This window comes from Stigmatopora argus, chromosome 1 (genome assembly GCF_051989625.1).
Source record: "Stigmatopora argus isolate UIUO_Sarg chromosome 1, RoL_Sarg_1.0, whole genome shotgun sequence".
NCBI lineage: Eukaryota > Metazoa > Chordata > Actinopteri > Syngnathiformes > Syngnathidae > Stigmatopora > Stigmatopora argus.
The window spans coordinates 26,142,988-26,287,166 of record NC_135387.1 but is presented as its reverse complement, the minus strand read 5'-3'; the positions used below and the strand labels follow the sequence as shown (position 1 = coordinate 26,287,166).

The following is a 144,179-nucleotide window of genomic DNA, read 5'->3' as shown; positions in this document are numbered from 1 at the left end:
ATCGATTCCCACTCGGTGGCGGTGACAAAATAGAGTTTGACACTCCTAGTCTAGGGTGTAGGCTCCGGCACCCCCGCCACCCTGACAAGGACAAGTTGTGTTGAAAATGACTGCTCTCCAATTTGATCAATGCTATTCAGTCACTTGATAGGGAATAATGTGTTGTAGTGGGCGGAGCATAAGTCAAACAACGTTGTCATCAATAAGTGCAAATGCTAGTTCCTTCTATTGTATTCAACGCCACAAAAATAAATCAATCTTTTTAGTTCTGCTTTATACTATATTGTACTTTTTTGACCGACATAAAGGGCTCTCTCAAAATAATGTTGTTATAGGAGTGTGTTTCCTAATTGCCAATATGTCGCTGGAACGTCAGCATTTAATCTTAAATTAGCACCATGCGACGTTTGAATGATTAAAGATGGAACGCCAGGGTACCCTCATCATATGGCTAAATGATGTCATTATTTAATTACTGTATACATTGTCTCTCACGTCGTATTCTGCTTCATTCTATCACTCCGTGGAACAACACCGACACGTCATTTTCAAAAATGTTATTATTTAATCTAAAAAAGGAACACTGAGTTTTTCAAAAAGAACCTATTTTTGCGTTTCAATGTCAATGATAAATCTGAATTCAAGTTAATCGTCCAAGTTCACCATTCCATCTTTCATTCTCTTATGCTTGATCATTTCGTGCCACCAGGCTAAATTATTCCAATCTTAGCCTATTTTGTTGGTTTGTGTACATCACATTACAAACAGTCTATCTCTTTATTAGTATTCAGTTATTATTATCATTAAAATTCAGTTCTCAATTTCCTTATCTACTTATTTTCACGACTATTTGGCGCATTGTATTTTAAGCTGCAGTATCAGTAACGAGTGCTATTTCTGTATTTGACACACACAAAGGACGCACCGTTTTTATAGACGCAGCCAGGCATGGCAAAACATACACCAGCTTAAACATACACGCTACACCCACACGCTAAAAACACATTTTTAAAAAGGCAACGGAAGCAAAACTGAGTTTGGTTGTACTTTATTTAGCCATTTTACAACGTACTCACGTCATCATCACCCACAAATCCATCAAAGTCCTCATTTTCTGTGTCCGAATTGAACAAATGTCCAAATGAGTTTTATACGTTGGTCCAGGCGGCCACAATCCATTCGCAAATAGTAACTAGCTGGTAGCTAGCGTAACTATTCCAGCGCTGCCTTCCACACTTCGTAAAGCTGTGTTGATGTCGATGTCCAGGCGACAATCCACTGGGTGTATTGACAAAAGAACTATATATCCCAGCAGTCACTGCGCAGTACTTTTTCTACGGGGAAAATAGTAGAGTCGGGGGCTGCTTGCCATAGTTGTAAGAGCTGTAGAGGATGGTGTACCCTATCGACTGATTTATTTTATTTTATCGTGATAACAATTTTAGTATCGGTCCATATATAAAGCGCACTGGATTATAAGGCGCCCTGTCTATTTTTGAGAAAATTTAAGACTTTTATATGCGCCTTATAGTCGTGAAAATACGGTAGATATTTAGCTTGGATCCGGCATATATACATGAAAAGTTTATAGAGTCGGTTATTCACTTATTGAGTGCAATAAATTAGGTATTACTTTATATATCCATATACATATATTGTACACCATATAAACTTCATTTTGTCTGTTAAATTGTAATTTTTTTGGTTTTGTTGGATGGTAATGCAGAATTCTGGATGAACTTTCCTGTCCCCTTTTGTCTAAACCACACAGTATTTTCAAATACTGTCTGTTGTTTTCTATACTGTGATGGCAAAAGTGCATTCGTCAAGAATGTCTTGTAATATTTGCAGATGATAAATTGTTGGTCTTTCAAATGCTATGCTTGCTTGCAGAGTAAAAGGGCATAAATGCAAGATATTAAGCATTTAGTAGGTCCGATGTTAATGGACTTAACCCACCTGTAAGGCTTTGGAGTGGAAAGTCCAGAAAGTCAACATATTCTGTGTAAAGCAATTGGAGAGTGGCCTGACACCAAACCACTAAATCCCGTAGGCGTATATCGAGGGAGACATTTGCAGCTTTCACTCATGCATGTAAGGCATAAGGGTGGGAAAAGAGAGTGGAACAGGCCAGTTTGCTCTTCCCGGGGGACCTGGTCAAAAGAAAACGTTTACAGTTAGCACTCAGTAACTCCTTCTGTGTTATGTTCTGATTTGGGAACGTTAGTTAGCAGGTTTCGATGTTTCATTTTCCAGCTGCTCCTGTTTGAAATCCTAAAATAAGATTGTTTTCCCCTCATTCTCATAGAGCTGTGCTCTGAATACCAGCTGGCGCTCCTGTGAGGGAAAACAAATTACACAATGACAAGACATAATTTCTCTGAGGTGGGCTGGCGCAGTTTGCGGGCGACTTTCGAGTGCGGCGCAAGCTCGCGACTGAGTTCACTCCAGTCAGGGTGTTCTTTAGTTTGAACAATTTGTTCAAGGGTTACAAAACATCATGAAACTTGGAGAGCAGAAAGGAAATTCATATATGTACTAGAGCTACCTGTTTTTTCCATCAGTTTTTAGTTCTTCATTTCCCAAGAAAAAATGTAAATTTATTCGGTCCTATTTCCTTTGCCACCAGTAAAACAAAGTGTCAAGGATTTTCCGACCGTATATTTTTGTCCTTATTTAACTTGAGTCTTTTTTTTAACTTAAAATTGAATTACTTAACTTGAATCGAAATAGTAAAATTAGATTTTTTTTTTATTTGAATCATTGAAGCAATAATTGAAAGTCAATCATTTCATTTGTAAACTGGAAATATACGTTTATTTTTTAAAAACCCAATATAAATGATTTGAATCTAAAAAAACTAATTTGAAAAATATTATTTGAAACTGGATGAATGAATCTAATTCAGTTTTATTTTTTTTATTTTGCAAAACTAAAAATAAAATTGCAAAAATCTAATTAAAATTGTATAGTTGAAATCTAAGTTGGAAAAATAGTCAAGCAGGATGCAGTGCTACTCCGTGACAGTTTTAAAATAAAATAACGGATACATGTAACGTGTTGATGTTTTTTGAGTATTTCGTAATTCGGATCTTGTTTATGTACATTGGAACAGTAATTTACATTTCAAAGGGTTTTGTAACCTGAACATTTTGTGTGTAGAAGCATTCATAAGTAGAGGTACCACTGTATCCAAGTCACACTTGAGTATAAGTCGCAGACTACGAAAAAAGTGTGATTTATAGTCCGGAAAATACAGTAGTATCTAATCCGTCCATGCGTATTAAATGTCCCGTCATGCTTAACATGAAGAACATGCTGACCATGATTGACAGTTCACAACTGCACGCCCTTAACCGCACAAATATGGCTTTTCTTTTACCCCATTGTTAACAATTATTTGCTATCCTCTGGATGCACTTTAGCAAGATGGGCGCTTCTGCTTCAAGGTTGTTATGGGATTTGGAGGAATGTCTGTTTTTCCTGATTGCGGATGAAGGTGATGACGAGTGACAAAGCAGACGTGTGGGAGATTTTAAATAGCAAACAATGCCAAGGTCAAGCTGTGGTGAGGGAAAGATTTGTTCTAGCTAAAAAAAATTGTGTTCAAATGACACTCACCAGCATGTGCGAACATAGGAACGCACCCACATACAAACCGTGCATCCTTCCAAAGGTTTATATTAGCGTAATAATGTGCTCCAGCACTTTTCCCAACGTATTACCATAAGCCACACTGTTCTGCCATGGCTACTTGAAAGAAAATGAGATGAAGCTTCCTCTATTTCAAACTCACCTTTACCAAAACCCTACTTCAGGTTTGTCAGTTGTCAAACTTACCCTAATGATATTTTTTGCTATTTAAATGTTTATGGATATTGTTGGGATGCTGTTGGGGATACGATCGTAACCTTAAAATATGAACAATTTAAAACAGGGGTGTCCAAAGAACGATTTGGTACGAATTGCAGCTTTGCTATGTAAAATCTTTCTACGAAAATCACTTCTGGAATGAATTAAGAAGAAGTATTTCTGTATTTTTAAGTACTAACTCATTGGCTGCCAATTGGGTGGATAGACATCCAATCCGTTGTGACTGGGAGAAGTTGTGACCTCGTTTTTGTTGTTGTTTTTTAGAGAGGCCTTCGTAAAATATAGGGTCATCTAGAACTAGATCTAAGGCACAGGTGTCAAAGTGGCGGCCCGGGGGCCAAATCTGGCCTGCCGCATCATTTTATGTCGCCCGGGAAAGTAAATCATAAATGCCGACTTTCTGTTTTAGGATCAAATTAAAATGAAGAGTATAGATGTGTATTAAATTTCCTGATTTTCCCCCTTTTAAATCAATAATTGTCATTTTTTAATCATTTTTTCCTGTGTTTTTAGTTCAAAAATCATTTTGTAAAATCTAAAAATATATTTTTTTAAAAGCTAAAAAAAACATTGTTTTAGATCTATAAAAAACTGAATATTCAGGGATTTTAATCCAGTTCTTTTAATCTATTTATAAAAAAAATCTAAATATTATATCTAAAATGGTCCGGCCCACGTGAAATCAAGTTGACGTTAAAGTGGCCCGCGAACCAACCCGAGTCTGATACCCTTGGTATAGATGTATATTAAATTTCCTGATTTTCCCCCTTTTAAATCAATAATTGTAAATTTTTAATCATTTTTTCTGTGTTTTCAGTTCAAAAATCATTTTGTAAAATCTAAAAATATATATAAAAAAAACTAAAATAAACATTGTTTTAGATATATAAAAAACTGGATATTCAGGGCTTTTAATCCAGTTCTTTTAACCCATTTATTAAAAAAAACAATCAAAATATTATATCTAAAATGGTCCGGCCCACATGAAATCGAGTTGACGTTAATACGGCCCGCGAACCAACCCGAGTCTGACACCCTTGATCTAAGGCTTAGAAACAGTTCGGCCTCATGACCAGGTGAGGAGGGAGAAGCAGTTTGTTCAAAGTGGCAAAGGAGGCGGCAGTGGGCTAAATGAGACCTCTGGCCATCTAAATATCCAAGAGCAAAAAAAATTGCAGATGAGGCGTCATGATTTAATAGAGTCTGACTTGCGCTGCTGGGAGGGCCACAAGGAGCAAAATGAAGATGTTGAACATGAGACAGTGTTTGTTTTCAAAAGGATTTCACAATTTAAAAGCCAACGGGCTGTAATTCAGAGGCGAGTATTCTAACTTGTCTTTGCAACATCCCACACAGTCATTCCTATAAGCAGTGCCTGAAGATAAACTTTTGTTTGATTGATGAGGAAGCTCCTTAACGTAATACGTGCAAATAAAATGACACGGCGTTGCCACTATCACACATTTTTTTTTTTTTTAAACGACAAAAAAGAAAATTGGCCTCATGTGGGAATTTACACGGAGAAGCAATTATATGCGACTGAAATGTGTCTTCACTTTGCTCGGGATCACAGGAGAGGATTGTGTCCTCTTGAAGTGTTCTACTCTTCTGAGGAGCACCCCATTTAAATAATAATAACAATAATAATCCATTGTTTACTTTTTTCCCCATCCCATAGTGGTTCGACTTCAAAGGGTTTACCGTTCCTCGAGCGTTCCTGTTTCGACATCTAATTAGAGTTTCGAGGGGGGTGATCTTCTGTCGTAAACATCAATATTTTCCTGCTAGAAATAGGCTTTTTTTTTTTTTTACAGAAAATGCTTATTAATCAAAGCCATATTATTCAACTGGCAGATGAGAAATTTAATGCAAAAAAGGCCATTGCCATCAAATAGAAATGGAATTCATGAGATTTAGGCTTTGCCATATATTGCCATATAGCTTTAGCTTGGAAAAAAAATCAAATTCCGTTGTAACTCTGCTTACGGAATTACTTGGTTCCAGAAGTGGTTTTATAACTTTGATTTTTTTGTAAGAATAAGCACATTTTACATTGAATTAGCATAGTCATTCCACGATTTTTAATACTAGTAATACTAGTACAGTGGTACCTCGACCTATGATCAGCTCTACCTACGACATGCTCGAGGTACGATGAAAATTTCGATCGAATAATTTGCCCTAGATACGATCAAAATTTTGAGATGCGACCAAGCCAGGTGGCCATGACATGAGAGGCTGTTTATCATTGTAGCGCACTGTCTTTTTTTGCCGCATCACTATCGTGTATAACTACTATAGCTACGAGCACTGAACGATTTATTCAGCCGAGTTTCTCCTACGCATCGACCAGGAAACGCACAACGCGCATGCGCGGGCAAAAAGAGGGCTTTCTGGGTAATGAAATATACTCGTGCACACAACACCAATAGGCAATGGCACCCTTTCTCAGAATAAAATTTCATTACCCACAATCAATACGTGGGTAGGCTGTTATTCCTTCCTTAGCCTGTTAGCTCCCGCGATCGCTCATTCAAGACTACTTCTCGTTGGCAAGTCGTCGTGCGTTATCCTATTGTGAGAACATTTGTGTGCATCATTTTCGGAATATTTTGAAGGGAATACAACAGCAAACAGGCCATCGATAGCGAACGTGAGGGTGGAGGCGTGGCAAACAGCTAACCCGCCCAGAATGAAGGTAAAAAAAGTTAAAAAAAAATTTGAATTCAGTTTTGTGTAAAGGTACATTACATATGTTTGAGTGTGTCTGTATATATTTATCCAAGTTAATTTAAATTAGTTTGTTTGTTTACAAGTGCGTTGTTGCCGTGGATTAAGTCCCCCCGAACCCCTCCTGCCTCTGTGTATGTCGCTGTTTCTACCCTCTGTGAAATGCGACTAATTTTACTTCTATTAAACACATTTTATTACTATTAAACCACTAATTATGCGTTACTTTGTTAATAGATGGCGAATTAGAAGAAATAAAACATGTTTTCCAATCCAATATCCTGTTTTTGGTGTTTTTTCAGAGGGTTGGAACAAATTAATTTGTTGTTAATTCATTTCAATGGGAAACGTCCGCTCGAGTTACGAAAAGCTCGACATACGATCTCAGTCCCGGAACTGATTAAGATCGTATGTCGAGGTGGGTTGGGATTGCAAGTGCTAGCGGAATAAACATTCGTACACGCACATCAACACACAATTTAACAACTTAAAATGATGTTACCCACACTCAAAAAACAACACAGCAATGAACGCGAATCGAAGGTAGACAGATCGGGAAACCACCGCCCGCCCGCCAGATCTGATCAACCATGGTCTTGGAAAAAAAAGATGTAAAAGGACCCCGTTTTCTGGTCATGCTTCCATGCTCCCCTGGAGCACACGCTAGCTACGACGCCGCTCTGCTCATTTTTAGTGGCGATGTGGCTCATCTATCAGCGTCAATGTCAAGCAAGGAGTTAAACAATGCTTTGTTATCAGCCCATTTTGCCTTCAAGACTCAAAGAATTTTGCCTCAAACCTCGGCAACACAATGAGGACAAGGGGAAACTGCCACCACGGCACAACACCCCGCGTGACAAGCAAGGCCTCCCTGTCAGATGATCAAGGACGTCCTGGACTCTGAGCGAAAGGTGCAAACTAGAAAAGACGTGTGAAGGAATGTCGCAGGGGAAACGACGGCGTCACTGCTGAGGTTGTTGTTTTATGCTTTCTCGAAAGAGTCCAAAAGCGTTGATGTTTTTAGAAACATCAGGTATGATTTAATAATGATAATGAATACAGAACCGAATTATGGAGAAAGGTTAAAAGGAACCGTGTTGATAGGGGTTGTTGTTGTTCAAAGATAAATGTCAGTGTAAGCTATAATAATTGGGTATGAATCATCTTCTTGATGTTTTTGTTTTTTATAAAATGTGTAAAGAATACTTGAACAATGGTTAGAATGTCTGCCTCACAGTTCTGAGATCAAGGGTTCAATCAGTGGGTTCTGACCTTCCATTTTTGGAATTCTGCATGATTTCCCCATGTCTATGTGGATTTTCTTTGGGTACTCCAGCCCATAAACATGCATGCTAGGCTGGTTGCCCAGCCGAAATTTTCCGTTGTGTGAATGTGATTGGTTGTTTCTCTTATTGAACCCTCGATCTCAGAACTGTGAAGCAGATGTGGCAACTACTCGGCCACTTTTTTAAATTCTTGTTTTAATGTAGATTTTTAATTGAGTGGCAATATTTTATGTGTTTCTAACACATTATTTCAGTACGAGAACAATTGTGGGTTACCAGTCTTGATACCAGTGGATTTTTAAACAATTATTTCCATCTCTACATTGTATGTTCACTCTTCTGTTAGCGAGTTTGGCTAGTTTGGGCATTAGTTAAGAAAACTAAGGGTGTATTCACAACTTATCTGTTTGGTTTCGACCCAACCTGAAAAGTTGGTGTTGTGCAGCTTTTTGGCAGGTAATTGGATTGGATAACTTTATTCATCCCGTATTCGGGAAATTTCGTTGTCACAGTAGCAAGAGGGTGATATACATACATACATACACATAGATGTACATGCATGCATACGGTAGGTCTTAATACTCAGCCATTTGTTTTGTTAAAGAGCCTGACAGCTGATGGGAGGAAGGATATGCGGAAGTGCTCCTTCCTGCAATGAGGGTGCAGCAGTCTATTGCTGAAAGAGCTTCGGAGGGACTCCACAGACTCATGCAGAGGGTGGGAGGTGCTGTCCATGATGGACATACAAACCAGTGAATTCTGGCGCAGACCAAAGAGCTGGTCTCGGTTTGGATTATGCGCGATTTGCTTTATTAATATCATATCAATAAGATTATGAGAGCTGCCAGCTGGAGCTTCATGATTGTTTACTCCCATGTTTTCCCACACAGACGCTTTCTTCCATTGACTGAACGATGTTTGCACACGTGTAGCTTTGTTGTCAAATTCTGAGTCGTTTGCAAAAATTTCAACGTGGAAAGAAACCCCACTAAAAAAGTCCATAACAAGTGCGGACAAAGAAAGCGAACTATGGACTCCCGGTGTGAATGGGTACTAAATTAAATTTGAATTTGAGTCTCCAGAAGAAGAATGCTGACGTGTTTATTGACTGAAAGTCCCTTTTTTCATTTTAAGAAGAGTGATGTTAGCTACATTATTGCTGGGCGGAATGACATGACAGCATCGCACAATAAACGTGTGCACCTGACATTACACTGAAACCTAATAAAAGCATCTAAAGTAAGCTTGCGATTTTGAAGGCCTCTCTTACTAAGCCATCAAACACTGCAAACATTTTAGCTTTTAGCTCCTTGTATGCTGGCACAAGCTTGTCTGCCTCATCCTTCAAAGCCGATCCTCAAAGCCAGGGCGACGGATTAACTAGTGTTCCTCCTCCAGGAAAGGAGGGCGAGGACAGAGAGAGGGGGGGAGAAAAAACTGACAACTCCACCCGTAAATTAGCTCTTCCCGATTTGGGTTGTGGTTTGTTAGTTTCTTATTCCCTTTCTTCTTGTTTATGGTTTGTTCCCTGGCTTTTTCCACTTCCCTCAAACTCCACAAAGCGCCACTCAGCAACGTTGACGGGTCGAAAACTGGGGATCAGAGAGTAATGAGACCTGAGATCACTTCCACTGCATCCTCATCTGTCTCTCTCGCTCTCCCCCCAACCCCCCCGACCTCCCCTCATTGTTGCTTGCTGGGCGGCAGGATGTAATTCATTAGCAAGCGAGCCAAGAAATATGATCTCTTATGCAGAAGGGGAAAAAAAATATGACTGGCTAAAAACACAGACAAATACTGTCGTCGCCCCCCCGTTCCCTGCATTGTTCCCACCCGCCACCCACTTGCAAGCGATTGAGGAAGCTCTGACTCAGCTGTGTTCCAAACCTCCTTCATGCTCTTGTTCGGGGCGTGAATGTTGTGCGTCGCCATGCTTAATAAAACTGGAAAATACGGTCATGCAATAAACGCAGCTAATGACTGAGGTGAACATCAATGTCAGGAAAAAAAATGGAGGTTGGGTGGGTTTGGAGTGGAATGTACAAACGCACATCTGCAGCGACGGCAAATATCATATTCAAACGGGAGGCGACGACACCACGCACGTATTATAACGCGCCGAGCTCAGAGAGGGGGTAGGGGGGGATAATTCTGCCGAGCCGGCGGACGACGACATGGCAACAGGATTGCGTCACAGCCTGATGGCTGGAGGACGGAGCAAAAAGAGGAGGAGGGAGACAGAGGGGCTGAGGAATTATGAAGGTAAATGCGATTGAGGTGAGGCAGAGGGTATTGGAGGCCGTATTATGTATTTTATCGGCGGCTCTGCAAGTCAAGGATCAACTGCATAGTGGCCAAGGGCTTTAACCCTTTGCCTGCCGATGATGGAAAAATGTATGCTTCTGAAAAATGGCATTTTACCTATACAATTATGTTGTATTTCCTACTTTTGCATCATTTGCTGATGCTTTGGAGATTATTTCCCATTCAAATCTACCAATATTAGCTTTTTGAGATAATTTTCTCTGTGAATTGTGGACGGCAAGACTGTGGAAACAATGGCCGGATGCTAACAAAAAAATAGCATAGGAAAATGTTTAGAAGATGTAACACCATGTTAGGGTTAGTTGAGGTTTTGGTTGGTTTGTTTGCTTTTCGCCTGTTGTGTCCTTCCGGGCTTCCCTTCCTCTCGTAACCAGCTGCGTGTACTTGGTAATCAGCCCTGTGTCTATTTAAACCCCGTGTGTTTTTTAGTCATTGTCGGATTGTCTACCTTGTTTGAATCATGCCAAGATCCTCGTTACCTCATACCTTTCCATGTCAGGTTTGATTTTGTTATTTATTTTTGTAAAGATTCCTACCTTAAGAATTAAAGTTTTGTTAGAGCACTCCATTCCAAGTCTTTGACTGTAAATACGACACCATGCATACGTAAGAACCCAGAAGTGTAAGAAAAAATGCACCCCCTCATGAAGCAATCCCCTGTAATTTTGTCGATAACATTTTGGCTAGCACAAAAAGCCTCAACCCCGCATTCCTGATGTTGGCCATCTTCTCTTCCACCTCGTTCGGCGGTGAGTGTTTTCTGTGTTTCCCCCCCGAGTGTTGCAAACAAGTGAGTGCTCAAAACAATGAACGCCTTTTTGTCCAAACACAAAACGCCCCCTTCACAGAAGAATCTTGCAAGTGTCATTTATTGCACTTAAGTGAGCCCCCGTAGTGATTCCATGGGATTAGTACTTGTACAAGCAGCATTTCATTACTGAAAAACACTTGGCAATTAGGCAAAGGACAGGACCAAAAATATAGTTTTTCTTCTTTTGATAATTTTATGCCTGCAGTATTTCCACAGGGACGTGAATTTTGTTCCTTACATTGGAACCTCGGCCATTCTAGCCGAACAATACATTGGCCAAGAAACGTGTTATTATGTGAATAGCCCGCAGTGGGGTGGAAGTACAGAATGGCCCACTCACAGGCACATTTTCCGAAATGGGCAGATCACGGCAGATTTACTCAGTTGTTCAATTTTACACTTGACGTGTGGGCATGCAGGCTCATCAAGGACCTAACAAGAGTATTAGTATAAGTAGAGACATTAAAAAGTCAAGTTTTCAAAAATATAATCTACGTTTGCATGTACCATATTTTCCAGACTATATTTCACACTTTTTCACAGTTTGGCTGGGCCTGGGACAAATATTGAATTGCGATTTATATTTATATATATATATATATATATATATATATATATATATATATATATATATATATATATATATATATATATTTTTTTTTTTTTTTTTTTCTGACCACCGACAGCCTGTTATGTAGTTTTATTTTTTAGTTATCTGAAAAACTGTTACTGTGTTAACAGATGCCTATTTAGCCTCTTGTTCAGCATTTTACTATTGTCATTATAACATGTTTGTTTCTTTGTTTCTGATTTAAAAAAGCCATCCCAAAAATTAATTCATATTACACTTTGACTTTTATATTTTTTTTACTTTTCATTGCATACTCTTTGACTTATACTCAAGTGCACCTGATAGTCTAAAAAATATGGTAGTTAAAAATGTCAATTCTATATTAACATAGATTGTACATTTACCAATGCTTTCATCATTAATTTTAGATTGTTGATACAAATTTGAGTTCACATAGTGAAACGCATTGGAACATCTTTTTTTATCGCCTTTGATTCTTAAGTCCTTAAATTTGCTCCATATGTCTGTTTCAGCCTTTAGATAGAATGGAATTTTGTGGTCCCATGTAACCCATTTTGGATTTATTTCTTGATATTTTTACCATTTCAGCTGCATGGCAGTGCAAAATGACGTCCCTTTGCTCATGAAGGCCCTTTTTTTCCTGCTCAATTGAGTAGTTTGAAATACTCCCTGTGTGGTTGTTTGTTTTGTGCTATTTATTGGAAAGAGGACAATGAAAATAAATGACAATAAATGAATTAAAAACGCTGCAGCACTGCAACTGGCAGACGACCAGTTCAGGGTCAGCTGGGATAGTGAGGATAAATGCTACTGAGAATGGACAAATGGACAATAACATGCTATAGGAATACAATTTAGCCACTGTCCCATTGGAGTCAATTGTTTTTTTTTTTTTTGCGTAGCAGAGGTACACACCAGAGAAGGGATGTAACAGCTAACTAATAAATAAGATGGCACAGACCAGGACATATTTGTGTGGTGGGAGTAGTTAAGCAGAGGCTGAAAACCTGTTGGAACGGTAAGCAAAAGTGAGGCAATCTGAAAAATAAATAATAATATTGTTGAACCTGGAAGCACTTGGCATGTCGAGATTTTTTAGCGATTTATTTGGGGTGGAGTTGCAACAGAAAATAATATATATATATATATATATATATATATATATATACATATATATATATATATATATATATATATATATATATATATATATACATATATATATATATATATATATATACATATACATATATATATATATATATATATACATATATACATATATATGTATATATATATACGTATATATATATACATATATATATATATATATATATATATATATATATATATATATATATATATATATATATGTATATATATATATATATATATATATATAAATTGTTTTTCATTTTGCCAGAAAAGAAGAGTTCAAACTTTGACACATTTTTGATAGATTTCTCGTGATAATGTCACTTCTATTTATTTATCAATTGACACCGGTGGAGGCGATGCCAGAAAAAAAAGATGTCACTAAAAAGCAGTCATCAAATAAATAAATAAAAATATGACATTCACCAGCTGCGAAGCCAAAGAAGAAATCACTTGAAGCACAGTTTGCGCTATACTATTTTCATGTTCTAATGCCTTTGACAATTGTCACTTTCTCTTTTTGTCAGAAATTACCTTGGCGAACAACGGAAAAAGCTGCCAACGTGTCCTTTTTGTCTTATGTCGTCTTTCTCTGAGCTGGTAAGACGACTTTTTTTGTCTCGCTTGAAAAATCAGATGTCTAGCCATTGTTTACTTGTATGTGTCACATTGAGATCATTCTCATTACAATGCTACTTAGTAGATTGGGCGTGCTGTTGGTGGGTGTATTACGCATGATTTTTTTCTTTTTTTTATTCATTTGCCAAATGCTAAATTGTGTGTTCACTTACTTTCGGGGATGAACCCTTCATAGGGCACTTTTTTTATTTGTTGGCCACCAACGACGATGCTAGACATCCAATCCATTTTGACTGGGAGAGGTTGGCAAGCTGCCAGCGTCTCCCAGTCAAAATGGATTGGACGTCTAATGCCGTCCACTGCTGTCATGGAAACAAGAGCAGTTGTAATGAAATGTGTTGTAATGAAATTTTATTGTTGTCAGTGGCAGGCAATGAAGTAAGGGATGAAAAATGAATAAATAGATACAAGTTTTAGTAGGAGCCATAACAAGTGTTTCTGTTAATGATAATTGCCTGATATTTTTATCAACATTTTTTTAATTTATGTTTTTATAAACTTAATATAAACCATTTCAATAATGTTCTTACATATATATATTTATCAGTGGCGGGCCGTCAGGGCCTTCAAGGCCTTCTCTGCTGGCCTAAGAAATATCTGAATCATATATTATATTTTGTCCATCAATACTTATTAAATAATTCCAAATTGTCTGTTAGCTTCCTTTCTTCATTGCTTTTCCCCCTGGTTGCACTGCTTCCAGATGTGTGTCTTCATATTGAAGCATTTAACCAATCACATTTCAGCCATTATTTGTTGCCAGGGTCAGAAATCTGCCTCAAGGCCTTCACAATCAGTTCTTCAGGCTCTCATGAATTAAACAAGCGTCGAAAAGACTGTTGCTTTAACCAATCAGATTTCGAGTTGGCAACACCACACTGCCTTCTCGCAGGCGTAGGGATATGTCATTGCCTTCTCGCAGGCGTAGGGATACGTCATTGCTTTTACCAACTATGATTGGCTAGTGATTAGCCAGAGCTACCAAACTGTATCTGGAGTGAGCTGCACAAGCAAATATATTGTTATGTTGATTTAAAGCCATTTTCAAGACAGACTCTGCCAGAAATACGACAGGACCGGCTCGACTTTCAGTATTAGCTTCGATGGCGATAGAAAAGAAGGAAGAAAGAAGGCAGGATGGATATTGTGTACAGCTAAAAAGGATTTTTGGTGAGTAAAATATGGCTATATTCCTAAATAATATTTCAATTTTGGGTCCGGTTCTGATATCTGAAAATCTCCAGTGTTTGTATTTAATCATTAAATGTTGCTAGGAAGTGGATTTTATCCCATTTTTGTGCATTGATTTATTGATTATTTTTAAGTGTCGCAGCTGGAGCTGCAGTAGAGGTTTTATAGCCATAAAATAGTTTTTGAAGGTTGGATTGATTCGTTGAAGGCGCTACGAGAAAATGCATGGACCGCCACTGATATTTATATTGGGTCAAATAGATAAAAACATGTTAATATGACCTACATCACAGTTGTCAAAGTGTTGAAGAAAGAGTAGACTGATCTAAAGAGAATATATACTATCCTTATCTTTTTATAAAATAATAAATGAAAACAATAATTAAATACGCATTTTCAAAAATCTAAATATGGCATATATTGCTTTTTTCCCAGTTTGTTTTTATGGTAAAAAGGAGCATCTTTAAAAATGTATGTTTTTACATGTTTAGATTTGCTGCTTTTTACTATAAAAGATTTTTTTAAATCTTTTTACCATAAATGATTAATTCAAATTACCCAAAATTCTCATTTCCCTATAAAAGGTTAAGTACAATTCTGGCGAGGGTAGTAACTACGCCCTTAAAATTGTTTCCTTTTTTTAATTCACAATTTTATTAGGTTACATTAGCTATTAACTCTGAGAAGCTCGCAACGGCAATGCCTTTTTATTTGCTCGATGCATAATGTGCGCTGAGAAATTACAAAGGAGACAATTTGCATCCATTTACTCACCAGACAAATTCATATTTGTACCATCATAGCAAGGTTTAAGTGACCTGAAATGTCACGCAGATAAACACAATAAGCCGAGTCTCTCTCATGCTTGTCATCTAATAAGGATGTTATTCATTTTGGGCTGAATTGCCTTCTCAAGATGACTCAACTAGTAAACCAAAACGGCTTGAACAAAAAAAAAACATTTTTTGTGTTCATCTTACCGATATCTGGATGGAAAAAAACACAATTGAAACGCTAGCCAGTAAACGAGAAGCTAAAGTACTCATTTGTATGGAACAGTTGGTTCATTTCGATTTTTGCCCCAGTACTCTGGAGGTTGAGATGTGTAAACGGAGAAATTTTAAGTGCTAAATGTGCAATGGAAAATCTGCATCTGCTCTGCGTAAAGGGTATGGCCAAGAATCGAAAAAATCTAAACAAACATAAATATGTAGCTTATGTGCTAAATACTAGTCTGCACAGATATAATTTTTGGGTTGCAATACTTATTCTGTCTCTGTCCTTCGCTCCATACCGATACCATGTTTATCGAAAACATGTCTTATTATTTCATTTAATGCTGAATTATTACAAGCTCACTTGACTGTGCAGTCATCTCGGCCATGCCTTGGTAGGATACTGCTTAATTCATACCTGTCAACTTATACTTTTGTACGGGAAAAAACGTTTTACAAAAAGTATGTTTTTTTGTAAAACTGATGTCGTCTTCCCCATTTCGGCTCTAATCCGGATCGTCTCGTTCACTGGTAGCAGCCGAAAACGTTATCGTCGATGGCTAATGTTGCCATTTTTGAGCATGATATGCAAACGTGCATCAGTCACTTACGTCATTTTCACTATATAAATATAGCGTGTCAGCAAGCAATGTACCTAGACAGTCCAGCTGTCAGCGTCATACAATGACATCTACAGAATCTTGAATGTAGTCCATATTAGATTTTTAAGTGCGTCCTATGTGATTAAATATGTGCCGCGTTGTTTTTGTACGGTTTATTATCGCTTAATAAGGGGAATTGCAATAATAAGATAAGATAAGATAATCAGACATGGGCTTTGTCATCATCATTGACTCAACAAAAGTCGTTAATAAGGTAGAGAAATTGGCCAATGTTGACATGTATGGTAATTTGTTTACCTTCATTTGCTGCCAACATCCCCACTTCAAATGATTTGGACATCTATTAGTGATAAATTACATGTCGGAGGACTTGGCTAGTAAAGGATTAGGTTTTATTTTTTCACCACATTGACTCCTACGAGTGATAAACTCATTGAAATTAACAGGAGAAGGAGGATTGGACGCTACGTGATATAAATCTTGACTTGGCACAATATTTTTAGTACTCCCAATACCAATAACATAATTTTAGTTCCATATCTTTATCAATGCTGGTATTGGCTATCACTACTAAACCCAGTCACATAAATCGTAACCAAATCAGAACGTCACAAAGACAAGCGAAGGCTTTTTTATATGACAAAACACTTGGATGCTTCAATCAACAGCAGGGACACGGTCAAGATACAGAGCAGTCTTTTGAAAGATGAATAATTGGTTTTACTTGTCACTCAAGGCTGACCGCTGCCTGATTAATCAATTCTTACGAGGTACATACACGTAGTTTGTCAGTCTTATGCACCGTTCTCTGTGTGTAAACGCCAGTCTTTGAAGATTCTCTCGGCCAAGTAGGTGATGCATCAGAATCACTTGTGACTGACAGCATGCTGGGAGACGAGCTGGAATAAATCAAATGCGCCAACGTGTCACAGCCGGCGAGTCACAGAGCGGTTCGCTTTCCCCGCTGCCACCGTGCTACGCCATGTTATCCACTCCCAACTCTGACAACTCGGGACAGTGTGACCAGCAGCATGTCGAAAAGAGTCATCTAAGAAATGCCTGTAGCTGAAATGAAGTGTATTATCATGTGTGCTGCACTGCCATGGAAAAGCCTATTACTCTAACGGCATAAAGACAAAAAAAAGTCAGCCGAAGCGGGTAGCTACTGCACGTCTGACAGAAATGATAAGTCATGAAGGTGGAGCGACACATCATTCTCAGTTGTTCTTCGCATTTGTCAACTTGCATTGTGACACACCCAAGTTGAGACGAGATGGCTCCTTCGGCCTTCTGGTACTCGGACGTTTGGTCGCCGGACGTTTGGTCGCCCGGACGTTTGGTCGCCCGGACGTTTGGTCGCCCAGACGTTTGGTCGCCGGACGTTTGGTTGCCCGGACGTTTGGTCGCCGGTCGTTTGACAACATGACAGAGAGTTTACTGTTGAAACCAGCTCTCAAAATTATATTCATGAGAGAGTTTAATATCTAAATATCTACTTTTGAAACCAAATCTCAAAATTATATTCACCCGGGCGACCAAACGTCCGGGCGACCAAACGTCCGGCGACCAAACGTCCAGTCACGAGCCTTCTGATCAAGAATGTGGGTGGGAGGACATTCTCCTCCACATATTTGACTGATGATGAAAATGAAAGGGTGTGCTCTTCTGAAGGAATAAACCCAGTTGTGGAAAAGTTGTCGACGAAGTATGAGAGCAGTCGTCAAAAACAACCAATCACGCTAGCTAGGGACAATTTAACGCAAGGGTGTCAGACTCGGGTTGGTTCGCGGGCCGCGTTAACGTCAACTTGATTTGATGTGGGCCGGACCAGTTTAGATATAATATTAAGATTTTTTTTTTCTAAGTGGATTAAAGGAACTGGATTAAAAGCCCAAATATTCAATTTTTATAGATTATTTGAGCTTTTTTTTCTTAGTAAAAGAAAATCATTTATTTAATAATTGGTTTTCATTTCAAAAGGAAACCATTTTTTTTAAATTATTTTCCATAATAAAGTGGAAAATAGGAAATATTTTTATATATTTTTAGATTTTACAAAATGATTTTTGAACTAAAAACACAGAAAAAAATGAAAAATTACAATTATTGATTTAAAAGGGGGAAAATCAGGAAATATAATATACATCTATAAACTTCATTTTAATTCGATCCTAAAACAGAAAGTCGGCACTCACTCATGATTTACTTTCTCGGGCCACACAAAATGATGTGGCGGGCCAGATTTGGCCCCCGGGCCGCCACTTTGACACCTGTGAACGTATAATTAGCTTAGCATGCGTGTTTTTTAGGATGTGGGAGGAAACCGGAGTACCTTAAGAAAACCCACGAAGGAATGTGAAAACCCACGTAGGATCGAAATGTCATGCCGACACGCTAACCACTAGTCCACCGGCCCGTTTACATATATTATCATTGCAATACATCGGTTGTGGTCAGGTATTATAGTGGTTTATTCCAGAATTGCTGCATATTGATATTCTACCCATGAAGTTTTAATAAATCCACATGCCAAATGTTCTGAAAAAGTTTGTGGAATCTGTGTTCTAAAACATGCACACAACCCCCTTACCATAACCATTTCTTTTTTTTATCTAGGTAGAAATGGAAAAAAAACAAGCAGTGAATCTCATAAAACAGAGTTTTCTCCCAAAAATGAGCAGATCAAAAGCATGTCATTGCTTCAATTTTTCACATTTTTATGACCTACTTAGCCATGACTGAAAGTCTCTCCCTACCTCGGGCAAGCTTTTATTCATATGAACAGAATAAGACTTTTTTAAGAACCTATTTACATGACTAAGTTTGTCCTCTGAGTCAGCAGGAATAGATACATGTACTGTAGCTTCTACTAAGGAAAGAAAAAGAAGCTAACGCTAGTATTTGCCACCCTGTTATGATGAATCTAGCGAGAATGGGAAACACTAAAGAAATTATATCATAAAAAGTGTACCCTGAGATGAACTTCCATATTTTTGCGACCATATGGCGAACCGTATTAAAAGATGCACTGAAATAAAATATACAATGCAATTTCTGTATTAAACAAAAATAAGGCCAATTTTTATGAACCTTTTTTGAGGTGAGGCACATTTTTGCATTGAAAAAAAATCTCAAGGCACAATAGCTGAAAAGGCAAAACTATCATCTTAACAATATAAAGTAATTTTCATCCCAATTATATAAATATATATATATATATATATGGCTAGCGCGTCGGCCTCACAGCTCTGGGGACCTGGGTTCAAATCCAGGTCATGTCCATCTGTGTGGAGTTTGCCTGCGTGGGTTTCCTCCGGGTACCCCGGTTTCCTCCCACAATCCAAAAACATACATGATAGGCTGATTGGACACTCTAAATCACCTGTGTCAAAGTGGCGGCCCGGGGGCCAAATCTGGCCTGCCGCGTCATTTTATGTGGCCCGGGAAAGTAAATCATGAGTGCCGACTTTCTGTTTAAGGGTCAAATTAAAATGAAGAGTATAGATGTATATTAAATTTCCTGATTTTCCCCCTTTTAAATCAATAATTGTATTTTTTAATCATTTTTTCTGTGTTTTTAGTTCAAAAATCATTTTGTAAAATCTAAAAATATATAAAAAAAAGCTAAAATAAACATTGTTTTAGATCTATAAAAAACCTGAATATTCAGGGCTTTTAATCTAGTTCTTTTAATCCATTTATTAAAAAAAAATCTAAAACCATGTGAAATCAAGTTGACGTTAAAGCGGCCTGCGAACCAATCCGAGTCTGACACCCTTGCTCTAAATTGTCCCTAGGTATGGGTGTGAGTGTGCATGGTTGTCCGTTTCCTTGTGCCCTGTGATAGGCTGGCCACCGAATCAGGGTGTCCCCGCCTCTAGCCCGGAGTCAGCTGGGATAGGCTCCAGCACCCCCCACGACCATAATGAAAATAAAGCGGTTCCGAAAATGAGATGAGATATGCCAGTATGTATTGTTTTTTTACATGACTCTGAGCGCATATACCCCCTAGTCCTACACTCTTCTGGGACCTGTTATACTGTACGTACACTGCAGGGGGGAACACCCCCTAGCATTCCATATCATCAAAGAACAATATTTCTTGCTCTCAGGAACATGCTGTGACGACGAGCTTGTTTCCGAAGACTAACATGACAGAGCTTGAGAGGGCTACAAATGGTCGAATGCTGACATCCAAAAGGAACACAAATGCGGCGCTCGCCCTCCTGGCAGCGGATCAGACGTGGGAGGAATATACTCCCGTGTGGCATCTCAGAGAGAACAAGCTAGTGAGTATCTCACGACAACAGAGGAAAAACTGAGGGGAAAAATTACACTACAATCAAAATGTATAATGGCAGGTGTTAGCAGATTAAGAATCATAAATATGAATCTAAATCTTAATTTTCCAGTTCTAATTGTGTCATGTGTTTTTCAATGCCAGATATAATAGCTAAAATTTAAAGAAACAACTAATTATGTTTTTTTAATTTTTCTCAGTGAATATGTGAGCCTAAACATCCTTAACAATGTGTATAATTGAATCAAGTTTAAATAATTCCAATTCCAAAGCCTCAAACCAAATGAACATAAATTGTAAAGAAAATTATTTCATTCATATCCGATTCTGCTCCTCTTCACAAATGCTGCGGGGTGCTGTAGCCTAACCCAACCAAGTTTGGACAATAGCGAAAAACATCTTGATTTGGTCGCCAGTCAATTGCAGAAAATCAATAATTCACAGTCATACTTAAAGACAAATTAGCGTACATTTAGCCTCACATAAATGTTTGGGGGATGCGGGAGGAAACCGGAGCACCCCCAAAAAATCCACACAGACACGGGAAGAACTATTTTAACTCCACAAAAGAAGGTCGGAACAAACCAGGGATTGAACCTTCGATCTCAGAACTTTGAAGCAGATGTGCTCACCCGTCTGCGGTCAATTGGTCGCCGGTCTTTTGGTCGCCCGGACCGCGACAACGGGCGACCAAAAGACCGGTGACAAAACAAGGTAAAACAACACGTCTACGCATCAATAAAAGCCAACAATGGCCATGAGCAGTTTCACTGAGCCGATGTGTGAGTGTATAAGAGTTTGTATGTACATGAGTTGTCCCTTTAAGAAGCTACGTCAGTCAGGGTCTTAATATGTTCTCCAACAAAAAACCAAAAAAGTCCGGGAAATTTGGAGCTTTTCTTTAGCCTAATAATTACTAGGGCATTAAGTATGTCTAAATAGTAATTCGCAGTTTGTATTTAGGGAATTTGAGCAACGATTTAAATGGTAATTATCAATAACCTTCCGGGCGACCAAAAGACCGGCGACCAAAAGATCGGCGACCATATCGACCGTGTACCGTGCTCACCACTTCCATCGTGCCCCTTTATTCATTACATCCCACTGATGCGTAACCCCTTTATTCATTCTTGAGACTTCTCGTTCTTTATGAAATGACTCCAAACCAGCGGATGGACCCCTTTTCAATAGCATTCATCATACCCTAAATTTGAAAGAAGTTAAACTCAAAACTGGAGGAGAGGACACCCAAAGGATAGATTTTATTACCCAAGCAGGAGATGGTAGCATCCAAAGGTTTATGTGTTTGTATGCCGTTTCTCAACGACTGTGAACACAGTGTTCAGTACGAGTTCTTTCCAAGCAAATGAACCAAATAGGTGTCTATTTTTAAACCGGCACGGACGTATATGTTGAAATGCTACGGAAGTGTGTGCGTTCTCCATTCCGAGCCAATTATGATAGATGTGTTTCAATGCCAAACGTGACATTTCCCCAAGGAGACCACTTTTAGAAGAGTAATCCATTTTTTTTGTCACAAACCACTGAGACCAAACACAATGAAAAGCACTCACTCATTGTCTTTCATCTTAATTAAGCCATCCATCACCGGCTGCCTGATGCAAGGGAAGAGGCACGGGTAAAAGAAGGGGAAGACAGTGAGAGGTGTGTCCCATCACGCTGAAAAATTATTCTAGGGAAAAAGTAAATGAATTTGGGGAGTATATGTTGGTCCGCAGGTTTATCCATCAGTTTGTTTACCAACATTTTTATCTCCATGTTGTCAAATATCACCCTTTGTCGCCGTGAGCTTAACAAATGATGAAAACAAATGGCGTACAGTAATATTTCCCCACTTTGCAGATCGATTATTATCGAGGATTCGTCTCATCAGGGCGTGGATCTGCCAAAAATACGTATATATGAAAAGTTTATAGTGTAACATTTTTGAAATGGGGGGGGGAAAACGGAATATAGGTATAGGAGGGTATTTCACCGTCCCCTAGGGTACACGGTCGATTGGTCGCCAGTCTTTTGGTCGCCGATCTTTTGGTCGCCCGGAAAGGTTATTGATAATTACCATTTAAATCGTTGCTCAAATTCCCTAAATACAAACTGCTAATTACTATTTAGTCATACTTAATGCCCTATTAATTATGGTACACGGTCGATTGGTCGCTGGTCTTTTGGTCGTCGGTCTTTTGGTCGCCGGTCTTTTGGTCGCCCGTTGTCGCGGTCGGGGCGACCAAAAGACCGCGACCAAAAGACCGGCGACCAAAAGACGGCGACCAAAAGACCGGCGACCAATCGACCACACACGTTAATTATTAGGCTAAAGAAAAGCTCCAAAATTTCCCGGACTTTTATTGTTTTTTGTTGGAGAACTTGTTAAGACCCTGACTGACGTAGCTTCTTAAAGGGACAACACATGTACATACAAACTCTTATACACTCACACGTCGGCTCAGTGAAACTGCTCATGGCCATTGTTGGCTTTTATTGATGCGTAGATCGTGTTGTTTTACCTTGTTTTGTTGCCGGTCTTTTGGTCGTTGGTCTTTTGGTCGCCAGTCTTTTGGTCGCCCGTTGTCGCGGTCCGGGCGACCAAAAAAACGCGACCAAAAGACGGCGACCAAAAGACCGGCGACCAATCGACCGCACACGGTCCCCTGGGAGGCAGATCTATTTTTGGTAGTGCGGCCCCTACTTGAGAGAATGAGTAAGAAATGCAAGGAAAGTAAAACTTACGCTGTCATTGCTCGCCATTTTGGAGTGAATGAATCTACCATTATCTATCTCAAGAAGGACAAGGCTAACATTAGGAAGACGACTTCCATCACTTTTATTAAGACAGCAAAGAGGGTTGTTACGTTTTCTCATTTTGAGACTATCGTCCGCTTTGGCCATATGGATAGCCGGCTACCATAAGAAGAATATATAGCTTTGGATGTGAATATCATCACAACCAAGTACAGTAGATTATTTATTTGCATTTATGATTAAATGTTATTTCTTAGCAATTGTTCTTGTTCGTGCAGGAATAGTGAAGAGTATTGTAATAGATGAGTTAAATGATAGTTTTAAAGGTGTAAATAATATTGATACCATAAAAACACTGTCCCAACATGGCGGTTATTTACGGCAAGTCTCAGAACGGACTAACCGTGATAAACGAGGTATTACTGTACAAGCCAGCCTTTGACTATCTGGCATCATATGAACTGTAAAATGAGTAACAGTGACTTATTTTTCAAAATGGAGAACAAAAATATATTATTATTGACTTTACAATTTACCAGCGGACATTTTGTAAAAATTGCGGATGAAAATAATTATTTGGTAAATGGCTCTTGTATTTTTAAAACGACCTTTTACTTGTCTTCAGCAATTCGCATATTAGCCAGTCTGGACGATCATCAAAATTAGCACAAAAAAAACAGAAAAGACTCACTAAAAACTTTTGTATGTTTCAGGACTTGAATGCATTTGATTGCACTTTTAATGAAACAGTGTCATTGAATTTCATTAACAGCCGAGGGGTCTCGCTTGATCGACTTGTTTCCGGGCTTGAACGATTACCGTCGACTTTAACCATTGCTAACCTCCTTCGAAGTTCATCATTTTTCAGCTAATTTCTGACGTCTTCCTGTAGTACCCAACACAGAATGTCTTTTTGAAATCTCTGGTGTTTATCTCCTGCTAATTGAACATAGAATCCTGACATGTCTATGCAATATGTTCAAGAAAATATTACCGTTCTAACAGATGACTATTCACGCAGTGTCCTCTCCTCATTTTATACTCCCCGCTGTCAGTATCAGCGTTCATAAGAAGTGCAAAATGCTAGAATTGGATCTCTTTCGGATTGACCTTTGCGTTATGAGTAAACAAATGGAGAGAATAATATGTGACATGCTGCGACTTTCCACATAAGACTTTTACAAACATCTAGCTCTGTTCCAACTCAGCAACAATCCAAATGTGAGCGTGTATCCTCGGTTGATTATCTGTCTTTGGATGTTCCATGTGGTGATGTATCCACTGTGTAGTTTGCCTTTTGTCTAAAGTCAGCTAAAATAAGCTCCGGCTCACTCTGACCCTGGAGAGGATAAGTGGTATAGAAAATGGATGGCTGGATTTGTAACAGTCAACAACTTCTGCATTGCTGAAAACAAGCAAGAACAATTGTGGTCTGCAGAGGTGACAACAATATTGCAGCCTACAAGCAGGCAATCCTGGGTTGCTATGGCAATGACGGATAATTCTATTCTAGGCTCATATGTTTATTATTTTACGATTTAAAAAAAAGTTTATTCTGTATGCTGTGATCAGACGTGGTACTGGATAATTTTGCATCCCACCCACGTCGAAACACAAGAATATATTATTTATGTTTTTAAAAATACATGCTTAAATACAAGTGTTGGTCTTCTTTCATCCAAAATAATAGAATAAAATGAATTAAAATAATCAAATATTTCAAATAAATAGAGTTTTCTGAATTCTGGGCTCTCGTTCTAAACAGGAATAAAACAATCTGTACATAAACTATTTCAAAATATTTTTTTCTTAGTCGCCAAAAGTTGATGTCTGCGGACCCCGAACAACTTCTGGTTCGAGTTATGTAAAAATGAACACGCTGGATGGATTGCAAGGGCAAAATGCGACAAACATTCATTCCCAATAGTTCACTAAACGTGTGCTTGAGTAACATAGGATAAACCTCATCTGTGACGAAGCCATCTCCTTTCAGTTCTTAATTTGTGCAGTGCGTGACATGGAAGCCAAGTCACGTCGCAGAACGAATCACCTAAGCAATTTTGCTCGTTCACGACCGACTTGTAAGTGAGTGACAGATGGTATGATTGTATTTCCGCTCTCTCGCCGTCTGCTTTAATGACGCGTGCTAGTGGGAGACGCCGAGCCGTGCGGCATTGTCTATCATATTTCTTCTCTCTATATCTACGGGATCAATATCACGTGAGAGGAAGTTTGTGCTTGCAATTTCATATCTAGTCTGAGATTTTACTTTTTTTCCCCAAGGGCGGCCTGGTGGATGAGTGGTTAGCGCATCGGTCTCACAGTTCTGGGGTTCTGGCTTCAAATCCAGGTGAGTCCACCTGTGTGGAGTTTCCATGTTCTCTCCCACACTGCGTGGGTTTTCTCTGGGTACTCCGGTTTCCTCTAACATTCCAAAAACTTGCATGGTAGGCTGGTTGGACACTCTAAATTACCCTTAGCTTTGAGTGTGAGTGGTTGTCTCCTCATCCCCTGTGATTGGCTGTCCCCCGCCTTGTGCCTGTCAGCTAGGATAGGCTCCAGCACCCTCCGTGGCTCTCGTAAGGAGAAAGCAGTTCAGAAAATGAATGAATTTTTCCCCAAGCACCGACTTTTTCTGGCACAATGTATTTCCGCCCACAGCTTTCACAACAAACATGCGGCTGAGCTCAACTAAACAGGGAAAAATACTTTCATTTTCATATTTAATACCAACAAGACAATACCTTATGCCCCATTGTCTCTTTTGTTTTCATGTTTATCCCTATTATAAGTACAATGGTAACAGGAATATAACTACAGCTCATGGGTGACTAACTTTTCTTGACCAGTTTCATCAAACAGTTTTTAGTAACATGCCCTTATAAGGATTTACAGAATGAAAACATTCAAATGCACAGATGTCAAAGTGGCGGCTCGGGGGCCAAATCTGGCCCGCCACATCATTTTGTGTGGCCTGAGAAAGTAAATGATGAGTGCCAACTTTCTGTTTTATGAGGAAATTCAAATGAAGATTGTAGATTATTTCCTGTGTATTCTCATTTTAAATCAATAATTGGAAAAAAATGTACTAATTTGAATGTCCAAAAATGATCTATTGATTAGCACGATCGAGAAAGCTGTCAATTTATTAATCAATTAATTTTGGCAGCCTAGTTGGAAGACATAACGGCCCTGCGGATGTAATCAAAACTACCATGTGGCCCCCGACGAAAAAAAGAGTTTGACACCCCTGTTCTAATGTATTGACACTGATGGTGCTCGATGTCCAATCCATTTTGACTGGGAGCGTTAGGAGCGATAATTTGTTAAGTAGAACTACTCTTCTCAACAAAAATAAAAGAAAAAATATGAAATCAAATAGTGTTCCTGGTCACGGACTAGAAAGACAAACAAACAGGATGCAATAGATTTGCACAGGGAGAGAGCGGTGTCATAGTGGGGACTGTACATGAAAGTGTGCCCCAAGCAGTTGGCTGGTTCAGTGCTTTGCCTAAAGGCAGGTGCTGGAGCCACCAGCTGGCCCCTCTCCAGAAGCCCTCTGATTTTTTCATTTTCTTTTATTTAATTTTTTTATTATTATTTTATTTTTTTTAGCTCACAGTCTAGTGACCGGGTTTTCTTCCATCTTTCTCATCCATCACAATACGCAGTACAAATTGACTAACTTAAAAGCAGTTAGAGTCATTATAGAAAAATGAAAGATGGAGTGGAGCAGAAAAATGAAATCCAATAATTTGGCTAAATGAAGGTACCCACATAAAAGCCCCGCACATGAGTGCTCAAGTTGGCTAGCTAATATGGGTGTATGGTTTTTTCTTCTTCTTTTTTTTTAAACTAAAGGGTGATAATATTAATTACGGAACATTTTAAAAGGAAATTGATATTTATATATTAGCAGTGGCGGGGCGTCAGGGCCTTCAAGGCCTTCTCTGCTGGCCTAAGAAATATCTGAATCATATATTATATTTTGTCCATCAATACTTATTAAATAATTCCAAATTGTCTGTTAGCTTCCTTTCATTGCTTTTCACCCTGGTTGCACTGCTTCCAGATGTGTGTTTTCATATTGAAGCATTTAACCAATCACATTTCAGCCATTATTTGTTGCCAGGGTCAGAAATCTGCCTCAAGGCCTTCACAATCAGTTCTGCAGGCTCTGCTGCATTAAACAAGCGTTGATAAGACTGTTGCTTTAACCAATCAGATTTCGAGTTGGCAACACCACAATGCTTTCTCGCAGGCGTAGGGTTACGTCATTGCCTTCTCGCAGGCGTAGGGATACGTCATTGCTTTTACCAACTATGATTGGCTAGTGATTAGCCAGAGCTACCAAACTGTATCTGGTGTGAGCTGCGCAAGCAAATATATTGTTATGTTGATTTAAAGCCATTTTCAAGACAGACTCTGCCAGAAATACGACAGGACAGGCTCGACTTTCAGTATTAGCTTCGATGGCGATAGAAAAGAAGGAAGAAAGAAGGGAGGATGGATATTGTGTACAGTTAAAAATGATTTTTGGTGAGTAAAATATGGCTATATATATTACTAAATAATATTTCAATTGTGGGACCGGTTCTGATATCTGAAAAGCTCCAGTGTTTTTATTTAAGCTCCAGTGTTCGTATTTAATCACTTAATGTTGCTAGGAAGTGGATTTTACCCCATTTTAGTGCAATTTTTGCTGTTTTGCCATTGACGTCCATCGCTGTCTTTTCCCGGGAAAATCACCCCTCTGGCCCGGTTGTAATGTCTGAAAAGCTCCAGTACTTGTATTTAATCATTAAATGCTGCTAGGAAGTGGATTTTACCCCATTTTTGTGCATTGATTTATTGATTATTTTTTTATGTGTAGCAGCTGTAGTTGCAGTAGAGGTTTTATAGCCATAAAATAGTTTTTGAGGGTTGGATTGATTCGTTGAAGGCACTACGAGAAAATGTACGGACGGCCACTGTATATTAGTAATATTTTTATTTCCCTTGAACTGGGCGACTTGGAAAAAACAATCTGTAAGAAATTCCCTCAATAGTAACAGTCCTACATGTGTAGGAGGAGAACCACTGAAGAAGGATTTACAAAAAACACTAGAAGAAGAAGCAGTTGTAGAAGAAGATAAAGTAGTAGAAGAAGAAGCTTCTCTTAATACATTCATTGTTTTTGATCAAACTTCTTTTGGGAAGTGGACAAAGACCACATCCCACGTGAGTGTCATTATAATTCTTGTCTATGAATGTTCCTGAGGCATTTGTGTGTGAATATTTATTGTTTCTGAGGCAGCGTGATGCTAATTTTCATGAGCGCTTGGATGGTTTGTTCTATTTGATATTTGCATTATTCTAGTGGGCACTTGAAATATGAAACATGTTTTGTAATTTAATGCATACTATGCATGCATTTTTCTTTATTGTTTTTGCTTAGTGTTGCAGTTAACCTCAACTGGTTCATGATTAACGGGTTGAAACCATCATGGATAACAAGTCAGTTCCTGTTAGGGTTGCCAACTTTCTGGGGGGTAAAAAGAGGTAGAAAAAGGCTGGAAAAAAGGCAGGTAGAGTCCAATAAAACAGTGTTTAGTTATTTTTTCCTATTTAGTTTTCTTTCTGAAATGAGATTTCTTGAAGCCTTTTGATTTGACTCAAACCTGAATTGATTAGGTGCGTATTTGAATGATAAACATGTGGAAAAACAATGAAGATTTTATTCATTCATTCATTTTCAGTACTGCTAATCAATCACAGCCACATGAGTGCTCTTAAAGAAATAATCTATCATCATATTAAAAGGATAATATCCATTTTTTTGCGGTCACTCGTTGCCAAATGAAAACTGGGAGAGAAATCAGATCCCTCACTTTCGATCGATGTTGACAGCATTGCGCTATGTGAATTTGTTTATTTTTTACGGTGATTTAAAGACGCCACGTGATTGATCACTCAGACACGGACTGGCGAGGGTTGTATATATAAAGTAGAATATTTTGTGTAGTAGGAAAAAGGGCTCTAAGGTAAAATTATAAACAAAAAACTAACTACAAATTCTGCATTATTTTTGGTTAACCATGTTGCAGTGGATTCTTCCATCATGACAAGCGCCAGTAACTCGACTAATGAATTAAGTGGAATTTCTGAATACCAGTATTTGTCTTATCTCTATTTTTCAGTTTCAGGGTAATACGGGGCAAAGCACGTCCGTTTTATGTTCAGGGTACAAATCGTACTTTTGTTTTTGAATGCGGAACAATTCCTTTTTGGAAGGGTTTGTTGGCATTTGTAGTTTCTATCAGAATTGTTGTGTTTGATTAACCATGTGACAGGGCTCGACCTACTTTTTTTTTAAATCTATGATCTGAAGGGGTTGAGCAAAAATAGGCAAAAGTGGCTGATAATAGTCTTCCCATTTTATCTGCGGCCTTGTGCAAATGACAAGACATTTCTCTGCACATTACGCGTGGCCTCCTGATCAGCATTCAGCGTGTTTGTCATCAGATCTGAATAGACGACCATTGAGGCACATTGCCCAGTAAATTACCTCTGCACCGTGAATTCAAACTGACTCAACTCAAAGGATTTGCATGAAATTACTCCACTGACAGACACGGGATTGTCTCTGACAATGGTGGCCATTCAACGGATGCTTTTTAAAAGGCAATATATGATAATCTGGTTGTGGTTATCTCAGCAGGAGAAAGAGCAAGAGTATATACGCAAGTGAGCAGAAGCCATTGTCCGCCATTGGGCTCAGGCTCGGGCTTTAATAGAAGCTCCATTCCGAGAGTGATTCATGTCAAGAGATGAATCTCGCCAAATGTGTTGAAGGATGATTATCTCTAGATAAAGCAACGCATTAAAATACGGTTATTTACCGCACCGGCTGAGCATCTCTGAAGCCCGTCTTTGATGCAGATATCCGCATCTTGTCGGCACATCAGATCAAGATTTGCTGTACTGTGGTAGGGTGAGCTCAACAGTTATGCCTGGAGGGATGGAGCGTTTTGGCAGGATTGCTGGTATTCAGAAACAGATTTTGTTTATCCTTAAAATGGAACACTTAAGATTTGTTGCTTGTATTTCCTGACAGGCATTTTGTACCTCATTTGTACTGTACATGCTTTTTATGTTTTGGGGGGGAACTGTAAAACCAGAGTTTTGTGAGTTGTATGGCTTTGCTCAATTTTCTAGCCTCAGTCAAGGTCATTCTTTCAGTCAAAACGGCGCCGTCAATGGCAGCCAATGTGTTAACAAGGAACCCTAAAATGCCACAAACCCAACAGTTTGCTCATTTGCTCCTCCCAGTCAAAATGGATTGGTCGTCTAGCCCCGCCAATGGTAAATCCAAGCAAAAAGAATCATCTCAAAGGGTACTCGGACGTTTGGTCGCCGGACTTTTGGTCGCCAGACTTTTGGTCGCCGGACGTTTGGTCGCCCGGAAGGTTATTGATAATTACCATTTAAAATTGTTGCTCAAATTCCCTAAATGCAAACTGTGAATTATTATTTAGTCATACTTAATGCCCTATTAATTATTAGGCTAAAGAAAAGCTTCAAATTTCCTGTACTTTTATTGTGTTTTGTTGGAGAACTTGTTAAGACCCTGACTGACGTAGCTTCTTAAAGGGACAACGCATGTACATACAGACTCTTATACACTCACACGTCGGCTCAGTGAAACTGCTCAGGGCCATTGTTGGCTTTGATTGATGCGTAGACCGTGTTGTTTTACCTTGTTTTGTCGCCGGACTTTTGGTCGCCGGACGTTTGGTTGCCGGTTGTTTGGGTCCGGGCGACCAGACGTCCGCGACCAAACGTCCGGCGACCAAAAGTACGGCGACCAAACGTCCGGTCACGATCTCAACGACAGCTCATTTCTTGAAGAAGACGCAAGCCGAGTCTCTCATATCCCAAGGTAGATATACCGCTATATTTGGATTTTGTACACACCCTCTACGTTGATGATTAATATTGCAATGGCAAACATGCAGAGGGTGATGACTGCTTGTGATTTGGAGGTGAGTCACATCACACTAGAGGAAACGCAAGGAACAAGTAGAACTGTGTGAACCTATTTCCTTCATAAATTTATGTTCCCATGGTTATTGTAACTGTTTGCTTTATTTGGCATCATCTCCACTCTTCAGTGCGGGGTACTAGCATGGGCTACTTAACTCTTAGATGCATTACAAAAATAGTATCGCACTAGGCATACGGTTATTTGTATGTAAGTGGCAGATTGGAGAAGTGGATTGTGTATCCGGTTGCCACTTCTGCAATCAAGGATTTGATTCCGGGCTGCGGCCTTACTGTGTGGAATTTACATGTTCTCCACATGCCTGCGTGGGTTTTCTCTGGGTACTCTGGTTTCCTCCCACATTCCAAAAATATGCGTGCGAGGCTGGTTGAACATTATAAATTATGTCTCGTTCTGAGTTGTTGTCCGACTCCCTGTATCAGATCTATTCTCATAGTTAGCTAGGATGGGCTCCAGCACCCCCGCAACTTTCGTGAGAAAGAGCGATTTGCAAGATGACTGAATATATGTATGTAAATGTATACACTTCTAATTGGTTCAATGTTAAGGATTTACATTCAGGGTTCTAAAATACAGTGCTACCTCTACTTACGAATACTTCTACGTACAAAATATTCAGGTTACAAAAAGCCAACATACAAAAAAAATATACAAGTTACAAAACATCCCCAAATCCTTAAATCCAATTCCAGTGTCTGTTTTTTTTTTCTCAATTGCCGTTATTTTTTTCTCAATTGCCGTTTTTTTTTTTCTCAATTGTCATGGTAGAGTTACTTTCGTATAGGCTATCTTCCAATACATTGGCTAGACCAATCTGTGTCTCTATGATGCCAAATTATTAACGATCGTGGAACAAATTATGCAAATACCATGTAAAATCTGCCTCTACTTACGAAACCACTTATGGAACAGCTGTGTTTCGTAAGTAGAGGTACCACAGTACTGTCAAACGTCCTCAATCCTTCACACCAACTCCACGATTTTAAAGGACAACATAGCATTTCAATCCATCACCCTAAGTGTTTCAAACACATTCACACACACAAAAAAAACTACAGAAATGCACGTTCATGAGGCTGTTTCATCTATGTAAATATTCACAGAGTGGTACATAACGACTATAGCGTGTGCAACATGCTCTTTAGCGTGTGGTGGCAGCTGCTTTAATGAGTTTGCCACTTATCATAGCTCGCAGGAAAAAGCAAATCAATCACTCGCCTCGCAGAGTGATGGGAGAAAGAGGCAAGAGGGGACGCCACGCCAGAGGAAGCTTGTCAGTCTTCAGCCCAAACCCCGCCAAAGGCTTCCAGCGGGACTCACGTTTTAATAACAAGCAAGTCTCATATTAATTTCCATTCTATTGTGGCCGTCGTGAAAGATGTTCGAGATTAACGCACTGTAGTTCTGCTCCAAAAATGGGAGCGATATTTCCTCCCAAACATTTATCACACACCTCTGTCACTAATGCAACGGTTTGCTATGGCGCTCGTTAATCACGGAAAGGTCGCGTCAAGGACATTGACCGTGTTGATTTGCCTACTTTGGATTTATTGCAATACTGGGAGCGTTCAAGCCTCTCTTTGCTACGTTATAGTTAAATCAAGGGAGTTTTTAAGCATATGCCATCAGTGTGATGAGCAGGGAAGAGGGGCAGAACATCAATAAGAGGAACTTGCAGCAGAGTGGATAATTAGCCTTAAGCAACAAAACGATCAATACTCCCACCCCCTTTTTCAAGAAATGTGTGCACTGGCAGGGAAGTTTAGTGCAAGACCTGGAGCTGGTACTGTTGACAAAAGGGGCGTGAGGGGCATTTTAAAATTCCAGAAAGCATGTATAGGGTATGTTTGCATTCATAGGCAAAATGCTTGATGTCATAATTCAATCAGAAAGTGGTATGATGCATTTTTCCCTTTGGTATCATAATACAGTGGTACCTCGACGTACGAGTGGCCCAACATTCGAGAAATTTGAGATATGGGTAAAATTTTGGGCAAATATTTATCTTGAGATACAAGACAGATTTTGATATAGGAGCAGACAGCGGACGCGAGAGGCTGCTCATAAGAACATCATGGCCACTTCTCCCCGCAACTCCCTCATGTAATGTCTCTGGTCGCAACTCCCTCTTTGTAATGTCTCTGCGAGCACTGGGCGGAGCGTTGCATTTTTTTTCCCCGTTAGTCATTGCGAATGGCGAAACGATCGCTAATACGAGAGTTATATATACTACTCGTTGCCAAGTGGTCGTGTGTTATCCTATTGTGAGGACATTTGTGTGCATCATTTTGGGAATATTTTGAAGGGAATAGTACAACAGCAAACAACCCTCGATAGGTTGCATCTGAAACTCAGGGTGGAGGCGGGGCAAATAGAGCCAACCCGGGAGGAGAGAGGTATCAAAATTCAAAACAAAATTTGAATTAAGTTTAATGTTACGTTAGCTTAAACTTGTTTTTGAGTGTGTCTGCATCGTAATCCAAGTTCATTTAAATTTGTTTATGTTATCTTACGCCGCATTGCCATGCAAAAAGTCTCCCCCCCTCTCTGTCCCTCTCTCCCCTCCGTGAAATCCGTCTAGTTTTTTGGTTCTATTAAACACATTTTAGTATACCATTAATCCACTAGTTATTGTATACTATGTTAATAGATAGCGAATTAGAACAAATAAAACATTTTTTTCTAATCCAATATCCTGTTTTTGGTGTTTTTTCAGAGGGTTGGAACGAATTAATTAGTTTTGAGTTCATTTCAATGGGAGACGTTCGTTTGAGTTACGAGAAAATCGACATATGAGCTTAGTCCCGGAACGAATTAAGCTTGTATCTCGAGGTACCACTGTACCTAATAAAAACGTTTTTTTCTATAACTTTTCTTCATTCATACATGAGGTGACTAAAATATTCATGGTGGATTGAATGAACTTGTCCAATAGATGTACTCTAAAATCTGTAATAGATGCGAAACTATTGCTGTGCTTTGCATTTTAAAGAAAAACAACTTTTTCTTGAGGGACATTCAAAATGAATATGAAATTTAACAGATAATAAAGGTTAACTGATCTTTTCTGAACGGAAAAAAAGAAACCTTGATTGCAACAACAGCACATTAAGTTCTTTGAGGTCACCGGGAAAAAATTGACCGTTCAAGTAAACACCATTTTCATTGGCACTTGGATACTCCTGATGAGCCGCTCTCGCCAACATAGTCGAGATACTCAGCATCTCTTTTGTTGCATGGAATGAAAAGGCTTTTCAGTACCACCGTTTTTTGGGGGGGGAAAGCAGTGATGAGTTTCTTTGATTTGCCGTGTCTGCAAAACAACCTGAAAGCTACAAAAAATGCTTTGAACACAGTTTGGCGTCTATAGAATCCTTACTTTAATTATCAAAACAGGCACAAACTGATTAGAGATGTCTCAGATTCGATCATTTTATCAGAAATCGGCATCATTTTTAGAGGATCTGATTTGGGTAAAAGAGTTTTAAAACGGATTTATTCGTTTTTAAGTATAAATTATTGGCTTCCATTGATGGTGATAGATTATAGATTATTAATAGTGATAGTGATAGTGAATAGTCATAGATTATTTGTGCTAAATAACTAATTTGCAATTTTTTCCCCGCTAACAGCCTTCTCATATGACCTTAATAATTGATAGCTTTGTTTAAAATTGGGCAAAAAAAGATTTAAACGCAGTGTTTTTCCCTCTTTAAAAAAATATTGAGGATTTCAGAATGGTATTCATTATCGGTAGAACCTCAAAATCAGTTGCACGCTAAAATATGTGATCGGGACGACCCTAAAACTGATTATTTCAATTTTCAAATCAAATCGGAACAAACTGGGTCCTCAATTTCCAAAGCATGGAACATCGGGCTTTTTCTAAAAAAGGCATTTTCATTTAAAAGTTAGCAGCATGTTTCCAAACACAAATGGATGTTAAACCGCAGTAGCACGCAATTACTGTATCTTGAAATGAATAATTAATTTCCCCCAGCTGACTGAAAATAAAACACAATTGCTTCAGTTAAGAACTGTGGAAGTTAAGTACAATAAGGCGGCGTGCAAAGATGAGCGGCGCAATTAGCAGCTGAACAGCAGCATCTCATAATGCTTTATTTAACGGAAAAACTATATCGCCGCCGCATTCATACCACAGGTGCGCGAAAGTGACAATGACTTGGATTACTTCTAATATAATAATATTATACAATGATAATGATACAATATAATGTGTGATAATATGATAATGATACACATCCATGAATTTTAAACCTGGTGGTTGACTGAATAACGTCACGTGTGGTTATTTTGGTGGTACAAATAATTCGAAAAGCATCGTACTTTGTTAAAAAAAAGTTCATAAATAAAACCTGACTTCAAAGCAGGCAAGTGAAATATTCTGTACTGTCAAAACCAGTACTGCTAGCCTGGCTAAATTAAAAATAATCCTGCATATGTTATAATCTTTTTGTTTTTTTGAGTCTGTATCCGTTTTAGCTACCGCAACCAAGATGGCGCCGTTCAAGTGGCAGCCGGTGGCGGTAGCTCCGTCCACGCTTGCTCGTTTTGTGTTTTTGCTGCTTTTCTGTCTTAATGATCTGATTTGGTGATTCTTAATGATCCCATTTACTTTGATTTGCTTTGTACTTTGTGCTTTTGCTTTGTTGTTCCGTCTAATCACCCTCTGCTACTGTCACAATGAAATTTCCCCAATACGGGATGAATAAAGTTATCCAATCCAATTTAGGAGCTAGATTCTACACCAGCAAAACTAGTACCATAACCACAACAAATGAAGCCTTATTCTGCTGAAGTTACACTAATATAAATGTGACTAGAAAATGACAAATTATGTTAACAATGCTAATGAATACAGGATAGACAGCAAAACCAGTACCAGAACACAACAAATCCAGCAGAAATGTGCTTGTTTTTCAGTTATTTGTCCCGACCCGATACTTAGGACAGTTTTGGCGCCCAATACGTCTATTTTGGGAGTATCCTACCCTATCAGATTTAGTCACAAGATCGGATTGGATCCAATTGTAGCGTGTGTTTTCAGCACCATTGAGCTTTTGGACTGCAGTAAACCAAACCATGATTAGAAACGAATCATCATAACAGAGGATCATGTAGTATTTACGTAAATATGTCAGAAAATCAGCATGAGCTAGTCCCTAGTCTTTATTTGTAAAGAAGCCAGCATGCTGTATTTTTTTGCATACCATTAAAAAATATATAAAGTGTCGTTATCTCGCAGCTTTGGTTCTTGCTATGCAGTGCAATCAAGTGCATCATATAATCAGCTGCTTATCATTGAGCAGCAAGGACAAAGCGAGAACATGAAGAACGATAATGGAAGTGCTCATAGTATCGCATAGATTGGTTTTAATCTATAGAGCAAGCGTTTGACCCAGTGGAATGTCTTTGGAAAACAGAGTGAAGCAATAAAAAATATTGAATTTCCAATTGTAAACCAAAACATCAATAATAAGAAGAATTGCCCCTCAAATAACCTGTGATAAAAATGAAACCACGGTCACATGTCACATTCCAGTTAGTTAGATTCATTCCAGCCGGCTAATGGTTTAATTTTGGCATAATTCAATAAGCGCATACTCCCACGACACCCCTCACACGTGAAGTCTATAATCATGTCTTTACTGTTAGATGAGTTTAGAATCTCTCGTGGTTTCATTTGCTGCTAATTCCTTCTATTATCACACTTGTGTGCGGCAAATCGGAGCAAATGTTTGACAGTTTGAATTCTGATTTTTTCATATATATATATATATATATATATATATATATATATATATATATATATATATATATATATATATATATATATATATATATATATATATATATATATATATATATATATATATATACATATATATATATATACATATATATTGCAAAAATCCTGTATTCAGAGATGCCTATTTAGCCTGTCAATGTTACTATTATTACTTAAATATTTGATCTTGGTTTCTAATAAATTTAAAAAAAATTACTCTCCCAGAAAATGCGACTTATATCCCGAAAATGACGGTACCTGGGTATAGAATACTGGCCGATAAATTCACAATAAAGCATAAAAAACACATGTCACACTGTATAGACTTTTTTTAAAAGTCTTGACATCTAGCGGGAAAATATGGGGTAAATTACCAAAAATATGATATTCCGTATGATACATTGAATTTGAATGAGAAGATAGCCATTTTTAAAGACAGGCTTACGAAATCTACGCTCACTTTTATCTAAAATATTAGTTTGCTGCTCTTTTTTTATGTGATAAGAGTACTACAAGGATGAAAAAGTTCCATTCTCGAACAAACATCTGACTGGAACCCATAAGCTGAAAACAAACAACACTGTTGGATGCGTTTTCTGTTTGCCTCACGTTGTTTTACTACGTATGTCCTCGCCCAGCGTGCATTCTAATTCTAATTGCCGCACTTGGAAAAGAACAAAAGTAGAAGCAAAATGGGGGCAGGTGAGAAGTCTTGCTTGTTCAAAGTGACAGCGAGAAGAAGGAAAACCAGTGGAATCATACAGTAAAAGGAAGGCCTATTGAAACCTGACATGCCCACCTACTGGCTACAAACCATTTCCAAACTTTGATAAAACCCAATAACTACACGGCATCGAACGGTTTAGTGCCTTCGACAATGTCTTCTTTCTGACGAGGATTGAAAGACCCTTCGAGGCGAATAAGAAGTGACGCCTTGAATATGGAATTAAACTCCATGCGTCTCCCACAAAGCCATAGAAATGTTGCGTTGCCTTTAGAACGAGCTCGACTGTAAGTGGAAGAAAAAAAGGGATGATTTAGCACATCAATGTACTTTACGAAGATAAATGGGTGGAAATTTATGGCTAGGTGAGCTAGCATACGACATATTCCAATAGAAGTGGCCATATCGCAATAGGCCAGCCTACAGAGAGTGGCTGACAACAAGGATCTTCCAGACTGAGAACCCGGGCATCTTGATGGTAAACAATGACAAAAGAAGAGTGCAGTCCTCGCTCGGAACAGCTCCGATACGGCCCAGAATCCTCAAAATTCCAGGTCCCAATCTTTAGAATCAGTCGTAGATATGGCATACGTTTTAATCCGCATGGTGCGAGCAAGATATCATGCGTCTTGCGCTCTATCGTTGATAGACGCAATCAGATAAAACAAACATTTATTATTTCTAATGCCGAAAAAAATGAAGATTTTTGTCGCAACGTTTCAAAGATATGCAGATATCCAACGGAAGCGGGGGAAATATAGGACAGGTTCCTTGAGACGCCTGACACGTACAAGAGGCTCATGATAAATTACTTCAAGGCTAAGTATCGCTAAGGTCGTAAACTCCAAAAGAAATTCTATGCGTGCTACTCTATATCAAATACTGCACATTTTATCTCCAGGCTTGTTTGTTTGAAAAGAAATAACGTTAAAAAAAACCTTGTTCCCCAAATTTTCAAACTACCGTATTTTCACGACTATAAGGCGCACTTAAAAGTCTTAAATTTTCTCCAAAATAGACAGGGCGCCTTATAATCCAGTGTGCTTTGTATATGAAAAAAAAAGTGTCATTCATTGAGGGTGCGCCTTATAATGCAGTGCGCCTTATAGTCGTGAAAATACGGTAAGCCTCCAGTCTTGCAACATAGCGGAGTGTTTTCCGACAAGTTGAAACATTTAAAAGTAGCCATTCCGCGTGTACCGCGGGACGATTCGACGTCGGCTTCGCTGCATTTCCAAGTTGGTTGACTGCTGATGATTTGCGCATTTCTGCATGCCTGAAGGATTTCCATTAACCACTTTGATTAAAGTAATCATGGGAGCCATCAGAGCCTGTCAGATGCTATCCCTGCCCTCTCAATTACCCGCATCGCCTTGAACTCAAATTGCTCAGATCAGGATGGCGAACGTGATGGCCAGTTGCTCAAGCATATGGAATGTGTCCACCTCCCAGTGTGTCCATAGAGGCTGGTATTAGCTTAATGATCAATGCATACATATGGCTGCCATGCCCGAAGACATTTCACGCACGGTTTAAAATCGGAGCAAGGTAAATTAACAAGTGTATTATCTTTTAGGCTGGATTTACAGTATATACTTCAAATGACCTCATTTTATAGCCCATCTAACTCCGCTCGGATACTGTACGCTGAATATTAGCGCCGAGGGGAAAAATGCCATTATGCTAGTGTGTGTTGACAGAATAAATGTCACGGTCTTTTAAACTGGAAAGGTACTGGTAGAATAAGAAAAATACAGTCAAGTCACAGTTTTAGAATAAGCTTGAGAAAGGTATACTCGCTCATTAAGTGACATAGTGCTTGCGTCATATGACAGGTTAATCATGAAATGCATTCTCGAACATGTTTAATCCTTCGTAGGTCACTCATTTAACTCCTTGGCTGCCATTAATGAGCCTTGACCTCCAGTTCATTTTTACTAGAAGAGACTGGCTGTGAATTGATTGAGTGTTCTATAGGTGTTGTAAAAAAAAAAAATCATTCAGCTCGTATGGTGCTGTGAACGTGTGCTTGTTTTACGCCCAAAAAATAGTAAGTAGCTGAATTAGTTAAAAATCATAATTGTAAAAAGAATTGTTTTATGAAATTACCTTGCATAGGCAAAATCATAATTGTAAAAAAATAATGTTTTATGAAATTACCTTGCATAGGCAAAATCATAATTGTAAAAAAAATATGTTTTATGAAATTACCTTGCATAGGCAAAATCATAATTGTAAAAAAATAATGTTTTATGAAATTACCTTGCATAGGCAAAATCATAATTGTAAAAAAATAATGTTTTATGAAATTACCTTGCATAGGCAAAATCATAATTGTAAAAAAATAATATTTTATGAAATTACCTTGCATAGGCAATTGCCCCATTAAAGGTTAAAAGTGTAAAAATACAAATACATATTTTTTTAAATTAGGGAATCTAGTCTATTGCCCCATAAATAGTTAGCTGTAGTGATTTGTAAGTCCTGACGCAAAAAAAAAAAAAAAAAAAAAATCGGGTACTGTCGATCCATAGAATATTGCCGCATATTTCATAGTTGCCAAGTTTCGAGATGATCGGAAAACGAAATACGAAGAAATCAAGATATATATAGTTCAATTCCACAAGAAGAACATGAAGTGGAACAACAACAACTACTACTTTATTAATGGGTTGCAACCACTAATTCAGAATTGACCTTTAAGGCTTGCAGCACATACGTAGCCTTAATAATAGCTTGCATTGGTTGTGACAATCTTCCACTGGGTTGCTAATGCACTTCCGAATCCCTTCACGCGGAGCCAGAAAAAAGTAAACTACCGAACACTGGGCACTTATTGTATGCCTTCTTAAAACCACAACAAGTCTCAGATAAGATATTATTGTTTGGAGACAGCTGATTTAGCTGCTTCAGTCTGATTCACTCACTATAAACAAAAGTGTCAAACAATGTTTTAATTAAAATATAATTAATCTGGTGTGTTCGGTAGCTTGACAAAAAAATTATTGGCCGAGAATAGACGCGTCCGAGCCAACGTGTTTTGTATCTGGTGCCAAAATGTGAAGTGCCGTGGTTTTGAAAAAAAAGGTTTTTGAGACTTTTCTGGCGTTCCAATGTCTGTTTTTGAGAGCTACCTTCGCCAGAATTGCATCACGCAACCACTTTGCATTACAGACCTCTTAAATTGCATGAGGAAACAACACGTTCACATATTTTACCACAGGCTATGTTTTTCATCAAGGGGATTATGTGTTTTTCATATCCATAATAAAGTCTCGCTCTTTAGGGTTTATTCTTAAAGCATCCAAAACCACTGACGACATAGGAGAGCAGCATAACAAAACGTAGAAGCTAGCTCAAAGCTTTTGAGAGATTAATCGAGGGGGATCATAAAACGTGCCTTTTGTGCCTCCATTTATGTTAAGGCCTTAAAAAGCCCATTGGCTGATTAAAAGCATTATTTTAACTTGCAGCACTTGACACTTGCGCAATTTACTTGCAATGTCCCTACAGACGTGGGCAGGTCACCAGGGTGCCAGATCTGAAAACTCGTCTCCTGTCCAATCACACCGTTAAAGTAATTAAAAAAAAAAAACCTAACGATTTTTCTCAAGATATGTTTTTAGACCAGAAAAATGTAAAAAAAATTATAACTGGAAAAGGATGAATCACTTTGTTTGTGTATTAAAGTCAAGTAATGCTTTGTTTTCAATATTACACAGTACTTTGATTGGTTTTTAAAGAGATGTAGCCCCACGCTGCGGACATGTTTTCCTCGTAGTATGATTAGGAGAAAAATACAATAGTACGGAAAACACACGTTATAGGATCAGAACTGATCTTGTGAACAAATAAGATACTCTTTGATACTCTATAAATAGTCGTATTGGGCGCTAATACCAAGTATCTGATCGGGACATAACTGATTTAAGTCAAAAGTGTTGGACACATTGTACTGGAATCTGTTTGGCCTATAAACATCATGAGAAATGTTGTTCTTAAAAATGTTAAGACTATTTTTGTTCCAAACAAAAATGACACATCTTTGTCATTCCTAATTACTGCAGAAGAACAACTTTGACAGTCTTTACCAAGGCCAATTCAAAGTGCAATCTGGGAAAAATATTTCTATTGAAATTGGCGTCAAAAGCAGAAGCAAATCAACCAACCAAAAGCTAAAAAAAAAAAAGCAACAAAACAAAAAATAATAATAATAATGTAAAAGCTAATGTGAGGCGGTAAATACATAATCAGTAACTAAGCTGTTTAACTATTATTTAACAAGTTTAACTCATAAAAATGGCTTCCTCCAAAACCACCAAGTTTTGTCCAAAGTTACCCCAATTTTATCAACCCACCCAACGCCGTGAATCTTTAAAAACAGCCAAATTGGGGCGGGAACCCGCCCAATCTGGCAACCTTGCAGATCACACAACAGCCATAAATCCGATTTCCGGCCTCATGCTCACAAATTGTCAAAGTCTTTCCTTTCTCCATTGATTTCTCTCCCCATTTCTATTTCTTAAAGCTTTTCCTAATGCCACATTTTGAACAGCGTCCATCCTAATTAAAAAATTGGCACGTAAACAGCAACAAATATATGCATGTGCATAAAACAAAAACGCTTCCATATCAAAATCTGTCAGCCAAAATGATCTCAAAGGCCAATACGTGCTGAACACACACACACACACACACACACACACACACACACACACACACACACACATATCCTGGCCATGATTCACTGCCCCTGCTCACGTCTGTGTGACATGTCCACAGTTACACTCAGTTCCAGGATTCCTCATCTCCCAAATGGTGCCTTCTGCTCTCATGGCTTCTTTCATGAAAAGATGGCGGCCGATTCACACAAAAATACTAACCGTGGCGAAACAAACCACAAGTGACATTCAAAGAAATAACCGCCGTGAATCACATTTGCATGCCGCATTTTGTGGAAAAAAAAGCTTCTTATATATTGAATTTAAGTGGGTCATCTATTTGGGTGATTTAAAACAAAATAAAAACACGCGTAGGATTTTTACTCGAGGATTTAAATGATAAAACAGCCGACTCTAAATCTGGAGGCAGTTCTTTGTTTTTGCGCTACTTAGAAAAATAGAGACAAAAAAATATAATCTCATGTCCGTTGTGGAGAATTTGCTACGCTCTTCAGTCGAGGCTTGACAAAATAACCATAATTGGAGACATTTCATACACTTTGAGTGAATTCGCCGATATCGGAGTCCATCGACGTTAGACAAGGTCTGTCTTGTGTTAAAAGATTGATTTTTTTATCAACTGTTGTTATATTCGTTATTGTTTCAGGTCTGACAGCCATTTTTCAGCTAATTTTTGGGTGAAAAAACCCAAAACGGTCTTATTTTTTCCTTTTAACGAATGACACCCATTCACCCATGCATCTTTCATATCATGTTTTCTTAAATAAAATAAACCCAAATATATGTACCGTATTTTCACGACTATAAGGCGCACATAAAAGTCTTAAATTTTCTCCAAAATAGACAGGGCGCCTTATAATCCAGTGGGCTTTATATATGGACCAATACTAAAATTGTTATCATGATAAAATAAAATGAATCAGTTGATAGGGTACACCGACTCTACTATTTTCCCGTAGACAAAGTACTGCGCAGTGACTGCTGGGATATGTAGTAGTTCTTTTGTCAATACACCCAATGGATTGTGGCCTGTATACATCGACATCAACACAGCATGACGAAGCTTGGAAAGCACCGTTGGAAAAGTTACGCTAGCTACCAGCTAGCTACTAGTTGTGAATGGATTGTGGCCGCCTGGACGAACGTATAAAACAGTGTTTTCAATGACTCATTTGGACAATTGTTCAATTCGGACACAGAAAATGAGGACTTTGATGGATTTATGGGTGATGATGACGTGAGTAAATTGTAAACATGAGATTATGGCTACGTGAGGCGTATGTCAAGCAACCGGATGGCTTTTTTCACGGCTTGCCGTCACTTTTGATTTGCGACCAAGTCACGAAAATGAAATGATGACGTGAGTACATTTTAAAATGGCTAAATAAAGTACAACCGAACTCAGTTTTGCTTCCGTTGCCTTTTTAAAAATGTGTTTTTAGCGTGTGGGTGTAGCGTGCAAGAACTATATATCCCAGTAGTCACTGCGCCACCGGAAACCGGAAAAGGAGTCTGGGGCTGCTTCCGGTAGCCAGCGCTATTGCGGTTAGATATTCATATATAATATATAATGTATATGCGTCTAAAAAATGGTGTGTCATTTGTGTGTTTAGAATACAGAAATAGCACTCGTTACTGACACTATTTTAGAATAAGATGGAGAAAGGTATAATCTCTCATTAAGTGCTTGCGTCATATGACAGGTTAATCATGAAATGCATTCTCGAACATGTTTAATCCTTCGTAGGTCACTTATTTAACTCCTTGGCTGCCATTAATGAGCCTTGACCTCCAGTTCATTTTTTACCAGAAGAGACTGGCTGTGAATTGAATGAGTGTTCGATAGGTGTTGTAAAAAAAAAAATCATTGTCACACTTTTTAATATATGATGCGCCATATAGTCGTGAAAATACGGTATTAAAACACCTGCACTTTTTAGGCCAAAAATAAACCGTTCCGGCCCACATGAGATTCACGTTGGCATGAACGTAGCCCCTGAAGCAAACTGATTTTGACCCCCTGAGCATAGACCTCGGAGTCTACACTTACATAATACATATGTGGCTTTTAGAGGCCCCTCCTCCTCATCTTCTCATATTTGGCACTACTCATATCATGAGAACCGACATCATGTTTATTTGATGACAACAACATAGTTTGGTCAATATAGTGCAAGAAGTGCAAAGCAATCCAAAAACATAGACTTGATTAGGGATAGAGATTCTGCCAATGCTTGTATAAAAATAGGTGTTACACAGACTAAAATAGCATCATTACACAACATAATCAAATCATACTTAGGAGTCCTTGTTTTTTTTTTGTTCCGATAACTCTATATATTAAGAATGAACCCCTCCCCCCCTGCTTCATTTTAAAATAATCTCCATTTATATGAGATCCTGTGAACTTCTCATTGCAAAAAAAGTGCTGAAATCATACAAAGACACTTTTTTTTCCCGTCTTTCCGTCAATTGACACAGTCATCTATATATTTATATATTTGGGATGTGCCATTTCCTTCCAAAACTAGAAAGCCACTTTACAATGCCAAGCTACAGGAAATGAAACGACAAAACAAAAGCCTTTTTTTGTTGTTTTTCCTTCAGAAAATGGTGATGTCACAGGTCATGTTGAAGTTGAATCAAAAGTTTGATCTTGAAACATGGCAGGTTATATCAATAAATACTTACTTACAGACTACAGCAGGGATTTAATCCTACACAGTTTTATCATCTGCTGTACAGTTTTGTTGTTGTTGTTGTTGTTGTTTTTCCAGGAGTGATTGTATCAACATTTTTTTTTCTATTTTCTGCCTCTGACAATAAACCCTACGCGTAGTTTTATTCCTGAATTTGAAGCTGGGCATACCTAGACACTTCAAATTGGTAATCATCGCTATATAAAAATAAAATTTGCATTGTTAGTTAGCAATCGTGTTCATCCGCCATTCTTCCAATGTCACTCGGCAACAAAAAAAAAAAAAAAAATGAAAAGAAAATAGTACGGCACACCCCGCGGGATTTTTCCTCTTTCCCTCCTGTTTGTTCGTGTAGTACTGCGCGTGCCAAGGCACCCAAGAAACAGTTTCCCGAAGGGTTAAAACGGGACAAAAAAATGCTTGGTTTGCATGAACGACGTTGCGGCTCAGAACTGGCTGAAGGTGGTCTGTTTCTCAAGAACTTCGAGGTAATCGGGCTCAGACTGCAGTTTTGCTTTTAACTCCAAGTATTCGTTCCTGTTGGGCTCCACGTAAACAGTACTAGGCGAGGTTCCGTACAGAACCGTCTCTCTAATCCGGTCCGGGTGCAAGAACTGGCGCCTGACATCAAAATTCGGGTTGTAGGTGTAGGACACCGGGCCCGTGTACTTGTACTCTAAAGCGGGCCCCACCGGGAGGGGCGGGACGGACTGGTGAGGGGACTGCTTGTCGGCGGCCTCCAGGATTCCCCGGAAGAAGTGGTCCGCGTCCTGGACCGGGGAGGGGTTGTCCCGCGGTTCGATGGTGCTGACGCTGTAGGCGGGGCTCCTCAAGGCGCTACGGTTCCTCTCCTCGTCCGGGGTACTCCTGTAGGTCACCTTGAGCTCGTGGAGGTCCCGGTAATCCTCCACCGCGTTGCCCTCCCTGGACCTGTAGATGGGGTTTTTGCACATGTGACCCATGGGGTGCGGGATGTACTCGTAGACGTGGCCCGCCGGCGCCTTGGCTTTGGGGCCCGAGCGGTTGCTGTACAGGCTGTACTGCAAGTTGAAGGAGCTCACGTCGGAGTCGTTGGCGCTGGTGCGGTCGCTCTGGGATTTTTTGCGCTTCTTCATCACCACCACGAAGAGGCCGGCCGCCACGAAGACGGACAGGATGAAGACCAGCAGGAGGCTCAGGATTAGCACGGAGAGGGGCACGGAGCCGCCGGGCGGGTTGAATCTGCGGGGGGCGTCGGTGAGGACAGCCCGGTCGTCCAAGGGCTCCTCGGTGGGGGGGCTCGGCGAGGCGTCGGCGTCCGAGTAGTCGGGGCACAGCTGCTCCGAGGAGACCGAGCGGAGGTCGGTCTTGGCGTGGCGCTTGGGGGTCTGGCACACTACCTCGTTGACCACCGTACCGGCGCTGAGCTGCTCCAGCCATATCTTCATGCCCACCAGGTCGCAGGAGCAGTCCCAGGGGTTCTCAAAGAGGTCGATTTGCACCAGAAGCTTGAGCTGGTCCAGGACGCCGCTGACGGGCAGGTTTTGGAAACGGTTGTTGCGCAGATTGAGTCGGGACAAGGAGAGGCTGGAAAAAATGCCCACCGGCAGCGTTTTCAGGAGGTTGTTGTTCAGAAAGAGCAGCTGGAGATTGGTCAGGTAGCGGAAGGCGCCCCCGTCCACCTCCTTGATTTTATTGTATTCTAAATACAGATATTGCAAGTTCTGCAGACCGAAAAACATTTCCCCCGTGAGTCTGTCCATGAGATTACCATTTAAATACAGCCTACGCAGATTGGTTAAATCCCCAAAAGCTCTGTCATGGATCACGGTTATCCTGTTGTTTCCAAGGTGAAGCAAATCCAATCCAACGGCGTCGACCAAATCTGATCTGCGTACCACGGGGATGTAATTGCCGGTGAGGTACATTTTTTTCGGATTGTACGGCTTGGGCTTCAGGTCGGAGATGCTCTCGATCTTTCGCTCTTGGCAATTGACGTTCAGGCCGATTTCCGATATCTGCAGGTTGCACGTGCAGGCGGCGGGGCAGTCCAAAGGCACGGGGGACTTGGTCTGGAAAGCGATGATGGGCCCGTAGTTGTACGGGCTGCCCCCCGGCAGGCGGGAGGTGGGCTTTAACCGGGTCCGGTTGAATTGCCGCGTGCCCTTGGTGGGCCGCGACGACGAGCGGAAGACCGCCGACGAGGTGGCCGAGGCCGTGACGGACGCCGGCGTGGTCTGGTAATATCCGTTGGTGCCGCTCGGGGGCGCCGGCCTGCCCGAGTCCTCCTGAGGCCTCCTTGGGCACAGTTCCTGCTTGGACACCTCGTCCAGGTCTCGCCCGTGGAGCCGGAAGGGGGTCTCGCACACCACTTCGCCCACCAGAGCCGTGTAGGCGATGCTCTCCAGCCAGGCCTTGAGCGCGATCAGCTCGCACGAGCAGTTCCACGGGTTCTCCTCCAGCTGTAATTCCACCACCTTTTCCATGTGCTCCAGGAGGCCGACGTAGGGGAACATTTTTAAGCGGTTCCCCCGCAGGTCCAAGTGAGTGAGGGGCACGTTGCGGAAGATGTTGGCGGGCAGGAAAGAGAGCAGGTTGTCGTTCAAGATCATTACCGTCAACTGGTGCAGTCGGCTCAGCGCGTTGGGCTCGATGTTGCTGATGTAGTTGTAATCAATTTGAAGGTATTCCAAACTCTCCAGGCCGGCCAATGTGTCTTCTTTCAAGGCGTCTATTTTGTTGTTGTTCAGATGCAACCTTTTTAATCCCTGGAGCCCGTTGAAGGCCCCGGATTCGATCTCGGAAATGTCATTGTTCCCCAAGTGCAGGATGCTCACTCCGGTGTAATTGAGGAAATCGTTGACCGAGAGTTTCTTCAGCAGGTTCCCCGTCAGGAGGAGGTGGTACGCCGAGAACTGAACCGGGCTGATCTCCGTCAATCGGATGATTCCGCGGTTCTCGCAGCTGACGGTAAGGACGCCTTCCTTCTCCTCGCACGTGCATAGGTCGCGGCAGATTTCCCCGTAATTGTCATACATCTCGATCAGCCTTAGAGATGATGCAATCACTAGGATTATACGTAGGGCCCAGATATGCATGTTTCCTGGGAGTTGACGCCCCAGCTCACTCAAGTTGGCTCTCAGTGTGAGGTGTCATCTAGGGAAGGAGAAAAAAAAAGGACGGGTGCCGTGTTACACATGCACAATTCAACTTGCCCCCAATTCACCTTTTATGAGCTAAATTTGAAGACACGCATTAAAAGAAGGCCGGACATGATCTCGCTATGCAGACGAATGACGTCCTTTGGCTTTAAGGGTTTTCCAACACCCACATATGCACCATTTAAACACACTAATCCTATAGAAATGTCTATTCACTTCTAATAAAGTTGAATACATAGCATGCAGAAGAACAGGATTTGAAAGCGACATACCAAATGACCACTTGTGCTCATTTATTCACCCGGACATGTCTTTTTTTAATGATATATATAGACAGCATGTCTTTTTTCATTTTTTTGTTTTTCAAACAAGCACCACGATCTTAACCCCCCGTCGCCAAAAGATTTATCACTCATCCCACATACCAGACATCGGCGGGGCAGCTTCTCCCCCCCAACCCTGAATTTAAAAGGTGGGAGTATATTGCTCCACAGCAAGCAAAATAAATGCATAAATCGGCTGAGGTGACACGTTTAAAAGAAAGAAGAACACAAAAACACCGACAGATGGAAACGTCTGCCACCATGTTGCTAGCTTTCTGGTTAATGAAAATTGATCCGACTGCAGTTTTATGAAAGAGCTACATAATTTTTGCAAAGCATGGAATCTATGACATCTGCTTTAGAAGACTGGATAGTTTCCCTCTTCTCGTCCTCTCTCCCTCTCTCTCTCTCTCTCACACACACACAAGCATACACACACACATACACACACATCACCCCCTTCCCCTCCTCCTTAAAAGAACACAAAAGCTTACACACTAGCGCAGTCCACATGCCCAAAATCTAACACACCAGCAAAACGTTTTTGGCATTTTCGTGCTATCCTTCCAAACGTGGACTTTATTACCCACCAATCACGACATCAATGTACACGCGCACCATTTGTAAATGCGTAAAACTGCCGTGGCAAAGCCAGAAATCAACTTGAATATGACGTCCATTTCAGAACCACGGATAGCTCCAGAACCACGGATAGCTCCCGATCCACTTACCGTGCAGATTCCCGAGGAAAAAAAAAACGCCAACGCGTCCGCCTCAGCCACGGAAAAAAAAAAATTAAAATAAAATAGACATCACGCCCATAGCCCTTTTTTCGGGCTCTTGTCTTGCTCCAAACATGGATTTCAGTCCAGCACCCGCGTGGAGAATTCTTAAGATTCAAGTCTCCTCTGCCTGAAGCTCCATCTCAGTCTCTTTTGAGCAGTCAGCTGGCGCGCCGATATTGGCTCCAGTCTTCTGAATTTAGCAGTGTCATTTTTTAAAGAACACCGCGATCAAAGTTGGGAATAAAAAGGGGGAAAAACGGGGTACGTTTGGTGTGAAATGAAGGCAAAATAAAACAAGAGAAAGCCCAGTAATCCCACATTTAGAGGAGACCGGAGCCGTGACTTTCATTCAGGGAGAAAGAAGCACGAATCCCCCCCCTCCACAGCCCCCCCCCCCTCTTTCCTCCGCGTCTCCCCCTCTCTTCGTCCGCGTCCGCACCAGCCAGCTTCTTGGTGTGCAAGCAAGCGACCCCCCCCCCCCCCCCCCCCACCCAGCACCAGCAACAGCAACCCCCTTTCACGCCAATCATATGGCGTCTAATTCAGCACAAATCCGCGTCTTTCTTGCCGCAACTAGTGGAAGTTGGTCGGGAGCTTTGCGCCAAAAAAAACCTGCCGCATCCTAAGCGCCAGAAACGGAACAATCACGGAACAATTACCGTCGTGCGGCAACAGGAGAGGAGAGGGTGCGCCAAAGGCAGAAATCCTCCATCCGCACGGCTGCCATGGCGAGGGAATGGAAAGCAATAGTTTAAAAGGGTTTCGTCGGAGGAGGGGGGGGGCGTGAGGGAGGGAGAAAGTTGCAGGAGGGGGCGTCTCAAAAGGGGACCCATAGAGGGCGGCACAGGGATGGAGGACATTGCTTAATTACTTTTTTTTTACTTGACTTTTTCCCTTTAAAATTGGAGTGATGGCAAAGTGTGCTATGAAAGTCGAAGCCGTAAATGACGTGTTTTAGACCGCAAAATATGGAAAATAAGGAATTCTGTAGACATGATTTTCTTTAAGAATGAACTGCAGAGGGCAGCATAGTGGCAATTTACAGCTAGGGAAGTGCCAGGTGCGAAAATGACTTGGGAGTTTTTTTTTCAGTGGAGATTCAAAGACAAATAACAAAAAAAAAAAAACAGGTAATACTGAATCCAACCACAATTTCCTGATAATTTAACTCCCACAATTTAAAATGTTGTATTTATGTTTCTGCTGTTGGTGGAGATCATTAAGATTTTCAAACAGGGGCGGATCTAGGTTCTGGGGATAGGGGAAGTTTAGCCCCCCCCGAGGAGGAAATGGTCATTAATGTAATAGATATTAAGCAATAATAAAAATGAGGAAAAATCTCAAATAAACGGCAGTTTTAAGCAACGAGTTGTTTATAACAGGGATGTTCCTGATCACAAATCGGGCCCAATCAGGTAAAAAACAAAAAAAGATATGTTTTTTAAATGTTTTGCTACCGCAGCTAATAAGTTAAGGTAATAAAATGTTCCATGAGTATAATGCAAAAGTTTAGGCTACACCAATCACTCTTTATGACACTATTGAAACAAATCTTGAAGTTAAAAAAAGTAAATGTCCAACAAATCACAACAAAAATATCTTAATTTATTGCTTTGACTGACTAAGTTTATTATTGGAAAATATATGATTTAAACATTTTTTTACAATCTTATTTTGGTGCTGCACAACTAAAAAAAGGATGTGTTTCTTTCTGCTTCGTTGAAATCACCGTTTTATATGATTATAATTTTTTAATAGCTCTATCAAAATTGGGTGAATTCGATATAGTACTTTTTCTCCTACATTTTCTGGGCATCTGATTGGCAGATTCTTAAAATTAGGTCACATGGAAAAATATGCGATCAGCAAATCCCTAATTTATAACATGAGCAAAACACTAACACAATTTAACATTTTTGTTCTTAATCATTGAACACCTACTAGCCAATTATGCAAATTACAACCAAAAAGTGCACTTTTTGTTGGTTTAATTTACAAAAAGCTATATATATATACTTAAGTCCAATTTACCACATTCTAAAGTGCAACTTTAAGAGTAATATGGTAAATATTTTTAAGCTAAAAGGTTAGCTAACAGCACTCACTAGCATCGGATTAAATATCATAGGTGTGAGCCATCTTTGGGTCAAGAAAATAATCATTTGTGTACCCCTTCCCTCGACAAGGATGATACCAAATACACAGATTAAAGCTTATAGTAGCACACACTTACAAAGGGATATGCTTTGAAAGAAACACGTTTTCCAAAGGATTAGCTTTAATCCATTTTTGCATCAAATACGCAGTTACAGTGTTGAGAAGCACAACCAAAATGCAGCTTATTTGTCCCATGGTGAAAATGTTACCCTATTTCCCTTTTGACTGCATAACAAGAATTGGTAAAGGACTTAACGAGAAGCGTAGAGGAAAATCAAATTAAAGCAAGCATATGTTGGCCTGCCATGTCCAAGAGATTTCCCACTTAGTCAGTATTGTGTAGTAATAAGTCAACTTTTCGGACCTTTTTTGGGGGGGGGTGTATGGAGAATAATATCTTTTCCATGTCTGAGAAATTAGTCATGTAGATGCATGGATTTATCTTAAAGTCTTAGGGAATTTAATCGTATTAAGAGTGGACTCGCATGGAAATAGGCTGGCCTGGAATCCCATAATGAAGAACTTGATGTAGCCACGGTTCTCGCGCCCGTGTTCATCAAAAAAACATGTACGCCATTCATGAATGTGTGCAAAGACATACAGCAGTGTGACTTAATAAAAGCTAATAGGTTCAAGCAAACGCCAAAGCTATTATCATAAATCAAGTGCATCCTATGCTAATTAGGTCTGGGGTTAAGTCATTAATGCAAATGAAGGTTCACCCGTAATAGAACAAACTTATCTTTTGCATGAACCCCACTCGCTATTTTTTTTGGTTTTTTAACGAAGGTTATTGAGTTGCGATTATTTATTTAGTTTGTTAGCGTATGACAAGTACTTGTGTAACATTTCTTTCAAAAATATTTGTAGCTAATAAGGATGTATACCGTATTTTCTCGCACATAGGTCAGATTTGTCGCTCCAATGATGAGGGTATGGCTTATATGCGCATAAATTAGCACAAAGCGCTATTACGCAAGACAATGCGGCCGATATGGTCATTTATTTCAAAATGGAGAAAAGATAAACAGATAAAAAACGCTTAACAAAATGTATTTTGGCGTCTTTGAATGAAATTCAAGAAAAAATGTAACGTATCTTACATTAAACATGAAAAAACTCACTTGGGCCTCCCAATGCTCGCTCAGGGCGCCGCCATCTTAAAACTAGACCGCTACGGACACACTTCCTGGTTGTACTGCTCACGTGACTTCCTTTTTAGAATGTGTCTACGTTTATTATCTCATAAATACCACATGCGATGATTTTTCTTAAGATTTTCCCTTCAAAGTAACACATTTTTACTCCTTATTAAAACCATGAACATGGAGGTGAAAACTGTGAATCAGGGGGTGTCTTATACGAGAGAAATTGTAAAATTTAATGATTTTAAGGCAACTTTAAGAGTATGGCTTATACGCGGAGGCGGCTAATATCCGAGAAAATATGGTATTTACGTCTGGCGATTAAAATTCAAGTACTTAAAGAATATTTTTTCACACTCTCTGACCTGTTATGTTTTTATTAGCCTATACAGTGGTACCTTGTGATACAACATGCTCGTCATACAATGAAAATTTCGATCGAATAATTCGCTCGCGATACGATTAAAATTTCGAGATGCGACCAAGCCAGGTGGCCATGACATGAGAGGCTGTTTATCATTGTAGCGCACTGTCTTTTTTTGCCGCATCTCTTTCATGTATAACTACTATATCTACGAGGACTGAACGATTTATTCAGACAAGTTTCGACCAGCAAACGCACAACGCGCATGCCAGGCAAAAAGAGGGCTTTCTGGGTAATGAAGTATACTCGTGCATACAACACCCATAGGCAATGGTGCCCTTTCTCAGAATAAAACTTCATTACCCACAATCAATACGTGGGTAGGCTGTTATTCCTTAGCCTGTTAGCTCCTGTGATCGCTCATTCAAGACTACTTCTCATTGGCAAGTGGTCGTGCGTTATCCTAATGAGGCCATTTGTGTGCATCATTTTGGGAATATTTTGAAGGCAATACAACACCAAACAGTCCATCGATAGCGAACGTGAGGGTGGAGGCGTGGCAAACCGCTAACCCGGAAAACAAAGGTAACAAAAGATTAAGACAAAACTAGAATTCAGTTTTGTGTAAAGTTACATTAAACGTATGTTTGAGTGTCTGTATATATTTATCCAAGTTAATTTAAATTTGTTTGTTCAGTTACGAGTGCGTTGCCATGGATAAAGTCCCCCCGAACAGCCCCTCTTCCGCCTCCGTGTGTGTCGTTGTCTCTCCCCTCTGCGAAATGCGTCTAATTTTACATCTATTAAACACATTTTATTACTATTAAACCACTCGTTATTTATTCCTTTGTCAATATATGGCGAATTAGAAGAAATAATACATTTTTTCCAATCCAATATCCTGTTTTTGGTGTTTTTTCAGAGGGTTGGAACGAATTAATATGTTTTCAATTCATTTCAATGTGAAACGTTCGCTCGAGTTACGAAAAGCTCGACATACGATCTCAGTCTCGGAACGGATTACGATCGTACGTCGAGGTACCACTGTAGTTATCTGGAAAAAAAACTGTTACGTTAACAAATACCAATTTAGCCTTTTCTTCTCCATTATACTATTATTAATTTAATGTTACTTCTTGGTTTCTGCTAAGATAAAAAATGCAACTTTTATACTTTTTGCCTATTCATTGTGACATATAGTCCAAAAAATCAAGCACGTAGAGTTTTTTATTTTCATTTTTTACCAAAATAGAATATTTGGAGGGACAACTATTGCCTTAGAATTGGCGAGGAAGATCTCATTTAGACATCTGGCACAGGGAGCCATTTGTGCCAGATTCCAGCCAAACCGCAAGCAATCTAGGAGGTCGGAATGCGTTAAAATGGCATTCATATGGTAATAGAAAGCAGTGACAGTGCGACAACATTATGTCAACAAGATGTGGTGACAAATTGGAAACACTTGTATGGAGCAGAAATGACTCTACATAAACAATGAATGGCTCTAGAAATGCATGAAGGCTAATGAGACAGGCGAGAATGGATGGGAGGGGAAAGTGGAAGTTGTCTGTTGTGCCACGTGGGCGTCACTCCAGTAATCATGCTCAAAATTGCTTTAGTCCTTGCTTGGCAGATTCTCACACACGCAGAAGCACGTTTGCTGTATTTCATTTTAATAGCCGTGTTTAGCATGTAGAAATAAATATCAACTCTAATAATGTGTGACGCTCACAGAATGCCTGCCAGTAAATGTCTTCTCATTGTTTGCCTGGGAATGTAATTTGCAGAAATAAAAAAAATGAAAACAAAACATATTCAGATTGTGACAAAAAATAAGAAAAAATGGAGATTCAAACAGTCACAGAATGCAGCAAGCTATTGTGAAAATATTTTAAAGAAAGGTATAAAGGGGAATCATTGTTTTGGGCAGTGGCGGGCCGTCAGGGCCTTCAAGGCCTTCTCTGCTGGCCTACGAAACATCTGAATCATATATTATATTTTGTCCATCAATACTTATGAAATAATTCCAAATTGTCTGTTAGCTTCCTTTCATTGCTTTTCCCCCTGGTTGCACTGCTTCCAGATGTGTGTTTTCATATTGAAGCATTTAACCAATCACATTTCAGCCATTATTTGTTGCCAGGGTCAGAAATCTGCCTCATTTTTATGGGGTCTCGTTGATAGTATTGGGGACCTAGGAACGGATTAGAGCATTGACATGTAAAATGCGTCTCTACTTGCAAAACATTCAAATTACCAAATTACTATTGTATCCCTTAAATTTGTAAATACAGTGGTACTTCGAGATACGATCTTAATTCGTTCCGGGACTGAGCTCGTATGTCGATATACTCGTAACTCGAACAAACGTTTCCCATTGAAATGAACTAAAAACAAATTAATTCGTTCCAACCCTCTGAAAAAACACCAAAAACAGGATATTGGATTGGAAAAAATGTTTTATTTCTTCTAATTTGCCATCTATTAACAAAGTAACAAATAACTAGTGGTTTAATATTACTACAATGTGTTTAGTAGTACTAAAATTATATGGATTTCGAAGGGGGAGAGAAAGAGGGGACTAGATAGAGAGAGATAATTATTTGCTCGAAATTTGTCTCGTATCTCGAAATGCTCGTATGTCGGCACCACTGTAATGTGGTATTTTCAAAGTCACTTACATTGTTCAGTTTCTGTTTTAGGGTAACTACTGATGCTCGTACAATTATCACAGCCCAGATTGATGCGGATTCTCGCCAGCCAAGGATTTATGGAGAAAAAAGGGTGACGGGTTGCGCTTCTCTTTTGTTTTTTCCGACAACTCGGCTCGTGCGTTAGCCGTCAAATCTGGGACACGCAAACTTAACCGGGGCGCTTTGATGAAACAAGCCGCTGATAATGCGATAAGTGCAACCTGGTCGTACCGAGGAGTGGATGGGATTGACTTATGGAGCTCCCCGCATGGAAGAACAAAAGCGACCAACCGTGGCCCAGTCAAGTGAACTCATTTACACGGCGGCTGCTGAGCGTGAAGGCTCTTAAGGTTATCGGCGCAACTCGGAACGGCGCACGAAGTTTAGGTCGCCTATCTATCGACAGTTCTCTTTGACAAACATCAACTGAGCAAATGAGAGCTTGATGCTTTTAAGGCTATTTTCTCATTACCTGAAAGACGATCATTATAAAAGGACTCCCTGGCTAATTGCACCTTGCTGCGTTGGGTAAAATGACTGCATGAGTGCTCATTATCCATCGGCTTGGACGGAGACAAAGAGAATAAGAGATGGACGGGAGTCTGGCTCCGATGCACCCGGTGCTTTGCGAGATACTTAATCAGCAAATAGTCCATTGGCGAAGTGCAATGCTCCACTTTTTTTGGTTCATGTGCATCGGATAAATCGAAAGGGAACGCCACCAGCTGTTTTTCCACGGAAACCCTCCGGGCTAGGAGCGACAACAAGTTCGGGTTGGGAAATTTCAAGGCAGATCTACGCAAGCTGTTAGCTGCAAAAGAGAAGTGACTAGAAATACTTACAGTTTCTGCAGCATTCCGATGACGATACATACTTTTTTTTTCTTAAAGGTTCATTACCGAGATTGCACTGTCTTCCATTTGCAAATTAAAGAATCACCGGTGTTGGGGTTATTCATTATTATAAATGTGTTTGCAATGAATATAAAGCTTATTAGGAATAGTAATGCTCATCCTAAATGTGTAACTATATTAAAATGTGTTGATCGCCTCCAACGAAGACAAACGCTTACGCCAAGGTCGACAGCTGGTTCCAGCGAGAGATACAAGGCAAAGACATAAAACAATACACCGAGTCCTTGCTCCGAGGACTGATACACCTCAACCTTTTCCCCAGATGCGAGTTCACAATGAAGATCGGTGAAGGACGCTTAAATTGTTGTTGGGTCAGCGGATGGCTATCAAGCATATTGTTTTAATTTGTGACGCTAGGTTGACGCTTGGGTTGCTTGATTATGTGAATTGTTTTGTTTCTTGCTTACGCAAATGGAATTGTTTTGTTTCTTGCTTACGCAAATGGAATCAATAACCTTGTAATTGTTTTGATTTGAAGCCTTAAATAGGCAGGACATAATGCCGCTCTTTAGAATAATCTTGGGTGGGGCGAGCTGCCGGATGTATTCTCTCTTGCAAGAATTAAATGGGATGTGACTACAGATGCCTTTTTTTATTGAAAGCTGAATTGGAAAAACCTAAGGATAAACTTACAATTGGATGAACCTAACAACCGGATTTTAATCTTAGCGCGAACAAGCGACGGGATGAGGGGGCGAGGCTTGCCAAGCCAATTAGGCAGGCAATAATGGATTTGCAAGCCACTGGAGGGACCATTTGCCCTCCATTTAAACAGTCAAGATAATTAAAGAATATTCAAAAAATAGAAATGGGAGCGTGTACAAATCAATCCAGTTAGCGGCTCTCTTTGATATTTCTGTCTCAATCTCAAATCAGACAGAGACGTCTTTTTTGTTGGGTTTTTTTTCTGGGAACGTGTCAGCACCCTCGCGGCTTTTAACATTTTATCAAAGCTAAACGGCAGCTAGGGTGCAAAGTTAAACATTTTAGCATGTTCAATACAAAGAAAATGATCAATTGTATGAATTACAAAAGGGAGAAACGCCTCACCTGCTCGTAAAACCTCCAGATTTATTTACAAAAAAAGTGTAACTTCTTGGCTGCCATTGACGGCGTTCATTTTGACTGGTTTAAACCAGGGTTGCAACCAATACCATATTTTCTCACATATTAGCCACCTCCACGTATAAGCCATACCCTTAAAATTGCCTTAAAATCGTTGAATTTTACAATTTCTCTCGTATAAGCCGCCCCCTGATTCACAATTTTTACCTCTATATTCATGGTTTTAATACGGAGTATGAATGTGTTACTAAAAATGTTCCTCTTTTTAAGCTTCTTAATGGAATTTTTTATATTTTGCTTTTTCATAAAAGGGAGTTAGATGTAAACATTGTTTTTTTAAACATGTTTTAGTTTTTTTACTAAAAAAAGCACTTTATCAATTCAGCTTCTTATTAATTGCTTTCATTCCTTTTTTCAATGTTATAATTAATACATTTACATTGTTTATCTGTAAAGAGGAAACAACAAGCTTTATTCCTATTTGTTTTTATTTGAGGTTTTAATGGTGAAAAAGCACACACACCAAAAAGTAGCCTAACTATTATTAATCTCTCTTTGATCATATGTCCTAATTTATTTAGTAAAGGGAAAACAGCATTAAATATTCTCTAATTTCTGAAGTCTTGCTATCTTTAATTGACAACTAACTACATGAATATTTTAAACACAGTCATTGCACACGGGGAAAAAAAAGATGCGTCTCTTTGGATGCATTTCATAGTAATGAACAAATCAGAGTTCCTCGAAAAATATTTTATTTTTACATTGACCACACACCTTTAGCAAATTGTCACTTTGACCACTCAAACAAAGGAAACACCCAAAAATTAGATGTCCAATCCATTTGAAGAGGGAAGCCTGACAACCTTGGTACACGGTCGATTGGTCGCCGGTCTTTTGGTCGCCGATCTTTTGGTCGCCGGTCTTTTGGTCGCCCGGAAGGTTATTGATAATTACCATTTAAATCGTTGCTCAAATTCCCTAAATACAAACTGTGAATTATTATTTAGTCATACTTAATGCCCTATTAATTATTAGGCTAAAGAAAAGCTCCAAATTTCCCAGACTTTTATTGTTTTTTGTTGGAGAACTTGTTAAGACCCTGACTGACGTAGCTTCTTAAAGGGACAACGCATGTACATACAAACTTTGTTCTTTCACCACACGCAGTCAAAATCATGCCATCAAGAAAGCCTATGTGTCAAAGTGGCGGCCCGGGGGCCAAATCTGGCCCACCGCATCATTTTGTGTGGCCTGGGAAAGTAAATCATGAGTGCTGACTGTCTGTTTTAGGATTAAATTAAAATGAAGAGTATAGATGTATATTAAATTTCCTGATTTTCCCCCTTTTAAATCAATAATTTTAATTTTCTAATCATTTTTTTCTGTTTTTAGTTCGAAAATTATTTTGTAAAATCTAAAAATATATAAAAAAGCGAAAATAAACATTGTTTTAGATCTATAAAAATCCCTCCGACCCGTTGTCACGGTCCGGGCGACCAAAAGACCGGCGACCAAAAGACCGGCGACCAAAAGACCGGCGACCAATCGACCGCACACGGGCAACCTTCACCGTCCAAATGCATTTGACATTTGTCGCCGTCTATGGCGATGAATGAGTTAATGGCTTCTGTAGCCTCCTTTAACGAGACACAGTTGGCGTGTGCTACCCGTTCTTTTTTTTCCCCTTTTGCACCAATTGTGTGGGCAAAGCTCATAAGGGGCTGCAAAGATTTACAAGCAGCAGACAGTGGCTGACTGTCTGGGCACTGGATCATTCAGAGGATTTGGATGGAGGGTAGGAAAGGAAGGGGGCCCAAGGGACCCCCTGGCTCAAACTGGCCCCACCAGGAGCAACTTGCTCTATGCACACTCGGAGCTTGTGTGTGATGATAATTGTATCCAGCTCCTGGTGGACTCTCTGATTAGCACAGTGTAAAAAAAAATGGCAGGCTTGAGCTCAGAAAAACACAATGTTATTTTCATTACATCATGAAATGGGATTTTAGCCGTGGTTTGGAGCTTATTTGCCGTATTTATAAATGTTTTCATTTTGATTCATATGCTAAACACACGTGTCGCAATCCACTTCAATTTCGCCTGGATTATGTTCATTCTGTTTTGGTAGGGTTTATCCTCACAAGGGTTTTGGGGTTGGGGGGGTGTATCCGTCCTCAGCCAATGATGGGCCCTGAATTGGTTGCCAGCCAATCGCAGAGCAGGAGGAGACGGTCAACCATTCAAGCTCACTGTTGGGGTTATTCTTGGATTTTATTATATATCATACCTGTCAACCTCTGCCGATAACTGCCCTTATAAATGATTATGATTCCCCTTACAAACCCCCAAAAAACCTTACAAACACCGTACGAGTCGTACGGTGTTTGTAAGGTTTTTTGGGGGTTTGTAAGGGGAATCATAATCATTTATAAGGGCAGTTATCGGCAGAGGTTAACAGGTATGATATATGTGTGTATTAATCATTATATGTATGTGTGGAATATTAATCATTATATGTATGTGTGGAATATTAATCATTATATGTATATGTGATACATTAATCATTATAAGCAGACGAAAGCTCAGTATAACAAGGACACTTCCCCCATGCAGCTGGCTCCAAGGACATTTAATTGTTTTGATGACTATTGACCTGACAGATCACCGACTCCCGGGCCGAGGACTGTTGATCTGAGTTCGCAATGAAGATCTGTGAAGGACTCTTAAATTGCTTTGACTTGGATTCCGGGAGATGGCGATAATCAAAGCAACTTCTGAAAATACTCGCATATTGTTTTAAAATACTGTCGCTCGTTTCACCTTTTATGGAAATTATTATGCTTACTTGTGCAAATTCTTACGCAGTTGTTTTTGGTTTCCGATCTGATATGCAATTGTTGTTGCAGCTGTTTAAATAAGATAACCTTGAGTGCTTTGATTACGTGCGACTAAATGGACAGAGGATGCCTTTCTTCAGAATGTTCCGGTGGCGAGGACAAGCCAGGACCGATTCTCACTTGCAAGTTATTGCTAGATTATGTCTACGATGTTTCTCCTTTTATTTAAATATATCTATTAATAAACCTATCACTCACACTCAGAAATAAGGACAATTTAGAGTAGGGGTGTCAAACCCACTTTGATTCGCGGGGCCAGCTAGATCTCTTTTTTTGCCCGAAAAGTTAATTTACATGCTGCCATTGACGATGCTAGATGTCCAATCCATTCTGACTGACTCCTAGTCAAAATGGATAGGACATCTAACGTCGTCAATGGCACTGAACGATGAGCATCCACAAAATGTTTAAGTGAATTGGACCTCTTTCGTTGTCAATGGTAGTTGTGTCACTTTATGATCATTTTAAAGTACTTACAGGTCACTTCCTGTAAATTTGGGATAATTTCTAATTGATTTGCAGGTCGGAGGGATTTTCAGGCTACTTCCTGTGTGTTAGTTGCTTTCTGTTGATTTTTTGGCGCACTTCCATGTTACTTCCTATTGGTTTTGGGGCATTTTAAGGTGCCTTGTTAACTCATAGGCCAGGGGTGTCAGACTCGAGTTGGTTTGCGGGCCGCTTTAACGTCAACTTGATTTCACGTGGGCCGGACCATTTTAGATATATTTGGATTTTTTTTTATATAAATGGATTAAAAAACTTGTATAAAAGCCCTGAATATTCAGTTTTTATAGATCTAAAACATTGTTTATTTTAGCTTTTTTTATATTTTTATATTTTACAAAATATTTTTTGAACTAAAAACACGGAAAAAAATGATTAAAAAATTACAATTATTGATTTAAAAGGGGGAAAATCAGGAAATTTAATATACATCTATACTCTTCATTTTAATTTGATCCTAAAACAGACAGTCAGCACTCATGATTCCTGGGCACACTTTTGGCCCCCGGGCCGCCACTTTGACACATATGTCTTAGGCTTTCTTGATGGCATGATTTTGACTGCATGTGGCGAAAGAACAAATGCGACTGCGGGTAAGAAATGGAGGAAAGGGCAATAGTGCGCGCATTCCATCACAGAACTCACAAAATTCAAATTTTACAGCGCTTGTGTTGAAAAATAACCACAAAATGAAAGCATTTAAATCTGTATGTTCAGTATGAATAAGCAAAAAAGTCAGGCAGAACACCCTCAGGGCCTTTTCCGGACCGCAAGCCATATGTTTGGCAGCTAAAATTAAGACTATTCAACCAGCCGGGCATGCATGTTTTTGGGCGGGATGTGGGAGGAAACCGGAGTACCTGAAGAAAACCCATGAACTCAGCGTGGATGGAATCCTTGATCTTTGAAATGCGAGTCGGTCGTGCTAACTACTCCTCCACCGGGCCGCCCCTGGTGTAACTCATCCAATGAAATATACATTGGTCGCCATGTTGGTGTTTTCTTAGATGGAATATTAATTATAGAAGAATGGCTTTCTTGTTGGATGCACTACAAAGTACGTCTCCTCCAGTCAGCTGGGGCAGGACACAATCAGACAACAGCAGCTGTTTGTTCTGGACGCTAAGTGGATGTTTGGACTATCGCAATGCGTCACAAGCCGCTTCGACGAGTTGCTTTTCATAAAATGCTTTTTTGAAATAAAGCGGTACTGGTGACCGCTCAATGGCTGCATGGTGAGTGTCTTTGAAGTCTCTTAATTGAATTGGGGGGGGGTTGCCTACTTTCCCTCCGGAGCTTTCCGGCCCTATCTCGCATTTCATGTAAGAGCGAGCACCCATATTTTCAGGGACGATAACTCAACATGGATTTTATTCATCACAATCCAATACCCCATCCATCTTTGAAAAAAAAAATGGGATCTATAGTAGATATATAGACGGTCAGGCGACTGAGTGGTTTGCGCGTCGGCCTCACAGCTCTGTGGTCCTGGGTTTGAATCCAGGTTGGCGCACCTATGTGGAGTTTGCATGTTCTCCCTGGGCCTGCGTGGGTTTTCTCCAGGTACTCTGGTTTCCTCCCACATTCTCATGATAAGGTGATTGGACACTCTAAATTGGCCCTAGGTATGAGTGTGAGAGTGAATGGTCGTCCATCTGCTTGTGCCCTGCGATTGGCTGGCCACAGATTCACGGTGTCCCCCCCAATCTGGCCCAAAGTCAGCTGGGATAGGCTCCAGCACCCCCAGCGACTCTAATGAGGATAAAGCGGGTCAGAAAATGAATGAATGCATATAAAAAGAGAAAGCTAATATTGGTATATTTGCATGGGAAACAACCTGATGTGAAAGAAGGAAATACAACATTTATATATTATCAGGACTCTGAACTTGAGTTAGCATGACACACAATCCCTTCTGTGCAATAACTTCGGGGTGTGCAATAACAATGTGCAATATCTTAGAAATCTGCGCAATGTTTTAGAATCTGTGCAATATTTTAGAATTCTGTGCAATATTTTAGAATTCACCTATGTGACTTTTTATACTACTATTTATGTTTTTTTTTTACTGGGAAAACACACTTTGAGTAGCACCACCAATTTCGTTATACGCAGCTGTGTATGATGACAATAAAGGCTTTTGATTTTGATTGATTTGATATTTGTCGCGTTTTGTTGGAATTTTGGTGGTGTGTGTGTGTGTGTGTGTGTGTGCTAGTTTGCCCCTCCTCTCGTAGCCAGCTGATTTGAGTTCATTTGATTAGCCTTTTGTGTGTATATAAGGAGAGTCTTTAGTGTATTGCTACCTTTACCGTGTGTGTCCCGTCCTGTAAGTCATGTTATTGCTCTTTTTGTCAGTATGTGTGTTCCTGGTTCATTTTGTCACCTTTGTATTCACTGTGTTTGTGATTAAAAAGCTTAAGTTTTGCACCAGCAATTTTGCCACCTTTTTTCCTGCATCTTGGGTCCAACATCGCCGCAGCTGACTTAAAACATAATAATATTAAGTAAAAATGCATTTTTTTCCGAAGCATAAATCCTCAATTAACAATTACATACAAATATGTTGTTTTTGTGAATAAACTTCCATTTAAAAAATTGTCCAATGTGATGAACGAAGCTCTCTTAGTTGTGATTTTCTTGACTTTTACACTTTTTTTGCACGTGTGTGTGTATATATATATATATACACGTGTGTGTATATATATATATATATATATATATATATACACACGTGTGTGTGTGTATATATATACACGTGTGTGTGTATATATATATAAATATACGTGTGTATATATATACACGTGTGTGTATATATATACACACGTGTGTGTGTATATATATACACGTGTGTGTGTATATATATATACACGTGTGTGTATATATATATATACACGTGTGTGTATATATATATATACACACGTGTGTGTATATATATACACACGTGTGTGTATATATATATACACACGTGTGTGTGTATATATATACACACGTGTGTGTGTATATATATATACACACGTGTGTGTGTATATATATATATATATATATATATATATATATATATATATATATATATATATATATACGTGTGTGTGTATGTATACTTGCATATGGTGTATGTATATATTTATATGTATGTATATATTTACCTGTGTGTGTCTGTGTATGTGTATAGAGGTGAGGAATAACAAATGAACTTTTTGGTTGCCATTTCCCGTGTAAGTGTATTTTTTTTGACTGATTTGGAGTCTGCTTGTCTCTATCAGCGCAGAGCCGTTCCCTTGGAAATAAAAGTGGCTTAAGAGAGAGTTAAGAGATGTCAAAAGACGGCCTCACCGAGGTAATTACATATTGATCCACGTCACAGAAGATCTAAACAGTGACATGACGTTTAGTTTTATATTTAGGAACTTGTCAATGTGTTTCGGACTTCACGTCTATTCAATTCGACGGCGGCCAAATGATATTTGCCTAATTACATTTTGACGGAGCTGTCCTCTTTTTCCTTGTCTTCTAGGCAGGTCTCTCTTGTTATGGAAATAACTCGATAATTAAATGGCGGTGGCTGTTTCAGTGTGAGTATTTTCGAAGTCCTTTCATTCCATCTTTGACTTTTTAAATTACTCCTTCTCTTTAATTTACAACTAGCGCTTTTCACTCTCGTCCTGTCTTTCATAGTTGAGGCAATAGCTGCCCAATGATCCAGAACATCCTTCCTTGTGGTCAATTTACCAGTACTGATGAATTTAAAATGTTCCTCTTACATTGCCTTGGCAGAAGATATAAAACAGGCAGCCAATGGGGAAAATGAGTTGAGAAATGCATTGTTTTTTACAGTTACTTAACTTTAAAGAAGCCGTAACATTTCAGGGACACCAGCATTTATGTCAAAAAATTCGATTTAAAAGTGTCCGAATGGTTGGAAAAACTAGAGTTAAGCTCCCAGGCAGACAGTTTTTTGGGATGGAATTCATGGTCATATAATTCAAGGAGAAAGCAGACTATAGTTCTTTTTTTTCAAATCCATTATTTTTCTTATTCTGAGTGTTTCTGACCAATCCCACCCCTCTTGACATTCTAATTCCAACAGTGCATTTTATCTTGGCTATTTTCTTTTCCTCAACACTCCTCAGGCTCTTTTTTTCCTGAATCATAGGCTGCATCACAAAGCCACGAAGTATGGATGACTGGGAAACCATTTATCTCCAGTGTTATAAAACCCAGTGCCAATGGGAATGTGAATGGGTGAAGCCAATGCTATCGCATCTTTTGTACTGCATGTCTCAATTAATCGGCGGGTGTGGCTCTCTACAAAATGAAATCTACTTTTTTCCTACTCGGACCTCCCTGTATTCAAGATTAGTCTTTATTATGTGAAAAATGGGTTGGAAAATGATTAAGGAGCCCTTAGCAACCTTTATTGTTCTGGAATGGTGTGTGTGCTAGCTTGGTAGTTGTTTTGGATCGTCATGCTAGGTTAAAATGTCGATAAAAAATGTATCATTGGATTTTTTTTTCATGTAAATTGCTGGGTAAAAAAAACATGTATTCATTTATTTTCTGAGCTACTTAATCCTCACTGGGGTTGTGGGGGTGCTGGAGCCTATCCCAGCTGACTTCGGGCCAGAGGCGGGGGACACCCTGAATCGGTGGCCAGCCAATCACAGGGCACGAGGAGATGGACAACCATTTACCATTTTGGTTTAGAGTGTCCTATTAGCCTTTTTGGGAATCTGGGAGGAAACTGGAGTACCCGGAGAAAACCCATGCAGGCCCAGGGAGAACATGCAATCTCCACACAGGTGGACCAACCTAGATTTGAACCCAGGACTCCAGAGCTGTAAGGCTGACACGGTAGCCACTCATCCGCCGGGCCATCTGGTAGAATGTTTTTTTTTATTTCTTTGTTTTTCAAAGTTTTGATGTAGTTTGGTAAATAACTGGCGTAGCATACTACGGAAGCGTAGTTTTAATCGGCAGCAATGCGATTGGACATTGGATTGGATAACTTTATTCATCCCATATTCGGGAAATTTCATTGTGGCAGTAGCAAGAGGGTGATTAGACAGAACAACAAAGCAAAAGCACAAAATACAAAGCACATCAAAGTAAATGGGATCATTGAGAATCACCAAATCAAATCATTAAGACAGAAAAGCTGCAAAATCACAAAACAAGCAAGAGTAGACGGAGCTACCGCCGCTGGATGCCACTCGAACGGCGCCATCTTGGTTGCGGTAGCTAAAACGGATACAGACTCAAAAAGACGTTGTAAAGTTGGACAAAAACTGGAACCACACACAGGAAGTCTTCCACAAGATGGGGAACTTCTGCAGACTGTGACCGAGGTAGAAAATATGCAGAGTCACTTTTCCAAGCTTATCCGCACATTTCTCAGTAGTCTGGAGCTGAAGACAACAGTAGCAGAGTAGAACTCCTCGACTCCGTTTCCGGCCTGGTAAGCGCCGACAGCTTTTCCATCTTATCCCATGATGGAATTGTTGGTCAGAAGCGTTGTTTCTTCTCCCGGCACTTTTGTCCAGCTCCGAATTTCCAGCGGTAATTGAGGTGTTGCTCCTTCTGCTGCATATTGTAACAGCTAGCTGGGTTACAGCTTTTATTTTGACACAAAATACCGCAATTTTCACCAAAAGCAATAGTTGCACTGTAGCCAAGCAAATTATTTAGAGTTAACCATAATAATAATAATAAATGAGAACTACATGGACCACGCAAAAGCCGTCTCTTCTCTTTCAAAAGTAGCATCACAAGAAATCTAGATGCAGACAGAAATAACAGGAAGAATTTTTTCGACAAGTAGGGAAATGATCAAGTATCGTTTGGTCCCATTGCGGTGGCCGCTGAGAACATTGTGCAAACTTTGCATAAACTGTCAGAATGAACTAAGTATACGAAAATACAGAAAAAAATACATTTTAATGAGGCGGTACAATGTGACAGAATCTGTAAATGTTGTATCCCGAGACAAAAAGACAAAAAAAAGCAGTCCTCTGATGTTAGATGCTAGCAAACCCTATCATGCATGAATTATTATTAACATTTTTTGTACCCTTGCAGGCTGCTCAATGGCGCTGAAACATGAGCATTCAGGACCAGTTCTCCCAGTTTAAATGAAAAAAACGTTGATTACCTTCAATGACATCCCACGAGGTAAGTCTTATGAAATTTTACAATTTTTTTCAATTGTATCATCGGGCCGTAACTAATGTGCATTTCTTTTGATGTAGTTACTTTAGCTTTGTATTTACATTGTATTCTATATGTATATATTTACACATTTGTACTGATATGAAAATAATATTACCATATTTTCACAACTATAAGGCGCACATAAAAGTCTTAAATTTTCTCCAAAATAGACAGGGCGCCTTATAATCCAGTGCGCTTTATATATGGACCAATACTAAAATTGTTATCACGATAAAATCAAATAAATCAGTCGATAGGGTACACCATCCTCTACAGCTCTCACAACTACGGCAACCAGCCCCCGAGTCTACTATTTTCCCGTAGAAAAAGTACTGCACAGTGACTGCTGGGATATGTAGTTCTTTTGTCAATACACCCAATGGATTGTGGCCTGGCGATCGGCATCAACACCGCTTTACGAAGCATGGACGCTAGCTACTAGCTAGCTACTATTTGCGAATGGATTGTGGCCTGGCGATCGGCATCAACACAGCTTTACGAAGCATGGACGCTAGCTACTAGCTACTATTTGCGAATGGATTGTGGCCTGTCGATCGGCATCAACACAGCTTTACGAAGCAACTTTGATGGATTTGTGGGTGACGATGATGTGAGTACATTGTAAAATGGCTAAATAAAGTACAACCGAAATCAGTTTTGCTTCCGTTGCCTTATTAAAAACGTGTTTTTAGCGTGTGGGTGTAGCGTCTATGTTTAAGCTGGTGTATGTTTTGCCATGCCTGGCTGCGTCTATAAAAACGGTGCGTCCTTTGTGTGTGTAAAATACAGAAATAGCACTCGTTATTGACACTGCGGCTAAAAATACGATGCGCCGTATAGTCGTGAAAATATGGTACATTAAATACCATCATGATTGACATTTTACATAGATGTACCTCTTAGAGATGAGATATCTATCTATTTTTATTGATCCAAAATACATAGTCACTTGCCTTCTAAATAATTAAAGACCTTTTAGTGACACTGACATTGACAATCATCTGGCACCTTTCGATTGGGCGTATGGAAAAGATATTTTCATGCTGTTTAATCATCATCATCTGGTAATAACACAAATAAAAAACATTTTTTGGGGGATACAAAACCTCTCTCCGGACTAGAATGCATTACTATTATAATATGCATATATACTTTAAATATAAATGCCATTTTAAGATGCCCTAATTTAAATAATCTTGCAGAGCTGCTTCATCCTTGAGAGAAAAATTACACTCCTGCTATAATTTTTTTCCCTTTGGAGACAATAATGACATCTCTAAAGTTAGAATGACATCTTTATCAAAGAAGATAATTTGCCCTGCTTTGGGCCTTCTTGAGAAATGATGATGGGATGATGGAAAAAAAAAAACTTGCAGTGGGGAAGAGGACACGTAGGTCAAGGCGGTCAAAAACATTGCATTCGTTGGTGAAGCACATTCCAAAATGTTTTCAACCTCAGGTGAATACAAGCGCACGAACATATGTAACGCCGTGCTTTTTTTTCAACCCACACAGTGGTTGGTGATTGCAGTACGCTCAGCATGAAAAGTCCTTTAATCAACTGTGAAAAGACAGCAAATGCATAAAAAAGAAAGCACCTTCCTAGACCCATCATTAGTTGATAAAGAACAGAAAAGAGCATAATAGAATAAATCAGTATGGTCGCTATACGAAGCAGGTGACATTTGATTATTGTGCTAGTGCGCATTTACTGATTATTGGGTGGCGAACTTTCATTTGGTGAACCTTGCTTGGCAGACTGTGACATTTCAAGTTACACTTGTCTAGAGAAGCTTAACCGTTTGACTGCCTCAGGTACATTTTTGCCAACATTAAAAGAGTCTACTGACAGGCCTAAATAAGCAAAAATGCATCGGATGGCTAAAAACTTTTTGCAGTTAGCTGCCCTCAGAACAAGGTGGGGGCACCCTAAATTGGTGGCCTGCCAATCGCAGGGCACAAGGAGAGAAACAACCATTCACTCATACCTAGGGACAATTTAGACTCAGGCAGTGGTGTCAGACTCGGGTTGGTTTGCGGGCCGCGTTAACGTCGACTCGATTTCATGTGGGCCGGACCATTTTAGATATAATATTCAGATTTGTTTTTTTATAAATGGATTAAAAGAACTGGATTAAAAGCCTTGAATATTCAGTTTTTTACAGATCTAAAACAATGTTTATTTTAGCTTTTTTTTAAATATATTTAGATTTTACAAAATGATTTTTGAACTAAAAACACAGAAAAAAAATTGATTAAAAAATGACAATTATTGATTTAAAAGGGGGAAATCAGGAAATTTAATATACATCTATACTCTTCATTTTAATTTGATCCTAAAACAGAAAGTCGGCACTCATGATTTACTTTCCCGGGCCACACAAAATGATGCGGCGGGCCAGATTTGGCCCCCGGGCCGCCACATTGACACGTGTGATTTAGAGTGTAGAATCAGCCTACAGAGCATGTTTATGGAATGTGGTAGGAAACTGGAGTACCCAGAGGAAACCCACTCAACCCCGGGGAGAACCTGCAAACTTCGCACATGTGGACCAACCTGGATTTGAACCCAGGTCCCTCACTGTGAGGCCGACTCGCGAACCACTCATCCACCGAGCCGCCCCGCTTTTTATTATTATTATTTTTTTTTTTTAATGATTTCATTCATTATTATTTCATCTTAAATGCCTCTACGTATGGGTATGGTCGTTTGTTTGTCTCATAATGCCCTGGGATTGGCTGCCTACCTATTCAGGGTTCTCCAAAATTAGCTGAAATAGGCTCCACCACCCCCGCGACCCTTGTGAAGATAAACATGAATGTTTGTCTCGTGATTTAATATGACATTTATGTATCATGTGTGTTTTGGGAATTTTTACAACCACCTTGTGCTGTAATTTGCGATACAAAAACATTTGCATTGTCTTTCCTTGCTAGGGATGGTTTGATGTTTATCATTATCATTCGTGAGGTTTTTAAGCATAAAAAAATACAACTTAAGGCTAAATCAGCAGTTGGATTTGTTAAAACTCCCTGAGAATTATGCCCACAGCCAAACACTGATTCGCTTGAAAATCCCTCCACACGAGATGACCACCGAGTAAAGGATATTATTCGGCGAGTCTCTGCGTACAGCCCAAATCTGTCAAGAAAATCTGATAAAAGACTCTTTGTATTTTGCTCGCTTTTCTCTCCCTAACAGCTCTAGTCTTTTGGGGCTCAAAAATAAGCAATCCTTTGCATATAGTAATTAATCATTCTGGGAAACCATTGTTTGTAATTATTCAGGTTAGCACAGACGTCCACAAAACCATCTTTCACGACATTGAGGTGAAGCTTTAAGGCAACGCAAAATGATATCTGATGCCGCTTTCTGTTATATAAACTTCCAAATTTAGGACAAGATAAACACTGTGGTTGGAAATGGTCTGATACACACAGTAGAAATTAACTATTATCTTTTCAGCATGACAAAGGAAGAAAAAAAACAGAAGAGCGGTAAGATATTGGCCCAACATTTGTTCTTTCTTAGCTTCTCTCATGAGCAATCATGCCCGTCCCAATTGTCGAAAGAGGAGTTCAGCCTCAGTTCAACAAAAGATTAAAAATGGCACCCAAAACTTCCCCCTTGGATTGGTGTTCCCCGTTCTGAATTGGCGCTATTTATAAGGAAACCACCGCGGAAATAAAAAAAAGTTAAACTGAAAGAGTTGGTTATTTGGAAGAAAAGGAAGGATATGTACCGTATTTTCACGACTATATGGCGCATCACATTTAAAGCCGCAGTGTCAGTAACGAGTGCTATTTCTGTATTTGACACACATAAAGGACGCACCGTTTTTAAAGACGCAGCCAGGCATGGCAAAACATACACCAGCTTAAACATACGGACACACGCTAAAAACACGTTTTTAAAAAGGCAACGGAAGCAAAACTGAGTTTGGTTGTACTTTATTTAGCCATTTTACAATGTACTCACATCATCATCACCTAAAAATCCATCAAAGCCCTGATTTTCTGTGTCCGAATTGAACAATTGTCCAAACGAGTCATCGAAAACGCTGAGTTTTATACGTTCGTCCATGGGGCCACAATTCATTCGCAAATAGTAGCTAGCGTAACTAGCCCGACGTTGCCTGCCACGCTTCGTAAAGCTATGTTGATGTCGATGTCTACGCCAACATCTAGCGGCAGGAGTTCTTTTGTAAAGCCAGCCGGAATGACGGCGAGCACCAAATTAGTGTGCTCGCCGTCGTACTGGGTGTATAGACAAAATAACTATATATCCCAGCAGTCACTGCGCAGTACTTTTTCTACGGGGAAAATAGTAGAGTAGGGGGCTGCTTGCTGTGGTTGTGAGAGCTGTAGAGGATAGTGTACCCTATCGACTTATTTATTTTATCGTGATAACAATTTTAGTATTGGTCCATATATAAAGCACACTGGATTATAAGGCGCACTGTCTATTTTGGAGAAAATTTAAGACTTAAGTGCGCCTTATAGTCGTGAAAATACGGTAGATAGAATGCAAGTATTTCAACATAAAACAATAACTATGGTCATACATTTTACCTTCTGGAGTACAGAAAGGTTTTTAAAAGTCCAAATAATATTAAATCATACCTGTCTACTTATACTTTTTTTTTGCTCATTTCAAATTGTGTACGCAGTATAACAACTTTTGTACGGGATTTTTTTCAAGTACGTTTTTTGTACAAACGATCTCGTTTAACCCACTTCGGCTCTAATCCTGATGGCCTCGGTTAATCTTGAATTTAGTGCATACAAAATGAGAGACAGTGACATATTTTGCTGCTACCTTTGACCTATTTTGAGTGTATCAGCATTTAAGCACACGTGACATGACTGACATCACATTTGTCATCCAATGACTACTCTTGCCAGTGGTGTCATCATTTGGAATTCAACATATTTTCTCCATTATCAGAGGTTGGGATTTGCTTATAACACATTTTCTCGCATATTTGTCACAAAAAAAGATGACTAAATCGAGGTCACTGCTTATATGCGCACAAAATTAGACGACATGCCCGAAACTGCAAGGTGACAAAGACGAAACGTCATAATGGAAGACAATGCGGCCGATACGGTCTTTAAAAAAAAACGTATGTTGCATAAAACGTGGAAAAAACTCACTCACTTGTTCCTACCAATCTTGCTCAGAGCGCCAAGACAAACTAGACCACTACGGACACACTTCCTGGTTTTACTGCTCACGTCACTTCCTTTTTGAATGTGTCTATGTGCAGGCAACAACTTTTAGGAATGTGCAATCCAGTAGACCAAGGGTGTCAGACTCTGGTTGGTTCGCGGGCCGCTTTATCGTCAACTTGATTTCACGTGGGCCGGACTATTTTAGATATAATATTTAGATATTTTTTTAAATAAATTGATTAAAAGAACTGGATTAAAAGCCCTGAATACTCAGTTTTTTATAGATCTAAAACAATGTTTATTTTAGCTTTTTTTCTATATTTTTAGATTTTACAAAATGATTTTTTGAACAGAAAAAAACACAGAAAAAATTGATTAAAAAAATTACAATTATTGATTGAAAAGGGGGAAAATCTGGAAATTTAATATACATCTATATCCTTCATTTTAATTTGATCCTAAAACAGAAAGTCGGCACTCATGATTTACTTTCCCGGGCCACACAAAATGATGCGGTGGACCAGATTTGGCCCCCGGGCCGCCACTTTGAGACATGTGCAGTAGATGATACTCTCAGAAATACGTACCACGTGCGATGATTTTTCTTAAGATTTTCCCCTCAAAATAACACATTTAATTAATCCACATCAACTTTCCGTAAAAAGCGTGATGCTACAATGATTACTGTATTTTTTCGTATATACGCCGTATTTGTCGCTAAAAAATGATGACTGGATCGAGGGTACGGCTTATATGCGGACAAATTAGATTTGAACTAAACTACAAGGTGACAGACGAAACGCCATACTGTGTCTTGTGCGATGATTTTTCTTAAGATTTTCCCCTCAAAGTAACACATTTGTACTCCCTATTAAAACCATGAATATGAAGGTAAAAATTGTGAATCGGGAGCGTCATATACAAGAGAAATTTGAAAATTCAAGGATTATAAGGCAATTTCAAGGCAATTTTAAAGGTGCGGCTTATACGTGGAGGCAGTTAATTTGCAAGAAAATACAAGTATATACTTGGTGCATCCATTTTTCCCATGAAGGTCATATATAATAGATGTGGTCAATTGCTTTTAGATTGCCAGATGCTCTGCTGTTGCTATAGTACATATTCCACAGCCCTAAAATACTCAACTCTATGAATTGCTTCTCTGTTTATCAGCAGCAGTTCCACTTTTAGTTCAGTTTTGGATTGCCTGTCATTGAAAGAGCATTTTGGCCTTCACTCCATTTATAAGGAATACAGGGGTTATAGCTGGTTATAAAAGGCAGGAATGCATTCAGTAACCTTCCAAAAACAAGGGTGAGGTAAAATACCATTTTACTTTGCTCCCTTTAGTCACGTTTACACCGTTCGTGGGATTCCATTGTCGACTGCAGTGACAGCAGTGGAATTACACTGAAAAATTGTTTAAAACCTGTAAAAATAATATGAGATATTGTGGAAAAGACAATCCAGTACCGGTGATGAAGGGGATTACAGTATATAAGCCTTGACTGGCTTCAATTTTTATGGGGGGAAATCAGGCTTAATATTGTTATGGTTATCTTTATGTGTGGCCTGCGTTTTTACATGAATTTATGCCTTAAACCTGAAAAGAAGCTTAGTTGTAAATTACTGTTTTTTTGTTAGTGAAGCAGCTTAGCCGGGTGAGAGCTCAAGAGTAGAGCATGAATTATTTGGGGAAATCCCGCTGGTCACGGGACTCGGGCGGGGTGGGAGTCAAATTTTTTATGAATCCTGTGATTGGATGCTACGGGAAGAAGAATAAATTGGAGCGGAAATCGTAAATAATTGGTGATTTTCAACTGTGTTAAACAACTTGGAGAACCGAAACTGAAGCAACTTGTTGGAAAGTCTCAGTTATTGGAAAAATCGGGGTAGACAATGATAAAGGGTTTAAATAGAATTTTTTTCTTTCATTCCTGTTCTGTATTGCATATACTCACAAGGGTCGTGGGGGTGCTGGAGCCGATCCCAGCTAAGTATGGGCTCCGCTAAGAACAACCAAAACCTGAAATAACGCCCCTAAACAACGCAAACCTAACAGCTTTTCTCATTTTATACTTTTACGGATAACTCTTCATGTTGTCAATTTGATTTTAACTGCATAAATCGTGATGGTGTAGTGCACATGTGTCAAAGTGGCGGCCTGGGGGCGAAATCTGGCCCGCCGCATCATTTTGTGTGGCCCGGGGAAGTAAATCATGAGTGCCGACTTTCTGTTTTAGGATCAAATTAAAATGAAGAGTATAGATGTATATTAAATTTCCTGATTTTCCCCCTTTTAAATCAATAATTGTCATTTTTTAATCCATTTTTCTGTGTTTTTAGTTGAAAAATCATTTTGTAAAATCTAAAGATATATTTAAAAAAAAGCTAAAATAAACTTTATTTTAGATCTATAAAAAACTAAATATTCAGGGCTTTTAATCCATTTATTAAAAAAAATAGCTAAATATTATATCTAAAATGATCCGGCCCACGTGAAATCAAGTTGACGTTAAAGCGGCCCGCGAACCAACCCGACTCTGACACCCTTGGTGTAGTGTTTCACTCGCCTGACTTCAGTGAGGGCAGGTGTGGGAATGATTACCTAATGATTAACTTAAAGGTGTAATTAAAAAAAAAACAGGAGTAGGATGGGAGTAGGGCGGGAAAGGTTTTACTTTCAAAAAAAGCTGCGTGCCAGAAATATCATGTAAATCCACTGCTTTGCTGACTGGAAAAGCTGAAAGAGATGGATAGATTTACAGTGATCTGCTTGTTAGACATCTTCAGAATAGCACAAGTGTGCCCATTCAAACTAGGAACTCTCTACCAGCTATAGAATGTTCTGCTGATGACGCAGCTTATTTTCCCTATCCAAAATCCATAATGGCAAGCAAGTCGCGGTCTTTTTTCCCTTTTGAAGGTTGGGGAAAGCTGCTTCAATGATAAGAACTGATCCGATCTGGTGTCACGGCTCTGATTAACTCTCCGTCTGTCATCTAGCCATTTGCGTAGACTCGGCTTGCGGACAATCAATATGTGTCATCAGGGTGGCGCCATCAGCCCTCCCACATTCATGCAAACCGAGGAGAGTGCAGTCAAGTGATGAATGGATCAAAAGCAATGTGGCAAGGAAGCCTGAGTGACAAAAGGACATATTGTTAACCCTTACCAGGGACATTTACTAAATTTTAGCCTCAATCTGGCGGACGGAGGGGCTGCCAGATCTGAATTAATAATGTTCTTTTGTAGTATTTGTTTTTATCCATTTTCATGAGAAAAAAAGATAATAAAATTCAATACAAATTCAAAAACATACCTTATTGTTTAATAAAACACAATGACCAAATTGAAGTTTTGTGTGAGAGTGGTTATAAATAATCACACTTTTAATCTTTTATATTAAAAATAATCGAGTGTTTGAATTTGTATTGAATTTTATTATCTTTTTTGAACTTATGTTTACTCATGAAAATGGATAATACAAAAGATCATTATTAGTTCAGATCTGGCAACCGAGGACACAGTGGTTGCACGATCTGAACTAATAATGTTCTTTTTTATTATTAGTTTTTATCCATTTTCATGAGTCAAAATTATAAGTTCAAAAAAAGATAATAAAATACAATGCCAATGTTATTTTAGAAGCCCCCGCCCACTACATGCAGATTATTTAACAAGTGAGCAAATAAAGGTCGTGAAGCGATATTTAAGGTCATTCCAAGAAGAGCGTGCTCACTTCCGCAAAGACTTTTCGCGCCCAAAGTGAAATGAGATTGCTGATAAATCCCCCAGAGAAGAGAGTATTATTTTGTCGGACCGCCAGAATGACAGATACGGAACAAAGACGGGTCAGAAAACTAATTCATAAAGATATTACATTGCTATTTTTCTTAGAATGAACTGTTGGGTGAGTTGAAGGAGTTTTAATGTTCTAGAGTGGAGGGACATAATTACTTTTTTTTTTACTTTTCAGGCATACGATAGGCAAAAGGTTTGTATATGACCTGGATGTTATTTTCTCTGTGTTTTGTGATTTGATTGAATAAAGTAAAATAAAAAACTGTTAAGTTGCATCAGCCAAAGAATACACAGTGAAGAGTAACAACCAGTGGCGGGCCGTGAATTTCATACCGACACCTTCAGCTATGTCTGAATCAATCCAACCCTCAAAAACTATTTTATGGCTATAAAACCTCTACTTCAGCTACAGCTGTGACACATAAAAAAATATCAATAATAACCTCATACAATTGAAATATTATTTAGGAATATAGCCATATTTTACTCACCAAAAATCCTTTTTTATCTGTACACAATACCCATCCTCCATTCTTTCCTCCTCCTTTTCTATCGCCATCGAAGCTAATGCTAAAAGTCGAGCCTGTCCTGTCGTATTTCTGGCATACGTTTTTTATTTGATTTAGCGCTGAAAATGTTCGTTCCCGGTTGTGACAGGCTTGCTAGCTTCGAAGTTCTCCGACGTTTGTTAATGATGTCCAGCTTTTTTTCTTGAAAATGGCTTTGACAGTAAATCTGCAAGAAAATCAATTTCTTCTCCTCCTTCAGCCATTGCAAGTTGACAAAACCGCTATTAAATCAACACAACAATATGACGCTGGGACTATTCACGCTTCCAAAAAAAATGCATTTTACTTTACTTTACATAATATAAAGGTTTCGGTTCCTTCTTTTGCATCATTTTCTGATGTTGTAGAGACCATTTCTCACTCAAATATACCAATATTAGCTTTCTGATATCATTCATATATCTATTAGGAATATTTGTTCTTGAAAAATGAAAACTATTTGGAGCTTGGAAGCCAAAAAAAGTCGAGTAAAATGTTCGTCGTTTGTTTACATTCGAAGAGATGTTTTGCGGAGGTTGATTATTTCTTGTGGCAGCACCTAATGGACTCGAAAAATTATTATTTTTCTTCCTACGGCGTGTCGAGAGCATGGCGCTAACTTAAAATATGCCAATTGGATGAAAATTTCTCTTTAGGCCTGTCATGAGACTGTTTGAACTTTTGCAAAAATGTGCTTGAGGCAGTCAAAGGGTTAAAATAACAATAGTAAAAGGGAGAACAAGATAAAAAGCCATCTGTAAACAACTATATATAGCCTAAAGAAACAACATAACAGGCTTTCCATGGTCAGGGGGAGGAAAAAAAAACATAAGTCGCAGACCCAGCCAAACTATGGAAAGTACGATTATTAGTCTGATTTTTTTTTACTTTTTAAACTTTTTGGGGGGTAAAGTGGGCATCCATTCAAATGAGATGCACTTGAATAAAGACATGCCAAGGACAATGCATCCCTTTCATAATTCTACCCTCTGGGTGAAGTTGCTAAAGGTTAGGCCTGCAGATATCAAAATGCCATCGACAGCAATTTATTTAGGAGTGAATTCCAGAGGAAGATTTTTAATTATTGATTGAACTATAACTGCCTAAGGATCTTAGATTGAATGCAACGGGAAAAAAATACTAGCCTTAAGGGATGAAAACAACGATCCCCTCCCTTTTTGGGGGGATGGAAAAGTTAACAAAAGTTAGATTAACCCTAGGTCACTCGGAAGTAGTGTTTAAAGACACATTGCGTCCGTTCTTAACCATCCGTCAATGTGTCAAGTTTTAAATGAGCTACTGTACTTGGCTAAATCTGCTGACAACGGCCAAAAACTCATCGATAATTTTTTGAAAATGGCCACTGGAAGTAGAAAATCTCCATTTCAACTTGTTTCTATACCTTTTAAAAACAATCTATCGGTTAGAGTAGAAGTTAAAGTAACTTGTCTAATCTAACTAACGAGAAACACTTAGGCGAAGTGTGGTCATTTTTGGAGAAACCTCAGAGTCATAAGGAACTCTGAGCTCTCAAACTGGCGAGTCCCATTCATTCACGTCACATGACCAAGGAAAGATCAATTTCAAAATGGAGCCAAAATGGCTGGCCTAAGCTTTAGATTACCGTATTTTTACGTCTATACAGCGCATCGTATTTTTAGCTGCAGTGTCAGTAACGAGTGCTATTTCTGTATTTTAAACACACAAAGGACGCACCGTTTTTATAGACGCAGCCAGGCATGGCAAAACATACCAGCTTAAACATGCACGCTACACCCACACGCTAATAACACGTTTTTAAAAAGGCCACGGAAGCAAAACTGAGTTCTGTCGTACTTTATTAGCCATTTTACAATATAATCACCTCATCACCAACAAATCCATCAAAGTCTTCATTTTCTGTTTCCGACTTGAACAATTGTGCAAATGAGTCATCGAAAACGCTGAGTTTTATACGTTCGTCCAGGCGGCCACAATCCATTCGCAAATAGGAGCTAGCTAGTAGCTAGCGTAACTATTCTAAGGCTGTCTTCCATGCTTCGTAAAGCTGTGTTGATGTCGATCGCCAGGCCACAATCCATTGGGTGTATTGACAAAAGAACTATATATATCCCAGCAGTCACTGCGCAGTACTTTTTCTACGGGAAAATAGTAGATTCGGGGGCTGCTTGCCGTAGTTGTGAGAGCTGTAGAGGACGGTGTACCCTATCGACTGATTTATTTTATTTTATCGTGATAACAATTTTAGTATTGGTCCATATATAAAGTGCACTGGATTATAAGGCGCCCTGTCTATTTTGGAGAAAATTTAAGACTTTTATGTGCGCCTTATAGTCGTGAAAATACGGTACACTCAGTCAAAATGGCTGCACTCAGCATTAATGACAGGACATAACATGATTGAGATAATCAGTTAAACACAATAACCCAAACAATATCAATATCTATTTCGGGACCCAAAGTATCGCAATGTATATCTATATCAATATATTGTTAGAGCCCTGCATAAGAACAATGCGATAATAAATATTACTGAATTCCAATGTTGTTGTTTTTTCTTTTTAAGCATTTCTTGTGCACAAATTCGTCCTTGGCACACCCTAATCTGTCCTGCCTTCCCTCTTCCTATCTGATTGGTGTCAAGTTGTCTCCCTTTCACGTTTAGTAAATGAAATATAGAAAATATATATAAAAAAAAATACAAATAGATTTGGGCGGTCGTTTTACTTTTATTCTTTGACAAAATTAGTGCCATTTGGTGGTTAACGCGTCGGCCTCGCTGTTCCGAGATCGAGGGCTCAATCCCAGTTGAGTGCCGACTTTCCTATGTGGAGTTTGCATGTTGTCCCCGGGCTTACGTGGGTTTACTCCAGGTCATCTGGCTTCCTCCCGCATCCCATGATCGGCTCCAGCAGCCTATGAAACCCTTGTGAGGATAAGCGGTCCAAAAAAACCGAATGAAACACAAGATTAGTGTGTAAAAAACCTGTGATCATGTGATTTTATGTGTACTTCCATACATAACAATCCATGTTCACCGGAAAAAAAGGCGAAACTGACAAAAAAAATGCTTTCTTTTCCCTTCGAAAATACTTGCTATCAGTAGACGACAGAGGGACCTGGCTTTGATCAAAACAAACGCCTTGCGATCTTCATTTTTCTTCAAAAAGCTTTGAGCCGAGTTGTTTGCCGTGCATATTGCGGCTTTGCTCTCTGTTAAGCATAAGGAGACAAAGCCCAATATCTCCTGGCACATATTCACCATCTTGACTCTGAGTCCCCCCACAAGGCTTTCCTGCTTAGCACAGTTACCAGTTACACCTCCTCCTTCCCAGCCTCTGACGGAAAGCGTGAACAATAACATCCTGTGAAATAGTCACTCCCCTCTTTGACTTTAATAGCACCAAAGCTCACGACATTGTTGCCTGAAAGCAGATTACAGGTAGCAGCCATGTTAATAAATGGCTTGGGCAACTGGCCTGCCACTTGATGATAGCATACCTTACTCCCTGCTTACCATCGGCTAATCAGAGTTGCTGTGTTCATTTAAAAAGCGCTCACGGTTTAACCTTGTGGGTTTTTTTTTGTCCCGTCTTCTATTCTACAGTAAAATCTGTGTATTCAAGCCTTCATGTTATCCACAATGTTACTGCCATTTTTTTAAAAAACTTGTTTGGAACATGTTTGTTTGGAAATATGTAATGAAACGTAATTCGTGGGGGAAACATGCTAGCGCTTCAGATGGATTACCGTATTTTCCGGACTATAAATTGCACTTTAATTCATAGTTTGGGTGGGCCTGCTATTTCTAAGTGTGCCTTATATGTAATATTTTTCTGTCTGATCACTGATAGCCTTTTATGTTAAGTTACATAGCGGTTTGTTTTTCATTTTAATATTGTTACTTTGACGTGCGTTTTCTTGGTTTCCGATAAAATAAATAATTGCTCTCCAACTTATACTCCAGTGGGATTTATATATTTTTTCCTCTTCATTGTGCATTATTTGGCTGATGCAATCTATAGTCCGAAAAAATTATACTCTTGGACATATTAATATTATATTTGGCGCGCTAGAAAATATGAAATAATCAGAAAGAAGAAAATACTTTAGATAAATAATTTGAGTCGTGGCAACCTGGTAGCCGAATAGGATGTTCTGCCTGGTGCCCAGACTTAGCTGCGTAGGCTCCGGCACCCCCCGTAACCCTTGTTAGGATAAGCCGGTCAGAAAAGGAATGAAAGAATGAATTTGGGTGTTTTTTTATAATGTCAATCCAGGAAAAAAGCTCCTCCTCAAGACCCGGTGCAAATGACCTTCGAGAGGTGTTGCTATGACAACCATACAAAAGTTATAACAATGTAATTCAAAGAACGAGAAGTGATGCATATTGAATACAATCGTGAAAAAATGGAACAGAAAAACATTACAATTTACATCTTTTGCCACACAGGTTTCTTTGCAAAGTCAAATTGAATAAAATCAATTGTAACAGATTGGTTACTTAAAAATATCTAACTCAATCTATCCACCCAACTGTTTAAAAAAACTAGAGAAATTGGGTCCATTTTTCCCTCGTGTCATTTTTTTTAAATTTCATTTATTTTTTAATCACACTTCCAAGAAAATTTATCTCATTCCCAGGCCATTTTTTTGTTAAAATCTAATTCCGTCCATCTCCCAGCCCATCGAATCGGTCGCCAGCCACAGCTCTTAGCTAACGACAATTTAGCGTACAATTAGCCTAGCCTAGATGCTTTCATACCTGGCAACCTCGGCCAATTGCTTCCCTTATTGATGATTGCAATTCCCCTTATTAAGCAATAAAAAAACAGTACACATGCAATATTTACTCACAAACAGCGCACTTAAAAGTGTAAAATTTCCCCCAAAGTGGACGGGGTGCCCAATCAGTATGCACTAAATTCAAGAATCTCTAGATGTCGCTGTATGATGCTGACAGCTTGACTGACGCGCTATATTTATATTATTAAAATGGCGGATGTGTGAAAGGGAAATGTGTGTGCGCATATCATGCTTAAATATGCATGACAATATTGGCAGTTGACAATGACATTTTTGACTGCTAGCAGTGAGCGAGACGATCCGGATTAGAGCCGAAATGTGTAAAATGAGATCGTTTTTACGGCAAACAAAAATCCTCTACAGAAGTTGTTATACGGCGTACACAATTTTAAATGAGCATATAAAACGTATAAGTAGACAGGTATGATTTGATATTATTTGGACTTTTAAAAACCTTTCTGTACTCTTGAAATGCCGAAGGTAAAATTAATGACCATAGTTATTGTTTTATGTTGAAATACTTGCATTCTATCTACCGTATTTTCACGACTATAAGGCGCACTTAAAAGTCTTAAATTTTCTCCAAAATAGACAGTGCGCCTTATAATCCAGTGCGCTTTATATATGGACCGATACTAAAATTGTTTTCACAATAAAATAAAATAAATCAGTCGATAGGGTACACCATCCTCTACAGCTCTCACAACTACGGCAAGCAGCCCCCAACTCTACTATTTTCCCCGTAGAAAAAGTACTGCGCAGTGACTGCTCGTATATATAGTATATATACAGTACTCGGAGAAAACCGACGCAGGCACAAGAAGAAAATGTGAAGTCCGAACAGAAAGGTCGGATTGAACTGTCGATCACAGAACTGTAATACAGACGTGTTAAACACTCTTTAAAATACAGATTTGGTTCCAAACCTGCGGGCAGTTGAAACTGGACACCACGTGCTATCAAAGTCTATTTTGCAAACAGAGTTATAGCATTGTCTGGCAGCCCACTACCAAAAGATGGCGATCAGACAAAATAGCATCAAAGTTATGAGTCCATAACGTTAACGTACCATTATGTTGCTTTCGCCTCTGCTCACAAAGACCAGTTGTGTTTTGCCTCTCCATTAAACCTCACGCTTGCTTGCCAGTATATTCACATCCTAGTTTTAAACATATCCGCACACACACACACACGCACACGTAGGTCAACCATACGGCGACCTTTGTGGAAAATAGGATGAAATTACAGTTCTCACGCAGCCCTTGGCCCTTTGCCTGGTGGAAACGATTGTCCCTGACATTGTGCATCAGTGCACATTTGTGAGCATCTATACCCATGAGATTGTCTATGACAAAGAGTCCGGGGGAAGTGGGTGAGCCTCACCTGTGTTGAATAACAAGTTAGTGCTGTTTGCTTTTATTTCTTTATTTTTCCGGCGAGGGGATAAAGGAAGACATGGCAACTAATCTGAGATGGGAGCTGTCATTGTAGCCGCTGCACTTTGCTGATGATGCAGCCTCCTGTCTGACAGCAGATGAGATGAGTAAAGCAAGGGCTCATTCTCCATGGAATTCAATGCTCAGTGTTTTGCACTGAGAGGAACTTTTGGAAAGGGTCACTTTCCTCAGAGAACATAGACTCCTATCTCACCTTAGCAAATGGAGTTGCTCCAGAAATCATTTCGGAACGGTTGCTTTTAAGGTGAGAAGAGTCATATTTTGCAAGTTAAAGGACTTATTCGTTCCGAGGGCCCGATTTTTGAGATTGGGATGACCGTTGCTTACCACTGTCCTCTGTGCAACGGGGCTGAAACTTCAGTTTAATGAATCCACACCTACTTTGCGTGAAAAGCGTGATGTTACAATGATTAGCGTGTTTTATCGCATAATTTAACGCCGTATTTGTCGCTAAAAAATGATGACTGGATCGAGGGTACGGCTTATATGCGCACAAATTAGATTTGAACGAAACTACAAGGTGACAGACGAAACGCCATAATGTGGCTTGTGCGATGATTTTTCTTAAGATTTTCCCTTCAAAGTAATGCATTTTTACTCCCTATTAAAACCATGAATTTGGAGGTGTAAATTGTGAATCAGGGCGTCTTATACGAGGGAAATTGTAAAATTCAATGATTTTAAGGCAATTTTTAGTTACAGGTTATATGCGGAGGTGGCTGATATGCAAGAAAATACTTAGTTTCACAATTAAAATAATTTTACTCATTCATTTTCTGAACCGCTTGATCCTCACAAGGGTTGCATGGGGTGCTCGATCCAATCCAAGATAACTATGGGCACCAGGCGGTACTTGGTGGCCAGCCAATCGCGTGGCACGAGGAGACAAACAATCATTCATGCTCACACTCATACCTAGGGGCAATTTAGAGTGTCCAAGAAGCCTATCATGCATGTTTTTGAATGTGGGAAGAAACTGGAGTACCCGGAGAAAACGGTACTCGGACGTTTCGTCGAAAGACGTTTGGTCCCCGGACGTTTGGTCGACCGGACCTTTGGTCGACCGGACGTCTGGTCACCGGGTTGTTACTGTTGAAACCAGCTCTCAAAATTATAATCATGAGAGAGAGAGAGTGTGTTTAATATCTAAATATCTAATATCAAAATATCAACAGTAAACTCTCTGTCATAATTTGACAGCGAGGGAACCCGGCGACCAAACGTCCGTTCTACCAATCGTCCGGGGACCAAACGTCCGGGAACCAAACGTCTTTCGACGAAATGTCCGGTCACAGGAGAAAACCCACACATGCCCAGGGAGAACATGCCCACACAGGTGGCCAGACCTGGATTCGAACCCAGGACCCAAGAACTATGAGGCCAACGTGCTAAACACTCAATTTACTAGGTTAAAGTCCTTACATTACTTATCTTTATGTTACGAAAAGTTGTTCGGGGTAGATGGATGAAAGATCAGTCTAAATGTAGAACAGTTTTTGGCGACGGGCACAGGGCGAGCAATGTGTTAAAACAATCTGTTTGCAGCGTGTTGTTGAGTTCGGAGTGAATTATCCATTTTTATGCCATGTTAATACGCGTAACCACGTTTCATTTTGCCGATTTATATCATCACACTCCTCTGTGAGGATGCTCAGCAGGTCGTCATTAAAAAAGTGCACTAGAGGAGGCTGTCCTTTGAATGACTGCATTGAATTAGTCAGATGTCAGCTCTGCATGATGCCGCATCCTTTTATCTGCCAGTCTTCCTGCTAGCACAAGTGATGAGAAGAAAAACAAATGAAGAGCCATCATGCTACTCCGATAATATCTGCTAAGAGCCTAATGAATGCTGGTGTCAAAATCTAAATTTAGCTAGATAGATAAATAATGCAAAGACTAAAACAACACGACGGCTCTCTTTCTGCATTTTTAGAGATACTAGAATTCAAACAAAAGACAAGAAACTGTAAATTAATACTGTTAGGTTCATTAATAGTTATACTTTAATAAAAGAAAGACATTGGAGCACATATATCCAGCTTTACTTGCAAGTGAGAATCAATCCTGACTCGTCCTCGTCACAGATCATTCTCAAGGAACCAATCCTCTCCTGTCCATTTAATTGCATTCGAATCAAAACAATTAAGGTTATCTTATTCAAAACAATTGCATAAGCGTTTAACCCGAACAACACAATTAAGGACAAAAGTGGAAAACAACTGTGGAACAACAATTGCTTATCCGGTAAAGCGAGCAACACTATTTTAAAACAATTGCAAGTATTTTCGGAGGTTTGATTCGATATTGCCGTTTGCTCCGGAATCCAAGTCAAAACAATTTAAGAGTCCTTCACCGATCTTCATTGTGAGCTTGTGACTGGGTGAAGGGTCGAGGTTTTAATCCAAGTCAACAGTCCTCGGATCCAGGGACTGGGTGAGGTGTCAAGTCAACAGTCCTCGGATCCAGGGCAAAACAATTAAACGTCCTCGGAGCCAGCTGCAGGGGGAAGTGTCCTTCGGTAACAATTATTATTATATATTTTTTCTACGACAACGCACTCAACGCAACAAACAAATTTAAATTAACTTGGATTAATATATACAGACACACTCAAACATACGTTTAATGTAACTTTACACAAAACTGAATTCTAATTTTTTTTTTTTTTTTTTTACCTTCGTTCTGGGTGGGTTAGCTGTTTGCCACACCTCCACCCTCACGTTCGCTATCGATGGGCTGTTTGCTGTTGTATTCCCTTCAAAATATTCCAAAAAGGATGCACACAAATGTCCTCACAATAGAATAACACACGACCACTTGCCTACGAGAAGTAGTCTTGAATGAGCGATTGCGGTAGCTAACAGGCTAAGGAAGGAATAACAGGAAATGCAACAGCTGAGCTTACCCACATATTTATTGTGGGTAATGAAGTTTTATTCTGAGAAAGGGTGCCATTGGCTATCGGTGTTGTGTGCACGAGTATACTTCATTACCCAGAAAGTCCTCTTTTTGCCTGCGCATGCGCGTTGAGCGTTTCCTGGTCAATGCGTAGGAAAAACGAGTCTGAATAAAACGTTCAGTGCTCGTAGATATCTGTTATACACGAAAAAGATGCGGCAAAAAAAGACAGTGCGCTACAATGATAAACAGCCTCTCATGTCATGGCCACCTGGCTTGGTGGCATCTCGAAATTTTAATCGTATCTCGGGCGAATTATTCGATCGAAATTTTCATCGTACCTCGAGCATGTCGTAGGTATAGCTGATTTTATGTCGAGGTATCACTGTATATACTCCTCTCGTATTAGCAATTGCTCCGCCATTCTGCACTAACTAACGGGAAAGAAACACACTGAAAGATGCAAGGCTCTGCCCAGTGTTGGTATAGACTTTACACGAGGGAGTAATGACCAGAAAGACTTGTCCATGATGTTCTTATGAGCAGCCTCTCATGTCCGCTGTATGCTCGTATATCAAAATGTGTCTCGTATCTCAAGATAAATATCTGACTGAAATTTTACTCGTATCTCCAATTGCTCGTATGTCGGGGCACTCGTATGTTGAGGTACCACTGTATTAAACATCCAGTGCTTTTTTAGTCTCTTTATCTCTATTATATTGATCTTACCATAATGAACAGTACAGTCTTTATTCTTGGTCAATAGTAAAAATTTGACACGAAAGTGTTTTTTCCCCTATTGATTGTGCATTTTTTCTTTAATAGTGCAACTTTTTGTGGAGGACATTGATTTCGAATACGTAAATCAAGTGATAGCTCTTATAGATAAAGAAGCAGAAAGGAATCCGCTGCTCAGCGTGTAATGTTTTCTTTGATTTATTCCCTCACTGAGCAGTGGATCTGGTTCTGTCAGCCATCAAGGCCAGCATTGCTGCAAGGCAACACGGGTGTGATGTGTGGCAGAAAAAGAAACACCAGTCACCTCCATTTTCGCATTCATGAACCCTATGGGCACTACCTGTATTTTCTTGACTTGGAGGTAATCACCTGCACCCCTACGTAAAACCGGAGAATGACGTCTCAAATCAAAATGTCAAGACCAATGCAGTGGTTTCTCGATTTTTCGAATACAAAATACATCATTTTTGTTGTGTATTATTGTGACCTGCATTTTGGAGGATTTGATAACTTGTTTTTGTATGATTGAACAGTAATTTGCGTATTTTGCTGTTCAATATAACCCCCATTTAATATTCCCGGGTATATTAAACGGCAGGGGTATATTAAATGGCGCACAAACGGCAAGGTACGATCCACTATGCACTCTTTATGCCGTGACAGGGTGCATCAACGTTTTGCAGACTAAAACTACTTACTGCTCAGATTAAAACTACTTACTGCTGAATAAAGTCTGACTTGGAATTTTAATGAACTTAAGTATCTATAATTATGCCCCCATGAACACCATACAAAAAAAGCTGAGTTGCCGTTTAATATACCCGGGTATATTAAACGGCAGGGGTATATTAAACGGCAGGGGTATATTAAATGGCGCAAAAATGGGAGGTTCAAAAAAGTAAAAATCATTTAATATACCCGGGTATATTAAACGGCAAAATACGATAAAGTGTTTTGTAACCTTTTTTTTTCTTTAAAGGGTTTTGTAAGTAGAGGTGCCAGTGCTTTCAGGTTACAAAACTGTACTTTGTGTTTCTTTTGGTGTTTTATGTTGATTTATTCTTGTCTTTTTCCCCCCAGTGTAACTTGTGTCTCAGCCATCTGCACCCTCATGTGTCACCCACCTGTTTCCTATGTCTCGTTATCTATAGGTGCATGTGTTTAACTTCCTGTTGCTTGTTTATTTCATGTTGTGTCTTCGTCAGTGTTAGGTGTGCATCCAAGCCCTGCCCTGGTATGTTTGCTTCTCTATTTTTCGGTTTATCTTTGTGATTGGTTTATTAATAGGTATACTTTAATAAAGGGAGAGACATCAGAGACATAATCCAGCGATAACTTGCAAGTGAGAATCGATCCTGGCTCGTCCTCGCCACGGCGCATTCTAAAGGACTGAATTCATCTCCTGCTAATTCAAGACATTGAAGCAAAACAATTACAAGGTTATCTATTCAATCCAATTGCATAAGCGAATAACACAATTAACGTCAAAAAACAACCAACAGCAATTGCATATCAGGTCTACCGAGCAACACTATTTTAAAACAATATGCGAGTATTCCCGGAGGTTGATTCTTTTATCGCCATCTGCTCCGGAATCCAAGTCAAAGCAATTTAAGAGTCCTTTGCAGATCTTCATTGCGAACTCAGATCAACAGTTCTCGGACCGGGACTGGGTGATCTGTCAGGTCAATAGTCCTTAAAACAGGTGTCTCAAACCGATTCCGCCGAGGGCCGCAGTGGGTCCTGGTTTTTGTTCCAACTGATCCAGTGCCGACATTTTAACCAATCAGGTGTCTTCTAAAATAAGTAGCACCTGGCTGCAATCAACTGATTAACTGATTACACTTGCAAAAGGTATCCTCTTGTTGAGTTGGAATGAAAACCTGCACCCACTGCGGCCCTTTGAGGACCGGTTTGAGACCACTGCCTTAAAACAATTAAATGTCCTCGGGGCCAGCTGCAGGGGAAAGTGTCCTTGGTAACCGATATACTGAGCTTTCGTCTACATATAATGATTGATATTCCACACATACATATAATGATTAATATTCCACACATATTTATAATGATTAATACGCACATATATAATAATATCCCAGAATAACCCCAACACTTTGTAATTTTGCATTCCTTGCCCTTGTTGGTGATTTGGACTTGTTGCAAAGTTGTAAGGGGCAAAAAAAAGATGTTTATTGGTTTTGTCTGCAAGCCTGTGACAGCACTACCTTGAGCATTGTCCTGGTTTTGTCCCCATTTTCCTCCTTGGTACTTGTAATTACCTCTGAAGGCAATAGACACAGGGTAGGGTAACTTCACAGAGTGTGTACGTGTGTATTTGTAAGTGCCTGACCATTTGGAGCTGGGCCTTTTGTGTGCTTTGTGCAAATTTCTGCACGTTTCATTGTCCTCTGGGTCCCGAGTGCTGTATAAATAATCATCACATTGATTACCCAGGAGTAAAACTGCTGGTATTAAAGTTATTATGAAGGGTTCCAACCCTTTTTTGCTGCAGTGTGTGCTTACCGTAGAACATTTGGAGCTCCTGTTTAACTTTTAATTAAAGGGATCCATATTCTGGGTCGCCAACATAATGTTTGGCAGAGCAGGTTAAATAGAATGGATTGGATATACCTGTAGGTTCATGGGAAAGTAGCAATGAGGAGGAATATGAGATGTAAAAAAAAATGTTTTTATTTTTGAGGTTATGTGGAGCGGGGACAGAGATTTTTATTTATATACTGAAACATTATTTTTGCTTTGTAGATCATCTTGTATTCGTTTTATACTTTCCTCTCACTTCATCATGTCCTCTTATGCCCTAAAACCAGACCTCCTAGAGCAGTGTTTACCCACATTTTTTGAGCTGTGGCACACTTTTTGCATTGAAAGAATCTCAAGGGAGGGCATCTGAAAATCTTTTAATTTGAAACTATGTCGGCAATATTAACAATATTCTATCTCATCAAAGTTTTATCAGCAGGAATCAACATAAAACTCCAAAATGAATCAAAAATCTCATTTTTTATACTCACCTAATGTCAATTCGGACCCTGAACTACTTCCGGTTCGAGTGATGCAAAACAAGTAATGTCATGTTTTTAATCGCATCATTATAGTACTTTTTTCCAAATATGACTTAAATCTTCTAATATTATGCCAAAAAAATTGTGCTCACACTTGACGTCGTTAAAAGTTGACACCCTAGAAATTAAACATCTTCCGGTTCATGTTAGAGAAAAATAAGCAACAAAATGACAGTTTTACAATTTGAATCTGAGTATAATCTATAATTCAAGTTAACATCAAGTTAATTCACATGCTTTAACTTCCTTAAGGTTGCAAGAGTGTTTGTTTGTCTGCTATTGTCGAAAAATAATATAAAAGCTTATCTTCAACGTAGACACAAAGCTTAAGTTTCCAACTTTCATTATTATGACTCATCATCGCCACGCTATTAATATCGCCAATCAGAACTTTATCACAAATTTCACCTTTCCAGGGCATTAATTATTCATAAAAATCTGCCATTAGATAGGAGGCCCCGTCCCTGCCACCTGCAAATTGTGATGTCCACAATCTTGAAAAAATAACTCTTTCAATACCAATGACAGTTCTGACCTCAAATCCATTTAAATTGTAAAGACTGGCATCATGTTTCGCTGCCATCGACGGCGACAGACGTCCTTTTAAACTTGACTGTGGGGATTTAACGTTTATATCTATCGCCGTCAATGTCTGCCAGTGATTTACTACTTAAAAATGGATAAATACATTTTAAAAACCTGATCTTTTTTACCCATTTCGACTCCAAAAATGACATGATGAAGCCTCATTTAATACTACACTGAAATAAAGTCATTCTTATCAACCACCCACATTCTCTGAAAATCCTGCGACGAAGATTCATAATTGAGCAAAATTAATTAAAGTAACGGCTTAAAATTAGATTCATTAAATGTGAATTAATGGGTATTTCATTCAAATGGATCGGACGTCGTATACCATCAATGGCCCTGAAAGATGGGCATCCACACACAGTTGAAGTGAATTGGAGTTCTATCATTGTCCATAGCAGGCAATTAACTCATTTTGCATAACTTCTAATAAATTTTGGATGATTTATTGATTTTCGGGAACTTTCTGGAATGCTTTTTGTTTGTTTGTTTGTCACTTTCTCCTGATTTGGGGGCATTTCTAGGTCACAACCAGTTGGTTTGTGGGCATTTTAAGGTTCCTTATTAACTCATTGGCTGCTATTAAAGGCGCCATTTTGATGGCAGAGGGCAAATGTACGAATATGACTGCGAATCGGAAATTGAGCAAAGTGCAGTACTCCATGCGGCCAATCGTAAAACTCACAATCCTCTGGCACCTGTGTCGAAAAATTGAAAGCATTTAATTATTTAGGGGCAGTATGATTGAGCTACAATGTGACTGTCCGTGACCGGACGTTTCGTCGAAAGACGTTTGGTCTCCGGACGTTTGGTCGACAGGTCGTTTGGTCGACCTGATGTTTGGTCGACCTGACGTTTGGTCGACCGGACGTTTGGTCGAATGGACGTTTGGTAGAACGGACGTTTGGTAGAACTGACTTTTGGTTGCCGGGTTTGCGCGCTGTCAAATTATGACAGAGTTTACTGTTGATATTTTGATATTAAACTCAGTCTCTCTCTCTCATGATTATAATTTTGAGAGCTGGTTTCAACAGTAACAACCCGTCGACCAAACGTCCGGTCGACCAAACGTCCGGTCGACCAAACGTCCGGTCGACCAAACGTCCGGTCGACCAAACGTCTTTCGACCAAACGTCCAAGTACCGTGCCTGTCAGGCAGAACAACCCCGCGGGCCATATCGGATCCTGATTTGGGGCCACTTTGGGGCCAGGGGCCTTCAGTTAGACACCACTGGCATAGAGTTGTGAGAGGAGCAATGAAGGGCGGGTGTTGTTTTAAGCAGCCTGACTAAGCAAGACGCTACTGTTACGAAACAGCAATAGGCCGCATGCCGGCTGGCTTCTCAGATTGCTTTAGGAATGTGAGATGACAGCTGAAGACGAGTGAAAACAAACTTTCTGGTTTTGCTGCCAACCGTCGTCAGAGCCTTGCAGGCACATTATTCACTTCACTGTGATGCAAGTGAAAGCGGTGATTCTGACCACTGATGGACTGCGTTTCATCAAACTGAAAATAAAGTACAACATGGGGTGATTTGCATCGCCGGGATGACGTGGTAAAAACGTCTGCACTTTTTCTGGACGGGTTCCAGGTTTTGCCCATGCGTGCATGTTTTTTTTTTTTCAATTTGGGTTCCGTCCCTGATGCAAATGATGATTTAGCTCTTACTAAATAATCAAGAGGAATAAATGTAAGATATTTACCATTCAGTGAGCACCCGAGATGCGATGTTAATATGCCTTCGTGTCCGTCGCTCTTTCAAGTCACTTGCGCCGTGTTATCCGGAATCTGCCTCCGGTTTAAACTTGTATGGCAAAATCTCGGCAGAATCATGTTCTTCGGGATTTACCGTATTTTCTCCCATATAATTTGTAACTTAAAAAATCATGACTGAATTGAGGGTATGGCTTATATGCGCACAAATTAGACTTGACATGCACAAAACTGCAAGGTGACAAAGACGAAAAAACATAACGCCATGGCGCAAGACAATGAAATCGATACGATAATTCATTCCAAAATAGAGAAAAGATAAACAGAAAACTCAAAACAAAATTAATTTTGACGTCTGAATGGAATTCAAGATAAAAATAAACCGTATCCTGCATAAAACGTGAAAAAAATCACTTGTGCCTGCCATTGCTCACTAAGGGTGCCGCCATCTTACCTTTTACCGGTAGTTAACCGTACTCTGCCTGGCCAGACGCAAGTAGCCTTGATACGTGTTCGTAGTGTTTACCATGTCAGCCCGAAGACAGCTGGGTTAGGCTCCAGCAACCCCTGCAACCCTTTCAAGAATGGACGGTATAGAACATGTGTCAAAGTGGCGGCCCGGGGGCCAAATCTGGCCCGCGGCATCATTTTGTGTGGTCTGGGAAAGTAAATGTTCCCCCTTTTAAATCAATAATTGTAATTTTTAATCATTTTTTCTGTGTTTTTAGTTCAAAAATCATTTTGTAAAATCTAAAAATATATTTAAAAAAAAGCTAAAATAAACATTGTTTTAGATCTATAAAAAACAGAATATTCAAGGATTTTAATCCAGTTCTTTTAATCAATTTATTAAAAATATATATATTATATCTAAAATGGTCCAGCCCACGTGAGATGTGGTCACCATGAATGTGGCCCGCCAACCAAACTGGGTTTGACACCCCTGGTATAGAAAATGAATGAAAGGGATGAATGAATGATATTGACCCAAATAATGTGCAATCCAGTAGACAATCCTATCGATTCATACAGTATCTTAGAAATACCACGTGCGATGATTTTTCTTAACTAACACATTTGTAGCCCCTTAACCATGAATATGGAGAGGAAAATTGTGAATCAGGGGGCGTCATATACAACAGAAAACATAAAGTGCAATGATTTTAAGGCAATTCTAAGAGTACGGCTTATACGCGAATGTGGTCATTATGCAAGAAAATACAGTAACTACTCATCTGACCCACTTTCAATATCGTATTCCGACTCATCGGACGATAATGTCAACGAGGCCCCACTACTGTTTTCCATTGAGTCATACACCCTCTGCTGTAATCCTTATCCTTGTTTACACCATCTATATATATAGGCAAGCCATTACCTAAAGTTTTTTTTGAATTGTAAAGTTATGATTCTATCATTGAATTAGTGTAAACATAATAATAGTAGGATTTTAAACAAAAACAGTGACGGCGTAGTGATGTTTGGCATAAACAAAGAGCACTACTATGTAAACACCAGGTTTCTCGCACACCTTGGCACGGTCTGTCTGCTAAGCAAATGTCAAGTGGCTGCCTCCAGCCTTCACTCAGATTCTCTCTCACTCTCTTGCCCGCTCTCTATAGACCGTCCTTCAACCACCCACCCATCTTGGCACTCTCATTGGCAGACTGATGCACTGGCTGATTGTGTGGGAAGTTCCTCTGTCACCATTAGCTGAGGTGCAGGCAACTGTCAGAGGGCGTTTAAGGAGTTTTTCGCCACTCTGCTTTGCCTTGCCAGTCCCGGGGAAAAAAAGCAGTGGGTCAAAGGGGTACTCGTCGTATTTAGCCGTTGTGGTTAAGGATGAAAGTTGTGAATTTATACACTGTAGTTATTGTGAATGATGTACTATAGCGCTCAAGAAAAATGAGTATTTTCACCCGTGGGTATCGTTTAACGATCAGTATTTTCAAAGGCATACCATAATACTGTGGTGCTTTCAAATGTACGTGAACTTTCGACCCGAGTGTTGTTGGGTGGCAGTGTCAGATAGAATAAATCTTCAACAGAGAAGCTTTGAGCTGTTTGTAGCCAAACTCAAATGATGGTCAAATATAAAACATTAAAATACATGCACAGTAAAATAAAATCAACATGTATTTAAAACAGCCAGCTTATGCTAATGTAGCTATCTATTGGAGCTTTATATATATATATATATATATATATATATATATATATATATATTTATTTATTTATATATATATATTTATATATATATATATATATATACATGTGTGTATATATAAATATATATATATATATATATATATATATATATATATATATGACATTTGAAATAAAATGGTGGACACGTAAACTGACAATACAACACTGAATTCTTTATCCTCTGTGAAGAATGAATATAGGAATGATTCTAATTTAGATTTTTGTTTGTTTGGTTAGTGGCTTAAACAGATTACAAATTGCATTTCAATGAATTGTTTAAATTTGGGATAAAATTATTTGCTGTTCCAATTCAACCTGTATATAAAGATGCCAATGTGCTATTTATTTTAATTCAAGAAATTTCCCACAGGTGGAACTCATAAAATCTAATTTTCTTCATGTTTTGCTTTCGCTGAAAAATCTATAAAGGTTTTTGTTAAACACTGCCCATACATCTGAACATTTTCTTTTATCTGAAAAAGATCCCAAACTGACAAATAAATTCTACAGCGTTGATGTCTGTTCATAATTTACAATGGAAGGTATCTCAAGGCACTTTCCATGTTGAGGGGGTCATAAATTATTGCAGATATGGGATATCATTGTCAAAACAAAGAAACAATTTAACCGATAATGTATTGACAATATATCTTGATTAATAAAACACATAATATAAAGTTAATAATACATAGAATAATAAGAAAGCGTGTAATACTAGGTGAGAAACACAACAGCATTTCTGTTCTCTGCCAATTAGAGCCCATTAAAAGTGTTCATTTGATTCAAAATGAAGGCCATCAAAGTACACATTTTAGTTCATTTGAAAGCAAACCATAAATATGATTTTTGGCCAACTAGATTTTTCATAATTGGATTGGATTGGATAACTTTATTCATCCCGTATTCAGGAAATTTCATAGTGACAGTTATAAGTTCGACAGTACAGTCGCAAAGGCCGCAGAACAACAAAGCAAAAGCACAAAGTACAAAGCAAATCAAAGTCAATGGGATCATTAAGAATCACCAAATCAAATCATTACGACAGAAAAGCAGCAAAAACACAAAACAAGCAAGAGTGGACGGAGCTGGCGCCATCTTGGTTTCGGTAGCAAAAACGGATAGACTCGAAAAGACGTTGTAAAGTTGGACAAAAACTGGAACCACACACAGAAAGTCTTCCACGAGATTGGGAACTTCTGGAGACTGTGACCAAGGTAGAGAATATGCAGAGTCACTCTTCCAAGCTTATCTGCACAGTTCCTCAGTAGTCTGGAGCCGAAGACAACAGTAGCAGAGTGGAGCCCCTCGACTCCGTTGCTGGTAAGCGCCGACAGCTCTTCCATCTTATCCCACGATGGAATGGTTGGTCAGAAGCGTTGCCTCTTCTCCCTGCACTTTTGTCCAGCTCCGAATCTCCGGCGGCACCGAGGTGTTGCTCCTTCTGCTGCGTATTGTAACAGCTAGTCCCATGTGTGTGACAGCGTAGGCATGGCTGAATGGTTCCAAAAAAGAAGTAGCCGAAAGAAGCCAGGCTAACAGAACAAGGAAAGTTGTAAAAACATTAAAGTAAAAAGTATAAAGTACAAAGTAAAGTAAAAAGTAATGTATTAAGAAATATTAAAATGTAATTTAAAAAAAGATAGGGCTGTAAAACACGAAAAACAAATAAGAGTGGATAGAGCTACTGCCACTGGCTCCCGCGTGAACGGCGCCATCTTGGATAATGGATGCCGGTGCAAGAAACTGGAGTCTCACATGCACTCAATGGGTGTAATTTTAATCCGCTCATGCCCAATGCACTCAAAATTCACAAGCACACATGGCGATAAATCGAAAGCCAGGAAAATGACCGACCTCATTTTAATCTACAGTGCAGCTAATTGACTTATTGAACATCACGACACACTTACCCCGCATGTCAAAACAACTCTTTCCAAGAACGAAAAATGTAACATACCCAAGCCCTACTCTGAACTCTGCTCTGCCTTGACTGCTTGTGTTTTGAAATAGAGTGATAGAAGACTCCCACCTTGGGGTGTGTTGAGATGAATCAAATTCATGCCCGAAAAAGAACTATGCCTGATTTCTAGCAGGCGACATTACAGGCAATAAGTCAGCGGCCAATGCGGAGCCATTGCTCTTGGAACCCAAAAGTAGTCAATCATTTGGGAGGCGGCTCTTCAACAGGCCACAATAAACCTTATGGGATCAGCAAAGATTCTAACGATCTGCAAAGGTTACCTGCTCACGTTGCGGCTGTAGCTTACTGATTTATCCACCCACGACAATTTTATTGGCTTTTACTAGCTTCTAATTTTGCGCATCGCATTGGTACCATAATGTCAGCATTTAATCCACACAGTAAAATCAAGGATTGAGTAAATCTCACTGGGGCACCCTTTCGCCAAGAGATTCGGATCCAGCTGCATGGACAGGAAGCGAAAGGGTCCATGCACCATGCTGTCGGGCATGAATGCAAATAAGAGTGCTGCTGAAGCAGCACTAAGATAGCCTCTTCAGACGCAGAGGAGAGAGACGCAGGATATGTCAAATTCTGATCTGACAGCAAGTTTGCCGGAACATCAGATCGTGTTGTGCTCTGATGGGAAATTGTGCTATATCAGTACAATCCTCAGTCCCTGCAAACCTTATCATAATGAAAGATTATTTGCATTAACGCTAGGGGAGGGCGAGAGTAAGAGGCAGCACAAATAACCTCCAATTTCAAGGCAATAACACTTGCGGGTTGGGTGGGAATATTTTTTCCGCTGCCCAATTAGATTATAATTCAATTTGCAGCACTGGATTTCATGACTCAGTATCGATAAAAGGCGAATACAGGAGCAGGAATTATTTTGGGAAATCTCGTGGGTTGGGAGTTAAAATTCTAGTACAGTGATACCTCTACTTACAAATGTCTCTACTTGTGAAATATTCAGTTTACAAAAAAAACTCAATTTTACAATTTCATTCATTTTCTGTCACTGTCGGTTTTGTATTATTATCATTAATCATGTTATGATTGATCATTGGGGTGCCTAGGTGGGCATAAACACACATTTAGTGAACGTGGTTTATTCCACGGGCACGGCGGGAATTTTTTACGGCACAACTATTTCCAGTTACAGAGTCTTGACAGCTTCTGGTAAATTGGTCAATTGACCCAGGTTCAATCCAACCGTTACACTTAGGATAGGAATCGATACGTTGCTGAAATGTAATGCACAGTATGGCAACATGGGTCGAGCATTTTTACTGACTAAACAAACCATACATCTTCGACGGCAGTAAAGGGGTTACTAATCTTTCGTAATAAAGGCTCTCACTTCAGTTCATTCTTCTTGTGTTTTATTCTATGTGGAACAGTGTGTGTGTTTGTGTGTGTGTTAGAGCATTTTCATTTAACACTTTACCTGGTGTTCTCTTTTTGAGTCGCTTTGATGATCACGTGCCCATTAGGTGTACTTATTTATTATTTATTGTCATTATTTATTTGTCTGTTTGTTCGTTGTTATTTTTGCACTTTGTGGTGAAGCTTTAAATGTCATTTTGCTTCTATAATGACAATAAAAGCATTCAATTCAATTCAATTTTATGGTGCACAGTTGTAGCCAGGAATTCAACCACTGACCCTCCGGTTTGAGGACAACTCAAGATACCAATTGCCCCATGATCGTGATATTAAAATAATAATCAGATTATAGATTGTTCATCTGAAAACGAATTTAGTTAAATGACTTATTGCAATTGCCATCTGATGGTGCAGTTGTTCTTCCGGCTGACTTGTGGTGCGGGCAGTCTGGGTTCGATTCCCACTCAGTGGCAGTGTGATTGGTTATCTGTCTCTCGGTGTGCCCTACGACTGACTGGCGACCATTCTAGGGTGTAGTCTGTCTTCTACCTGAAAACAGTTGGGTTTGGCTCCCGCAATCCTTTCGAGAATGGACGATATGGAAGATGAATGAATGAATAAATCCTTTCATTCATTTTCCGAGCTTTTTCACGAGGGTCATAGGGGTGCCAACAACCATGTGCGGTCGATTGGTCGCCGGTCTTTTGGTCGCCGTCTTTTGGTCGCCGGTCTTTGGGTCGCAGTCTTTTGGTCGCCCCGACCGCGACAACGGGCGACCAAAAGACCAGCGACCAAAAGACCGATGACCAAAAGACCGGCGGCAAAACAAGGTAAAACAACACGGTCTGCGCATCAATAAAAGCCAACAATGGCCATGAGCAGTTTCACTTAGCCAACGTGTGTGTATAAGAGTTTGTATGTACATGCGTTGTCCCTTTAAGAAGCTACGTCAGTCAGGGTCTTAACAAGTTCTCCAACAAAAAACAATAAAAGTCCGGGAAATTTGGAGCTTTTCTTTAGCCTAATAATTACTAGGGAATTAAGTATGACTAAATAGTAATTTGCAGTTTGTATTTAGGGAATTTGAGCAACAATTTAAAATGGTAATTATCACTTACCTTCCGGGCGACCAAAAGATCGGCGACCAAAAGACCTGCGACCAATCGACCGTGTACCCCAACAACGGCCCCTGAATTAGTTGCCAAACTCACACTCGATGCTAAAGGCTATATTAGAGGGAGGGAAAGAGGGAAGTAGAGAGAGGGGTTGTATTTAAAAACTAAAGCTCAGCATGTCAAGGAGATTAATGTGCAGCTATTGTCTCCAGCTCTCATCAGAACACTTTTATCTGCAGAAAATGACAGCGCTTGCACTTTCCATTATGTACGTTAGCCAGCGAGTTGCATTCCACACCCCTCTCAACTCAAAAGCACATGCACGCGCACCCGTGCCCAATTGAAAACAAAAAAACAGCCAAACATCTTGGGGATGTGGACGGTTTGATTCTCAGTTTCAAAGGGTATTAGTAATGCTCCATTTGAATGCGGCAGTTTGTGCGTAACACACCTCATGACTTCCACCACTTCTGAATCAACATTGGCCCAATAATTAATACTTAATGTCCTGCACGAAACTGATAGGAGAGCAAGGATTTCTAAGAAAGGCGCATTGATTGTTCACTGTGTTTGCGCAAAACAGAAGGAGAGGATGTTTGTTTTGCTGCAATTCCCTCAAGATGAGAAGAATTGTCATTGGTGTTACAGGAATACAGATGTTGGTTTATGAATATGGGTCCCAAATGCACCACTCTCCGCGACTCTAGGGGGCATTGTTGAGTTTAAACGCTGTGCAAACGACACCAAGCACTTCAAAATGGAACAAATCCGAAGTGGCGAGGGAAAAGGGACTAAACTAACCAAGATTATAGTTTTCCATTATAGGTTAGCCTGGATATTTTTCCTGTAATTCTGCGATGTTTACTTGTTAAATAGCATGGATTTGCTAGTTTTGATCAGTTTTCTTTTTGGAGTTTTTGTTGAGTGTGTTGTGTAACGTAGTGTTTTGTGCGCTATTAATTTGTTTAAATGGTACAATCTGATGTTTTTCGGATTCTATTTCCAACTTTCAATTTGGCATTCCATGATAAAGCCAATAAAAATGTCATACAATTTTTCGTCGAGGCATACGTAATATTTCAATTTTAATACTTGTGGATCTCTGAATCTTGAATATTCTTTGACAAGATCGTATCGTTTAGTTGGTATGTAAAAATTGTGGTATGGGGACATTGAAGAAAAGTGTTTTTCACCATTTCGTTTGTTTTAGCTAATGATAACAACCTTTAACTTAAAGAAGGATAGAAAATTTCGCCAATGTTAAAATGATTTTTTTAACCCATGTGGAACCGTGACCGGACGTTTGGTCGCCGGACTTTTGGTCGCCGGACTTTTGGTCACCGGACTTTTGGTCGCCGGACGTTTGGTCGCCGGTTGTTTGGGTCCGGGCGACCAAACGTCCGTCGACCAAAAGCCCGGCGACAAAACAAGGTAAAACAACACGGTCTACACATCAATCAAAGCCAACAATGGCCCTGAGCAGTTTCACTGAGCGGACGTGTGAATTTTAAATGGTAATTATCAATAACCTTCCGGGCGACCAAACGTCCGGTGACCAAAAGTCCGGCGACTAAACGGCCGAGTACCTGTGGAACAGATGGGAACAAGTAAAAATTGTCATAAACAGAAGAGAAATATCTGTGGGGCTGTTGAAATGAAAGTATATGTAAAAATGAGGACAATTGCTACTCATAATCCAAAAAAAACAGAAAACCGTTTGATTTGTATAACTCAAGACAGCTCGTGCCTGCTTGCTCTTTCAAAATATGAAGTAGGAAACGCAGAGTTCAAATTAAGTATGAATACATCTGGAAGGCACAACAAAGGCATTACAAAGGGGAAGAACTTAACTTTTTTGTCATAATTCATTTAATAAACCATCATTTTCAGAAACGTGATCAAACAGCTGCGCAGGGACGCAAACAAACACAAAACACTTGGCCTCGACAAACATTTGATCATTTGATTTCCCCCCTTGGCACAATCCCCGACCAGTTTTTGTACCAGAGTCAAGTCACGGTTGACATTGATAGAAAAAGATCACAATTCTGAGTTCCGCCAAGCTTTCAAGGTTTGTGAACTCCTTCCTTGATTTAATTCCACCCAGACAGTCTATACGTCTTCCTCCTGACTACAGGGAAGGTGCGAATTCAATTGGGGCAGGGAAGTGCACTAAATTGCATTATCATCGACAGAGAAGGGGCTGAATGGGCGCAAGAGTTTTGTAAAAGTGTCTACGCTAACAATTACTGTAGTTGCTGGTTGGACCCTAAAAGAAAAAACTGAACATTGTATTGACTCATTCGTTCGCAATGATGGCTGCAGATGTACAATCAGTCCAATCCAGTCCAAATGGATTGAATGTCTATTGCTGCCATTGTCATGAAAATGTAATCATTAATTCATTGCCAATGAGAAATTTGAATGATTTTGATAGGCAAGGTAAGGGAGTTTATTTTATTTTATTTCTTCATCTTCAAAACTGCTTATCCTCACGACGTTCGTGGGGGAGCTGGAGCCTATCTCGGGTAGCAATGGGCAGTATGTAGGGGTACACCAGTTTCCAGCCAATCGCAGGGCACAATGAGATAAACAACAATTCCCGCTTTAGAGCACTCAAACGGTCGAGATTTTTGGGATGTGGGAGGAAACCGAAGCAGTAGGTCCCACGAAGTGCGGAAAAATAGGCTTAAGGACAGTTTTTTTTTCCCACATCCATCAGAACTCTAAACTTGCGGTAACACAACACACAATCCCTTCTGTGTAATAACTTTGGGGTGAGGTAATATGAAAAGAAGTTTGGACGGTGATCTGCCTCCTACTGGCTGACTGAAGGTAAGTGAAAGACAGTGAGAGGTAAGTGATCCGCATGGGGGGTGATGCGATGTATCCATAACAGCAGAATGCAAAATTACGAGTCCGAAACTATCACTTATATGTGTCTTTTGCCGAGAAAACGTACCTTATGGAGAAGCACTACCAATTTCGTCATATGCAGTTTCTGGGTGTGATGACAATTAGGCTTTTGTTGTTGATGTTGACGACAGGGCCTATGTCCGATTATTATTAGATGTCCCAATTATGACTTTTTGATCCAATCCGATGTTTGATCCGATGCTCATATTTTGTAGATCAGTAAAAATAATGCAAAATTTAATGTACGGAGTAAGTGATAAGTCACTTTGTATTCAAGTGAAGAAATGCTTTGTTTACAATTTTACACAATGATCGAGTATACGTACAGTCAATTGTTTCGAGAGAGATGAAGCACCACCTAGTGGACATGTTTACGTATCGGTTTTATTTACAGCAGCCGAAAAGCACGATCATACCAAAAACACACGGGACTACTGGATCGAATCCGATCTTGGGACCAAATCCGATACACCAAAAATAGTCGTATCGGGCGCCGATACCGATACTGGGAATCGGATTGGGACATTACTAACTGGAGAACCTGGGGAAAAAAAACATGCAGACAAGTGGAGAGCAAACTCAACACGGGAAGCCACTGGGGATTAAACCCTCGATCTGTGAGAGGGATGGGCTAACAACTCGTCCAGTGGTCTTTTTGGCACCGAAACATGTTCATTTGCAGTGAATGAGTTCATCTAGTCAACAAACCATGATTAAAGTCCTTTAAAAGCAATCTAGAAAAGCAGTAGGAAAAAAGTTAAAAACAATCCCGTGACAGCAAGCCACTGTAAAGCAGGACAACGCGGCCTCTTGAAAATTCAAGCTGGGAAAAACTTCAATTGTTGTTTGTTCTCTCTTCAACCTCAGTTATTTTTTATGCTACCTAAGCGTCTTTGAGTTCCCTGGGAGGCGCTGTATAAATCTAAGTAATTTTTTATTATTGCCAGGAGCTTTTCAAGAGCGCCGACATGGGGAAGCAACTCTAATTCATTTTTCTTTACAATTAAAATGCGTTCCCAAATCAAAGGTTAAGAAAACACAAAGTAATTATGGGCCAAAATGTCAAATTCATTTGGGACTCGTAATGATTTTGTATTGTATTTCAGCACGGAATGTCAATATTGCAGTATTTACACCGGCCAATACTTGACCAGCAAATGTGTTCACTTAATTAGTTTTTAATATCTATTAGTTTCATAACACAAACAGGTTCATAAATATTTACCTTTTAGACAGTGTAATTTTTTTTCTCTGTTCCTCAGTAAGCTTGAAAAACTAGACAGTATGTCAGCATTAGGATGAACTTTATTATCCCAAAGGGAAATTTCCAGCAACAATGCTGAATTTGCATACATTTTTGTCACTACAGGAAACAACTATAATCATTAATACGCAATAGAAAACTAAAAAAATCTAGTAAACTCTTGGCAAAGCAAGTAAAACTCACTGATGAATAAATTGCAATTGAAATTAAACAGTAGGAATAAAATAAAATAGGAATAAAAATCTCTCCAGTAAAATATGAACTATACACACGGTAATAAAACTGTTTACAAGAGTTTAACTTGTAAATAGAAGTTTATAGGTGATTATAAATACGATACTTGCAGTCAAAATGGGTTGGCCGACATAAATCTGTGTCCGTACAATATTGGTAAAACCATTCTCAAAAGACTCAAATTAATAGTGAAATTCATGCAAACTGACAACAAAAATAGATCCAATACATTAGAAGGCAAATGGGTCTCGATTAGCTGTACTTTTAGCTACTCAACTGGAAAATACAATTTTGTCCCAATTTACTGCGGACAGTATTCCAATGAACTCATTGGCTGCTATCGACGGTAATAGACGAATCATATCTTGACGTTTTTGCTTTCACCACACATGGTGAGAAGCAGTGAATTATATATTCGGCCTTTTGTGCAGGTTTAACAGTCCAAAAAAGTCCAGTAAATTCGAATTTCAATCAGCTGTTTGCGGAGAGTGAGTATTTCTTTAAGATGGTGAAATGGTCTCGAAAGATTATATTTGGGTTATTTTTGGATGGTGCTAACATTTTTTGGCATCTGGTGAATTTTTGCTATTTACCGTATTTTCTTGCATATTGACCACCTAAGCCGCATATAAGCTGTACCCTTAAAACTGCCTTAAAAATCATTGAATTTTACGATTTCTCTCGTATCAGCTGCCACCTGATTCACAATTTTGGTACACGGTCGATTGGTCGCCGGTATTTTGGTCACCGATCTTTTGGTCGCCTGGAAGGTAAGTGATAATTACCATTTAAATCGTTGCTCAAATTCCCTAAATACAAACTGCGAATGACTATTTAGTCATACTTAATGCCCTAGTAATTATTAGGCTAAAGAAAAGCTCCAAATTTCCCGGACTTTTATTGTTTTTTTGTTGGAGAACTTGTGAAGACCCTGACTGACGTAGCTTCTTAAAGGGACAATGCATGTACGTTGGTCTTTTGGTTGCCCGTTGTCGCGGTCGGGGTGACCAAAAGAATGCGACCAAAAGACCGGTGACCAAAAGACCGGCGACCAATGGACCGCACATGACAATTTTCACCTCTATATTCATGGATTTAATAGGGAGTACAAATGTTACTTTGAAGGGAAAATGTTAAGAAAAATCATCGCACGTGGTATTTCGGAGATACTTTATGAATCGAAAGGAGCGTCTGCTGGATTGCACATAGACAAATTCAAAAAGGAAGTCACGTGAGCAGTACAACCAGGAAGTGTGTCCGTAGCGCTCTATTTTGTCATCCTTAACGTAAGATGGCGGTGCCCTGAGCGAGCAATGGCAGGCACAGATGAGTTTTTTCACGTTTTATGCAAGATACTTTTTCTTATATTTCACAATAAAATAAATTCTGTTTATCTTTTCTCTATTTTGAAATAAATGACCGTATCGGCCGCATTGTCTTGCGTTATGGCGTTTCGTCTTTGTCATTTTGCAGTTTTGTGCATGTCAAGTATAATTTGTGCGTACCCTTGATTCAGTCAAACTACGGTAGTTTTAATTTCCGCAAAAATGTGCATTAGGCAATCAAAGGGTTAAAAATGATTCCATCCACATCCAGTAAAGCTAGCGCTAATCTGATGGTTTGTACCATTGCATCTATTGGGGGAAGAAAAACAAACAAACAAAAATACTCAAGTCATGGTGCATAAGCACTGAATGAAAACAGCATGAGTACGAATAAATCAGGAGGCAAATGAGTCTCGATTAACTCTACTTTTAGCTACTCAACTGGAAAATACAATTTTGTCCCAATTTACGTACTGCAGACTGTATTCCAATGCACTCATTGGCTGTTATTGACGATGATAGACGAAGCAGATCTGCTCGAAAATCTGTGTTTTTGCACTGACCCCCTCAGTAACGATGGCATATAAACGTTAATCTAAAAATATTTAGAGAATAAGACTGACTTCTCAGAAACTCACTATTTTCATGCAAAAATGAATCTCTTTTCATTTATTTAAAATTAGAAACTCATTGGCAGCGATTGACATCCAATCAATTTTGACTTGGAGAGACGAAGGAAGAAAATTCATTCGTTAAAAGTATTTCTAATTTCATTTTTGTAATATTATAAATTCATAAAGAAAACCTTAGTAAAACCTAAAAAATAATGATTAAATTCAAATGAATATATATATATATATATAGCTTTTTGACTTTTAAAAAAATATTAATATTATTAAGATTATTATTATCCCTTTATTTTATTAGTATTATTCTTTATTTTATTATTGATATTATTTTATTTTATTTTCATTATTTTATTTATTTATTATTACTTACTGACTTTTCTGAGAGAAATCCATGAATTCAACAATTTAGACAGTGAAATATTGAACAGCAGAGTATTCAATAGGCAATTCTATATAGCCTAGCCTGTAAAAAACAAGATTTTCTTAGTTTCTTTCATCCCCCACTGTTTATTTTTTCCTCTTCAAATGCATGTGAGACTCCACTGACCTCACATCCTTGATTTAAGACAATGATTAGGTCAGGGACGACATACAATATCTCCGCACATTTGTCCTTGTCCTCCTTTGCTTCTTCGTCTATTTTGTTTCCCAACTCCCTCGCTACTCAGCCTCACTCCTCTTTTTCTTTTTTTTTCTCTCTCTGGTGGTTGATCCTTTGCAGTTCTTTGTGCTTCCATGGACAAACTTGGTAAGATTGCACATGTAGCCTCTGAATGAACTTGGTAACAATAACATTAACAGCAATGCTTGTTTTAATTTTTCTTCTCCTCCACCAAGGTCATCAATAGCCAGACAATCTTGTTTTAAAAGATTATTTTATGAGATTATCTTAATGGAGGATGTGTGTTTAAAGTGGATAATTGGGTTGGCCAATCTTAAAAGTGGTCATCATGTCCAACTAAAAATCTTTATGTGGGAAAAGCTTAACTATTTTCAGTCACAAAAAGCCGTCATACCCAAATTAGTTATTTTTGTTTATAATTGTAGCTGAATTGACGGTATCATTAAAAAATTTATTAGCAAAGATTTAACCCTTACAGCACAAAGTGTCAAAGTGGTGGCCCGGGGGCCAAATCTGGCCCGCCGCATCATTTTGTGCGGCCCGGAAAGTAAATCATGAGTGCCGAATTTCTGTTTTAGGATCAAATTAAAATGAAGAGTATAGATGTATATTACATTTCCTGATTTTCCCCCTTTTAAATCAATAATTATAATTTTTTAATCATTTTTTTCTGTGTTTTTAGTTCAAAAATCATTTTGTAAAATCTAAAAATATATTTTAAAAAAGCTAAAATAAACATTGTTTTAGATATATAAAAAAACTGACTATTCAGGGATTTTAATCCAGTTCTTTTAATCCATGTATTAAAAAAATCTAAATATTATATCTAAAATGGTCCGGCCCACGTGAAATCAAGTTGACGTTAAAGCGGCCCGCGAAACAACCCGAGTCTGACACCCTTGCCTTACGGCATGTGGAAAATGTGATTAATGAATTTAAGAGTTTGGGTCCTATAGTAGGGAAAATAAAGTAATAAGAAAAAAAACCACAGAGCAAATAAAGGATCGTCTGTGCTTAAAAACATGTTAACATTAAACCTGAATTTTGTTTTTGTTGTCCGAAGTGGAGGCACGAGAAGGTAGTCAGGATTAAAATCTTGAAAAAATAATCCAGTTTGTTGCAAATATCTAATTCCTTAAATCACTTGAAATCTACCAGATGGCCATGACCAACGTTTGGCGCACTGAACAGCTGAGTCACCCCAATAAATAAGACGATGTGAACAAAAACAGACTCCAATTAGCTAGCCGTGGAAATTAATCACCCTGTTTTATAACAGGCTTAATGTTGAGAACAAAATAAATTGTGAACTCAAAGCACTGAGACAAAAAAGTAAACTGCCTGTTTCACACCGCCATATTTGCCTTAATAATTTTAGTGGATACAAGTGTTACATCAGTGTTCTCTCAATGCAATGTCTCCTAACCGCCTTAATATTCATAATATTTAGACCAATTATTTGTAAAGTTGAAAGGAATCGGATGTTGTGCGACCTGATTTTCAGGATCTGCCGATACCTTGGCAATTTATTTGGTAATTCATGACATTTTCTTAATTTTGGCAGTATCTGCTTTGATTCTTTTGGAGTCCCTGAAAAAAAATCTTCAAAACAGAATCTTTTTCTACCCGATTCAAATTTAAAAATTGCCCGGTACAATATTTTTTTTATTTTGTAGTCCTATACTGAAAAGAAAAATCCTAACAACCCAATCTTTTTCACCCTATTCTGATCTTCTAAAAAAGACCCGATTTTTGATCACATGATCAGATTAGGCACATCCCTAATTGTTATATCGCTGGATTTTTTTGTCGTTATTAAATATTTTTAAAGTCGGAACGGTTGCAACGAGTGGTCATTCTTCACTGTCATTGACGGCGATAGATGTCGCTGTGACCGGACGATTCGCCGAAAGACGTTTCGCCGACGGACATTTGGCCGACGGACAGTTCGCCGAGCGGAAGTTTCGCCGAAACGGGATTCGCGCGCTCGCCCCACCCTCGGATCGTGTGTGTACATGTTTTTTCAACCTCGGCCCACGGGCCATATACGGCCCGTTACAGATAACATTCATTTAGGAATAACAAGGGCATGTACTGCCCCCCGCTGGACATATTTCTAAATACAAGTACGTACTACAATGTGCTGCCATGCCAATTTTTTACATCTTTTATTTTATCCTTGCGTTTAAAGTAGTAGCCATTTGGACACGCAATGTAATTTATCAAAGCTGGGGATTGATGTCTGACACTGAGAAAAAACAACTCTAGAAGACTTATGTGAAATTCTAAGTGCCTTGGACAGACTAGAGGGCTTAGAGAACAATACCTGAAAGTGGAACACACTTTTACTTCTTGTTTAATTTTATATAATTTCCCATTATTTTAGGAAATAAATATTCAAAATTATTTGCTGAGAACCTTCATTCAAAGATTAATCTCAACGTTTTCTATGCTGGTGTAAATTTTCTGGATATACAATTTCATTACAGTAGTACTTACCGTTACTACTACTTTATTTTCTCTATTTCTTCTGTCACGTACTGTTTTGCGTGATCTCCAAATGGCTACTACTTTAAACGCAAGGATGAAATAAAAAATATAAAAAATTGGCAGCACATTTTAGTACGTACTTGTATTTAGAAATATGTCCAGCGGGGGGCAGTACATGCCCTTGTTATTCCTAAATGAATGTTATCTGTAACGGGCCGTATATGGCCCGTGGGCCGAGGTAGAAAGACATGTACACACACGATCCGGGGGCGGGGCGAGCGCGCGAATGCCGTTTCGGCGAAACGTCCGTTCGGCGAACTGTTCGTCGGCCAAACGTCCGTCGGCCAAACGTCTTTCGGCGAATCTCCCGAGTACCGATGTCGCATCCAATGTGGGCGGGGCCAACGTTCACTGGCCCCTTCCAGTCAAAGTTTGATTGGATGTCTAGCGCCATCAATGGCGGCTAGCAAGGTAACTTTTCTGCCCAAAAATTAACTCAGTTCACTTGCGATCTTATTTGACATGTTTGTGTTGTGAATCAAAGGTTAAAAAAATGGGTACGTTTCGAAGGAGCATTGCTATATTAGCGATACACAAAAGAAAAAAAGAAAACATTGACATACTTACAAATACCAACGGGAAATCACCTGCCTTGTATGTGGCCATCAGTGAAGCTCAAGACCGTTTATTGCATTTCATAAAGTGCTAATCTACTAGAGAAGCATCTTCACCTTTGCAATAATGACTCGTGAGATGAAGCCAAGAAGGCTTCACTAATTTGCATGAGTTAATAGATTTCGTGCTCATCCTTTGGTAAAAATTTAATGACCGCCAAGCACGGACAAGACGCAATCCTTTGCCACAATTCAGGTTATCTCATAACATTCGCTTCCGAGACCTTCCGGAGAAACGTCTCCTTTGGAAAACATACCCTTTTGTGTTCCAATTTGCATAATGTAATCTTGAATTTCTCATTCGGTCGGAGGAAAAAAAAAACTGGTTGCAACAAAACATTAGCATGATGAAGCTAAGACGGGTGACTCGCAAGAAGGTTATATCACTTTTTCCCCCTCTCTCTCTTTCACCCTCTCCCTTTTCTTACCACGACATTGCATGATAAATTACATTTCCTCAATTAACCAGTTACACGCTCCGCTAGCAACATAAGCTATCAAGGGTAATTCGGGTCTGAGAAAATGGCAAGAAATTCCGCACCTTTTTCCCTCTCGCATTCTCCCTTCCTTGACGACGTTCCCATTAATTTTCCCAAAGAGGCCTGCCAGCTGGGATAGCACCGGATCCATTCATCACGGTGTCATATACAAGACTGCTGCACATTGGCTAGCGGAAAAGGTCAAACAACAAAATTTGGTGTTCTGCACCTTAAAGTGCGCCCATTCAGCATTTTAATTAACCGGTCCTGACGGATGAAAAATGAATGAGCGTGGGAGTCGTTAAAAAAAGGGTGCTTGAGGAGTTCAGTGCACAAACATAATGATAATGTAGCGAGTTCAATGAAATAGCACGGCGCTAATGATGAGAGCAGATTGGCTAAATGGCAAAGCAAACAATCTGTGACAAGCTTGATGAATGTTACACCTTATTATGGCTTGTCACGTTAGATAAATGTTTCCCTGTTATTCGGCATCACAATGAGGCCGAGATATTTAAAGGCTCAATATTTGGGTTGTTTTTGTCACAGCACCCGCAATTTTTTCATGAGGTCGCTGACTGAATATGTCTCGTGGTAGCTATTAGAATACAGGGAATCCTCCAATTACGATGTGATGGACCTACGACGTTTGGACTTTACGCTGCCTGTGTCTAGTCCGCCGTTAAAAGTATCACAGATTTCATTCATTTTCTGCACAAGGGTCACAGGGATTGACAGCCAATCGCAGTGGACAAGGAAATATTCATACCTAGGGGCAATTTAGCATGATCAACCAGCCAAGCAAGCATGTTTTTGGGACCATGGAGGAAACCGGAGTACTCGGAGAAAACCCACACAGGTCCAGAGAGAACATTTATTAAACGGAATGAAAATGCCTACACATTTTCCAACTTTGTGGAATTGCGAGTGGCAGCTGAGTAAATATACGTACCAACGCATGTAAACGGCACTCGGACGTTTCGTCGAAAGACGTTTGGTCCCCGGACGTTTGGTCCCCGGACGTTTGGTCCCCGGACGTTTGGTCCCCGGACGTTTGGTCCCCGGACGTTTGGTCCCCGGACGTTTGATCCCCGGACGTTTGGTCCCCGGACGTTTGGTCGACCGGACGTTTGGTAGAACGGACTCTCTCTCTCTCTCTCTCTCTCTCTCTCTAATGGTTATAATTTTGAGAGCAAGAGATTACCTGGTTGCTCGCTTTCAACAGTAAACTGTCTCTCTCTCATGGTTATAATTTTGAGAGCAAGAGATTACCTGGTTGCTCGCTTTCAACAGTAAACTCTCTGTCTCTCTCTCATAATTTGACAGCGAGCGAACCCGGCGACCAAACATCCGGTCGACGGCCCGTCCGTTCTACCAAATGTCCGGTCGACCAAACGTCCGGTCGACCAAACGTCTGGTCGACCAAACGTCCGGTCGACCAAACGTCCGGTCGACCAAACGTCCGGCCGACCAAACGTCTTTCGACGAAATGTCTGGTCACGCATGTAAACGTGCAACTTAACATCTTAAAAGTATGTTACGCACACTCAGGAAACCTCAAGAAATTTAAAAATGATGTTCAAAGGTACATGAAGCATAAACTCATCCTACTTGATCAGTCATGGTCTCGACAACAAGATTACAAAGTGCCCAGAACGGCACAAAGTGTTTCCGATTGAGGGTTTTCAAAACTTGAATATTTCATATTTAGATATGTTAGTAAGCAGAGCAGTGGTACCTTTAGAAGGAATGTAAAGGTAGAGTCGCCAAAAACTCGATTTAGTACTTGCAGGGTTGATTAGGTGTGTTCTGTTTATATTGTGCCTTTTTCTTATTTAAATAAATGTCACTGTTCAATATAGTATTTGAGTCCATTCCTGTTGAAAGGGATTATAAATCTATTGTTGTCAGTAGCAGCTGAGTTCATTTAGGAATTATCATAAAAGCAGACACTTCTCTCTTTTATTCGCTTGACTGTTTTAGGTGCTTTTATGCCAAAGTTATTGTTACACGTTCAACGTCAAAACGGTTCATTTTCCGAACAGATCTGTTTCATCTAGCGCCATTACGGCGGCCCGTGTAAATTTAGGACAACATGGAAGTTATGTTCTTTACTTTGATTTCACGGGTTTTTATGCTAATGGGGGTGAGAAGGCTGTTCTTGATATAGATCGCTGCTTGGGGGATCGCTGCAATAAAAACTTGGCAGAGGGTTAACTGGATATATGGTGGCCCCAGCATGTAAGCCAAGTGCTGGGGGACTACATTAGGGGAAATGAGGCCCAAGTGGAGTTCTTCTTCCTCTAACTTGCTTGCCAGTGAACTTTATTTGCTTGAGCTTGCTGTTAACCTTTTTGTCAATTATATAATTTGGATAAGTGGTGTGTCTTTTAATTGCTAGCTTTATTTTAGAACTGCACTCAGTAATTGGGGCTATAAAAGGTTCCACTTTCCAGCCATAAATGCACAGCATGCGGATAATAACTGGAGGGCAACCGGCTTAGGACTGTAAGACAGCGTGGATACCAAAAAAATTTTGTGGGAAAACTCAGTTGAGGGACTAAATAATCAAATGGTGAAGTACTGTATGTGACCTTGTGAAGTCCATTCTGAGACTGGAAGACGGCTAAAGTGAAACGTACAAGAAATGACATTTGGTTTTGCTGATTTGCTCTTCTAGAATAAGATTTTCTTAGTTGATTCCAGCCTTAGCTTTGAGATGGAAGAACAATCTCTTAACGTTTGTAAATGTGTTGAAAAAATGCCTGAGGACTAAAAATGAGTAGGAATAAATTTAATCAGTGACCCCAGATAAAATATTAAAAGCTGCATTACTGCATGTGTTATGCAAAAGATGTTTTTGATACAGCAACACAACGGTTGCAGATTTGTGAGGTGCTCATTATTATTCGTGGTATTATATAGAGTGGGTACTTTCCAGGTACAATGAATACTTCAACATCACTCCAAGCAAAGCACTTTGTTCTTGGTGTGCGTTTTTATTTTTGGTCTTCTTTCTGCATGCATAGATGTTTTATAAAGATGCACAATTTTAAAACTGAGGGGGGAAAGTATCAATTTCAATTACTATTTCTATGTGGTTAGGCTCAAGGCACTGGTCAGATGACTATGTTGTGATTGGACCAAAACGAAATTAACTCATTTTTGGGGAATTTACTTCTTCCCCTGACAGACTTCAATTTCATTTTCCAATTTATCATTCGATAAAGTCACCGCGTCTCAACTACTCTTTTACATTGAGTCATCACGACTTTTGCCGGGAATCCTTAGTTTTGATTATGCCATTAATTTCCACTATGCACAGGTAAACCGCTACAAAAATTATTTTTATTGCACTATTTCAGTCGTTTTGGATCTGCACAATTTTGAATAATCTGTTATGTAATCTGTGTTTGTAACCTGTGATTGTAGGGCTTTAAAATGTAGGTCTGTTAAATGGCTAGTGGAGAAGGTCCAGGAGGTCCCAATGCAACAGTTAATAAATTAACAATAGCATGTCCACATACGGGTGAAATTTAACCATTTAAACGACACACACAACTCAAACAAAAGTGAATACAGTAATCCCTCGAATATCGCGGCTTCACTACATAGCAGAATTTTTTCTGTAGGATGTTTTTAAAAAAAAAATATTAACATTTTTTGTAAGTTCATAAAAATGTGAAAATCCACGCTGAAACTCGCAAGGGGAAGCCACTACCCTGTCCTACTAGGATTCAGCACTGAAGTAAAAAAAACTAAATAAAAAAAAAATATATATATATATATAAATATAAAAATATTTATACATATAAAAATAGATATCTATTAAAAAAAATAACGAAAAAAAAATATATATATATAAGAAAAATTAACAAAAAAATAATTTATATATATATGTATTTTTATATATATAAAATATATATAATTTTTAGTTATTTTTTTAATATATATATATTTTGTTAATTGTTTTAATATATATTTATATATATATATATATATATATATATATTTTTTTTTTATTGTTTTTTTTTGTTTTTTTTTGTTTATCGCGGCCATGTCTGGTCTACATTAACCGCGATAACCGAGGGATTACTGTTTACATCTTGTGCAACCCAGTCTCACAATGTACAGCTCAGGCAAACTGCACAGGACATGTCTATCAATGTCATAGGCTGAATTAATAACAGTCTGGCAGAAGAGTGTAATGTTGTAATATATTTGGAAGGACCAGTAATTATAAAACTAGGCCATATTGCATTGGGAGATAATTAATGTTGGCCTGTCCCTGGGAGGTTTTGGTGGAGTGGGGAGATTTTGACATAGACTATTCAATTATGTCGTTCCCCATGGGTCCGGAAACTCCAGAATACATGTATAGATCTAAATTAAGCGCATGACAAATCTCTTACCGTCTTTGACGAGGCGGGTCACAATGTCGCGTACCGTTGTATACATAAAAAGAAATATTGGTCATCTCCAATGGCGTAATTAATGATCTGCACCAATGAGAAACATGCATTAAGGAAGAGAACATTTCTTTCGGCAACAGGAAATGGAGGCAGCGCATATTTAATAAATGTCTAATAAATGTGTCATCTGATGAAATTAATTAAATAGGATATGTTTAATGTTTTTGTGTAGTGCAGAAAGGAGAACATTTAATGTTCCCATAAATATCAAATAAACTCCTTTTAAATGTTATAGAAGCAATAATATGTACATTAATAAGCTCTATATGCCATATTTTGCAGGACTATAATTTGTACTTTTTTCATTGTTTGGTTGGGCCTGCTTCTTATATATTCGCTTATTTTTTCACTCTGACTGCCAACAGCTTGTTATGTTGTGTTTTTTAAGCTAAAATTTTCCCCAAAACTGTTCATATGTTATATTAACAAGTGTGTATTTTGTGTGTTTCTACTTTAACTATATAATGTTTGTTCTTGGTTTCTGATAAATTTTAAAAAATGCAACTTGTACATACTCCAATGCGACTTATGTATATTTTTTCCCTTTTATTGCCCATTCTTTGGCTAGTGCAAGTTATAGTCCTCATTTACGAAAGACACGCAGATCTTAAACTCTCCAATTCTTCGAACAGATCTCAAACTGTCCTTTTTATAAAAAGTCCTCGATAAATATGCACTGGATCCATTCACAATATATGCGATAAAAAGGGAAAATTGCGTTATACATTTAACGCAGCCACTGTAGTTGTAATTGCATTGTAAATCTGTCCACTTGATGAAATTAGGAAGTGCTTCTCAAATGATTCTCATGAGTTGACAGGTTATAATAGGGTTACAATTATAGACGAGATGCTAGCTGCCAAACTTACCCATGAGACTTTGTACCAGTTGCTATTATGATTTGGCACCTAAATTGAATAGAATAGAAAAATGTGTCTTGTGCCTTTACAATGTATCCACACCAATGCAAGTTAAAGAAATACCCTACACCGTCAAAACTATGAATCTTTTTACCAGTTAATACCAAACTACTAGATATGCTTTTTGTATGAAAACTATGGAAAAAAAATCCAGCAATGATTTTTTTGTTTATTTGTTTTTAGCTATTTGCATGAAGATTTTTTAATGTATTTTTTTAGCTATCTGCATGGAAAAAAATTCAGCAATTCACGTCTTTGAAACGGAGGTTAACTTTCAAAATAATTCAATGTTTTGAGAACATGCAAAATGTAAAACTTTTTTAGAACATGACGTTGCGTTAAAGAAAGTTAAAGAAATACATTACAGCGTCAAAACTATAAATCTTTTTACCAGTTTATACCAAACTGCTAGATATGCTTTTTGTATGAAAACTATGAAAAAAAATCCAGCAATGATTTTTTTGTTTATTTGTTTTAGCTATTTGCATGAAGAAGAAAACCCAGCAATTATTTTTTATTTTTCAGCTATTTGCATGGAAAAAAAATCCAGCAATGATTTTTTTTTTAGCTATTTGCATGAAAAAGAAAATCCAGCAAAGATTTTTAATGTATTTTTTTAGCTATTTGCATGGAAAAAAAATCAGCAATTTTTTATTTTTAGCTATTTGCATGAAAAAAAAGGTTGAAAGTTTTCGTTTTTTGGCTAGCCATTTTAACTTACCATGACGACTCACTTTAGAACGCAACGTCATGTTCTAAATAAGTTTTGCATTTGGCATGTTCTCAAAACATTGAATTATTTTGAAAATTCACCTCCATTTCAATGGCGTGTGCATTCTCAGCAGATGTTTCAAGCAGTCTCGACGTTGTTCGCTAAAACAAAAATGTGGGTAATATTGGGCGAAAAAAAAGGAAACTATTTGAAAAGCATTATAAAATGAGATAAGATAAGGGTCACAAAATCTGAAAATGCTATTTACCCACTACGAAATGTGATTTTTGACATTTAGCAGCTCTGTCACATATAGTTTATCAACCTGGGAATTGCAAGTGTCACATTAAACCGTGTATGGTGAGCCCTATCATCGCCTTCACATTGGATACATGTCTAATTTGCAAGAATGATCGACCATGGGTCCTTGACACTGGGGCAGAATGTGACCAGAGGCTTGATGTACTGGATAGATGATGAGAATAGCTGTAATATACTGCAGGTCATCTTTTATAGTGTTATATCCAAAACGTCACTTCCATTCACTTGTGCGGACGGATGCATTGACAAGTCAATTAAATTGTTTGTATTTTCAAACGAGTAAGTAAAATTTAAGTTCATGTTAATGTGTTTGATACTCTATTTAAATCAACTTGAGGATAATATCAGGGGTGAAAGTAGCTTTAATTTCTTTTTGGAGAAATGTTTTATTTTTATTTTTTTGGTTGGGATGGTTTGGGGTAAAACCTTCAAACAACACTGATATGCATTAAAACTGCTTTTGGTATATACTGCATTTTTTTTTGACAATAAGTCGTACCAGACGGATAATGTACAATGGAAAGGAAATAAGTATTTATATAAGTCGCACTGGAGTAAAAGTCACATTTTTAGGAAGTTCGATTTATTTTTTTGATCAAAAACCAAGCAAAAACATAATTTACAGTAACAATAGTTAAATGGAGAAAAACAGGCTAAATAGGCAACTGCTAACAGTCAAGTGTGATTTATGTTTGTGTTTTGTTTTTTCTCTGACCACCGAGTTGTTGATTTTAGACGTGATAGACGTCCAAACAATTTTTACTGGGCATTTTTAAATAAAAAAAAATCTTACCTGATACCGATTACAGTAATACCTCATTTATCACGGTTAATGGGGTCCATTACTCACGGCAATACGTGGATGAGCGCGTTGTAGGGACAGTGTTTTTATGCTGTCTATTTAATATTACTTGGACTTTTAAATGGCAATTCCCAATTTAATTTCATATTTGTATTCGTGTCCTGATACTATAGGTGGTGAATCCGCAAAGTTAACTATTATCTGTTAACAAATGAAAGTGGTAGGATTTCAGGCTGGCCCTTGCATGTTTTCCCTGGGAGAACAGAATTTGAAAATAGCTGATTTAGACATTAAAACAATCTTTTGTGGGAGTTTTTTGTTTGTTTGGGGTTTTTTTTGATTCGTTTTCTTTTCTTTGAGAGCAATAAGAAAAGAAAATAGCCACCACAATTTTACCGAGCAGTAAAGCCCAGTTCACTCCACTGGACTAGAACAATAAACCCTTTATTTGCTTGTGTATCCACCGGAGGGTGTGTAGGGTGTGTACGCCAACTACATAAACAGTGAAATATCACCACTGGCAGAGTGCGGGTGGACATGCAAGCTCATTGGCATTGCCGTTGACAATTCTGGACGTCCAATCCACTTTGACTGGGAGAGTATTCGTCACAGCCCCTGCCAAATTATGAAAAAAGTACGACTTAGAATCCGGAAAATGCAGTAGTGCATATGAACGGCTAAAGAGTGTGAATTTTTCTGGCAGCAGTTTACAGAAGAATTTACAGTGGAATCCAAAATGACTTGAAAAGTCAGAATTTGAAGGCGCTCGCTTGAGGCTGCCGCTGCTCGCTTTAGTCGCCAATAAAAACGTAAGCGAATAGTGACAGTGTAGCGCAAACTCGGTGCCGTAGGAGTCACGCAAACTCCACACAATAGCATCTCCGAGATTCCGTGTGAAAGGCAAACGGCTCCGGCTGCTTCCCTCGCAGTGACAGTTTTCCGTGAGCCTTATTCCGCTCCTGCTGGAGGCACGGTGACATGCACCGGTCCGGTCCGTCTCACGCACAGAACAGGCGGACTCCCACGGGCGAATGAGTCATGCTGAGGGCCCCGGCAAAGAGGCAGCATGTCAGAGAAAAGCAGCGTGCCTCCATAAATTGCCCGTCTCGTGACAGTGCTTACTATACAGATCATATACAAACAACACGAGGTTAGTGTCAGTAGGACGTTAGATTCATGCCAAAATTCTTTTTTCTTAATGCGAAATACTGCATACTTCATACGCGTTCCAAGCAGTTTTTTTTGTACCGTAAAATACGCTTGTGCCGAGAAAAAAATCCAAGTTACGGACTCGCTTCTGGAGTCAATACTTTTCGTAAGTAGAGGTACGACTGTAATTCTAGTAATGTACAAAAGCAATGACTAAACGAATCAAAACTGTTTCTTCTAAAAGACCCAGGTTTCTCAAAACAAGCCAACATTTTATCAACCCTCATACAAAATAAGTTTTATTCGTAAAAAAGTAAACCGTAAAATATCTTGTACCTAGAAAATAATTCAAGTTACGGACCCACTTCTAGAAGCAATGAAGTTCGTAAGTAGAGGTACCACTGTATTTAGGTTAGGTTAGGTTAGGTTAGGTTAGGTTAGGTTAGGTTAGGTTAGGTTAGGTTCGGTTCGGTTCGGTTAGGTAACTTTATTCATCTCGTATTCGGGAAATTTCATTGTCACAGTAGCAAGAGGGTGAGAATACAGACACAGGAAAAGACATTATAGACATAAATAAATAAATAAATATATAAATAAATATATAAATAAATAAATCAATAAATAAATCAATAAATCAATAAATAAATAAATGAATAAATGAATAAATGAATAAATGAATAAATGAATAAATGAATAAATAAATAAATAAATAAATAAATAAATAAATAAATAAATAAATAAATAAATAAATAAATAAATAAATAAATAAATAAATAAATAAATAAATAAATAAATAAATAAATAAATAAATAAATAAATAAATAAATAAATATATATATAAATAAATTAATAAGTAATTAAATAAATAAAGGAATAAATCTAGAAATATAAAAATACATTAATAAATATATAAATAGATAAATAAATATAGAAATATACACATAGATCTACATGGATGAATGGAGAAAAGCAATGACCAAAACTAATGAAAACTGTTTCTTCGAAAAGATCCCAAGTTTCTCAAAAGAAGCCTACATTTATTTCATCAAGCCTTTCAGTTTATTTTTCTTCCACTCCAACCTCCCAATCTTGCAACACTCTTTGCACTGGCCGTCAAAACGAGCTTTCCGTGAATTTTTCCGTCCTCCTATTTGAAGCGGAACTGCAAAATTGCTGATTTCTGAGGTGCGAAAAGACATAAGACTGGCAGAACACGGCGTATGTGTAATGAGCTTCAAGCCAAGTGTGGAGCCTAGCATCGTTCCTTTTGTGATCTTTAGAGAGCGTAAAGGCATAACAACTGTGCGAATGCACATGCGGTAGGGACAAAATTCGCTCTTTGTGAGTTCTGTCTAAAAAGGACAGGCCAACAAGTACAGCCTGTGATGGTCCAAAATGCCTACAAGGCATTGTGGGAAAAGCTCACTTGCTAAAATTGCTGTGCCCCAAACAAAATGATCAAAGTGCAGGAAATTGACATCCTAGTACAAAGAATATTTTCAGTACCTCCATGTCTACTGAAAAAGAAAATGTACTTTCACTTAACGTATTAAATGTTCTAAATTTTCAAACTAATTATAAAGATTGGCGGCTTGAGTGGTTAGCACGTCGGCCTCACAGCTCTGGGGTCTTGGGTTCAAATCCAGGTCGGTCCACCTGTGTGGAGTTTGCATGTTCTCCCCGGGGCTGCGTGGGTTTTCTCCGGGTACTCCAGTTTCCTCCCACATTCCAAAGACATGCATTATAAACCAGTGGCCGTCCGTGGATTCTCTCGTAGCGCCTTCAACGAATCAATCCAACCCTCAAAAACTATTTTATGGCTATAAAACCTCTCCTGCAGCTACAGCTGCGACACATAAAAAATCATCAATAATAACCTCATACAATTGAAATATTATTTAGGAATATAGCCATATTTTACTCACCAAAAATCCCTTTTAACTGTACACAATATCCATCCTCCTTTCTTTCCTCCTTCTTTTCTATCGCCATCGAAGCTAATGCTGAAAGTCGAGGCTGTCCTGTCGTATTTCTGGCATACGTTTTTATTTGATTTAGTGCTGAAAATGTTCGTTCCCGATTGCGACAGGCTTGCTTGCTTTGGAGGTGTCCGACCTTTCTTAATGATGTCCAGCTTTTTTTTCTTGAAATGTCCGTCTTGAAAATGGCTTTTCCAGCAAATCTGCAACCGAATCCATTTGTTTCCCTCTGTCGGCCATTGTGGGTTGAGTTTGCTCACTGGCTGGCTCACTCTGGCTTTGGCCCGCCTACTCTATCACTAGCCAATCATAGTTGGTGAAAGCGATGACGTATCCCTACGACTGCGAGAAGGCAATGACGTATCCCTACGCCTGCAAGAAGGCCTGGTGTCACCAAATCGAATTCTGATTGGTTAAAGCAACAGTCTTATTGATGCTTGTTTAATGCAGCAGAGCCTGCAGAACTGATTGTGAAGGCCTTGAGGCAGATTTCTGACCCTGGCAACAAATAATGGCTGAAATGTGATTGCTTAAATGCTTCAATATGAAAACACACATCTGGAATCAGTGCAACCAAGGGGTAAAGCAACAAAGAAAGGAAGCTAACAGACAATTTGGAATGATTTAATAAGTATTGATGGACAAAATATAATATATGATTCAGATATTTCTTAGGCCAGCAGAGAAGGCTTTGAAGGCCCTGACGGCCCACCACTGTTATAAGCTCATTGGATACTCTAAATTGCCGCTAAGTCAGCTAGGATAGGCTGCAGCACCCCACGCGAACCTAGTGAGGATAAAGCGGTTCCGAAAATGAATGAATGAATTATGAAGGTGCTTAATGGTATGCTAAAATAGTTAACTGTGTGTATAGATTATTAAAATGTGGATAGACAGATTACTGAACTATCGCTTGGCAAAAAAATGTATCTAAACCTTTTTCTGTAGTTTACATTTCCCATGTTGTATTTTAGAGATGCTAACAATTTGCCACGTTAATTGTAGCCTTTAGGATGGCCATCAAATTATTGATTGTGTCTCAATGAAATAAATGGGTCTTTGCAGCAATCTGCCTGAGAAATTTATGGAACTCCTTGGGGGAGTTCGAACGTTCATTAATCATCAAGGGACCTTCAGTCAAATTCTGCAGGCATCTTGGAGAAAATAGACTTTCATTGGTCCGAGAGAGGAAAAAATACGTATTTAAGTCACACTTGAGTATTGGTCGCAGGGCTGGCAAAATGATATAGGAAAAAAAAGTGTGACTTATTGTCCGGAAAATACGCTACTTTTAGATCAATTAAAGAGGCTGTAAGGTCATTTTGACCATTTTCTTGTAAATACATGAAACCTGAAAATAAATGCTGAAAACAAATGACTTCTTAGTTAAAGGCTTAAACTCTTTGGGTTTGCTTTTTCAAGTTTAAAACAAAACGGCAGAACTGGATGCCCCGTGTCGTGTACGGTCTTTTGGTCGCCGTCTTTTGGTCGCCGGTCTTTTGGTCCCCGTCTTTTGGTTGCCGTCTTTTGGTCAAAAGACCGGCGACCAATCGACCGTGTACCGGCAGAACAACCCCACGGCCCAGATCAGAGCCCCTAGCGGGCCACTTCCCGGCTGTGGGCCGCAACCCTGACACCCCTGGTCTAACCAATAGGAAGTGAAGATGTAACGTGTCGGTTCTTAAAATAAAAGCAGTTCCAATCGATGGTGGTGGGCGAAGAAAAGAGTTTGTTGTTGCTCCCAGTCAGAAGTACAAAACGCTCGAATCTCAATCTATCGATTAAGGAACGGAGCCACACATCACTGCGAGTGCAAGGGCATTTCATTCCCCTGATGAAGCCCCCCCAGGGCGAGGATTTAAAGAGTACCACTGTAATCACTCTTTTTTTTTTCTTCCAAAAGAACAAGGTTATTTATAACACCTCTTGTTGCAGACTTAACACCCCCCTCGTGTCTTTGAGAGGACACTGGATCTTTGCCAAGTCACCGGCCGGCAAAACTCAGTCACACGACCATGTTCAGCTTTATCAGAAAGGTGGCTTGTTAGTGACGCAGTTCTTTGCAAAAGGATGAATCATTTTGTGCCATCTATCTCGTGTGTTTCCCCCCGTTATTGAGCTGCGGCGCACTTTTTGCGTTACGAAAATATCAAGGCACACCACCAGCTGGAAAATAGGTCTTCATTTGTGAGGCTCGGAGTCTTTATCTCCTCATTTTTCAGTAGCCATGTTGTCTAGTGAATTTTGAGATGCAGGAAAAGCGCGTGTTAAAGGGTACACGGTCGATTGGTCGCCGGTCTTTTGGTCGCCGATCTTTTGGTCGCCGGTGTTTTGGTTGCCCGGAAGGTAAGTGGTAATTACCATTTAAATCGTTGCTCAAATTCCCTAAATACAAACTGTGAATGACTATTTAGTCATACTTAATGCCCTAGTAATTATTAGGCTAAAAAAAGCTCCAAATTTCCCGGACTTTTATTGTTTTTTGTTGGAGAACTTGTTAAGACCCTGACTGACGTAGCTTCTTAAAGGGACAATGCATGTACATACAAACTCTTCTACACTCACACGTCGGCTCAGTGAAACTGATCATGGCCATTGTTGGCTTTTATTGATGCATAAACCATGTTGTTTTACCTTGTTTTGTCGCCGGTCTTTTGGTCGTCGGTCTTTTGGTCGCCGGTCTTTTGGTCGTCAGTCTTTTGGTCGCCGGTCTTTTGGTCGCCCGTTGTCGTGGTCAGGGCGACCAAAAGACCGCGACCAAGAGACCGCGACCAAAAGACCGGCGACCAAAAGACGGCGACCAAAAGACCGGCGACCAATCGACCGCACACGGATCTGTCAGTGCCCTAAAAAATTTTACATTTTTTTTTTTTTTACGCAATTTTTTTCTACTTGATTCCAATCCTCTGAAAAAGATGCGATTGGGCCCGTGTAAACTCCGATCCAATTTCGGATCGTGGGCATCGCTAAAAAATGATTGCCATTTTTCTTCACCTTAATACATTTCCCCGGTATTAAATTGGGACTCGATATTGTCAGATTGGGAAAATCAGGTGATTCCCACTCGGAAGCAAAAATAAAATGTGAACAAGATATGGCTATTCATTTTTTTATATTTTCATGTACTTGTGTATGTATGTATGCAATATGTGCAGCATGTACAGCATTAACCCTTTTTTAGGTCAGTGCCTTGATTTTCAAGGGGTGCTGGAGCCTATCCCAGCTGACTCCGGGCCAGAGGTGGGACAACCATCCATACTCACCCATACCTAGGGGTAATTTAGAGCAGGGGTGTCGGACTCCGTTTGGTTCGCGGGCCACATTCATGCCAATTAGATCTCATGTGGGCCGGACCATTTTAGATATAATATTTAGATTATTTTTTTTAAATGGATTAAAAGAACTGGATATTCAGTTTTTTATAGATCTAAAACAATGTTTATTTTAACTTTTTTTAATATATTTTTTTAGATTTTACAAAAGGATTTTTGAACTAAAAACACAGAAAAAAATGATTAAAAAATTACAATTATTGATTTAAAAGGGGGAAAATCAGGAAATTTAATATACATCTACACTCTTCATTTTAATTTGATCCCAAAACAGAAAGTCAGCACTGATGATCCGGCGGGCCAGATTTGGCCCCCGGGCCACCACTTTGACACCTGTGATTCAGAGTGTCCAATCAGCCTACCATGCATGTTTTTGGATTGTGGGAGGAAACCGGAGTACCCGGAAGAAACCCACGCAGGCCCAGGGAGAACATGCAAACTCCACACTGGTGGACCGACCTGGATTTGAACCCAGGACCCCAGACCTATGAGACCGATGCGCTAACCACTCGCTCCACCGGGCCACCCTGCCTTGATTTTATTCTCCATAATTGAATATTAATAGAAAAATAGTGCAGAAGGCCGATGTAGATAAAATAGAAACACATTCCAAAAATTCCGGCTGTTGTTTTGTTCTCTCAAGACTGCATTCAAGCTACTGTAGCCTATGACAGACAGACAATGAAATGACATAAACCCCCTTGGTGAGACGTTTTCAATAAAGTATGCAACAAGCTTTCAACGCCCCCTTGCGGTCGTGCTATAAATTGCACGTTTAAATCGCCTTCCTAATAATAAGGTGGGTGCTTTGGCCCTTTGAGGAGCTTCTTTTCATGCTGTGAGCGACCCAGACCGGCCAATTTATCAGCTCAATCTCCTCATTTAACTTGGAAATGTTCTATTTTCAAACCAAGTGGTTCAAAGTGTGCAATTCCAGCTCAGTAAATTGTTCAATTGGAGCTTCCTGAATAAACTATTTGATCTACAAATGTGGCCTACATGACCCTAAATACGATGTCTACTTTTGCGCTCTCAATTTAACCGTCGTATTGTCTGTATTACAGGGCTGCTCACGATGATGGACGTCCAATCATGTCGCTCTTCGGCTTGGAATTTCAATGAGCTTGTGGCTATTAGATGTCCAATTTATTGGAATTGGGAAGGTGGCCAGCCCTCCCACTTGAAATGGATTATTGCTGTCAATAGTAGCTGTGCGGTAAGTCAATATTCTTTTCAAAATGTATTTTTATGCATCATTACAAATTAATGTGAATGAGCCAAAAACAATAACATTAAAACAAATAACTACAAAAATACACACCCGTTATGACCGCCAAAAACACTAAAAATTTGATTCTTTTTTTTACCATTCACTGCAATTAAATTGAATATCTAGTGGCGGTTTATTTATTTTAACAATTTAGCTATAGTGGCTAATAGGTAAATCAATCAAAATTAGTAATATGATAAAGTGTCACAAACAAAAATCAATAACATTAAAACAAATATATAGAAAAATACACACCCATTATGACCGCCAATACCACTAAAACTTTGATTGATTGATTTTTTACCATTCACTGCAAATGAATTGAACATCGGCAGTTGATATATTTTTACAATTTAGCAATACTAGAGGCTAATAGCTAAATTAATATTTTTCAAAATATATTTTGATGCATAATTACTAATATAATAAGATATCACAAACAAAAATCAATAACATTAAAACAAATAACTACAAAAATACACACCCGTTATGACCGCCAAAAACACTAAAAATTAGATTCTTTTTTTACCATTCACTGCAATTAAATTGAACATCTAGTGGCGGTTGATTTATTTTAACCATTTAGCAATAGCGCCTAATAGGTAAATCAATATTTTTCAAAATTAGTAATATGATAAAGTGTCACAAACAAAAATCAATAACATTAAAACAAATAAATACAAAAATGCACACCCGTTATGACCGCCAATACCACTAAAACTTTGATTATTATTTTTTACCGTTCACTGGAAATTAATTGAACATCTAGTGGTGGTTGATATATTTTTACAATTTAGCAATACTAGAGGCTAATAGGTAAATTAATATTTTTCAAAATATATTTTTATGCATAATTACTAAAATGATAAAATAACACAAACAAAAATCAATAACATTAAAACAAATAACTCCAAAAATACACATCCGTTAGGACCGCCAATACCACTAAAACAATTATTTACAATTTAGCAATACTAGAGGCTAATAGGTAAATGTATATTTTTATAAATATATTTGTATGCATAATTACTAATATAATAAAATGTCACAAACAAAATTCCCTAACATTAAAACAAATAACTACAAAAACATACACACTGGTTATAAACCCCAATACCAGTAAAAAAAATGTATTTATTGCCATTTGCTGCCATTTGCTTCCAACCTCTCTCAGTCAAAGTGGATTGGACGTCCAGTGGCGTCAATGAAAGCCAATGATAGGGCACGATAAGAGTTCATTTATTTATATGTAATTATTTGGTAAAGTGTCCCAGATTTGTACTTCCTTACAGTAACTGCAATTGCCTTGGAAACTGACAATCTGATGGACAGCTTCCAGGCAACCACAGATCTTCACATACATAAAAATAATGAGCTGCAGAGACCACTGCAGCACTTATATAACATAAAAGGCAAGAATATATGATGTGCCATATCACGGTGGCCAAGACTAGAAAATATGTTGTCCTCATCCAAAGGAAGGAACTAAGGCGGTTCGCCCGATTTCCACGGTTCCTCGACCATTATCGAGATAATGCTCAACGAGAAGTCAACAAATTCGCTTATCTGGGGATGCATCAAGGCCATTTTACTGGATAATGTCCTCTGTCAATGACCTGCGGGCTTCCAGGTGCCATTAGAAGCATACTTTGCTAGTGTGTATTTTATAGCCACTGTTAATTTTATGGGCGCCCTGAAGTGGAAGTGTGCGCTGCAAGCAACGCTGCTACTCAAGATTTGCAATAGGCAACTCCCTAAGGCCCCTAGGAAAATCTGAGAAGCAGGGGCGGAAATTGGGGAGGGTCTTGGGGGATAAGGCTCCGGTTTTAGGGTGGTATGGGGGATGTGGTTGGGTGAATGGCAAGTATAAAATAAACCTAAGGTGGTGCAGACAAATAATTTTGTGTTACACACACACACAATACTTTCGAATCTGTATTTTATGAAGGGTGCCTCCAAATGAAAAGTCAATAGCCACCCTCCCCTAAAAACTGCTCTGGTGGGTGTTTGTAGCGCCCCAAGAGTGACAACTCTTTATAACTGCAGCTGTACCTCTACTTACAAAATTAATTTGTGCCAGAAGTGGTTTTGTAACTTGGATTTTTTGTAAGTAGAGACACATTTTACCTGTCAATTCCATCATTGGTTACACGGTCCTGAATAAACCGTGTGCGGTCGATTGGTCGCCGGTCTATTGGTCGCCGGTCTTTTGGTCGCCATCTTTTGGTCGCCCGACCGCAACAACGGGCGCACAAAAGACCGACGACCAAAAGACCGACGACCAAAAGAGAGGTGACAAAACAAGGTAAAACAACACGGTCTACGCATCAATAAAAGCCAACAATGGCCATCAGCAGTTTCACTGAGCCGATGTGTGAGTGTATAAGAGTTTGTATGTACATGCGTTGTCCCTTTAAGAAGCTACGTCAGTCAAGTCTTAACAAGTTCTCCAACAAAAAACAATAAAAGTCCGGGAAATTTGGAGCTTTTCTTTAGCCTAATAATTACTAGGGCATTAAGTATGACTAAATAGTAATTCGCAGTTTGTATTTAGGGAATTTGAGCAACGATTTAATTGGAAATTATCACTTACCTTCCGGGAGACCAAAAGACCGGCGACCAAAAGACCGGCGACCAAAAGACCGGCGACCAAAAGATCGGCAACCAATCGACCGTGTACCGAATAAACTACCAACAAAACACAAACATTTGGCGACAGCCCAATAAATACGTACTTACGCACGTAAACAAACTAGTTAACAACTTAAATTTATGAATCCAACGAACTTTCTTGGGGCTCAAAAAGAAAAAGAAAAGAATAAAGTTGCTGCTTTAAGTACTCTCGGAAAAAGTTACAAAACACAGTTGAAAACACAGACGATGAACACAAAAAGCATCGTGAAGATGTGCATCCCCTCCTAGCCAATGGGAGGCCAGCAAGGTGCTGGAACATATCATGGTCATTTCAAAATGAAATAAAGATAGTGTATTCATGTTTCAAGGGATTTTTGATATTTTGGGAGATTTTATTTTTTGTAATTTTACATTTTGGCTATTCGTAACCTGAATATTTTGTAAGTAGAGGCATACAAGTAAGGTACCACTGTGTAGGGAGGGGGGCTTTTACACCCATTGTACTCAGGCCCTGTACAAATGTGTTCCGCCACTGCTCAGAAGGTTTTCATCCAGTCATGGACTGAAAGCATGAACAGCTATATTAATCTTTTCACCTTTTTAGTTTTGTGTTATAAGGGCCATTAAATTGGCTTTTCCTTTACCGTTAGCAAGGTGATTAATCGGCACCAGTCGACTGAAAAAGAACAACAGTGCAATCGCTGGCTTTCAAAAGCCACGTTCTTGGCATTTCAAACAACAACTGTTGGTAATTAGAGCACTACATGAGCTCAGAATACTCAATTAAAATGGAAGTGAAATCTTTCTTATGTTAAGATGAGTATTGTGATTAAGATAGTAGGCTTGCCAGATGATGAGAAAAGATGTCTGCCAATTTTATTACAGGATTAAAAAGCAAATGTCAATACATATCCAGCATCTTTAACGGTAGGAAGTTTAATGATAGAGAATGAAGACCACCAACAATTTTTTTAACTTTTCTGTACAGCATTTGACCGTATTTTCTCGTTTATTTTTATTAGGCGTTTGTTGTTTGACTTATCAGATGTATATATTTATTTTCCAGGGTTGTATTATATTGTGTTTGAAACTATTGTTGCTGGAAAAAAATAGGGGCTTGCACTTCCACTCCCATCCAATAGTTGGCACCACCTAGCTGTCATGCCTTGTAATCTGCCAAAATAGCTGAGGAGTGTGCTGATTGGGCTCAAATCGAGCTGTGAATACTGATTTAAATCGTATCGCCAGCTATGAGCCTACAAGCCACTGCAGTGGCACATACGAGTGCCCCGACATACGAGCAATTTGAGATACGAGTAAAATTTTGAGCAAATATTTATCTTGAGATACGAGACACATTTTGATATACGAGCAGACAGCGGACGCGAGAGGCTGCTCATACGAACATTATGGCCACTGTCTCTTGCCTCATTTTGGGAATATTTTGAAGGGAATACAAAAGCAAACGGTACTCGGACGTTTGGTTGCCGGACGTTTGGTCGCACGGACGTTTGGTCGCCCGGACATTTGGTCGCCCGGACGTTTGACAACATGACAGAGTTTACTGTTGAAACCAGCTCTCAAAATTATATTCATGAGAGAGAGTTTAATATCTAAATATCTACTTTTGAAACCAGCTCTCAAAATTATGTGCGACCAAACGTCCGGGCGACCATACGTCCGGCAACCAAACGTCCGGCGACCAAACGTCCAGCGACCAAACGTCCGAAAGCAAACAACCCTCAATAGGTTGCATCTGAAAGTCAAGGTGGAGGCGGGGCAAAAAGAGCCCACCCAGGAGAAGAAAAGTGTAAAATTAGATTAAACTTATTTTTGAGTGTGTCTGCATCGTAATCCAAGTTCATTTAAATTTGTTTATGTTATGTTACGAGCGCGTTGCCGTGCAATCCCCCCCCCCCCAGGGTCTCTCTCCCCTCCGCAAAATCCGTCTAATTTTAGTATACTATTAAACACATTTCAGTACTATTAAACCACCAGTTATTTGTTACTTTGTTAATAGATGGCAAATTAGAACAAATAAAAATGTTTTTCCAATCCAATATCCTGTTTTGGGTGTTTTTTCAGAGGGTTGGAATGAGATAGTTTGTTTTTAGTTCATTTCTATGGGAAACGTTCATTTGAGTTACCAGTAAATCGACATACGAGCTCAGTCCCGGAACAAATGAAGCTTGTATCTCGAGGTACCACTTTGTGTCCTTTTCAGTGATCCGAGCTTTTATTCAAAGGTCAAATTCCAACATATTTCATTCAAATTTTCACCCCAATTTATTCCAAACGTGCGATCCACCAACTGATTCCAAGACAAGCGTTCGAATCACTTTCTGCAAAATTCGAACTGGACGAATGCGGCGAGCAACATTCCACTCCATCCTCTTGATTTAGGGATTAAACTGGCCGATCCCTCGCCAGCGGCCCTTTTTCCTGAAATGACTTTGGTTGCCCCGCGCCCTTAGCACTCGAAAACGCTGTGCATTAACCCCCATGGCACTTGATCGATAAATCTTTATGAAACGCACATACCCACACCTAAGCGGGCAAACAGGAAGTCTTACCTTCCTCCATTAAAACTATTAACAGTCCGCCAAGATCGATCAGTCAACCCTGACTCACCTTGTCTTCATCTTCACCCTGATTTCAAAGTGTATCTGTTAAAAGATAACGTGCGGCCAATCACATCATGTTTCACTCGCAACCAGGCAATGGGGTCCGACGCATAAACTGCGAGATGAAAATGTCCTCGCCTATTCAAGATTTGACCTTTTTAGTAAGAGGAGTGTTGGTTACGAGGGAACTGGAACGAATCCAACGGCCGGTTCAGCGGGCAGCGCTCAGCATCCGTCTTTTCCCTGGCAGCGCCATTAATAACGGGAGGCGATCGTCCTCTTTGCGCGGTGGGAAATGTAGTCATCTGTAGCCCAGTGCCACGGCCATTTAACTACCGCTAATTGGTATGGACGGCGGGAGCCCTTCAGTGTGCGGCTCGGAAAATGGCGGGATGTGGGGAAAAGACAAGGAGAGTACAGACGGGGGGGGGACAGATCAATGAATGTGTCCCAGTGGACTGACACAGACAAAGGGCCACTTGTAAGCCTGCAAAATTCCAAATAGACTTTAGAAATATGCACAAGAGCAGTTGACAGGTACAAGAAATTCTCTGTCAATCCATGCTTTGCGAAAAGATGGACAACGACAACATGGCTGGCCAGACAAATGCCTCCTCCAAGACGCGTCTATTTACTACGCTTGACAAGCTAATGTAAGGCAGTATTGGAGACGGATGTCCTATCGGCAGTCTTTATGACTGGCGGTGAGTAATGGAGGTCCCGTTCATAGAAGTATGGACATACTAAACTAAGGGGTTGCAGTGAGAATGGCTGAAAAAGCATTTTTTTTTGTTATAAAATCTCAATACGAAAGGTTTGTATTGCCACATATTTGGCGAGCATTTGCCTAGCATAATAGCAATTATTTATTATTATTATGTTCTGTGTATATATATATATATATATATATATATATATATATATATATATATATATATATATATTTATATATATATATATATATATATATATATATATATTTATATATATATATATATATATATATATATATATATATATATATTTTATATATATATATATATATATATATATATATATATATTTATATATATATATATATATATATATACATACATACAGTGGTACCTCGTGGTACGACATGCTCGTGGTACGATGAAAATTTCGATCGAAAAATTCGCTCGCGATACGATCAAAATTTGGAGATGCGACCAAGCCAGGTGGCCATGACATGAGAGGCTGTTTATCATTGTAGCGCACTGTCTTTTTTTGCCACATCTCTTTTGTGTATAACTACTGAATCTATGAGGACTGAACGATTTATTCAGACGAGTTTCGACCAGGAAACGCACCCCGCGCATGCTCGGGCAAAAAGAGGGCTTTCTGGGTAATGAAATATACTCGTGCACACAACACCCATAGGCAATGGCACCCTTTCTCAGAATAAAACGTCATTACCCACAATTAATACGTGGGTAGGTTGTTATTCCTTCCTTAGCCTGTTAGCTCCCGCGATCGCGCATTCAAGACTACTTCTCGTTGGCAAGTGGTCGTGCGTTATCCTATTGTGAGGACATCTGTGTGCATCATTTTCAGAAATTTTGAAGGGAGTACAACAGCAAACAGCCCATCGATAGTGAACGTGAGGGTGGAGGCGTGGCAAACCGCTAACCCGGAAAACGAAGGTAAAAAAAGTTTAAAACAAAATTAGAATTCAGTTTTGTGTAAAGTTACATTAACCGTATGTTTGAGTGTCTGTATATATTAATCCAAGTTCATTTAAATTTGTTTGTTCGGTTAAGAGTGCGTTGTCGTGGAAATATTTTTTTTCAGCAATACTTATTTATTCAACTATTCATATATATATATATATATATATATATATATATATATATATATATATATATATATATATATATATATATATATATATATATATATATATATTATATATTCATTTATTTATTAACTTATTTATTTATGTCTAAATGTCTTTTCCTGTGTCTGTATTCTCACCCTCTTGCTACTGTGGCAATGAAATTTCCCGAATACGGGATGAATATGGTAATCTAATCTAATCTAATTATTATTATAACATTTTTTCTCATTTGAAGGAGGAGGGGAAGATTGAAAATGTTAAATTATGTGTGGATTTTGCTTGAAGGACATCCAGTGGTATGAAAAAGGGGCCTTTTTTTCCACAAATTGTTTGCATAATTGTGACAGTGACAGTGACAGTGGTCTAAGGTCAAAAACTGTATCCCCTATGGTTCCTAGTGTTAAGATGAAATTTCCCGAACGATCTTTTTGACACTATGACTCGCCCCGCCCACCCCCGCTTTGAATAAAATACCCTTTGCGTGTACGTAGACTTCAGATTAGATGTCTTCATTTTTGAATATTTATTTATTTACGGGCGACCCCCGGTGCGAGCCTACGTAAGAGGCTCATTGTGTTGCAAACAGCCGGCCTTGTTTAACGCCAGGGACAAGGTCGTTTAAGTGATAATGAAGTCGTCTCATTAACGTAATGAGACACATTTTTAATGAAGGTGATTTGGGGGGGAATGTGTTGCGCACAATGGGGAAAACATGCGAGCTGACAGATAAAGTGAACGTGCGATATGTTTACAGAAAACAATAATCCTCTAAACTTGTATTGAGCTTCGCTTAAGTGAGAGATCAGTTCAGTGAGCATCAGAAGATGAACCCTGCATGTTTGTTTGGCCTTTTTTGTACTGGGAAATAAAAATTCCAAACTAGTCCTACTACCAAAGATGCTAATTGGGCCCATTTACTCTTGTAGAATTGTTTTAATTCAGCCACATTGGAGAGTTGTCATGTATTGACAGCCTCTTTGGAGATGGGTTCCTTTAATAGTGTTAATAATAACATTTGTGTCGGATTAAGTAGCGCTTTATATATATATATATATATATATATATATATATATATATATATATATATATATATATATATATATATATATATATATATGTATGTATATATATGTATGTATGTGTATATATATGTATGTATGTGTATATATATATATATATATATATATATATATATATATATATATATATATATATATATATATATGTATATATATATGTATGTATGTGTATATATATATTTAAATTTTGTATTTATTTATTTAGTAGTCAAATAAAAAGTGGAAAAATATGGAGTACTACTTTTGATCTTGTTTTTCTTTCATTAGAAAGCAAAATCAGTAAATATTTCATTTATTTATTTACTTTGAAAAACAAAAGGGGACAAAACATTTTCAGTTTGTTTTTACTGTCTTTCCTTCAATAAAAAAACATCATTTAAATGTTTAGCAAATGGGAAATATTTAGTGTTTTTTTTCTCTTTATAAGAAAACTTTATAAGAAATTTATATTTTTATCTATAATAACTTAATTTGTATAGCTTTTCCCCACTTTTACAGAAAAAATATTTTTACAAATGTAAAACCAAAAGATAATAAAAACTGAAAATGTTTTGTCCCCTTTTGTTTTTCAAAGTAAATAAATAAATGAAATATTTACTGATTTAGCTTTCTAATGAAAGAAAAACTAGATTAAAAGTAGTACTCCATATTTTTCCACTTTTTATTTGACTACTAAATAAATAAATAAATTATATATATATATATATATATATATATATATATATATATATATATATATATATATATATATATATGGTGTTGACCTACTATAGTATCCACAGTTGCCAGGTAAGTGTACAAAAAAAACAACAACAAAAAATTACATCAACTGTCAAAACTAGCCTATGCTATTAGCTCAGTGGTCAGCACGTCTGACTGTCACAACGACATAGTTAGCTATATCCTTACCATGAATTCAATTTGGGTTTTTTTAATTTAATTCATCAGTTTTATCGCGTCGTCTTGATTTGATCAGTGAAAAGAATACATTTTTCTTTAAATAAGATTTGCTGCAACTAACTAAGAACTTCAATGATGGGTGTCAAACTCATTTTCGCCACATCATAGCAACAATTTCATTCAGATATTGATTATAATTATGCAATGTTATTATAATTATACCTACTGCAGAGGCGGTCCTAGCTCATTTTCCCCGCTGGGCGGACTACTCGGAGTCCCCCAAATCACCACTCGTTGTTTGTTTTCTTTTTAATCAGGTTCAAGACACCAAATACACGGAGGTTATTGTCCCTAATGCTGTGTTAGCGGCGTAAATGAGCGGCGCCGTGTGTATAAACGCGTCATTGCTTATTCAGTGGTGCTAAAAAGCTCGGCCAACAGTGTTTTTCATTGTGCATACGCTGTTATGCGTCTCACTGGCGTGGCTTCCGTGTGTTTGACCAGCACGGATGGGCACGGACTGGTGAACACACAACCACCAGGGTACATTTAAAGGGGGATTGCCGCCATACAGGGAGGGATTAGAAGCTCAGACCAAAGCTGCTCTGGCAGAAGCCCAGAATTAGTATTCAGCAGGCTAGAGGTGCACAAATGTGTATGTGTATGTGTGTATGTGTCAACCCTGAGGGGAACACTTCCTGGTCACAGTCTGTGGATGAAAGTGATTGCCAGAGGAGGACAACCTACAGCTGAAGCGCAGATATTGGGGGAATGCATGACATTCCGGGCAGCTGCTTTGGCCCACTTGGCCTCTATGTCAAATATACCGTACCTCCGAGCTCTGATAATATAATAGCCTGTACGTGATTGATGGGCCCACCTTGACACGTACAATCGCTACACCAAGACCGATGAACATTAATTGCACCAAAGTCAATTTGAGTTATCGCCTTCATCTTTGAGGGGGAAAAAGGCTCGCATTGGTAGGAAGAGTTGGCCCAGAAATTAAGATTTTTTTTTAATACTTCCTGTTTTAAATGCCTCTTATTCTATTCATCCTTGATTATTCCAGCTGATTTTGGATGAAGGTCGATCACAGGTTGCCGGGATACTTTGGAGGAGACATATGACCGTTTACACTTGTATTTGCTAAACTGGATTCGATCCTGGATTCTGAAAGTCAACTGGTGAATCATGTTGTGGCAGGTTTATACCTGTGAAGAGGCTCGAAAGTGGCTTATTTCCTTTGGAAATTCTCTTACAATCCAACATCTTTTATATATTTTTGTTACATCCAATGACCACCAGATGGTAGCCTACACTAACATTTCCAATGACACATTCCCTTCAAACTGATGGATCACGTTGAGTCCTCATAAGGAAAAAAAATGTAATAAAACATACATACCAGAAAGGATCAATCTTGCTATAGTTGTTTAATATTTTCTTTGTGCATTGGAAAGTATAATGCAAATTACAATAAATGTTTCTTGTCTTTTTAGAACATGAAATACATTAGTAATATTATTCTTTTGTTAGGCTTCTGATTTTGAATTATTCATAGTTAGGACGGCCATACGCTCTGCTTAATGTAGGACAGTCCTTTATTTCACCTTCATTGAACTCCTTGTTTTTTTGCATTCATTCATTTTCTGAACTGTTTTATCCTCTCAAGGGTTGCGGGGGGGTGCTGGAGGCCATCCCAGCTGACTTCAGGCCAGAGGCGGGGGACACCCCGAATCGGTGCCCAGCCAATCGAAGGGCACAAGGAGACGGACAACCATATACACTCATACCCATACTTAAAGGTAATTTAGAGTGACCAATCAGCCTGCCATGCATATTTTGGGAATGTGGGATGAAACCGGAGTACCCACAGAAAACCCACACAGGCCCGGGGAGAACATGCAAGCTCCGCACAGATTCAAACTCGACGCACTAACCACTCAGTCGCCGAGGACGAAGTATCCGTCGACCAAGTGTCCGTCGATGAAACGTCCGGGCACCATGTGGGATGATACCGGAGTACCCGGAGAAAACCCACAAAGGCCCAGGGAGAACATGCAAGCTCCACATAGATTCAAACTCAACACGCTAACAACTCAGTCGCCGGGGACGAAGTGTTCGTCGACCAAGTGTCCGTCGACCAAGTCTCCGTCGACCAAGTGTCCGTCGACCAAGTGTCCGTCGACCAAGTGTCCGTCGACAAAACGTCCGGGTACCATGTGGGATGATACCGGAGTGCCCGGAGAAAACCTACACAATCCCGGGGAGAACATGCAAGGTCCACACAGATTCAAACTCAACACGCTAACAACTCAGTCGCCAGGGACAAAGTGTCCGTCGATCAAGTGTCCGTCGACGAAACGTCCGGGTACCATGTGGGATGAAACTGGAGTACCCGGAGAAAACCCACACATGCCCGAGGAGAACATGCAAGCTCCACACAGATTCAAACTCGATGCGCTACCCGACCAAGTGTCCATCGACGAAACGTCCGGGTACCATGTGGGATGAAACCGGAGTACCCGGAGAAAACCCACACAGGCCCGGGGAGAACATGCAAGCTCCTCACAGATTCAAACTCAACGCGCTAACCACTCAGTCGCCCATTTAACTTAATAACTTGATTAAAAAAATAAAAAATAAAAACATGAAAGACATTGGACTTGGTGTTCTAGCAGGAATATGCAACAAAAGAGCGCAATGGGCCATGTGACCATGCAACAGGAAGGCCAGCACCCTTAGGCCTTTCTTTGACTGCTGTTTACCAGATGTCACCTGATTTTTTTATTTTTTTTCCGTTCGGTGTGGGTAAGAGGAAGGGGGGGTCACAGTGTACTTATTTACTTTCACCTGGAAGTGACTCAGCTCAACAGTCAATAAAAAAGGGTCAACACAAAAGCAGAGGTGCCTCCCAAGTGCATTGTTTGACACACAAAAGCAATGTTAGGCTTAAATTAGAAGTAACAACAAACAGGATATTGGCCTCTTTTGTTGCACGGTGGGGTGAGAAGGGAGGTCTCTCGGGATAAGCTAGAGCGGTGTCGGGTGAACGCGACAGGCAGGTGTTCGTGAGCTACAACGCTTTTGACTCACACGGGGGAAAGCCACGAAGGGAACACTGCGACAAATACTAGTCGGATAATCAGATTTAGCCTGAATATTACATCAGTAAGGTCTGGGACTCACGAGTGATACATTTGCCAGATGAGTTCTGCCCTCTGTGGACAAGGTACACATGAGTACCCACCCGTTCACCAGCTTGATCTGATTTTCACATCCCGTTTTTTTTTTTTATATTCAGGTCTGGTGATGAACTGCTCCCGCATGGAGACCTGGTGGAAGTACTTTCTAACCCAATTGAATGAACGTCCTACTCTAATCAAAATGGTATGGGCCGCTAGCGCCATCAATGGCAGCAAGTAAGTTCACTTTTTGGACCAAAAATAAACTGGTCCAGCCCCACATGAGATCTACCGTATTTTCTCACATATTGACCGCCTCTGCATATAAGCCGCACCCTTAAACTTGCCTTAAAATCGTTGAATTTTACAATTTCTCGCGTATAAGCCGCCCGATGGTTCGCAATTTTCACCTCCATATTCATGGTTTTAATAGGGAGTACAAATGTGTTACTTTGAAGGGAAAATCTTAAGAAAAATCATCGCACGTGGTATTTTGGAGATATTGTATGAATCGAAAGGATCGTCTGCTGGATTGCACATTCCGATAAAAGTATGCGTTTTGGATGTTTGGTTTAAAGACTGGTTAAGTTTCCAAATAAGAGTTTTAACCCTGAGTTAGGAGTTTTTAAATTTGCGTTCAAACCAAGGTCTGTGTTCCAAAGTAGGCATTCGAACTTCAGTAATACCTCAATTATCGTGGTTAATGTGGACCAGACATGGCCACGATAATCAAAAAAACGCAAAGTAAGGTCACCCCTATTAAAAAAAATAACAATAATAATAATTTTCTTCAGTGCTCAGTCCTAGTAGCAAGAGTGGCTTCTGGGTACCAGTTTCAGCATCGATTTTCACATTTTTCTGAACTTCTTCAGCGCTGATTCCTAGTAGCGAGTTTCAGTTTGGATTTGCACATTTTTATGAACTTAAAAAAAAGAGCAAAACATTTTTTTATAATTCCCCAGAAAAAAATCTCCGATGTAGTGAAACCGTGAAAGTTGAAGCGCAAAATGGCAAGGTAACACTGTATAGTGACAGTTTAAAGGGTTTTAAATCGAAATTGGGCTTTAAAACAAGAGTTTGGGATTCGATGTTGGGTTTCAAACTTTTAGGCTAGCATTTAGGAGGAATATTCCTAAACAACAGAGCACCGTTGCTTCTAATCCAGCACAATTGAAATCACAACAGGACTAGCTTTCCTCTCAACTCAGCCAGAAAGCCATTCACATTCACACCTGTTTTCATCTCACCCTTCCTTGTGTAATGGCCCTCACATATCCATGTCAGAAAAAAACAGTAATCCATCCATTTTGCTAGCCTAATGGCAAGGCGTGTGGCTTTAATGACATCATATTTTTCTTTTCCCTGCCATTTGCACACAGACCTCACAGTAGCTCATTATATGCTATAATAGATTGCAGTGACAAAATCTGCATGGTAGGAACAAACCACTCACTCTTCAAAATGAGCACGTCTTGGCTTGTTAAGTCAATCAAAACGTCATGATGTGGAAAGAAATATTTTCACCCCATGACAATTTCGTTGAACCCGAAAAGACTTCTTTGCGTACTGTAACCAATATTTCAAAATACCTGTAGTAACGCAAGGTGCACATGGTATGTAAACTGCAGATGGATCAAAAGCTCGGTTGCCAGTTTGGGTAAACAAGCATGCTACACAAGCCTGGACGTGTGTCAGCGAGGGAAATTAGCATGCTTCCTTCATCGCAAAGTGCCGCCTCCTGGTGTGTTTTAAAGGAAAAAAAAGCTTCAGTGTCGTGACAAAATGGCCTCTTTGTGTGAGGAGTGACTGTCAGTATGTCTCTGGAACAAATGGAAAAGTAGTTTACCTCATTTTTGACATACTCTTTGATAGGTTTATTATTAATACACTTTAATCAAAAACACGGAGACATCATTAACATACTCTGGCTACAACTTGGAAGGAAAATCACTCCCGATTCGCCTTCATCCAGGATGATTCTGAAGAAACGGGATCCTCCTCTGTCAATTTAGTCAGCGCATAATCAAAACATTTAAGCTAATCTGATTCAAACAATTGCATAAGCTAACCGAATAACACCATTAAGGTCAAAAAAACAACTGCTCATATTAGATCGGAAACCAAAACAACTGCGTAAGAATTTGGACGAATAAGCATAATACCTTCTTTACAAGGTAAACAGAGTGACCATATTTTTAAACAATAATGCGATTATCGCCATCTGCCGGAATCCAAGTCAAAGCAATTCAAGAGTCCCTTGTAGATCTTCATTGCCAAATCAGATCAACAGTCTCGGCCTGGAACATGATGTCCTGTTCAGTCAATAGTCCTGAAAACAATTAACTGGCCTCGAAAGCAGCTGTGGGGGGAAAGTGTCGAGCTTACTCGGTCCCAACATAAAGCACAAATTAATTTATAGCTTCATTACCTATTAAAATGCTTAATGAACATATAGTAACATCCCAGAATAAACCCAACACTCTTACAATAAAAATTAAACTGTCATTAAAAAAATAATGACAAATCAATGCGCTAACAATCCTTGAAGTACCACAATCACCTCAAATGGGAACGTTACTGTATTCGAAAGACTAAGCCACAACCCATAGTACGTTTCTTTGTACAATAAACCAAAAAAATCACATTTCAATGTTGGACAGGAAGCCAGAGTCATTACAGGAAGGTGGGCTTTTTCCATCTATTTTATTTTATTGCTGTGGCAGCCAGCGGTTTGGTTGGGGGTTTTTTTGTAGGGTATTTTTTTTTAAGAAATTCCATCGTGTTATCAAAATTAACTGTATTTTTTGTAGGAAATCGCTGACGCAGGAACACTGCCGATGTCAGCCTTTTTGGGGTTTTTTTCCGTGCGACTAAATTGTGAGCTGAGTGGATTGAGCACATAGGACGCGCCGCAGCTGCTTAGTATTATCTTGTTTTGATAACAACATTTGACTTCAGACTGCTTTGACCAAATGACAAATGACATATTCTCAATGAAGCGTTGTTAACAACGACATTCGTACGGAAACAACAAGGCGTCGTTGGCCCTGGTGTGGCAAAAATGGACCAGTAAAATTTTTGTTCATTCAACGTTTGCCCTTCCCAGTCAAAATTGATTCATACATCAACTCTGCTTTCATCTTTAACAAATAAAAGATTGAGCTTACACACTAATTCATTCACTCGTCTATTAGGATCCGACAGCCGTTTCTGGCCACCATAAAAAAATTTAACTCTATACGAAGCATGGTTTGGAGAAATGTAGCGAGAGAATCTTAACATACACACACCACACATCCATAAATCATGATTGACAAGGATTATAGATGAGTTAATTTTGCGTAACATCTTTATCATTTTGGGTAACTTACCGGTCACTTCCTATAAACATTGGATCATTTACTATTGGTTTTGTGGGGGATTTCTGCCCTGTCACTTTCTGCTGAATTATTTTAGGTATTTTAAGGTTCCTAGTTATCTCAAAAAATTGATGGGGCCACTTTGGCTTAAGAAATTGAGCAAAGAGCAGTAGTGCACACACAACCCACAAAATTTTGGTTTTATGGAACCCGTGTCCCAAAAAATAAAAGTATTTGATTTTGTAAGTACAGTATGAATAAGTGACAAAGGGACTGTCAGGCAGAACAACTCCGTGGGCCAGATCGCACCCTCAGGCGGGCCGTTTTCGGGCCGCGGGCAGTACGTTTGACACCCTGGAGTAAAGAGACATAGGATTATAGTAATTAGCCCTCTGTCGTGTTTTGTGGTTGTGTTTTGAGTTCAAATTTGCAGATGATTACGTTTTTACGGTTATGCTTCAACACGCATCCTTCAATTAACTCCAAACTACCAGTGTAGGCTGGCTGATCCCTTCAAAAAAAATTAATTTATTGAGATTACGTCAACGATCTGGAATACTGTGGTATGCCACAGGAACCTTTTTAGCAACAGGCTGTCGAAAAGCCTCTTAGCTCCACCAGAGGAGCACCGAGGGACCGATTGGGCTGACTAGGAGGAGGAGGAGCTCTCCGTAGCAAAGCAAATGTCAGTGAAAAGAAATTTGCCAGGTTAATTATGTGGCAAGTGACTCATTTTATTAAACAAAACAAAAAAGAAAAGAAAAAAGACAAATGGCCTGGGTATTAAAAAAAGAAATTAACAGCCCAGCGAACAAAAACAAGTACAAATTGATCCATTGACTCATTCTCCACTCCCAGCCTGAATGGATTGACGTATATCACCATCACTACCAGCCATGAGTTTGGATTTATTACCGTATTTTCTCGCATATTAGCCGCCTCCGCGTATAAGATTGCCTTAAAATTATTGAATTTTACAATTTCTCTCGAATAAGACGCACCCCTGATTCACAATTTTCACCTTCATATTCATGGTTTTAGTAGGGAGTACAAATGTGTTATTTTAAAGGGAAAATCTTAAGAAAAATCATCGCACGTGGTATTTCTGAGATTCTGTACTAATCGAAAGGATCATCTGCTGGATTGGACTTTCCTAAAGGATGTTGCCTGCACGTAGACGAGTTCAAAAAGGAGGTCAGGTGAGCAGTACAACCTGGTAGTGTGTCCGTAGATATGTAGTTTGTCATCCCTAGGTAAGATAGCGGAGCCCTGAGCGAGCAATGGCGGGCACAAGTGAGTTTTTTCACCTTTTATGCAAGATATGGTTTATTTTTTTGTTGAATTTCATTCATAGACGTCACAATTTATTTGGTTAAGCGATTTATTTGTTTATCTTTTCTCTATTTTGAAATAAATGACCGTATCGGCCGCATTGCCTTGCGTTATGGTATTTGGTCCTTGCCACCCTGCAGTTTCGTGCATGTCAAGTCTAATTTGTGCGCATATAAGCCGTACCCTTGGTTCAGTTATCAAATTTTGGTACACGGTCGATTGGTCGCCGGTCTTTTGGTCGCCGATCTTTTGGTCGCCAGTCTTTTAGTTGCCCGGAAGGTTATTGATAATTACCATTTAAATCGTTGCTCAAATTCCCTAAATACAAACTACGAATTACTATTTAGTCAAACTTAATGCCCTAGTATTTATTAGGCTAAAGAAAAGCTCCAAATTTCCCAGACTTTTATTGTTTTTTTGTTGGAGAACTTGTTAAGACCCTGACTGACGTAGCTTCTTAAAGGGACAACGCATGTACATACAAACTCTATACACTCACACATCGGCTCAGTGAAATTGCTCATGGCCATTGTTGGCTTTTATTGATGCATAGACCGTGTTGTTTTACCTTGTTTTGTCGCAGGTCTTTTGGTTGCCCGGACCGCGACAACAGGCGACCAAAAGACCGTGACCAAAAGACCGGCGACCAATCGACCACAGACGCAATTTTTGGAGGTACAAATACAGCGTATATGCGAGAAAATACAGCATATATTTGTTTTTTGTTTCAATACTTTTTCTGTTCAGGATGTCAGAGAATTGCAATCTATCCAAGGGGGGGGAATCAGCTTCACTACTACATCTACCACTGCTCCCGAGTATATAACAGAACACATAATAAGATAACCATTATTACCCCCACTTACAACCTTAGCACACATCACTGTCCTAATTGACTTTTCCTGTTCAATTGTAGAACAGCGCCGCATCCGTGCAACCCGAAATGACCTAACAATTCACACGCGCACTCTAAAATTGAGGGGGAAAAAATTGCTGACGCGAAAAGGACGCGATGCCTTTTGTCGACGACCAATCGCTGGCCTGTCTCACACGGCTCATCGTGCAGCTGAGGATTACTCCTTTGGCTCCTTAGGTACTAAGCTGCTCCCATGAAGATGACTTATTGTGACATCAGAGGTAGGGAAAGTAAGCGTGGCGGATGCGGCTCTGTATGGGAAGCAGAAAACCAAGAGGAAGACAACGCCTCCGGGTCCAAACAAAGCCAAGATTGCATGTGGAGGATGACTTTTGCTTAAACTCTAGGATGACCTTAAAAATAAGTCCGTCACTTGATTGAGTGTGCAAACTGCGCCCACTAAAGAGCCCCTGTCACGTTACTGAATTTAATCATCCTTTTCTTCGTCAAATAAACGAAATAGTAGAAAAGCATCTTTTAAACACATTTTGGTCAGGAAATGATAGTTGTTACCGAGTAATTTCAATGCCGTACGGCGCAAGTTTCTTACTGTGGAGGCCGTTTTTTTGACATTCGGTACACGGTCGATTGGTCGCCGGTCTTTTGGTCGCCGATCTTTTGGTCGCCGGTCTTTTGGTCGCCCGGAAGGTTATTGATAATTACCATTTAAATTGTTGCTCAAATTCCCTAAATGCAAACTGCGAATTACTATTTAGTCAAACTTAATGCCCTAGTAATGATTAGGCTAAAGAAAAGCTCCAAATTTCCCGGACTTTTATTGTTTTTTGTTGGAGAACTTGTTAAGACCCTGACTGACCTAGCTTCTTAAAGGGACAACGCATGTACATACAAACTCTTATACACTCACACATCGGCTCAGTGAAACTGCTCATGGCCATTGTTGGCTTTTATTGATGCGTAGACTGTGTTGTTTTACCTTGTTTTGTCGCCGGTCTTTTGGTCGCCGGTCTTTTGGTCGCCGGTCTTTTGGTCGCCGGTCTTTTGGTCACCCGTTGTCGCAGTCCGGGCGACCAAAAGACCGGCGACCAAAAGACGGCGACCAAAAGACCGGCGACCAATCGACCGCACACGAGAAATTCAATCGTTTGATCGGAAAATGGTGTAGACATATTGTGTAGGAAACGGTACCGATATAAAAAAAAAAATCCATCCAAAAGAGCGGTGAATCGAGCACATAGAAGGAAGTGTAGCAGCTGGTCATTGGCCTATTTGGTTGTTTGGATAAAGATATTTCACTAAAGACTGTTTTGACCAAGTGATAAATCACGTGTGATGAATAATTTGAGTTTTCAGGAGGTTAAACTGCAGTCAAATAACCGGTGTATAAATTGCACCAGTAAAAAAAATCCCGCTTTTAATTTTTTAGATGACAAACTAGACTTTCAATCACCAGGTTTGCTGGGAGAGTGAAAGATAATAAATTTTACAATTTCCCGCGTATAAGCCGACCCCTGATTCCCAATTTCCACCTCCATATTCATGGATTTAATAGGGAGTACAAATGTGTTACTTTGAAGGGAAAATCATCACCTGTGGTATTCCTGAGATACTGTATGAATCAAAAGCACATTATTAGGGTCAATATCATAAGGAAGTTAGTAATTCATCCAGTAATGGTTGTTTTCTTACTGCAAAACAGAAAATAACCAACAAATAGTAAATGTTAATTTGCCGACATCTACTGGTGAAAGAGTATAGCAACACTGTAAGTCTTGTGCGCATATAAGCCCTACCCTTAATTCAGTCATCATTTA

General features: G+C 39.2%; 1 protein-coding gene and 1 long non-coding RNA gene across 4 annotated transcripts; one reads left to right on the top strand and one right to left on the bottom strand.

Moving 5' to 3' along the window:
• Positions 1-44,653: 44,653 nt before the first annotated feature.
• On the bottom strand, positions 44,654-56,755 carry slitrk5 (SLIT and NTRK like family member 5). 3 transcript variants are annotated; one of them, XM_077612947.1, is made up of 2 exons: positions 56,688-56,755; positions 44,654-48,373 (listed from the first exon to the last, which is right to left on the bottom strand). In XM_077612947.1, the coding sequence occupies exon 2, from the start codon at positions 48,313-48,315 to the stop codon at positions 45,685-45,687; it is 2,631 nt and encodes an 876-aa protein (XP_077469073.1). In that variant the 5' UTR covers positions 48,316-48,373; positions 56,688-56,755; the 3' UTR covers positions 44,654-45,684. The 3 variants fall into 3 exon arrangements, with proteins under 3 accessions (XP_077469073.1, XP_077469066.1, XP_077469057.1); XM_077612940.1 differs by lacking the exon at positions 56,688-56,755 and adding an exon at positions 50,146-50,253; XM_077612931.1 differs by lacking the exon at positions 56,688-56,755 and adding an exon at positions 49,433-49,845.
• Positions 56,756-63,544: 6,789 nt separating this feature from the next.
• On the top strand, positions 63,545-124,509 carry LOC144082453 (uncharacterized). Its single transcript, XR_013303254.1, has 5 exons — positions 63,545-63,554; positions 64,492-64,565; positions 64,743-64,800; positions 67,304-67,396; positions 124,309-124,509. It is a non-coding gene; the product is annotated as an uncharacterized LOC144082453 (long non-coding RNA).
• Positions 124,510-144,179: the final 19,670 nt, after the last annotated feature.

Excerpts from the sequence above, each read along its gene's own strand:
- slitrk5 (XM_077612947.1), bottom strand. The coding sequence starts at position 48,315 with ATGCATATCTGGGCCCTACGTATAATCCTAGTGATTGCATCATCTCTA.